This window comes from Salmo trutta, chromosome 28 (assembly GCF_901001165.1).
Source record: "Salmo trutta chromosome 28, fSalTru1.1, whole genome shotgun sequence".
In the NCBI taxonomy this organism is placed as follows: Eukaryota; Metazoa; Chordata; class Actinopteri; order Salmoniformes; family Salmonidae; genus Salmo; species Salmo trutta.
In genome coordinates this window covers 31210844-31355022 of record NC_042984.1, presented here as the reverse complement: position 1 = coordinate 31355022, position 144179 = coordinate 31210844, and the positions used below count along the sequence as shown (strand labels likewise).

Below are 144179 nucleotides of genomic sequence, written 5' to 3'. Positions count from 1 at the left end.
GCCCGTTCCCCAGACCTGAATCCAATTGAGCACATCTGGGACATCATGTCTCGCTCCATCCACCAACACCACGTTGCACCACAGACTGTCCAGGAGTCCATCCACCAACGCCACGCCACCTCATCAGGAGCATGCCCAGGCGTTGTAGGGAGGTCATACAGACACGTGGAGGCCACACACACTACTGAGCCTCATTTGGACTTGTTTTAAGGACATTACATCAAAGTTGGATCAGCCTGTAGTGTGGTTTTCCACTTTAATTTTGAGTGTGACTCCAAATCCAGACCTCCATGGGTTGATAAATTGAATTTCCATTGATTATTTTTGTGTGATTTTGTTGTCAGCACATTCAACTATGTAAAGGAAAAAGTATTTAATAAGATTATTTCATTCATTCAGATCTAGGATGTGTTATTTTAGTGTTCCCTTTATTTTTTTGAGTAGTGTATTTTGTAAGTTATGATTATGATGAGCTAAAGTATTCATACCCCTTGACTTATTCCACATGTTGTGTTACAGCCTGAATTCCACCCTGGTGGAATAAAGTGATGTTAATCTATTGTCCTGCTAAAAGGCGAATTCATCTCCCAGTGTCTGGTGGAAAGCAGACAACCAGGTTTCCCTCTAGGATTTTGCCTGTGCTTAGCTCCATTCAGTTTATTTTTTATCCTGAAACTTCCCAGTCCTTAATGATTACAAGCATACCCATAACATGATGCAGCCACTACTACGCTTGAAAATATGGAGCGTGGTTCTCAGTAATGTGTTGCAATGGATTTGCCCAAACACTTTGTATTCAGGACAGAAAGTGAATTGCTTTGCCACATTTTTTGCAGTATTACTTTAGTGCCTTGTTTCAAAAAGGATGCAGGTTTTCCTTTTTTCACTTTGTAAATTAGGTTAGTGTTGTGGAGTAACTACAATGTTGTTGATCCATCCTCAGTTTTCTGTAACTGTTTTAAAGTCACAGTTGGCCTCAGTTGCATGTATTCATGGGTGCCAAGGGAAGCCAGGCTTCCCCAAAAAATTTACAAAAAAACCCAACATACAAAACAATTGATCTTTCATCTCTCTGTGTTTCATAAATGTCCTTCAATTCACAAGAGGCTGAATGTATCTCCCTGGGGAAAGCATCACAGCGAACGAAACAGTGCCCTCAGTCTCAGTATGTGTAGCCCAGCATTCTCTTGCTGTCGGTTTTGGACCCCCTTGTGGCCCCCCTAAATGTGGAGTATGAAATAATTTTTACATAACAAATTTTTGCTATCGTTCTTTTTTTACATCCTTTATTAGACAGTGGCAACGATGATGATTATGAACATGGTCTTTTGCCTGCTAATGCCTGCAATGCAGTGAAGAAAATGATATGACAACAATAACGTCTAATGTAAATGGCCCCTCTAATAGTACAACTGACCCCAGCTTGGCCCCCCCAGTTGAAATGGTCTAGAACCGCCACTGGCAACACCACCAAGTCCGTGTCATGTATCAGTTATTCTGACAGTGATGTGATTTAGGCCTACTTATTTCAAAAATTTATGGGCTTTCAGTATAGTTGTCTAATGTTGGTGGGGCATGTTAACCTGTTTTAATGATACCCCTGAATCACTATTATCAATAAACATTTTTGTTGAGTGTACTTTTAACAGAGCTGAGATTTACTTAAGTACATTCACCTAATTGCTAACAGCCTTAACACCTATCAAGCTGTTTCAGATCTACACATGTGCAAAGGGAGGAGGGGTAGGGTTTATTCTGGATATTGGCCCAATAAGCACATGCTAGATATATCCTTTATTTGGACAGTGGTTAGGGCATTTGTCATTGGTGCTGTTGGCCTAGGTTTGCGACCCGCTAACGCAGTCACCCTTCTCTCACATTCGTAGGAAAATATGTTAATGAAATAATCTGGCACAAGTTACAACACACATCTGATCTAATTAAAATTAATTTCTCATTGAAAGATGGGATTCTGTAGGATTTCACCTTGAGCATGAATTATGATCACATTTCCACTACCTCATAAATTATCAGTATTTATTAGTTGTATATAGCTGAGCATCTCAAAGAGAATTCACGTATTTTTTTAAATCTACACCTAATATAACATTTATAACAAACGTGTCATTGACAAACTCATTTTAATTAGATCAGATAGGTGTGTTGTAACTGTTGCCAAATAATTACTTTAAAGGGATACTTTGGGATTTTGGCAATGAGGCCCTTTATCTACTTCCCCAGCATCAGATGAACTTGTGGATACCATTTGTATGTCTCTGTGTCCAGTAAAGTTAGAGGTCGTTTTGAGAGCCAATGCTAACTAGTGTTAGCACAATGACTGGAAGTCTATGGGTATCAGCTAGCATGCTAGCTTTGGGACCATTAGGCAACGTCCAGACAACTGACACACAGAAATGTTCCTGTACGTTCCCATGAAACAAATCTAGAACATTAATATCTTAGATTCTGAGAACATGGCAACCATGTTCTGTGTATGTTTGGTGGGATTTTGATGGAATATTTTCCTAACCCTCAGAAAACTGGACATGAATGTTCTTGCAACGTTCCCATGAAACGTGTCTAGAACATTTATATCTTAAATTATGAGAACATGGTATGCACGTTCTGGGTAAGATCTATTTGACATTAAGGGGATGGTCTCTTAGAAACCTTCCTTGCACATCATGGGTACATTCCTACGAGAACATTATTTGATGAATGAAACTCTTAAGAGAACTTTCTCCAAGGTTGTTGGAATATTTGTTGTTCGCTGGGAAGCAAACAACTAGGCTACACTGTATAGTCACTATAAAAGTAGTAGGAGACCACAAACCCAACATTTTATTCATCTTGTAATTAGAAGAAAGTGTCAGTGAATCATTTTCCATCTGAAGAAACCAAAGCAACACCTCCTCCTCCCATCTTCTCTTTCACATACACACACACTCCTACCAAAGTTCATACTCAAATGTATGATCCTCAATAAGAACCGCCATCTTTCTCTCCCTGAGATTGGCATGTGTTCCTCTCATCCTCCCATCTCCAGCCCCCTGCCTGTGGTTGACCCTGTGGTTGACCCTCTACCCGGCCGTCAGGCTCCGTCCGGCCCCCTGTGGGTCCCCTCCCCACCCAGGCTGGGGAGGCCCATGGCAGAGCTGCAGTTCGGGCTCATTAGCAGGGGCCATCTGGAGGCTGGCTAGGGGCCAGCAGAGGGCCCGGGCCCTTGATCTGTGGTCTATGAACAGCAGTGTGACACGCTGCCTGGCTGGGGCTGGCCGGCTGGGCTAACATTACAGCCCACCCCAACCAGGCCAGCACACAGCCTATCGAATAAAGAGCACTCTCCAGCCTTCAGCCAACTGCAGCCCAATCACTACAGCCAAAACAAGCCACCCTCCTCTGTCCCCCTCTTCTGACTCCACCCGGAGCATCCATTCACCCACTTCAAACACAAACCTTTTTGAGGAAATGCAGGACATCTTTGCATGAATTAGCTACATGTTTTTTTATTTTTTTTACTGTTGCTCTTAGTGATATCATTGTTAAAGATTTGCATGAAATGCTGGTTTAAATGGTCGGGTTTTTCATGTTTTCAAATCAATAAAAAAAAAAGTATTTGTCACATGCGTCGAATACAACATATCACTTTATCATGAAACGCTTACTTACAAGCAATTAACCAACAATGCAGTTAAGAAAATAAAAGTAAAGTAAAATAAACTAAAGTAAAAAAATATATAAATAAATAAATGTACAATAACGAGGCTATACAGTGCATTCGGAAAGTATTCAGACCCCGTGACTTTTTCCACATTTTGTTACTTTACAGCCTTATTCTAAAATGGATTAAATAATTGTTTCCCCTCATCAATCTACACACAATACCCCATAATGAGAAAGTGAAAACAGGTTTTTAGAAATGTTTGCAAATGTATTAAAAATAAAAAAGAGATACCTTATTTACATAAGTATTCAGAACCAAAATTGAAACTCAAATTTGAGCTCAGGTGCATCCTGTTTCCATTGATCATCCTTGAGATGTATCTACAACTTGATTGGAGTCCACCTGTGGAAAATTCAATTGAATGGACATTATTTGGAAAGGCACACACCAGCCTATATAAGGTCCCACAGTTGACAGTGGATGTCAGAGTAAAAATCAACCAATGAGGTCGAAGGAATTTTTTGTAGAGCTCCGATTGCGTCAAGGCACAGATCTGGGAAAGGGTACCAAAACATTTCTGCATCATTGAGGTCCCCCAAGAACACAGTGGCCTCCATCATTCTTTCAATTGAAGAAGTTTGGAACCACCAAGACTCTTCCTAGAGCTGGCCGCCTGGCCAAACTGAGCAATCAGGGGAGAAGGGCCTTGGTCAGGGATGTGACCAAGAACCCGATGGTCACTCTGACAGAGTTCCAGAGTTCCTCTGTGGAGATGGGAGAACCTTCCAGAAGGACAACCATCTCTGCAGCACTCCACCAATCAGGCCTTGATGGTAGAGTGGCCAGACAGAAGCTACTCCTTAGTAAAATGCACATGACAGTCCACTTGTAGTTTGCCAAAAGGCACCTAAAGGACTCTCAGACCATGAGAAACAAGATTCTCTGGTCTGATTAAACCAAGATTTAACTCTTTGGCCTGAATGTCAAGCGTCACGTCTGGAGGAAACCTGGCACCATCCCTACGTTGAAGCATGCTGGTGGAAATATCATGCCGTGGGGATGTTTTTCAGCGGCAGGGACTGGAAGACTAGTCAGGATTGCGGGAAAGATGAACAGAGTAAAGTACAGAGAGATCCTTGATGAAAACTTGCTCCAGAGCACTCAGGACCTCAGACGGGCAAAGGTTTACCTTCCATCAGGACAACGACCCTAAGCACACAGCCAAGACAACGCAGGAGTGACTTTGGGACAAGTCTCCGAATGTCCTTGAGTGGCCCAGTCAGAGCTGGGACTTGAACCCAATCGAACATATCTGGAGAGACCTAAAAATAGGATCTGCAGAGAAGGATGTAATCACTGCCAAAGGTGCCTTAAAAATGTACTGAGTAAAGGGTCTGAATACTTACGTAAATTCTTTGTACATACAGTACCAGTTAAAAGTTTGGAAACACCTCCTAATTCAAGGGTTTTTCAGTATTTTTACTATTTTCGACATTATAGAATAATAGTGAAGACATCAAAAAGTTGAAATAACACAAATGGAATCATGTGGTAACCAAAAAAGTGTTAATCAAATCAAAATATATTTTAGATTCTGTCACGGTAGTCGTAGGATTGAGACCAAAATGCAGCGGGTATATGTACACTCATCTTCTTTTATTTGGACAAAGAAGGGAAACCAAAAACAAACACGTATACAAAAAGACAACGACGATAGACAGTCCTGTAAGGCATAACGCTAAACACGGAAATAACCACCCACAAAGTGACAGGTGAAAACAGGCTCCCTAAGTACGACTCTCAATCAGCAACAACGATGTACAGCTGTTCCTGATTGAGAGTCATACCAGGCCAACACAGAAATACAAAACTAGAACAGCCCCTTAGAAATATAAACACAAGAACAAACCCAACACCCCAGAACACATAAATCAAATACCCCTCTACAGTACACACACACCCCGAACCACCTAAATCAACTACCCCCTCTACATCAACAGTTACACCAATAAACGCCAGAAATACTCTACACAAAATATCCCTCTATCTAAACACATACACAAAACCATGAAAACAAATACCCTCTGCCACGTCCTGACCAAACTACAATAACAAATAGACCCCTTTACTGGTCATGACGTGACAGATTCTCATTGTAGCCACCCTTTGCTTTGATGACAGCTTTGCACACTCTTGGCATTCTCTCAACCAGCTTCATGATGAATGCTTTTCCAACAGTCTTGAAGAAATTCTCACAGATGCTGGGCACTTGTTGGCTGCTTTTCCTTCACTCTGCGGTCCAACTCATCCCAAACCATCTCAATTGGGTTGAGGTCGGGTGATTGTGGAGGCCAGGTCATCTAATGCAGCACTCCATCACTCTCCGTCTTGGTCAAATAGCCCTTACACAGCTTGGAGGTGTGTTTTGGGTCATTGTCCTGTTGAAAATCAAATTATAGTCGCACTAACCACAAACCAGATGGGATGGCGTATCGCTGCAGAATGCTGTGGTAGCCATGCTGGTTAAGTGTGCCTTGAATTCTAAATAAGTCACCGTCAGTGTCACCAGCAAAGCACGCCCACACTATCACACCTCCTCCTCCATGCATCACAATGGGAACCACACATGCAGCGATCATCCATTCACCTACTCTGCGTCTCACAAAGACACGGTGGTTGGAACCAAAAATCTGGACTCATCAGACCAAAAGGACATAATGTCCATTGCTCGTGTTTCTTCGCCCAAACAAGTCTCTTCTTCTTATTGGTGTCCTTTAGTAGTGGTTTCTTTGCTGCAATTTGACCATGAAGGCCTGATTCACGCAGTCTCTTCTGAACAGTTGATGTTGAGGTGTGTCTGTTACTTGAACTCTGTGAAGCATTTATTTGGGCTGCAATCTGAGGTGCAGTTAACTCTAATGACCTTATCCTTTGCAGCAGAGGTAACTCTGGGTCTTCCTTTCCTGTGGCGATCCTCATGAGAGCCAGTTTCATCATAGCTCTTGATGGTTTTTGTGACTGTACTTGAACAAACTTTCAAAGTTCTTGAAATTTTCCGAATTGACTGACCTTCATGTCTTAAAATAATGACGGACTAAATAGGACTATCTTCTGTATACCACCCCTACCTAGTCACAACACAACTGATTGGCTCAAACGCATTAGGAATAAAATTAATTCCACAAATTAACTTTTAAAAAGGCACACCTGTTAATTGAAATGCATTCCAGGTGACTACCTCATTAAGCTGGTTGAGAGAATGCCAGGAGTTTGCAAAGCTGTCATCAAGGCAAAGGGTGGCTACTTTGAAGAATCTGAAATCTAAAATATATTTGGATATACATGTGTTATTTCATAGTTTTGATGTCTTCACTATTATTTTACAATGTAGAAAATAGTACAAATAAAGAAAAACCCTGGAATAGTAGGTGTGTCCAAACTTTGGACTGGTACATTTGCAAAAATGTCTTAATCTGTTTTTGCATTGTTATTATGGGGTGTTGTGTGTAGATTGAGAAGGGGAAAATCCATTTTAGAATAAGGCTGTAATGCAACAAATGTGTAAAAAGTCAAGGGGTCTGAAAACACTCCGAATGCATTGTACATACAGGGGGTATCGGTACTGAGTCAGGTTAGTCAAGGTAATTGAGGTAATATTTACATGTAGGTAGGGGTAAACAGCGAGTAGCAGCAGCATAAAAAAAGGTGGGAGCAATGCAAATTGTCCGGGTAGCAATTTTATTTGCTGTTCAGCAGTCTTATGGCTTGGTGGTAGAAGCTGTTGGCTCTCCGGTACCGCTTGCCGTGAGATAGCAGAGAGAACAGTCTATGACTTGGGTGGCTGGAGTCTTTGGCAATTTTCAGGGCCTTCCTCTTTACACCGCCTAGTATAGAGGTCCTGGATGGCAGGAAGCTCAGCCCCAGTGATGTACTGGACCATACGCACTACCCTCTGTAGTGCTTTGTGGTTGGATGCCGAGCATTTGCCATTCCAGGTGGTGATGCAACCAGTCAGGATGCTCTTAATGGTGCAGCTGTAGAACTTAGAGGATCTGAGGACCCATGCCAAATCTGTTCAGTCTCCTGAGGGGGAATAAGTTTTGTCGTTCCCTCTTCACGACTGTCTTGGTGTGTTTGGACCATGATAGTTTGTTGGTGATGTGGACACTAAGGAACTTGAAGCTCTCAACCTGCTCCACTACAGCCTCGTCGATGAGAATGGGGGCGTGCTCGGCCCTCCTTTTCCTGTAGTCCACAATCATCTCCTTTGTATTGATCATGTTGAGGGAAAGGTTGTTGTCCTGGCACCACATGACCAGGTCTCTGACCTTCTCCCTATAGGCTGTCTCATCGCTGTCGGTGATCAGGCCTACCACCGCTGTGTCGTCGGCAAACTTAATGATGGTGTTGGAGTCGTGCTTGGCCACGCAGTCCTGAGGATCAGCATGGCAGATGTCTTGCCTACCCTACCACCTGGGGGCTGCTTGTCAGGAAGTCCTGGATCCAGTTGTAGAGGGAGGTGTTTAGTCCCAGGGTCCTTAGCTTAGTGATGAGCTTTGAGGGAAAAGGGTGTTGAACGCTGAGTAGTAGTCAATGAACAGCATTCTCATATAGGTGTTCTTTTAGTCCAGGTGGGAAAGGGCAGTGTGGAGTAAAATAGAGATTGCATCATCTGTGGATCTTTTGGGGCGGTATGCGAATTGTAGTGGGTCTAGGGTTTCTGGGGTGAGGGTGTTGATGTGAGACATGACCAGCCTTTCAAAGCACTTCATGGCTACAGACGTGAGTGCTACGGGTCGGTGGTCATTTAGGCAGGTTACCTTGGTGTTCTTTGGCACAGGGACTATGGTGGTCTGCTTGAAAAATTTTGGTATTACAGACTCAGTCAGGGACAGGTTGAAAATGTCTGAAGACACTTGCCTGTTGGTCAGTGCATGCTCTGAGTACACATCCTGATAATGCATCTGGCCCTGCAGCCTTGTGAATCTTGACCTGTTTAAAGGTCTTACTCACATTGGCTACAGAGAGTGTGATCACACAGTCATCCAGAACAGCTGGTGCTCTCATGCATGCTTCAGTGTTACTTGCCTCGAAACACGCATAGAAGTCATTTCTCTCGTCTGGTAGGCTCGTGTCACCTGGGCTTCCCTTTGGGGTCCATAATATTTTGTAAGCCCTGCCACATCCGATGAGCGTCAGAGCCAATATGGTAGGATTCAATCTTAGTCCTTTATTGACACTTTGCCTGTTTTGGCAGCTTAGGAATGGTTATTCGGCTGTTCGGCTATACACTCTCCCTCTCCATCATTTTGACAAACATCATCCCTGTTGGTGGTTGTTTACTATACATTTTGGGTTTGCTGTGTACTAGCGGTGTTCTGACTCCCTGGGTGAATCTCATCTATCACTCATATTTAAAAAAAATAGTTTACATATGTCGGTTCTTGAAAAGAGGATAGTTCACTTTAAGCTAAACTTCCCTTTAAACCTCTGAACTGTCCCTTTAAACCTCACAGGTGCCCCCTGGCACAGTGTTTGCAACCTAATGACAGATGTGTTGAAAGTAACAGCAGGGAGAACATAATGGTTTATTCAGTTAGTTAACACAGTAGCCATGCCCCCCCCCCGGACAGCCGTTGCCCCAGGCTCAATGTCATAGCATGGCACAGCCTCAGGTGAGAGTCTCTGTGGGGCTTCACAAGACAAGACTATGTCAATACACATGCTAACAACACCCAGGGGCAGGCCAAATCTACCATAGCTGAATGGTAAATCTACAATGGCTGACTTAAGAAAACGTCAACTTTGTAAAAGAGATGGCTAACTGCAGTAGAGAGCAGGTTAACTTAATTAAATAGCACAATATTATAAAATGACACCACTGAAGATGGGCAATTCCACGTTAACGGAATTTGTTGAAAGTAGTCCTTGTGCACAGAGTTCTATGGTTAGTTAAACTCTGAAATCATTGGGTTTTTTTGTATACATTTAAAAAAGTGAAAAATATGAGTCTCAGCATAATTCTGTTAAACTCATTCCACCTGCAGCCTGCTGTTCAAAGGGTAGCCTGCTGTTCAAAGGGCTCCTGTGATCTCCCTGTGCTGCACCTCAGCAGTGCACCGCAGACGGACACCACCACCACCAGCCATGAGGCTAACCTGGCTACAGCTAACACACCGCAGGTGACCAGCTGCTTCATCAAACACCACACCTCCCCTTACATCCCCCACACTTGTGCTGAAAACGAAATAATCTCCAAAATATTATTATTTTTTAACAAAGCGATTATTATTATTATTAATTTAGAATTATATAAAAGCCCCTTGGATATTCTCACAGATATATTATATTACTATCCCTGTTAATAACCTCCACCCCGTCACACTAGGTAGCACAGAGCAACACTTTAAGGGGCATTGCACTAATAATGTCGCTGACAAGGGAAGCGTTCCCACTGTTCTTAGTGCCAGTCTGCACGTTCAAACTAAAACAATGTAACTAATAATTGCATATATATTTTCAGTTCAATTCTAACAGAAACCCAGAGTTTTTTTTCAAAAATAAAGAAATAAATAGAAACACCATAATATTAATCAAATGAATCTCAAACTCTAAAACTAATTGGAAAGGCAGATCCAAATTATTTGTGACATTGTGGTTACAGTTGAGACTGGTGTTTTGCGGGCACTATAAGGATTGGCGTTCCATCAACGGGACAGTTGTAAATCATGCAGCATGTTATGTCAAGATCGCAGATTTTAGAGAAACAACAAATGTCGGTACATAGAAGTGTCTTATATCGGCTGAAAGCTTAAAATGTTGTTAATATAACTGTACTGTCCAATTTACAGTAGCTATTACTGCGAAAAAATGCCATGCTATTGTTTGAGGAGAGCTCCTAACAACAAAACAGTTTTTTTTTCACCGCGATAGCTTTGATAAATTCACCTCTGAAGGTGAAATGTGCACTTACATTCTGAAATCTTGCTCTGATTTATCATCCAAAGGGTCCCAGAGATAACATGAAGTGTCGTTTTGTTAGATTAAATATTTTTTCATATCCTGAAAAGGTCCATATAGCATGCACAATCGATTTTGTATTTCCACTCGTTCAATTTGCAAAGAAAGGAATCTGTGAAAATCTCACCCTAAACGTTGTTTCAATGAGTCAAATCACGTTTGTATCTATCCCCAGAGATCCTAGAGGTAACAAGACTTCACTATTTCATTAGGGTTGTAGTATATCCTATAGGACACCATAATTGGTCAGAGCGCTATGCGTTTATGGCACGCAGATGACACAGGCGGCCATCACGACTGTATCTTTGTCAAATAAGCACCAATTGGGGTCAAACAAAGCTAGCTAGATAGCCAATGACCTGGGATTTATGAAAAACATGTATATGTCGGAAAATGTAGCTACTAACCTTATACGACAGTATGCCTTTTCATTTTGGACAAAAATTATAAGGATATTCAGAGTTATGAAGTTCAACATTTGTTGAACTGGTTGTTTTGCAAATGTTGATCTTATAATATGGCTACTAATACTTGGAAAGCTAAATCAAAGTCCAAGTATACAGATAGGACGATATTCTTGCAGAAAAAAATGGAATATGAATGCAAATGTCTCCTTCACTATTTGTCAAAATGTACCTTGGGACTTCACACTAAAAGTCTTGAGGTTCAGTCATACTTCAAGTTATCCATCTGAACCTTTACACATACACTGATGCCATCTTGTGGACACTATTGGAATTACAAACAGAGTGATGGCTGTGACTGTGACCTTTCTCTTGCATTTCAAAGATAGTGGTAAACAAAACACTGGTTGTTTTTTTCTTTGTTTTTTCTTCTACCAGATATATTGGGTTATATTCACCTAAATTCAATTCACATTTCCACAAACTTCAAAGTGTTTCCTTTCAAATGGTACCAATAATATGCATATCCTTGCTTCAGGGCCTGAGTTACAGGCAGTTAGATTTGGGTATGTCATTTAGGCGAAAATTGTAAAATTGCCCGTTGAGGACTTGTGAGGCGTCTGGTTCTCAAACTAGACCCTCTAATGTACCTGTCCTCTTGCTCAGTTGTGCACTCCTCTTTCTATTCTGATTAGAGCCAGTTTGTGCTGTTCCTGAAGGGAGTAGTACACAGCATTGTATGAGATCTTCAGTTTTATTGCATCTTTAATCAGGCCAACAGTTTTCAGCTGTGCTAACATAATTGCAAAAGGGTTTTCTAAAGATCAATTAGCCTTTTAAAATGATAAACTTGGATTAGCTAGCACAACGTGCCATTTGAACACAGGAGTGATGGTTGCTGATAATGGGCCTCTGTACGCCTATGCAGATATTCCATAAAAAATCTGCCGTTTCCAGCTACAATAGTCATTTACAACATTAACAATGTCGACACTGTATTTCTGATGAATTTGATGTAATTTTAATGAAATTTTTTTTGGATTTTCTTTCAAAAACAAGGACATTTCTAAGTGAGCCCAATCTTTTGAAGGTGTGAACATCCCCCTACCTGCAATTTATTCGATGCTTAAGTACTCTGAAGTGTTACATTTCTAACTCAAAACAGCAGTACAGTATATCTTATTCAACATCTTTATGCTTTCGCTAATAAAATAACTAGAAAAAAGACATTCAAAATGCAGATGGTTATTTAAACTAGATTTTAGTTGCACTTCCACCCAGCTCCACGTCCACGGGTAAAACCTTGCTGAGATTATCAATGTATTTGTTGCATTGTAGTATCATCAATTTCTCTAGCCAAAACATCTTGATGGCCTTGACCAGTTCATCTTTGCTTATAGGCTTGGCAGAGATACGGATTAATGTTTTCAGTTGATGCCAAACAAGTTCAATCGGGTTTAAACCAGGAGACCTACGTGTAGAGATTATTATTATTATTTTTAGATATATTGTAGGCCTACCGTAGGTGTTGTAGGTCTTATATTTATTTATTTTTATTCAACCTTTATTTTACTACATGAAGGTCTACTTACTCTGCTGGAGTCTTGACCCAGTTTATGCCCTCATTTGTAACGCAAACCCGGGCGGCAGTGTGTTTTGGGTCATTGTCTGCATTTGGAGAAGAAAAAAATTAATTTAGCCTAACAGCCAACATTAGGCACAATAGTAGAAATATACATGTAAATAGGCCTAAACATAACAAAATATTGCTATAATCCTACCTTGAAAGAAACGATGTGGTCCCAGAAACACCTCTCTGACATAGGGTCCAGCATATCTCTTGATGATTTCTTCCTCAAAGAAATCTCGAGCCATGAAACCTGAAAAAGGAGGCAACAGTGAATTATTGTGGAACACATAGCAGTCCATGCAGTGTAGGTTACAATATTTTATGTACCTTTTGATTTGTAAATAGCCAAACTTAACATCAAAAATCAAATATGGGCCTGGTCCCTGGCGAGAAATTGCCCCCCACACATGAAGTTTGAGAGGATGCTTGGGACTCGGCTTGCTTGACCTTCTTCCTTTTTTTCTGTAGCAATTTTGAGCAAATTGCTCAAGGGCCATGTTTGATTCATTTGTGAAGATGACCTCATTGAACGTCTCACTAGCTTTGATCCATGCCTGGGCCTGCAGGACACAAAGGTCTTTATTTGTCAGACGGATCATCGGGTCGAAACTACAGAACAGCACAAAACAAGCGAACACACATGGTTAATGTTCAGAAGAAAAAATAATAATTATAATTATAAAACGTCTTACTATGCCTTTCTATAAGTACAAGCAAGTTTCTTCAACTGTCTTCTGACTGTGAGAAGAGCGATGTTGATGTTGTGCCGTGATGCCAGCAGATTGCAGATTGCCTTTGCCGATCACTCATCATCTTCATTCATCAGTGAGTCGATGGCTTGTATAGTCTCGCTAGAAATGGAATACAATGTAAAAATGCGCAGCATACAGTTAAGACCAGCAGTCGATTTATTAGGCCTACTTAACTGTATTGTCGCCTACTGCACCTGTTCATAGGCCACTGTAATCGATGGGGGCTCAGGGCGGTACCATTCTGCTCATCTGATGAAGGTGCACATCGATCAGATTCAAACTTTGAAGACCGAGATGGAGTCATTGAAGGCAGATCAGCAGAAAGAGAAACATTATCTGAGGGCAGAGATATGGGCGACAGCTGATGCATTGGTTCAGAGCCAGGCGGCATTGGCGGAGAGTCAGGCGGAGAATGACGCATTGAACAGGGTGAGGAATGAGATTGAGTCACAATCCATGCCAGGCACACCTGTGAGCTCTGGAACTCCACCCCCGACAGGCAGAGTCAACATACCTGGCGGGTTCATCAGGTCATCGATTCACCCTGATATTTCCCTTCCTCTTCTGATAACATAACTTTGACCAACTGCTCACCAGGCAAAGCAAGGGCCATCCGGACCTTTATGCTGTTCTGCTATAGATGAATAAACAAATGCAGGTGGTCAAATTATCCAAATGTAAAGGCATATACTGTACAGTCGTGGCCAAAAGTTTTAAGAATGACACAAATATAAATTTTCAGTCTGCTGCTTCAGTTTGTATGATGGCAATTTGCATATACCCCAGAATGTTATGAAGAGTGATCAGATGAATTGCAATTAATTTGCCATGCAAATGAAGTGAATGCCCCAAAAACATTACCACTGCATTTCAGCCCTGCCACAAAAGGACCAGCTGACATCATGTCAGTGATTCTCTCGTTAACACAGGTGTGAGTGTTAACGAGAACAAGGCTTGAGATCACTCTGTCATGCTGATTGAGTTCGAATAACAGACTGGAAGCTTCAAAAGGAGGGTGGTGCTTGGAATTATTGTTCTTCCTCTGTCAACCATGGTTACCTGCAAGGAAACACGTGCCGTATCATTACTTTGCACGGAAAGGGCTTCACAGGCAAGGATATTGCTGCCAGTAAGATTACACCTAAATCAACCATTTATCGGATCATCAAGAACTTCAAGGAGAGCGGTTCAGTTATTAAGCGCCAGGACCGTCTCCTAAAGTTGATTCAGCTGCGGGATTGGGGCACCACCAGTACAGAGCTTGCTCAAGAATGGCAGCAGGCAGGTGTGAGTGCATCTACACACACAGTGAGGCGAAAACTTTTGGAGGATGGCCTGGTGTCAAGAAGGGCAGCAAAGAAGCCACTTCTCTCCAGGAAAAACATCAGGGACAGACTGATATTCTGCAAAAGGTACAGGGATTGGACTGCTGAGGACTGAGGTCAAGTCATTTTCTCTGATGAATAGTCTTTCCGATTGTTTGGGGCATCCGGAAAAAAGCTTGTCCGGAGAAGACAAGGTGAGCGCTACCATCATTCCTGTGTCATGCCAACAGTAAAGCATCCTGAGACCATTCATGTGTGGGGTTGCTTCTCAGCCGAGAGAGTGGGCTCACTCACAATTTTTCCTAAGAACACAGCCATGAATAAAGAATGGTACCAACACCTCCTCCGAGAGCAACTTCTCCCAACCATCCAGGAACAGTTTGGTGATGAACAATGCCCTTTCCAGCATGATGGAGCACCTTGCCATAAGGCAAAAGTGATAACTAAGTGGCTCGGGGAACAAAACATTGATATTCTGTGTCCATGGCCAGGAAACTCCCCAGACCTTAATCCCATTGAGGACAAAAACCCACAAATTCTGACAAACTCCAAGCATTGATTATGCAAGAATGGGCTGCCATCAGTCAGTATGTGGCCCAGAAGTTAATTGACAGCATGCCAGGGCAGATTGCAGAGGTCTTGAAAAAGAAGGGCCAACACTGCAAATATTGACTCTTTGCATCAACTCCATGTAGTTGTCAATAAAAGCCTTTGACACTTTTGAAATGCTTGTAATTATACTTCAGTATTCCATAGTAACATCTGACAAAAATATCTAAAGACACTGAAGCAGCAAACTTTGTGGAAATTAATATTTGTGTCATTCTCAAAACTTTTGGCCATGACTGTACAGTACTGTATTTGTTAATCTTTATGCTTTCGTTACTAAAATAATGATAAAAATACTCTTTCAAAATGCCAATGTTTATTTTGATTAATTAAGTATCGGTGTCACGCTAGCGGGACAACTTCCGGTGAAACTGGAGGGCGCGTAATTCAAATAAATTCAAATAAATATTATGGATTTTAAACATTTAGGTACATACAAGTGTCTTATATCGTCTGAAAGCTTAAATTCTTGTTAATCTAACTGCACTGTCCGATTTACAGTAGCTATTACAGCAAAACATGCCATGCAATTGTTTGAGGACGGCGCCCCACATCAAAATATTTTTCCACCGGCACAGGTTTCATAGATTCATATATAAAGATTAAATCTTCACTTACTTTTGAAAATCTTCCTCTGATTTGTCATCCAAAGGTCCCAGCTATAACTTCTTACATCTACACGTTCCGCTAGCGGAACGTCTGCTCCAATATCCAATGATGGGCGGGGCGCGAAATTCAAACTCCTCTAAATCCGAAAACTTACACTTTTCAAACATATGACTATGTTACAGCTATTTAAAGACAAGACTCTCCTTTATCTAACCAAACTGTCCGATTTCAAAAAGGCTTTACAGCGAAAGCAAAACATTAGATTATGTCAGCAGAGTACCCAGCCAGGAATAATCACACAGCCATTTTTCAAGCTAGCATATCATGTCACATAAACCCAAACCATATCTAAATGCAGCACTAACCTTTGATGATCTTCATCAGATGACACACCTAGGACATTGTGTTATACAATACATGCATGTCTGTTCAATCAAGTTCATATTTATATCAAAAACCAGCTTTTTACATTAGCATGTGACGTTCAGAACTAGCATTCCCACCGAACACTTCCGGTGATTTTACTAAATTACTCACGATAAACGTTCACAAAAAGCATAACAATTATTTTAAGAATTATAGATACAGAACTCCTCTATGCACTCGATATGTCCGATTTTAAAATAGCTTTTCGGATGAAGCACATTTTGCAATAATGTAAGTACATAGCCCGGCGTTACAGGGCTAGCTATTTAGACACCCACCCAGTGTAGCCTTCACCAAAATCACATTTCCTATAAGAAAAATGTTCTTACCTTGCTTGTTCTTCATCAGAATACACTGCCAGGACTTCTACTTCAATAACAAATGTAGGTTTGGTCCCAAATAATCCATCGTTATATCCAAACAGCGACGTTTTGTTCGTGCGTTCTAGACACTATCCCAACGCTAAATCTCGGCCACGAGCATGACGCAAAATATGACAAAAAATTTCGAAATATTCCATTACCGTACTTCGAAGCATGTCAACCGCTGTTTAAAACCAATATTTATGCAATTTATCTCGTAGAGAAGCGATAATATTCCGACCGGGAATCTGCCTGTCTGTAAACTGAGGAAAAAAACAAAAGCCGGGGGCGGGGCGTGTCACGCGCCTAAGGCTTAGTCCATTGACTGACCACTCAGCATTTGCTCTCGTGTGCTTCAGCCAGGGCTTTGAATGACATCATTCCTGTTTTTCCCGGGCTGTGAGACTCCATTGTTGACGTGACAAGTGTCACGTAAGAGCAGAGATCCTTTGTAAACGACAGAGATAATAAAGAAGGGCAAGAAATGTTCAGACAGGGTACTTCCTGAACAGAAGCATCTCAGGTTTTTGCCTGCCATAGGAGTTCTGTTATACTCACAGACACCATTCAAACAGTTTCAGAAACTTTGGAGTGTTTTCTCTCCAAAGCTAATAATTATATGCATATTCCAGTTTCTGGGCAGGACTAATAATCAGATTAAATCGGGTACGTTTTTTATCCAGCCGTGAAATTACTGCCCCCTAGATGTAACAGGATAACATGTAGTGTTGTTTTTTAGATATAATCTATCTTTATATCCCAAAAAGTCAGTTTAGTTGGCGCCATCGATTTGAGTAATCCACTCGTTCAACGTGCAGAGAAAGGAATCTGAAAATCTACCCCTAAACTTTGTTTCAACAAGTCAAAATATGTTTCTATTTACTCCTCAGATACCCTAAAATGTAATCAAACTATAATATTTCTTTCTGAAAGAAGAATGTTCAATAGGAAACCGATTTTAGCAGATGCGTAATTTCTTTATGGCGCGCGCAAACACGGACTTCCAAGACTGTGTCCTTCTACTAAAAGTGTTATTTCTTATTTGTTTTGGAAGTTACAAGCCTGAAACCTTTAACATAGACTGCTGACGCCCTGTCGAAGCCATAGGAATTGCATCCTGGGAGCTAGAATTCATTATGCCCTATACTTTCCATTGTAAGAGCATGGGCTCTCAAAAAAAATCAGGTTTGTTTATCTTTGGATTTTCTCCTACCATATCTTTTGTGTTATATTCTCCTACATTATTTTAACATTTCTACAAACTTCGAAGTGTTTTCTTTCCAATGGTACTAATTATATGCATATCCTGGCTTCAGGGCCTGAGCTACAGGCAGTTTACTTTGGGCACATCATTCAGGCAGAAATTGTGAAAAAAGGGGCCTAGCCCTAAGAAGATTTATGGATCCATAACAAATTACTATGGGAATAAATATCACTGAATTACAGAAATATTGTGTCATGTGTGCTCCCTCTCTGGCCTCTAGGTCACCAGGCTGCCCGTTATGGCGCACACCTGTTACCATCGTTACGCACACCTGCGTGTCATCAGACTCACCTGGACTCCATCACTTCCCTGATTACCTTCCCTATATATGTCACTCCCTTTGTTTCCTTCCCCAGGTGTCATTGTTTCTGTTTCTTGTCTGTGTGCTGTTAGTGTTTCTTGTTTTGTATTATGTTCCATTTATTTTATTAAAACACTCACTCCCTGAACTTGCTTCCCGACTCTCAGCGCACATCGTTATAGAATGATGCCTCACCTAAGGGTTAGGGTTAGGGTTAGGGGAGTGTTTTTTTGTTGTTGTTTTGTTTTGGTGGGAATGATGTCGGGTCCGAGAGTCGCTACAGGCTCTCATGTCTCAGCCAGATCGCCAGGCTCCCCTGCCTCCGCCAACTCATCAGGCTCTCATGCCTTAGCCGGATTGCCAGGCTCCCCTGCCTCAGCCGGCTCGTTGGGCTTTCATGCCTTCGTCGGATTGCCAGGCTCTCCTGCTTCCACCGGCTCATCAGGCTCTCATGCCTTACCTGGATCGCCAGGCTCCCCTGCCTCAGCCGGTCTGTCAGGTTCCCGCGCTCCAGCCGGCGACAGGTTCCTGCGCATTAGCAGGGGTGACTGGTCCACTCCTGATCCCCGGGACCGTCCCTTTGATTGGGGTCCTGCGGCTGGAGCCGAACTCGCCGGGAGGGTGTGCCGTCACGTATGCTATCTCTCCGGCGCTCTAGGTCACCATGCTCCCGCATCTCAGCCGGACTGACAGATTTCCCGCGCCTCAGCAGAGGTGACTGGTCCACTCCTCATCCTTTCAATTTAATCCACCAGAAAAGATAAAAAAATAATACAACAAAAAGTATTATTATTATGTATCACATCCGACCATGATTGGGAGTCCCATAGGGCGGAGCACAATTGGCCCAGCGTTTCTCTCCCTCTGAAAATAGAAATAAATTGTTTGGCCTTTACAAATATTATTTTGGCCTTTACTCAGATTACAATCGCTCACTTTAGGTTTTTGAAAATGAAATAATCTCCAAAATATCGTTATATATTATCAAGTTGATGGCACGGATATATAGTCCGGCACCTACATGAGTGACTCACTCATTCATGGCTTTGGATCAAAATAAACAAGTACCAATTCTTTAATAAAGAAATGTTTTGGTTATCCTGACCTGGACAGCATGTACGTATTATAATAGCCCAGTATGGGCTATTAGCAGGACAATAAACCTTTACCAACACCTCTCTGTGTTTTGTTACTTTGTGCTTCAAATCCTATTGCTTCTAACTTCAATATGCTCTTTAAATAAATAAGACCTACACCACTTTTAACAGCACATTACTCAACACTAGTGAGACTCATGTCGCCTGCGGTAGGCCTACAGTATATTGAAAAATATGATGTGACTCTCCACCATTAATTACATATAGATGATTGGAGGATTCTAAATTAAAACCAAAAGCCGCCTCATGGGTCTCCCGGTGGCAGCCGGCACGGGTATTGAACGTGCATCTGTAGCAACGCTACGTATAGAACCTACAGATGCAGGTTCAATACCCGTACCGGCCGCCACCGGGAGACCCATGAGACGGCTTTTGGTTTGCTGTTTACCCCTACATGATATGGAAACATGTAGTAACTGAAAAAGTGTTAAACAAATCAAAATACATTTTATATTTGAGAATCTTCAAAGTAGCCACTCTTTGCCTTGATGACAGCTTTGCACAATCTTGGAATTCTCTCAACCAGCTTCACCTGGACTGCTTTTCCTTTGTGGTCTGACTCATCTCAAACCATCTCAATTTGGTTGAGGTTGGGGGATTGTGGAGGCCAGGTCATCTGATGCAACACTCCATCACTCTCCTTCTTGGTAAAATAGCCCTTACTCAGCCTGGAGGTATGTTGGGTCATTGTCCGGTTGAAAAACAAATGATAGTCTCACCTAGCCCAAACCATCGCTGCAGAATGCTGTGGTAGCCATACTGGTTAATTGTGCTTTGAATTCTAAATAAATAAATCACAGACAGTGTCAACAGCAAACCACCTACACACCATAACACCTCCTCCTCCATGCTTTACGGTGGGAAATACACATGCAGCGATCATCCGTTCACCCACAACGCATCTCACAAAGACACAGCGGTTGGAACCAGAAATCTCCAAATTGGACTCAAGACCAAAGGACCAATTTCCACCAGTCTAATGGCCATTGCTCGTGTTTCTGGGCCAAGCAAGTCTCTTCTTATTATTTAATAGTGGTTTCTTTGCAGCAATTCAACCATGAAGGCCTGATTCACACAGTCTCCTCTGAACAGTTGATGTTGAGATGTGTCTGTTACTTGATCTCTGTGAAGCATTTCTTTGAGCTGCTAATTTCTGAGACTGGTAACTCTAATGAACTTATACTCTGCAGCAGGGGTAACTCTGGGTCTTCCATTCTTGTGGTGGTCCTCATGAGAGCCAGTTTCATCATAGCGATTGATGGTTTTTGCGACTGCACTCGAAGAAACTTTCAAAGTTCTTGACATTTTCCGGATTGACTGACCTTCATGTCTTAAAGTAATGATGGACTTTCTTTCTCTTTGCTTATTTGAGCTCTTCTTGCCATAAAATGTACTTGGTCTTTTACCAAATAAGGCTAACTTCTGTATACCACCCCTACCTTGTCACAACAAAACTTATTGGCTCAAACGCATTAAGATGGAAATAAATTCCACAAATAAACTTTTAAGAAGGCACACCTGTTAATTGAGATGCATTCCAGGATGACTACCTCATGAAGCTTGTTGAGAGAATGCCAAGAGTCTGCAAAGCTGTCATCAAGGGAAAGGGTGGCTATTTGAAGAATCTCAAATATAACATAAATGTTGATATGTTTAACACTTTTTGGTTATTTCATAGTTTTGATGTCTTCACTATTATTCTACAATGTAGAAAATAGTACAAATAAAAGAAAAATCCTTGAATGAGTAGGTGTGTCCAAACTTTTGACTGGTACTGTATATGTAATAATATTCGACTAGTATTGGACTTGACAGACTACAACGAGCACATTATGAAAGATAGCTTCATTTCATTTCTAGACTTTTACAAGGCTTTTGATATAGTTGAACATTATTTTATTTTTGGGACTCTTCGATTTTTTGGTTTTGATCAATATTTTCAAAGTGTAATTAAGTCACTTTACAGGAATAGTAACATCTCTGTTAAATTATCCCATGGAACTTCACAGATATTCGACACTATACGCAGAATTAAAGAATGCCCAATTTCTCATTTTTTTATTGGTCATACAAGTTATGGCACTTCATATCAATAAGGATAGTTTTAGGGATATTCAGACACAAGATAAAGGGATAAAATGTTCACAATTGGCTGACGACGCCACCATTTTTTTTAATGATCATAATGAAGTCAGGAAAGCTATTGAGTGTATTAATGCCTTCCCACATGTGTCTGGTTTATCTCTGAATATTACAAAATGTGAATTATTTCCGTTGAAAAGATGTGACTTAAACTCAATATGTAATATCCCTGTAGAAGATGTGATCACATATAATGGTATTAAAGAATAGCAAAGATCAGAAAGAAAGAGCCAACTTGAATTTCTCTCCTATTGTAGAGAAAATTGGAAAGAGATTTAACCCTTGGTTATTTAGAAATGTTTCTTTATCTGGACATGTACTTTTGTCAAAATCTGAAGGTCTGTCCAGATTAGTTTATACCTCCCTTGCCTTGGATGTTCCTCTGTCAGTAACTAAAATGGTTGATACTAAATGATTATGAAAAGTGGTAGTACTGTATGTAGCACCCAAAGTGAGGGAGGATGGAACGCTCTGGATTTTAAAACCTCTAATATAATCTTTAAGATCAAATGTATACAAAATGATTTAAGAAATAAGGATTGCATTTGGAATATAATCCCTCATTTTATATTCCAACAGATTGGTGGTCTATATATCTAATAAGGTGAAAGAAGAATCATACAAACTCATTCATTGAATCTACCCTGTAAAGAAATGTATTATACACAGATTCAAAAGAGCTATTGATAACAAATATGTATTTTGTGGTTGTGACCCAGAGACTCTTGAACATTTATTTTGGGACTGTTCTTGTGTCAGAAGATTTTGGAGTGAGTTAGAAGATTTTATTTAAAAAGAAACGACTACTAATGTTGATTTGAAAGACTCTGATATTCTATTTTATTTTGATCCAAATGATATGGACTCTGATTAAACTTTCATTGTTAATTTGTTTATTTTTCATGGCAGATTCTTTATCTATGAAATGAAGTGGGCGGAGATCAAACCCCTCTTCACATTGTTTAAGATAGTTTTGAAATATTATTTGGAAATTATAACTAAGTGTAAAAACAAGAAAGCAATACGTACCATAAAACTTTTTGGACAAATTGAAAATATATCTCGATATTTAATACCCTTGTCTGTTAGGTTTATGTACTCTTGTTTGTATGTTTCTGTTTTTGTATTTGTTTTGTTCATAAAAATATAATAATGCAAATAAAATAATTAAATCCCCCTTCTGTTTGAAAAGACCTGGATGATGATTGGGACGTCACGCTCCCTCTTTACTAGATTAAAGCTAATAATCTCTCAATAACGAGACTAAATCAGGACTGTTAAACTGCATTCTTCTCTGGTTGGCTCCACCGTGTTTTGGCATGCACATTTCCCTTTACTGCCTTATTTTATGACAGCAAGTAAGAGTTGATGTTACTCGCTTTTGTCAGCAAAAGCAAATGGGTACTTTTATGACTCACCTATACTTGTAAATCAGGCTGATAGCTAGATATAATAATATGCTCAAATTAAGGAGATTGATTCCCAGTAGATTTTCAGATTCAAATCTACAGATTTACAGTCATTGAATGATCAGGGGAATACCTCAGAGAGTCTACCAGGTATGAGTGGAGAAGATATATTTAAGAGGGGTGTTTGTCTGCAATACTCAAATGATAGTTTGTCACAATGCACTCTGGTGGACAGCACTACAGAGCACAGCAGGACCCCCAGTTCCTAGCGGCTCCACTTCTAATTAGATTCCACACCAAATGAAAGCCCTGAGAAAGCCTAAATCACAACCAGAGGGCCCTGCTCTCTGCTATTTTATCTTTCTATAGCTTACACACACATTGCGCAGGAACTCAGTGACTAGCCACAAAGCGGAAACTAACACACACAATATCTCTCCACTCATATCTCTCCGCTCATTCACTGAACATGTCCCATGTCAAAGTCCCGCCCAGCCAACTTACTTATCAACAGAAAGCAGATCGCGAGAGCAACAAAAATAAGAAAACAAATGAATTCCTATAAGTAGTGACGAAATAAGTACAGTAATCTACTGAATCCTTTTGACTATGTAGTAAAAACAAACAGCAAGAGATCTACATAAACACAGTTAGGCTTAAGTATTGAAAGAAGAAAAAATCTAATCTCTCAGCGTTTTGATTAAAACCAGGAAAAATGACACCATTGTAGATGGTTGCAACTAAGAAACTGATCATCAATTTCCTCAGATAGAGAAGTGAATAATACTAATATACTTATGTCAGAATTATTTAGCAACTCTGACTTTGTCTAGACGCAGATCCAAATGAGTTTGTTTGGGTCCTGTCCTGACCATCACTCTGGGGGGCACATCTTTGGGAGACAAAGACATTCCAACCAGGAGACAACAACAGTCTCCATACTAGGGAGAAGGACCAAAACCTCGTTCCACGGCTTGACCGTGTCTCTGCTGACCTTATGCCAGAAAGCCGACTGGAAATGCCAGGAATGCTAGACTGCAGCTCGATAGGAGACCATGTTCACCTTATTGGCTACTGGTGAGCAGAGCCTCAGAGACAATGTCCATGATGAGTTCCCACACAATAGGAACAAGACATTTATGACTCTTTGGCCATGGAAAAATGAGAAGAGGTTCACACTCGGGACACACCGGTGCTGTAACCCCGCTGACACCCCAGGAATGGGAATGCTCGGCTTGACTTCCTGACATTTTTTAGCAAAGAGATGAGTGGAGTTTACAGGGCTGGAGAAAGGGTCTCCCCACAGTGCCCAATGAGCCTGTCCCATTTGGGGTGATTTAAATGCCTGGTTATTACCTTTCCCAACCATTGTCTCTGCAAGTCTTACAGACTAATGCCTTTAACCATTAGTCTCAAAACTCATTATGTGAAGTCAGCAGAATTCCTGAATGGCATTATTCTACTGCAGCGTTTCCCAAACTCAGTCCTCGGGACCCCAAGGGGTGCACATTTAGTTTTTTGTCCTAACACTACACAGCTGACTCAAATAATGAACTAATCATCAAGCGTTTATTATTCGAATCAGCTGTGTAATACCAAGGCAAAAACCAAAATGTGCACCCCTTTGGGTCCCCAGGACTGAGTTTGGGAAACACTGTTCTACTGGCATGTGAAAATGACAAGCCAAAAACTAGGCAACCCAAATTAAATTGTTAAGCCAATCTCAATGCAAGGAATGTGGGCTTCCATTGACCATGAACACGACAATCGTTAAAATATATTGTAGGTAAGAGACAAAAATCTATATTTGAAGTGTTGCCCAAAAATTAAATTGATCATGTCGTTAAACTTTCTCACAACATGAGACTCTGTCCCCATCATTGTGGTGAGTGACATATAGACCACGTAGGCTATGTAGGCTTCATAGGCCTACACTTCAGTACAGCCTATGGATAATGCACATTGTGAGTCTCATCCAATACATTTTCTTTTGCGAGTCGACTGCGAGAGAAAAGGAAGAAATGAATATGAATGCAATGGCCTCCAGATAGATGATAACTGTGGACAAGTAGCAGGTCATTTTGTTTACTTTGTTTAGTTCTCAAAACAACATATCATGACATTCGTTTCTGGGTTGTCGCAATTGCAAAGAGTTTTTTATGCTGATGGCGTATTGATGAGAAACATTGACTGAGTAGCCTACATGCACTTACACAGGAAAGCTTTGAAAGATCATATCTAAACATTTGATACGAAGCAGCAAGGTTTGAATTACCGATTGGCGTGCTCTGGCTGCAGGATAATCCTCGGTCGGCATTACGAGTCTGAAGTTGTTTATGATTGCCACCTACCGGCGTTAAAGGGACATCCCACCTATTCAATGGAAACGGTGGAAGGACTTATTTCGTGCGCATAGGTCGTGGATCATAATTTCCTTGAAATTACATGTCTGTCAGAATGCCCTATTTTCCCCCTTTCCAAACGTCCAAAAAGATAATCAACGCAGTAAAAAAAAAAAAGAAGCATCTCTTAATAATGCAGTGGCTTAAAAAATTGGGTTACAAATAGGTGTTCATAATACTTTGTTGACAAATCAAACAATACAATCATATACAGCTAGGCCCAGGTTATTGTTCAAATAGGCTATACACCAAGAATCAAAAGCATTCAATATACAGAAAATGGTCAGTCAGTGACTGAGAGAAACTGGTGTAGCAGGCAGAAAGGGAGACTATGGTTAACCCACTGGGAATCTATGGGATCATCAGTCGTTTGGTAACAGGTTTAAAATACCTGTGGCTTAATGTATGTTTATCTTATTCTCTAAGGATGTTTATGTAAGTGATCATTTTACCTTTATTTAACTAGGCAAGTCAGTTAAGAACAAATTCTGCCTTGTTCAGGGGCAGAGCGACAGATTTTGTACCTTGTCAGCTCTGGGATTCAATCTTGCAACCTTTCGGTTGCTAGTCCAACGCTCTAACCACTAGGCTACACTGCCGCCCCATAATGAACTGTCATACTCAGTAAGTTGGAATGTCTGCAAACTGCAGCAATCATTCATGTCTCTGTGATAGGTTAGGCCTAGCCTGCTCTATACATTCATTTAAAATCGCTGACTACAAGGTGTACATTAAATGTTCATAGAGATTTTACATATTTGTAAAATTGTCTTGTATTAATTGCTAGCTAGCTAAATAACCCTAACCCTTTTCTGTCAATTCAGTATTTTCTTCATATTTAGACCTATCCCAATTAAATTGGTGTGCAGTGATGCTACCGGGAGCTTCTTTTGATACCTATCACACATAGCCCCAATTAGGACCATGCCTGAACCAACACCTTTTCATCTACTGAGTCTCCTGCTCCTCCACTGATAGCCACTGTGTGCTTCAGCTGGTCTGCTGCTATTTGAACCTCACATTTTAACCTTTTCCCAATTAGAACCATCTTCCACTTGGGGTTTACTTACTCAAAAGACAGGGAGAAAACAGACCCCCTTTTAACAAGTGTGCTCCATTCTCTAGTTTGCTGGAAGTTTACCCACATCTGCCACAGCCCCTAACCCCTGGAAGAGAATGGGTTGCTGCAAAGGTCAGGGGTCAGTACTTGTCCTATTGTGGCCTAGAGCCAACTCCAATCCAAGGCTACCGTCAGCAGGGGAGAGCGCTCAGGTAGTTTCAGGTCCACCGGGATGAAAACTGAACAGGGATTGTTGCTTTGACATGGTCTGCTGCATGGAAGAGGTTAAAAGGGACTGTTCAGATTTTCTAATTAAAATAGGGACTGAGAATTTGCAGTTGCATAGATGCGTGTGAAGCAGCTTGGTGAGAAAGTGCTCGGGGGGGGGGCTGGTGTGTGAGAACGGCTCTTGTTAGGAGCGTCACAACAGGCAGGACAAAACCAGGCAGCCAAGTCAAGCTCCACTCTGTCTGTAAGGTGACCTGGTGCTATTCTAAAGGTTTATTATAAAACAGCAGACCCCCTCTCTTTCCCTCACTGTCTTTCTCTCTCTCAATTTCTTTCTCTTATCAGCAAGACATCGTCTATAATTGACCTGATTCCCAGATTCTAGTTCCCTCTGTGACCACCCTTGCTGTAGCATAAAAATGGGCAGCGTAGGTGACAGAGACTGCCTGACCAAAAAGAAAGGAACGTACAAGAATGTATTCTTCTAATGGCATTGAAAAGAAAACAGGAAAATCAGCATAATGACCAGCTCCTCTCCTCCCACACATCCACTCACTCTCTCTCTCTCTTAGACACACACACACACATACACACACATACACACTCCTTCACCTCCCCCTCTTCTCTTCCTCATCCAAATCTTGATTAACCTCCTCTCACACACCCCCTTTCCCTCCCACACACATTCACATACACACAATGTGCCTTGGGGGCCCCCTGACAGATGGGGAGAGAGGGGTTTCTTGGGGGTTTGCTTGGGACAAATGGCAGCCTGGTTTAGTGTGTTGTTGTCAGTATTTGAATTGATCCCTTTGGACCACAGAGGCTTCTCACTGCCAGTGTGTCACAATGGCAACAAGTGTGTGGAGCTGGGAGCAAGCTTGTGGAGGCATGGGACCCTCACTCATGAATGATAGCTTAGCAAATGTCCCTCTTTTCATTGCGGGCCATCGCTCGTTTTCTTTCACACTCTCAAAACGTAGCAAAGCTTTTTATAAAAAAATTTTTTAGGGGGGGGGGTTGATTGGTTTGAGATTCTGAAGTGTAACTTTCTGTCAGATTTTTGGGGTATTTTATGTATGGTAAATGTCTATGTGTTAAGTGGGTGAGCTCAGTCTCACGGTACTGTCTGAGAGATGGTGTAAAGCTATCTGTCATCAGCTAAATGGACTGAATGTGATTGGGTTCCATCTGAAAGGGCCTTTCTGGGAGGTCTTGATGTTTTTCATCCCAGTTAGATAAACACCATGTGTGACATTCCATAAATTCAACTAGATAACTGCAATAACAGCCTCACAGAGAATAAATCACAGTTCTATTTTTGTTGATTCATTTTAATCCTTGCCATTCTGTAGAAATATCTATGGATAAGATCATGAGGGAATTTCCCAAGCACATTGTCACAGCAAACCATAAACTCCACTATCAAACGTGTTTGGTTTGATGTGGCTGCTATGTTCATGGAAAAGTATCAGACCTGGTTTCATAGCGTTTGTTTTCTTTCTAATATTTAAGCTGCACTTACCTGGCGGAATCGAACCAATGGAACAGTCCCAAACCCCACCCAGGTCTGGGCCCGTATTCATAAAGTGTTTCAGAGTAGGAGTGCTGATCTAGGATCAGGTCTTCCCTGTCCATATCATCTTATTCATTATGACTGAAAGGACAAAACTCATCCTAGATCAGCTCTCCTATACTTTGAGACACTTTGTGGATACAGGCCCTTACATGGTCCTATACATGTGAGTAATGAGATCCCCCCCCCCACCCCCAGGATTAGAGCTCAGCTGAACGCCCACTCTGACCCCCTCAATGACCCGGCAGAGGAGGAGAGGCTTGGTTAAGGACGAAAAAGAAAAGAAAATGGAAGGTGATCGATTGATTGGTAAACAAACAGGGTGGACAGTGTGGCAGAGCAGAAGGGACTGGAGGGAAGAGCTGGGGTGTCAAATCAAATCAAATCAAATTTGATTGGTCACATACACATGGTTAGCAGATGTTAATGCGAGTGTAGTGAAATGCTTATGCTTCTAGTTCCGACAATGCAGTAATATCTAACAAGTAATCTAACAAATTCACAACAACTACCTTATACACAGAAATGTAAAGGGAGGAATAAGAATATGTACATATAAATATATGGATGAGTGATGCGGCATAGGCAAGATGCAGTAGATGGTATAGAATACAGTATATACATATGAGATGAGTAATGTAGGATATGTAAACATTATTAAAGTGGTGTTATTTAAAGTGACTTGTGATACCTTTATTAAGTCCATTTATTTAAGTGGCCAGAGATTTGAGTCTGTATGTTGGCAGCAGCCTCTCTATGTTAGTGATGGCTGTTTAACAGTCTGATGGCCTTGAAGTAGAAGCTGTTTTTCAGTCTCTCGGTGCCAGCTTTGATGCACCTGTACTGACCTCGCCTTCTGGATGGTAGCAGGGTGAACAGACAGTGGCTCGGGTGGTTGTTATCCTTGATGATCTTTTTGGCCTTCCTGTGACATCGGGTACTGTAGGTGTCCTGGAGGGCAGGTAGTTTGCCCCCGGTGATGTGTTGTGCAGACCGCTCTACCCTCTGGAGAGCCTTGCGATTGAGGGCGGTGCAGTTGCCGTACCAGGCGGTGATACAGTCCGACAGGATGCTCTCGATTGTGCATCTGTAAAAGTTTGTGAGTGTTTTAGGTGACAAGCCACATTTCTTCAGCCTCCTGAGGTTGAAGAGGGTGTACTCCTGCTCTGGTGCCTGTTACACCACAATTGGTCACAGCTCATTACGCTAATCCCACAGAACAGTTAACCCTCCTTTTAATAGATCTCACTCTAGCACCATATTCAAACCACAGTATTGGTATAATGCAAATACGACCAATTATGAAGCAGTGAGCAGGTTGTAACGGCAACAGGTTACAAGTGTACTGTACTGTATTACTTTTCATTCCTTGCTGAGGATGTTTTTGTAACACCAAGTAAAGGGGTGATTGCATGCATTACAGTTTAGTGAATGGACAACATGTGGGCCAATATCTAGATTCTTATTACTCTTTGCAATAACTTCATTAGTCAATATGATTGTGAAATATGGGCCAAAATGATCTATACATACAATGATGTTCTTGAGATGTGCATCGTCTGAGGTCTACACTGGTTACGGGTCAAATAGCGAATGTACAGTACATACAATTCAAGACGTTACGTTCTCTCGCTCTCCTCATTCGGCCTGCCTAGCAATGGCAAGTACATTACCATGTGTTTGAGTTGGGTAGGTGTAGGGGTATGCACGTATTGTTCAACAGGCAAGGTCCGCATATTAAGAAAACACAGGGCAGAGAACAGCGAACTCACAAGGAGCCTGAATGAGAATCAATTAATTTTAATTTACCGCCATTTTCACTGGGCTTCAGATTAGCATCTGTGTAACTCAGGCCAAACTGGCTGAGGCCTTTTAGTGGGGAGCGAGGGAGACACATTAAGATAATGACACAGGGAGAGAGGGAGACAAAAGAGAGGGAAAGGCCGTCCTCTGCTCTCATTAGCACCATAGTGCCCTCCCTTCGCTGACTATCGTCACACAGACACCACTGGCTGATGGTTAACCACCACTACCAGTGGTGTGCCAAAATCTGAGGCAGGCCACTAATGGCTGCTAATGGGCAACAGGGTACCAATGAGCTCAGACCCAATCAGGACTGTAGAGAGCACCTTTTTCACACTACTGAGCCAAACTAAACCCAGCCGAGCTGATCTGTACTGGGCTGGAGTGGTTGTGCATTCATCATAATAACTGGAACCTTGCTGGAAAGGACAATGTGAAAAGAAATGATCTGAGCCAGCAGATTACAGTTGGGTTCAGTGAAAAGAAATGATCTGAGCCAGCAGATTACAGTTGGGTTCAGTGAAAAGAAATGATCTGAACCAGCAGATTACGGTTGGGGTTGGTGAAAAGAAATGATCTGAGTCAGCAGATTACGGTTGGGGTCGGTGAAAAGAAATGATCTGAGCCAGCAGATTACGGTTGGGATCGGCACAATAGTGTGATGAACAGACGGTCATTCATAGCACATCACCGCCATCTACAGCCAGATCATATAGTATTTATAACTTGTTCTCTTGTGGACTTTTGAGAATGGTGATCCACCTCCAACCTTTAAAAAAAATTGACAGAATGCATTGATAGTCTGTAGGACAACTTTACACCGAAATAATGCATTGTGAGAATTATATATATGAGGTTGAAGCCAGAAGTTTACATACACCTTAGCCAAATACATTTAAACTCAGTTTTTCACAATTCCTGACATTTAATCCTAGTAAAAATTCCCTGTCTTACGTCAGTTAGGATCACCACTTTATTTTTTAAATGTGAAATGTCAGAATAATAGTAGAGAGAAGGATTTATTTCAGCTTTTATTTATTTCATCACATTCCCAGTGGGTCAGAAGTTTACATACACTTAATTAGTATTTGGCTGCATTGCCTTTAAATTGTTTAACTTGGGTCAAACGTTTCGGGTAGCCATCCACAAGCTTCCCACAATAAGTTGGGTGAATTTTGGCCCATTCCTCCTGACAGAGCTGGTGTAACTGAGTCAGGTTTGCAGGCCTCCTTGCTCGCACATGCTTTTTCAGTTCTGCCCACAAATTGTCTATAGGATTGAGGTCAGGGCTTTGTGATGGCCACTCCAATACCTTGACTTTGTTGTCCTCCATTTTGCCACAACTTTGGAAGTATACTTGGCGTCATTGTCCGTTTGGAAGACCCATTTGCGACCATGTAACTAGTATGCTACTCATTGCTGTACGTTAGGTAATGATGTATCCTCAGATCCACAACGAGTTGTGAAAAGCGGAAGACTATGAAGCATACTGTATGTTAAAAAAAGATGGCAGCGTCTTCAGAACAGTGTGCGACTCAAGATTCTCTCTCTCTCATGTTAGAAGTGGCAGATTGTGGAAAAGAAGCCAAATTAAAATGGGATTAGATGTGAGAAGCTGGGAGGGTGGTCGGAGCTAGGAGCAGGATGCTGTTACTAGGGTCCACGTGTAGGGCGGGATCCAGACAGTATGAAATGGGGCGGAAGGTATGGGCGAAGAAAAGAGGATGAAAGCCCAAATGAGAGGACGGTTGCAGACAGGGTCACAGCTGTGACATTACGGAGACAATAGGGGAGACTGGGTAAAAGTGTGTAGACATCCCATCTTGGCCAAAGCTGTCTCTCAGCTGGTTTGATCACCTGTCTATTAAATGGGAACATATTTCTCGGCACACACAAAAGGAGAGACCGCTGACAAGGGAGAGGGGCCTTTAAGTGGTTGGATTATAACACTGGGGGCAGTAAATCCCATTTCCTCTCGATTTGGGTGACTGGACTGGACAAGCTTGTTAGACCCGCATATGTGGATGGATATCTACGATATTGAGTGGAGGATTTTGTTAACGGGAGGCATACAGGTCAGGTGTTACATATACAGTATGACGTCTGCACACTATATAGGACAGACAGGTTCCCTTCAAAAAGTGTTAGTAAGGGACTGGTGTTTCACCAACCCAAACACCGACTGTGTCAGGGCAGCAGGCCTCTAAGTCAACAAGTAAAATCAATCAATTCAGAGCTCCTTCCCTAAAGGTTCCTGCATGCACATTGTGCACACACATTGACATACTTACACTCACGCATACATACAAAATGTAAGCAAGTCACTAAGACAGAGGATTCCAGCCTGCCTCTTTAAGCTGACCACAAGCTGTGCACCCCATGAGCTCTGCATGATTTAAGGCCCGGTGTTGGGGGGCTTTGCATTGACACCCAGACAGATATTGGACTGACCTCAAGTCCTTTTCCACTCAAGAGACACCACCCTAAAACAAAAGCAGACACGACAGCAAAGAGGGGGAGAAAATAAGATGGCTTAATTGTTCTCTCACAATTAGCCCATCACTCAAGAGGAACATTAAGCAATCTAGCAAAAAAGTAGCAAAGGGAGGTGGCAGTAGAAGAAAGGGATGAAAGAGGAGGGGGCACTAAAACACCTACTGAGCGAGAGTGAGTGAGAGGCCCTGCTATTGAAGGCGAAAAAGACAAGGAACAGTTGACAATACTGTACAATGCTGTTCTGCACCATTAAGTGGCACGGAGGGCAGGGACAATGAGGCTTATGTCCCCAGAGAGAAGGGGACAGCAGCTCCAGAAGATTTGTCCCTTTCAGCCCATATGCTTTCCGGCCGCCTCACAGGACGCTCCTGCCGCCACGGCCGCATGCTCGGCATCTGGACACACGAGGTCCTCGGTCACCTCATGACCAGGGAGCGAGTAGGGGGAGGGAGGGAGGCAGGGGGGGTCACTTTAGGAACACTAAAGGCTAATCTAGTTTAGATTTTTTTGTAATTGTGGTTTCCCTGAAGCATGAGTAAAGTGTCTGCACAAGGTTATAATGTTGGCCCCCTTGTCAGTGTTAGAGAATATCAGTCTATTCTGTTTTGGAGACATAGTATTTCATATGCATTAAAGTCAAGTGATTATAGCATGACATGTTGCTTTCATGAAATCCTTGCAGTTTTGATCCATAACTCTGCCTAGAGTGCTGAAATAAATTCTACTTAGAACCGACCTCTAGCTTTTGTATGGAACATGCAGTACATACATACAGGCCTTTCAGAGATGCTAGTGTCTGTTTTTGTAAGATAATACATTTGAGTCTGCATGTGGGCAATATCTGTCCAGAAAGTATGTTGTTACAAACTTTCCCTTTACTTTTTGCTATATTGATATGTTTCTCCCAGAAGCTTGTTTTGTGCAGATGTGAATATCTGAATAATACTGTTCTGTGTTTGTTCCTGAGTAACACAGGGTCCTATCTTGTCCCTTCTGGACAAGTGACAAAGAACTGTCACAATGATTGACTGTGGAACTGCTGCCTGCATTTCAAACAAGAGACCTGTCCATCTTTAACACACAGACCCTCAAAAACAAAAGGAGAAGAGAGAAAAGGAGGAGTCGGGGCGCAGCCCAGAGAACAAGAATCACCTCTTAACAAGTGTTTACCCTCATTTGGTTGCAGAGCTGTGGTGCAATAACCTACCGTAACAAATGGCTGCCGCTGATCCAGAAAGAAAACTCAGAGGCTGGTGAGGTCAGGGGTCACTAACTCTGCCATTGTCCCTGACAGGGCAAGCACACTCCAGCTTTTCTCCAGCTTTCAAAGGCCTGTGCTGAGGGTGGAAAGATAGGCCTGAAAACACTGGGTTGGGACCAGGGGCTTTGTGGTAGCTGAGGAAGAAAGAATCAGTCCCAAAAGGTTAAATGAAGAGCGAAAGGGCCCTTCTGTCCAATTACTGAGGGAAAAATGCTCCTCGTGACCTGTCAGGGTCAGAGTTCAGTGCAGCCTTTGGCAGCGGCACACTCAGGCCCTTTGTGGCCCACATGAGATGAACCTCCGCAGTGTTTATCTAAGTGACTCCCCGGCCAATAGTAAGGGTATAAATAATTTTGGGGCCTGAATGCTGCCACTTAACAGAATTAATTTATAGACCTGGACCTTGGCGGGTCAAATTCTTTAACAAACCTGTTTAGCGCGTGGATGCACATGAGGACGATCCATAGAAGGGATTTCTAAAGCATTTCTCTCATGTTTTCTTGTCCAAAAGAGAAGTGAACAAAACTATCCATGGGGTTGTTCTCATCATGGTTTCTATACCAGTCCTAATCCATTACCATCACATAGGACCCACTTAGAACAGAGACACATAAATACACTAGAGACTGTCTACATCAGATTCTGTCCCCAGCAAAGCTATGGGGACCAAGTGCATTTTTTGCTTTCAACTCCAATTGAGAAATGGAAAATGCAAGTCTTGCCAAGTCTCACCTTGAGTGCGACCACCATCTCTCCCTGCCCCCTCCCCTCCATCTCTCCCTGCCCTCCTCCCTTCGCTCCCGCCTTTGAGTCCGGGGACTTTCCCAATCTTCTGCCCACCGCTGTCTCGGGCTGCACTTGTGGTGCTAATACCTGCTCACACAAAGCCCGTTGGAGTGGCATGGTGAGGCTTGGATTAGACTGCCGGAACTACTCCCCCCTGAGCCCATTGGCCACCAGGGATTAACTGACTGAATTAATCATCTAGTAGTTGTTAGGTTAACAAGCAAGGTGCAATCATATTACTGGTTCTGATCTGACTTCTCCCTCTATTTCCTACCTGTTAACGCACCACAGTCAATTTTAAAACATGATGTTGTGTGGTGTTGGCCATGGTGATTATGCCGGTGGGGTTGGGGATGGCACAGGTGGTGGTGGCTGAGCAGGCCAATGAAAAATTCAAGACTCAAAGCTATGGCCTCTAGTGAGGGACTGAAAATGACTAAAAAGTAATCTCTATTAAACCGTAAATAAAGCTTTGAAGTTTGTTTGATTCAGATTTCAGATAGGCGTTTGAACCTTCCAGTGAATCTTTGATTCCACAAGTTGACAACCCAGCTCGTTAGCCAGCATTAGCAGCCATCTTCACAAAAAGGATTTGCAGAAGCTTGTAGAGTATCCAGGTTAACAAGGTTTGCACTTGGGAGTCAAAGGTCATGGAAGTTATTGTTGGTGAGAGTTTGGAATAAAACAGCCTAGAAAAAGGTGTTGTACGGAAACGTTGACCACAATAAATGTGCAGAGGTAAACTCGTCTAAGCAGGAGTTTTTCTGCAAAGCAACATCTTCAACCATATTAAACAATTTCAAAGATTCATATAAGGATAATACATTCATTAGGCCCTAATCTATGGATTTCACATGACTGAGAATACAGATACGCATCTGTTGGGCACAGTTACCTCACAAAATGTATGGGTGTGGATCAGAAAACCAGTCAGTACCTCGTGGGACCACCATTTGCCTCATGCAATCCGGCACATCTCCTTCGCATAGAGGCTGTTGATTGTGGCCAGTGGAATGTTGTCCTACTCCTCTTAAATGGGTGTGCGAAGTTGCTGGTTATTGGCAGGAACTGGAACACGCTGTCATACACGTCGATCCAAAGCATCCCAAACATGCTCAATGGGTGACATGTCTGGTGAGTATGCAGCGGTGGGTGACATGTCTGCTTCCAGGAATTGTGTACAGATCCTTGCAACACGTGTATTATCATGCTGAAACATGAGGTGGTGGATGAATGGCACAACAATGAGCCTCAGGATCTCATCACAGTATCTCTGTGCATTGAAATTGCCATCGATAAAATGCAATTTTGTTTGTTGTCCGTATCTTATGGCTGCCCAAACCATTACCCCACCGCTACTATGGGGCACTTTGTTCACAATGTTGACATCAGCAAACCTCTTGCCCACACGAGGCCATACACGCTGTCTGCCATCTGTCTGATACAGTTGAAACCATGAATCATTTGTGAAGAGCACACTTCTCCAGCGTGCCAGTGGCCATCAAAGTTAAGCATTTGCCCACTGAAGTTGCCTATGATGCCGAACTGCAGTCAGGTAAAGACCCTGGTGAGGAAGAGGAGCACGCAGATGAGCATCCCTGAGATTGGTTCTGACAGTTTGTGCAGAAATTCTTCGGTTGTGCAAAGCCACAGTTTCATCAGCTGTCCGGTTGGCTGGTCTCAGACAATCCCGCAGGTGAAGAAGCCAGATGTGAAGGTCCTGGGCTGGAGTCGTTACACCTGGTCTGCAGTTGTGGGGCGGTTTACAATAGAGAAATTAACATTAAATTCTCTGGCAACAGCTCTGGTGGATATTCCTGCTGTCAGCATGCCAATTGCACACTCCTGCAAAGCTTGAGACATCTGTGGCATTGTGTTGTGTGACAAAACTGCACATTTGTCACGGTTGTTGTAAGAGATGGACCAAAGTGCAGCGTGTGTTGAGTTCCACATATTTATTTAAAGTGAAACTTCTTCAACAAAACAAATAACAAGCAAGAAAACGTGACTACGTGGTGCAACAAGCACAAAACCAAATAATATCCCACAAACACAGGTGGAAAAAATGGCTACCTAAATATGATCCCCAATTAGAGGCAACGATTACCAGCTGCCCCTAATTGGGAGCCATACAAAACACCAACATAGAAATATTGAGCTAGAACACCCCCTTAGTCACGCCCTGACCTACTACACCAGGGCATGACAGTAACCCCCCCCCCCCCCAAAGGTACGGACTCCGGCCGCCAACCTGAAACCAAATGGGGGGGTTGGGGGGGTGACTAGTGTCGGTGGCAGCTCCGGTGCGGGTCGTAGCCCCCCCCAGACCCCGGATGCGACCATGGCGCTGGGCTGAACACCGTGCCTGGACTGGGCACCGGTGCAGAGGAGGGCTCCGGCCCTGGAGCTGGGTTGGACGCCGTGCCTGGACTGGGCACTGGTGCAGAGGAAGGCTTCGGCCATGGCGCCGGGCTGAACGCCGTGCTTGGACTGGGCACCGGCGCAGAGGAGGGCTCCGGCCATGGAGCTGGGTTGGACGCCGTGCCTGGACTGGGCACCAGCGCAGAGGAAGGCTCCGGCCATGACGCCGGGCCGAACGCCGTGCCTGGGCTGGCATCGGCGCAGAGAATGGCTCCGGACATGGAGCTGGGCTGGCCGCCGTGCCTGGACTGGGCACCAGCGCAAAGGAAAGCTCCGGCCTTGGAGCTGGGCTGGCCGCCGTGCCTGGACTGGGCACCGGCGCAGAGGAAGGCTCCGGCGTTGGAGCGGGACTGGCCGCCGTGCCTGGACTAGGCACCGGCGCAGAGGAAGGCTCCGGCCTTGGAGCGGGACTGGACACCGTGCCTGGACTGGGCATCGGCGCAGGTTGCAACGTCTGATGACACGCTCCTCAGGTCAAGTGCGTGGAGCCGGCACAGGACGCTCCGGACTGGGGAGGCGCACTGGAGGCCTGAGGCGTGGAGTCGGCACAGGTGGCACCGGACTGGTGACACGCACTTCATGGGGAGTGCGGGGAGCTGGCACAGGACGTACCGGACTGGGGAGGCGCACTGAAGGCCTGAGGCGTGGAGCCGGCACAGGTGGCACCAGACTGGTGACACGCACCACAAGGCGAGTGCGGGGAGCTGGCACAGGACGCTCCAGACTGGGGAGGCGCACTGGAGGCCTGTTGTGTGGAGCGGGCACAGGTGGCACCGGACAAGTGACACACACTTCAGGGCGAGTGCGGGGAGCTGGCACAGGACGTACCGGACTGGGGAGGCGCACTGGAGGCCTGAGGCGTGGAGCCAGCACAGGTGGCACCGGACTGGTGACACGCACTTCAGGGCGAGTGCGGGGAGCTGGCACAGGACATACCGGACTGGGGAGGTGCACTGGAGGCCTAGTGCGTGGAGCCGGCACAGGTGGCACTGGACTGGTGACACACACTTCAGGGCGAGTGCAGGGAGCTGGCAGAGGACGTACCGGACCTGGGAGGCGCACTGGAGGCCAGATGCGTGGAGCCGGCACAGACTTCACCAGACTGCTGACAGGCTCTTCAGGTCGAATGTTGAGCAGAACACACCTGCACAACATCTCTCTCATCTCTCTCTCTCCCAACTTCTCCATCGCCTCCCTGACGGTCTCTGGCTCTTCAGGGTGAGTACGGGGAGCTGGCACAGATGGCACCGGACGGACTCTTCCACTCTCCGCTGCTCTGCCGACCACCCCTCGTGCCCCCCCCCCCAAAACAAATCTTGGGGTTTCTGTGGCCGCGGTCCCTGGCGTCATCGTTGTCCCCCTATGCTCCTTGGCGTCTCGTGTTCTCCCATTATCTCCTCCCAGGTCCAACTCACTTTGTCCTTCACCACACGTTGCTTGGTCCTTTCTTGGTGGGATATTCTGTCACGGTTGTTTTAAGAGACGGACCAAGGTGCAGCGTGTGTTGAGTTCCACATATTTATTTAATAAAGTGAAACTTCTTCAACAAAACAAATAACAAGCAACAAAACGTGACTACGTTGTGCAACAAGCATAAAACCAAACAATATCCCACAAACACAGGTGGGAAAAATGGCTACCTAAATATGATCCCCAATTAGAGGCAACGATTACCAGCTGCCTCTAATTGGGAACCATACAAAACACCAACATAGAAATATTGAGCTAGAACACCCCCCTAGTCACGCCCTGATCTACTACACCATAGAGAACCAAGGGCTCTCTATGGTCAGGGTGTGACAACATTTTAGAGTGGCCTTTTATTGTCCCAAGCACAAGGTGCACCTGTGTAATGATCATGCTGTTAAATCAGCTTCTTGATATGCCACACCTGTCAGGTGGATGAATTATCTTGGCAAATGAGAAATTCTCACTAACAGGGATGTAAACACATTTGTGCATAACATTTTAGAGAAATAAGCTTTTTGTGAGTATTGAATATTTCTGGGATCTTCAGCTCATGAAAGATGAGAACAACATGTTGCGTTTATATTTTGTTCAGTAAATTTGAAATGAAAGTCTTCAAATAAACTAGAGAACAATCCATCAAAGCCTTGCTGCTCTTAAATGAAGCGGCCTGGAACAAAGTATGTGCTATGAAAGCTTTAAGTCGCTTCCGCTGTGGAATCCATTTTGCATGCTACCAGAGTACGGTCCATGGTACTGGGACAACAGGACAATGTGTGAGGGAGAGATGGGAATGGGGGGATGGAGGTTGGAGGTTGGAGCCGTTGTTGAGGATTTTCCTCTCCCTGGGATTCCTCTCGGCAGGCCCTTTCTCCATCCCTCAAGACTTGGGCTAAGCCTGTTGGACACGCATCAGGCCTGGTGAAGGGGAGAGTCTAGGGCTCCCAGGGGCTTACAGGCCCTTAGAGGGAGCGGGGTGACCTTTAATCAAGGATCAGGAGCCAGGCCTGCAGCTGAAGGCCCCCAGGAGCCCTGATTATACCTCTGGCCTCACAGCCCACTGCCGCTACATAGCATCAGTCGGGTTGAGATGAAGCGGTCAGCACAGGCACGAGGTATATGACAACACGGCTTAATCTCAATAGGTTAGCGTTATCCTCATCCCCATACACTGGACAACTCACTCCAGAAAACCCATAAGGCAGGGGTGCATGTACAGTATATATCCTACTCTCCAGATCTTCACTGTCTGCGGGTTTGGTCTGCTGGTCACCAACTCGAAGACAAACACAAAAAATGTCATTATGCCTCCCGGACACGGTAGTTGTCCCTGACTAATAGATATCCCAAGTGAAGTTTGTGCATGGATTGAGATTCAGCTAATGTGCATGTTTCCTCTGTGTTTATCAGAGAGCCAGGCTCATCCTCCAATGGATTGGTCATGAAATACAAATAGTGTCAGAAGTGGGATCCTTAAAGCACATAGTGGTCCATAAATTGTTACCGTTTAATATACTAAGTTCAGCTGGGCGGCGTGTTGACCACTTTCCCCGTCTATCCTCAGATAAGGCAGAGTCGCAGGTCACCATATGGAGCAGCTCACATTTCTGTCTCTGGAGTTGAGATTTTGGGGGAAAAGGCAACATTAGGGTAACATTAAGGTTAACGTTCTGACCACTTAACTACTGATGTTACGGAAATAAACTATTTCCAACTTTATTATGCATCTCATTCTGCTGGGTCAGATGGTGACCTGCGACTCTGGCTTATCTGAGGATAGACGGGGAAAGTGGTCAGTACGCCGCAATTGGCGCCCAAAATAGGAGACGTACTTACTTGTTAAATCCGTCATAATTGTCTAATCCAGAAAATGAAGAAAATGACTGGTAGGCTGGGGAAATGTTCTTAGTGATGTTGATTGGCAGATTCACTCGTACCGTAGGTGCTGTACTATTTGTTTAGCAGTTTCATAACAGATAGAGGCTTAGGACAGCAGGGGTTGTGGAGTGGAGGCAATAGAACCGCTGAAAGCCTCACTGACAGGGAGGCAGCGTGACACTAGCCCTAGAATCATCACTGAACCTACCGCGCAGTTAGTCTCATGCTAGATGGCATGGATCTGCTCTTTCTTTACCCGAAGAATGAGCGGGCACTCAATTAAGGGCTGCCCATTGAGCCTGCAGAGTGAGCTTGAATGCGGGCCCCTCCAGAGGAATGAAGTCCCATGAATAGATGGCAGGCCCTCATGAAATATTAAAGAGCGGACAGATTTCCCACAATATTTGTACACCTCCCTTTGTGGGGATTTCTCCCTCCATTGAGCCCGAAACTGTTAACACATCCGCTCTGAAGCACGGCCCGCGGAACTATGCTAAAGAGTCCCGTGGTCCGGGGCATCAAACGATGGGCCCCCTCTTCCCTCCCTTTTTTTTCTCTTCAGTCGATCTCCCTCTCTCGCGTTCTCTCTCTCTATGCCCATGACCATGGCTTACAGACAGAGAGAAGTCCTGAGCTATTCATGGAAGGGATTACAGCAGTTTTAATGACCACCTGCCCTTTCTCCTGCACTGTATTGTGTAGTGTTGGGCCGAGCAGCTAGGATTTCTCTGTTTTTAAAGGGTCAGATACCAACTACTGACCCTTGTCTCCACCATCACAAACCTGACGGGCACTGCCCCCAGATAGGTGGTGTGGTCATAGTTAATGTTATTATTAACATCCATCCATTTAGCCAACATGGTCATTTCATAGGCTACAGCTTCTCTTGTGTGACAAAAATAATGTTCAAATGAAACCAACAGTTTGTCAATGTTTTAGTGTTTTAAAGTGGAGTGAGTAATACTGGGCATGACTCATATTGTCTATAAGATAATGGCTGACATTTTTAGTGCTAAAGTCTTCTGCAAAGTGCCAAAAAATGACAATAAACCTCAGCATGATTTCATTCAAAATTCTTGTTCAACAACGTGAATTATGAAGAGGCAAATGTTTATGTACTGCTCAGTGTACTGAACTCAAGTTAAATAATGATGTATTGCTCAGTGTACTGAACTCAAGTTAAATAATTGCCTACTCATGCCACATATTGTTGAAGAATGTTTCAAATTAAATCGCAATGCAAGATTATAATGAGGTTTACGGTCATTTTTGCACATTGCTTTTTCACTACCAAAATGTTGCCCAAGGTATTATGTTAATAGAAAAATATAATATATAATATAATATGGTTATGTAACAGTTAATGGAAGTTACGATGGGCCCTTACTATTCTTTTATATCCTTTATGGGCTGCTCTTATCACAAAGAGTTTTGTGCTGATGAATTTTAAGCATAGAACCTACCATGTTTCATACACGTGAACATTATACGGCTTGGCGTGTTCTGTATCTATCTATAATCAGATGACGTTTGCAGTTATTTGTGGATTTCACCTACCAAAAGACTTTCAAGTGTAGCTCAGCCATCAGAAGTAAACAAGTGATTTTTGACATTCTCTTTTTTTTCATTGCTTTTCTCCCCTCGTCCATCTTTCCTCGCCCTCTACCCATTCCTTTCACACACGCATGCACACGCACGCACGCACGCACACACAGGGATCAGGCCTGAGTGCTGCTGCATGGAGAGTTCAGGCAGCTCGGTGAAGGAGGTGTTTCAAGCTGCCATTAGCATCAGAATGGCAACATATTCCTGCCGTGAGTCAACATTAGTTCATTTCAGAATCGAGGGGCTGAAGGCAGGCCAAAAAACTATAGCTCCCTCCTCTGGATACGTGTTCTGGGTCCTAACAGTGGCTGTGCCTTGCACCGTGTTTACGTGTGTGGTCCATCCTCATTGTGGAGTGAATGAACTACACCTGTTCTGTATTTCTTTGGAATGTATGGTGGCTCACAAACAGGTCTCAAGGCCCGTCAGCGGCTTTTCCAGCAAAAGTACACAGAAAATGTCACTCTCCCCTGTGTAAGATTTGCATTGTCTTCACAAACAAATGGCTATCAAATGTTGTACTTGTGTCAATGGGGGGGGGGGGGGGTGAGTACTAGGCAATGAATAGGGTACATAACCAATGTATTTAGGTGCTTGTGCCTTTGTCCCAGCTTTATGCCGTTTACTGTAAGGACAGAATTACATCTGATGAAGACCAGTAATGATGAAGAATATTAAACAGCAGACTATAAAATGGGGAGAATTGGCAACCAAGAGTTGTATGGTGTTCTTTATACATACATGTATATTTGAATAGTATGTTATTTAATAGTTTAACATTTTATAACAGGGTCATCACATTGCCCTTTTACACCACAACTCTTGCCCATCACATTGGATCTGTGTGTGAGTGAGAGAGAGAGAGAGAGGGGTGTGTCTCTGCACTACACTGTTCAATCCACCAGACCTCCAGCTGGGTCCACAGGGGAGAGGAGTCCCATGGTCTGGCCTCCATATGCTAGTGCTCTGGACCCAGGCTGTCAGTGTTAGCCCCAGCACATGGAGGGCAGTCGGGGGTAAGCGGGGGGCCGCCTCCCTACCAGTATTGTGCGGAGGGGACGGGAGCCGAGCGGGGCCCAGCAGGAGAGGAGAGGCCTTTTCTAAAGAGTGAGCCAAATGAAGCTCTCTTTCTCACACCCTGCTTTCTCTCTCCCTCCGCTCTCTCTCTCCCTGCTTTCTCTCTCCCTGCTTTCTCTCCCTCCGCTCTCTCTCTCCCTGCTTTCTCTCCCTCCGCTCTCTCTCCCTCCGCTCTCTCTCCCTCCGCTCTCTCTCCCTCCGCTCTCTCTCCCTCCGCTCTCTCTCTCTCTTTCTTATTCACCCACACCACCTCCCCTCTTTCTTCTCTGGGCTGGCAGATTGATACACTCGCTGAAATGTGATTTTTGTTTCAGTGTTCTCTGTGAATTGACTTTTCTGAAACCGAACCGACCATTCCTCTTTCCCACTAACATATTCTCGGCTAAATTCAATCGAGCCACACTGCGCTGTTTTTCAATCATTTTGTACACATTCAAGTCGCTCGCGAGAAGATGTAAGGAAGGGACCAGACAAATCTCTTTGGTCTTTCTATGCACAATGTCTCTCATTTTGAATTCCCACATGTATTGCTGATCACCAGTCTGAATGGTCCTGATTAAGTGTTGTTTTTGTGGTCTCCACACTTGAATTCCAAAGCCCGAGGGAGACATTTTCCCTTTTGTCTTTGACATCAAAGTTATTTGGGACGGAGTGTTTCTCAGCGACTGATGAATCATGGGGTCATCAAGTCTAATGTGTGTTTACCAACCACCACCCAACCAATCTTGGACTATGAAACTATGGAATCACCATGCGGCATAACATGCATTCTTCAAGTGTTGGTGTGTTTTTGTGGTGGTACTGATTCCCATAGAGATCCTATATAATTCTATACGTAATTCAATGGTGATTCCTGAATTTGTTTCTGTCAAAAACTGAGACATTCTTCCTTTTTTGGGTTTGGTTAAAGAGGAGGCCTTTTATTTTGATGATCACTTTAATGTATTAGTCATGTCTGCTATTCAGTTCCATAAATGGTGTGGATTGGCCTGGGTTTTAAAGCTCCAATTGTCAATGGACCCAGTCCAGTACAGGACAGACTCTAAATAGGCTGTGGAGAGTCATTCCTTTAATGAAATAGTAGAGTGTACTGCTGAGTACAAACATACTGTGTGGATTAACAGAGCTATCACAGGGAGTTTGTTCTATGTGAAACTGCCCATCAACTCACATGTCTTATTTCAAGTTTGGTGTACACATGGTATACACCATCCAACAAAATGCTTACTTGCAGGTTCTTTCTCCACAATGCAACAACAATAAGAAATAATGAAAGATTACAATACAAACATAAAGTAAATGGCTCAGTAGAATATAATAAACATTTTAAGAAGAGTATTATTCAGGAAGGCACAATTTATTGTACAATATTTACACATCAGAGAAAGGGGGATTGGGAGGTGTTTAAATTGTGCAGTATAAGCAATAGTAAATAAGAATCTGGTAGCAGCAATTGTGATATGTCTCTGTCTGTCTGTCTGTCTGTCTGTCTGTCTGTCTGTCTGTCTGTCTGTCTGTCTGTCTGTCTGTCTGTCTGTCTGTCTGTCTGTCTGTCTGTCTGTCTGTCTGTCTGTCTGTCTGTCTGTCTGTCTGTCTGTCTGTCTGTCTGTCTGTGTGTGTGTGTGTGTGTGTGTGTGTGTGTGTGTGTGTGTGTGTGTGTGTGTGTGTGTGTGTTTGCGCGTGAGGGAGTGCATGTGTGCTAAGTTGCAGAGAATCAGAGCAGGTGGTCAGTCCAGTTCAAGTGTTCAGCAGTCTGATGGCTTGTAGATAGAAACTGTCTCTGAGCCTGTTGGTATCAGACCTCATGCTCCGTCTTCCCGACGGTAAGGGAGTGAACAGCTCGTGGCTGGGGTGTGTGGTCCTTGATGATGCTGCGGGACTTCCTCAGGCACTGTACATATAACAGAGTGAATAGTTGATAAAGCAAGAGAAGATTGATATATAGATCAAAAAGATGTACTACATTTACTGTATTTGTGTATTCTAATGGTAGGTAACCGAGTGTTACACATTTTTAGGTATACAATATACAATATCATATAGCATTGACTCCAGCAAGGTTATGGTGATTTTGTATATTATTATAAATTGCGTGTTAATGTTATACTATTATTTTCTATTATACTATAGATTATTAAACTGCTAAAAAAGTTTGACTATAAAAGTTGTGAGTATTATACAACGAGGTGTAGCTGTGCTGTACCTAAACTGTAGCTGCTAATATCATCATCATAATGTAAATACAGTTTTAACAATAACTTACACTACCGTTCAAAAGTTTGGGGTCACTTAGAAATGTCCTTGTTTTAGAAAGGGACATTTTTTTGTCCATTAAAATAACATCAAATTGATCAGAAATACATTGTAGACATTGTTAATTTTGTAAATTACTATTGTAGCTGGAAACTCGTACAACGCTGTGTACTACTCCCTTCACAGAACAGCGCAAACTGGCTCTAACCAGAATAGAAAAGGGAGTGGGAGGCCCCGGTGCACAACTGAGCAAGAGGACAAGTACATTAGATTGTCTAGTTTGAGAAACAGACGTCTCACAAGTCTTCAACTGGCAGCTTCATTAAAAAGTACCCGCAAAACACCAGTCTCAACGTCAACAGTGAAGAGGCGACTCCGGGATGCAGGCCTTCTAGGCAGAGTTCCTCGGTCCAGTGTCTGTGTTCTTTTGCCCATCTTAATCTTTTCTTTTCATTGGCCAGTCTGAGATATGGATTTTTCTTTGTAACTCTGCCTAGAAGGCCAGCATCCTGGAGTCGCCTCTTCACTGTTGACGTTGAGACTGGTGTTTTGCTCCAGATACTCAACTAGATTGACCTCAAACCTCATTGTTTGTAGACATGTTATTATTAATTGTGTGAGCCAAACTTGCACATTATGGAAATTAAACGTAGATCAAACTGTGTAAAATGACTGAATGGCCAGGGGTGGAATTGGTGATATAAAAAGTGCTGATTTAGTAGCTGACTTCCTGGTGATTTTGCTGAATTCCTGGTGATTTTACTGAATTCGAATTCCTGGTGATTTTACTGAATTGCTGGTTATTTTCCAGACTGATGTTTTTCTAACTATATTGAGGACACGTTGGCTGAAATAACAACACTATAAAATAGACATTTGTATCCGTAATTTATATTTGACTATGACAGTGATGGTATGGTACATTGGAATTATTGGCACAATTTGAAACAATAATTTACTGTTTTCATAAACCCAGCTGTTGAATGGCGAGTTATTATCTCAGAGGTTTTATTGATTTTCAAGTCTGCTCTGACCATGTTCCTCTGCTGCCCTCTACTGTTGCTGTTCTGAACTCCAAGTAGAGTGACACAGATCAAGGGATTTATCTCAATTCATTGATACCTTGCACCCTATCTCCTCTCGCCTCTTTCTCAACTGTATTGTAGGAGAGTCAAGACTACTTACTTACACAACACATAGCATTTACAGACTTTTTTTTGCACCATATCTTTGGTTTTATCCACTAGGTGGCGGAGGAGGGTCATGCATTTGTACATTTGTACCAGGGCATTCTTCTTTTATGTCACGGCCGTTTAGAAGTATTACATCCAGTGCTGGCTGGTGGGCGGAGATCTCGGCGGGAATGGGCTTACTGTAATGACTGGAATAGAATAAATCAAACGGTGATGTGTTTCAATTACAAATCAGCCCGCCTACGATATCTCCCCCCACAAGAGTCCTCTGATTGCGTCGTCATGTGTGCTGGGACTGGACGCCAAACCATCACTTTTTTCATTATTTCAGTCCAAATACTGCTAAATAACTCATATATAGCATGGTTTATCCAGGAGAGTATCATCCCAGTATCATACCCAAAACATTATTGCTTTCCTTTGTAAGAGCTGATAAATTACAATCTACACAATGTGCCAACGTACAATCACAGGATTACGCTGTACAGAACAGAATCAGTATAACTTCATTATTAATCACCCATGAATAAATACTACATAATGTCATCTGACATAGGTACAAGAGATACCAAACACAGAAAAGTTCAGATCTTTAGCCAGCTGGTGTCAGCGTTATAACTGCTATATGAGGAGAATGAATTAATTAATTAATTAATAATTATTATTGTTCTTCATAATAATAAAATGTATTGTTCTTCATCAAAAATGATTTTTTTCCCCACAGCTCACCAGTGCATTTGAAAAGTAGTTATAACATTGTATTTTTTGTGTTTAATTAAATTATAATTTAATTTGAAACTAATTTGAGACATGCCCAAATGATGTACATTGAAGTTGCAGTCTGTGATTGGTACATCCATTTTTTTATTTTAAAATTAATGATATATAGTAGTTGATTATTGAAGAATATAACTAAATGCCTCATGAGCTTAGTTCAACTGTTGTACCTCATCAGAACCCCCAAATCCTGTTTAACTCCATTGGTTGTAAACAATGTAATTGTAATTTAATACTGTAGGGCCATACTTGCGAACATTAGAAAAAGTTTCAATTTAACCTAGACCTCCAGGTCAAAATGCGCATCAGCCAATTAAAATCGTTGAGGTACTTGCACATGATAGAACGCTACACTGTATGTGGTCTCATCAGATAACCTGGCACACGTTAGCCCTATGGCCCCATCAGATAACCTGGCACACGTTAGCCCTATGGTCCCATCAGATAACCTGGCACACGTTAGCCCTATGGTCCCATCAGATAACCTGGCACACGTTAGCCCTATGGTCCCATCAGATAACCTGGCACACGTTAGTCACCCTTTTTGCTAAATTCACCAGCTGACAGTGACTATTTCCTGTACCAAATTCTGCATCATCTTATTAACAAAGATCTTATACTTTGTAGCCACCAACCAATGGTATTTCTTAAAATAGGTCGACTTGGCCACCAGAAGGATATTTTAAACCTCCAAATTCAAGGTTTACTTTTGTTCCACTAGATCTGTAAAGTGTAGTGTCCCACTCAATATTGCATGATGCATCCTTGACAAGGCAGGCTACTAGCTACACATGACAAAATCCCATGTTTTTGCCTATCACACACATTCATGTGTTTTCACAGCAATAAAGATGTAGGAGGATTATATAACATGTAAATGTATTGTAAAAAAAAGTCGCTAACGCTGGTACTTACGTCAAATAGCTGTAATCTACACCTCCCTTACCGCTATCACTAATTGGTGGTATGCTCCACAAAGAAGTTAAGTCCAGAGAAAGCAAAATACGATGGATGGGAGTTCAAATCCCCCTTGGGGCAAGGTTTTTGTTTTAGGAAAAAACAATCCACTGTTTGTCCTCGAGTCAAATAACGCATATGTGACGAAGTAGATGATAATAAAAATGCATATAAAACTCTGTAGGCTTACATTTATGTGTAAATGTCCATGGAATATAGACTATGCAATATGACTATTAGGCCATAGCAGTGTTTGCCTTTAAGAGGACCTTCCCCAAACTGTTGCCACAAAGTTGGAAGCACAGAATTGTCTAGAATGTCATTGTATGATGTAGCATTAAGATTTCCCTTCACTGGAACTAAGGGGCCTAGCCCGAACCATGAAAACAGTCCCAGACCATTATTCCTCCTTCACCAAACTTTATATTTGGCACTATGCATTGGGGTAGGAAGCGTTCTCCTGGCATTCGCGTGATTCATCACTCCAGAGAATGCATTTCCACTGCTCCAGAGTCCAATGGCAGCAAGCTTTACACCACTCCAGCCGACGCTTGGCATTGCGCATGGTAATCTTAGGCTTGTGTGCGGCTGCTTGGCCATGGAAAACCATGGCAGTAAGACGGCACTCAACGAGCTGTATACTCCACACACAGAGACACGTACAATGATCTCCCTCACCCTCCATTTGGCAAATCTGACCAGAACTCTATCCTCCTGATACCTGCTTACAAGCAAATCTAAAGCAGGAAGCACCAGTGACTGGCTCAATAGCTACAGGACTGTTTTACTAGTACAGACTGGAATATGTTCCGGGATTCTTCCGATGGCATTGAGGAGTACACCACATCAGTCACGGGCTTCATCAATAAGTACATCGATGGCGTCGTCCCCACAGTGACCATACGTACATACCCCAACCAGAAGCCATGGATTACAGGCAACATCTGCACTGAGCTAAAGGGCAGAGCTGCCACTTCAAGACATCTTTCTATGCCCTCCGACAAACAATCAAACAGGCAAAGCGTCAATACAGGACTAATATTGAATCGTACTACACCGGCTCCGATGCTCGTCGGATGTGGCAGGGCTTGCAAACTACTACAGACTACAAAGGGAAGCACAGCCGCGAGCTGCCCAGTGACACGAGCCTACCAGATGAGCTAAATAACTTCTATGCTCACTTCGAGGCAAGCAACACAGAAGCACGCATGAGAGCATCAACTGTTCTGGACAACTGTGTGATCACTCCCTCCTTAGCCAATGTGAGTAAGGCCTTCAAACAGGTCAACATTCACAAGGCTGCAGGGCCAGATGGATTACCAGGACGTGTACTCCGAGCATGTGCTGACCAACTGGCAAGTGTCTTCACTGACATTTTCAAGCTGTCCCTGACCGAGTCTGTAATCCCAACATGTTTCAAGCAGACCACCATAGTTCCTGTGCCCAAGAACACCAAGGTAACCTACTTAAATGACTACCAACCCGTAGCACTCACGTCTGTAGTCATGAAGTGCTTTGAAAGGCTGGTTATGGCTCACATCAACACCATTATCACAGAAACCTTAGACCCACCCTAATTTGCATACTGCCATAACAGATCCACAGATGATGCAATCTTTATTGCACTCCACACTGCTCTTTCCCTACTGGACAAAAGAAACACCTACATGAGAATGCTATTCATTGACTACAGCTCAGCGTTCAACACCATCATGCCCTCAAAGCTCATCACTAAGCTAAGGACCCTGGGACTAAACACCTCCTTCTGCAACTGGATCCAGGACTTCCTGACAGGCCGCTCCCAGGTGGTAAGGGTAGGTAACAATACATCTGCCACTATGATCCTCAAGGGTGCATGCTCAGTCTCCTCCTGTACTCCATGTTCATTGTTTGCTATCATAGTAAAGTGCCCTAGTAGTTCTATCATGTGATTCCAAATCCTGAATCCATCCATACTATTTGACCACAGATAGTGCTATCCAGAATCCTTGGCATGTCCCTACCCTAAACCTAGCCTTAACTCTTACACTAACCATAAACCTTACCTAACCCTTACCTTAACCATTTTAAATGGGATGTCTCAAGGATCCCGGATAGCATGGGCCATTTGACTACAGGCAGTAACCTTCGCTGTTGGTTAAACAGGCAAGACTGCTAAGCAGTGCATGTAGCCCTGCCCCACGTAGAGTTGGTAGCTAAATTGAATATCCAAGTGTTCATTGGCTGAGCTGGCAAATACGTTTTCTTTTACTGGTATATTCCCAAACCACTGTTTCCACTCAGGCCAAGCTGGCTTTGACAATTTTAAATGTGACAGAATTTTTTTTTGCAAACAGTGCTGAGATCTGCAATTTACAGTTGCTAAGTACGCACTTGTTATTCTTGAACATTTTAGCACAGAAGTGATCCAGACATTTTGTCTACACTCAATGGCAATGATCAGCTACTGATTAATGATGAACATGACAGGGATTGCAGTAACTAATAAAAATGTATTAATTGATGCTATCTTTTTCACTGAGACAGTACACAGTTATCAACATGTCAGTTTACACATCAATATACATTTGCCGGAGTAAGCTATGAAGCTAATTTCCATCCTTAACACCCGGGCATGCTACACAACCCACAACGTACTGAGATGCATTTTCAGATATGGTTAGATTTGTTTGCAAGCGTACTCCATTAGGATGTGAATCTACTTTATCTGTTAATATTTCATTTAAAAAAACAATGTGTGTCTAAGTGTTGGAAAAATGAATATTTTGTCACACAGTAGCCTAATAGTACACCCACAATTCAAAAATATAATGGTAGGCTTGTCTTGGGAGTGGATCAGCTGGTTGCTGTAGAGTGAGTTGCATCGCTGTGGGCTGCAGGCCAGACTGGCAGAAAAAAGGCCCAAGTGCTGTCATGTAGAACCTGCCCAGTGGTGCATTATGGGAAAAGGCACGGGTCACTGGCTTGGTGAACTGAACAGGGAACTCTTGTCTCTCATCACTTGAGAGAAGCAGGGCCACACCTAGCACAGGAATTTAGCCAAGGCAAACTGACTTGAAGAAAAACCATTAGGTCTTCTATTGAAACAAATTATCTAATCTATCATCTCTGTTTTTGGTTTTATGCTGCTTCATTATTGTATGTATGACCTAACCTAGAGAAGTCATCACAGCACGACTGATGACATTTTCTATCCCACAATCCTTTCCATTCTTTAGAGTTTCACATTTCCCTGCTATGAGTAAAACAAGAAGAGGTGGCAGACCAGCATTCGGCACAATCTCAGTCTCAATGATTACCTCTTCAAAGTGCCCAGGGAAGGTGGATGTGACAGGAAAGGGAATTTCTGGACATTGGATCCTGCATTTGAGGACTTATTTGAGAAAGGCAACTTCAAACGCCAGAGAAGGGTGAGGAGACACTGCCTGTCTATGTACCGGCACCTTTTGTCAGTAACCCTTGGACCCTCTCCCAGCCAAACTCACCTCAGGCCACCTCAAACAGCTATCCACAGTCGCAACCTGTCAACAGACATGCATTCCAAATGGATACGTCAGCTCCCCTGTGACCTACTGCCATCAGCTCCAAACCACCTACAGTGCTTACCACTGAAAGGTGTCCGTTCTGGTGCCATATAACGGATGCCCCTACGGTGGTATGACCCAGCCTTTGAGCCCCAGTGGTGGCTAGACTTTCTCAGCTAGCTACCCCCATTTCTCCTATGTCAGACAACCAGAAATGTCACTTATGCACTCATTTGAATAGATGTTGGAATCAGGTTTGCGAACATTGAACGCATGTTTTCTCCAGATTTCAGCTAATTTATCAAATTAAATATTTGTGCAAATACAGACAGATTGTTGTTTTGATATCTGATAGGATTTTAATAGCTAATTTACAAACCCAGTATTTCTCCAGCTAATCACATTTGGACCAGGTTGGACGGCAATCCGATGAGTTATTTTATTTTGAAATGGGCTATCATGCTTCTTTATTACAGGCAGGCTATTAGGCTGTTCGTTGTTAATGTTATTTATTTTCCATTTTTTATTGAATTAAATATTTAAGGCTGGGGTCGGCCTATTGCATTTTTCTTCGGGATTTTCCACTTTAGGCATTTTGGTATTGTAGGCAGTGGTGGAAAAAGTACTCAATAGTCATACTTGAGTAAAAGTGAAGATAACTTAATAGAAAATGACTCAAGTAAAAGTGAAAGTCACCCAGTAAAATACTACTTGAGTAAAATTATACAAGTATTTGGTTTTAAATATACTTAAGTATCAAAAGTAAAAGTATAAACCATTTCAAATTCCTTTATATTATGCAAACCAGATGGCACAATTTTCTCATTTTTTTATTGATGGATAGCCAGGGGCGCACTCCAACACTCAGACATATTTACAAATGAAGCATTTGTGTTTAGTGAGTCCGTCAGATCAGAGGCAGTAGGGATGACCAGGGATGTTCTCTTGATAAGTGTGTGAATTGGACCATCTTCCTGTCAAAATGTAACGAGTACTTTTGTGTGTCAGGGGAAATGTATGGAGTAAAAAGTACATGAATTTCTTTAGGAATGTAGTGTTGGAAAAGTTGGAAAAAATATAAATACTAAAGTAAAGTACAGGCACCCCAAAAACTGCTTAAATAGTACTTTAAATATTTTTACTTAAGTACTTTACACCACTGATTGTAGGTATTGGTATTTTATTTAGATCCCCATTAGCTGTTGTGAAAGCAGCAGCTACAGTGAGGGAAAAAAGTATTTGATCCCCTGCTGATTTTGTATGTTTGCCCACTGACAAAGAAATGATCAGTCTATAATTTTAATGGTAGGTTTATTTGAACAGTGAGAGACAGAATAACAACAAAAAAATCCAGAAAAACGCATGTCAAAAATGTAATAAATTGATTTGCATTTTAATGAGGGAAATAAGTATTTGACCCCTCTGCAAAACATGACTTAGTACTTGGTGGCAAAACCCTTGTTGGCAATCACAGAGGTCAGACGTTTCTTGTAGTTGGCCACCAGGTTTGCACACATCTCAGGAGGGATTTTGTCCCACTCCTCTTTGCAGATCTTCTCCAAGTCATTAAGGTTTCGAGGCTGACTAAAATCGGTTTCCTATTGAACATACTTCTTTCCATATGAAATATTATAGTTTGATTACATTTTAGGGTATCTGAGGAGTAAATAGGAATGTATTTTGACATGTTGAAACAAGGTTTAGGGGTAGATTTTCGGATTCCTATCTCTGCATGTTGAACGAGTGGATTACTCAAATCGATGGTGCCAACTAAACAGACTTTTTGGGATATAACAAAACGACACTACATGTTATAGCTGGGACCCTTTGGATGACAAATCAGAGGAAGATTTTCAAAAAATAAGTGAATATTTAATCGCTATTTGTGAATTTATGAAACCTGTGCAGGTGAAAGAATATTTTGATCCACAGAAGGTGGCGCCTCTCCCCGGTCGGGCGGTGCTCGGTGGTGGTCGTCGCCGGTCTACTAGCTGCCACCGATCCATGTTTCAGTGTCTGTTGGTTATGTCTGTTTTAGTCTGCACCTGTTCCTTGTTTGTCATTAGTGGGGGGTATTTAGTTTGTCTGTTTCGTTTGGGATTGGTGCGGGATTGTTGCTTCTTACGTTTATTGTAGTGGGCAGGTTTACTGTCTGTATTGAACTGCGCAACGTATTTTTGTTAGGCATTGGGGTTGCCGGGCTGCGCCCCATCTATTTTGGATTTTGGAGCTGTTCTCCTTCCTTTTGTGGATTGTGCACCCTGCCTTGCTGCTGTGTTTGCTCTTGGCTGTATTAAACGTCTGTTCAACGGACCTCAGTCTCCTGCGCCTGACTTACCCCTTTCCTGCTATCTTGGATAACGTGACAGATGTGGGGCACCGTCCTCAAACAATCGCATGGCATGCTTTTGCTGTAGTGGCTACTGTAAATCGGACAATGTAGTTAGATTAACAAGAATTTAAGCTTTCAACCGATATAAGACACTTGTATGTACCTAAATGTTTAATATCCATAATTCTTATGATTGTTTATTTGAATTGCACGCCCTCCAGTTTCACTGGAAGTTGTCCTCCTAGCAGGACTCCTAGCCTCTAGCTAATGTTGCCCATGAAAGGAAGTTAGGCTAGCGAGCAAGCATTTTATCCAGGTAGCCTAGAACAAAAAATAAAAGTGTGTACTGAGTCATAGACCGTTTCGTCAACATGAAAGAGAGGAGGATGGCATTTGCATTTCTCCACATTTAGGGTGAGTCAACATGTTTTTCTACTTGCAGGAAAGCACACACACACCCACACACACACACAGAGAAATAAGAACCATGGACAGCCATACCATATTTAACTTACTTTTATTGGACTAAATAGTTTTTGGTATCTTTTAGTTGTCACTGTAATAGACTAAGCATAGGTCATTTGATAATGTTGATGTGCTGGAATAGTGGAAGCAGCTCCTGTTTTTTTAGTGACTTGCGGTAACTCCCTGTGGTTCTAAATCAATAGTTATTTAGTGGTTCGAAAATGTCGGAAACATTAACTTGCTGTATGTCATGTAACTGTTACATGCAATTTGCTTTGTGGACTTCACCGGACAGAGGTTGCCACAACACAGGTTGTAACATTGCTTTTTTTCTGGTTTATCTATTATGCCTAACTTTCTATTACAATGTATTGAAGTTCGATCATTTCTTTAGGGATATGAATACAGAGTATGTCCACCTCACCGTCAGACCATTTTATTGGTAAACTACACAGTAATGTAAAAGTTATATTTTTTTACAACACAATATGTAATATGGTGCATTTATCATAATTTGGTTGTAATTCAGAGAGGTTAGAAGAGTTATCTAGATCCTCTATGAGGCTGTGCAGAGATCCAAATAGCGGATTTATAAGAAAACATGAATCGTCAGCTTTCAATGACACATTTGTTTTTAAGCCCTGGATATTGAGACATTTGACATTATTGTTGGATCTGATTTTAAGAGCCATAACCACTCATGCAGAGATCCTCCATTCACCTACTCTGTGTCTCACAAATACAGTGGCTTGCGAAAGTATTTACCCCCGTTGGCATTTTTCCTATTTTCTTGCCTTACAACCTGTAATTAAAATGGATTTTGGGGGGGTTTGTATCATTTGATTTACACAACATGCCTTACCACTTTGAAGAAGCAAAATATGTTTTATTGTGAAACAAACAATAAATAAAGACAAAAAAACAGAAAACTTAAGCGTGAATAACTATTCACCCACCCCAAAGTCAATACTGTGTAGAGCCACCTTTTGCAGCAATTACAGCTGCAAGTCTCTTGGGGTATGTCTCTATAAGCTTGGCACATCTAGCCCCTGGGATTTTTGCCCAATCTTCCATGCAAAACTGCTCCAGCTCCTTCAAGTTGGATGGGTTCCGCTGCTGTACAGCAATCTTTAAATCATACCACAGATTCTCAATTGGATTGAGGTCTGGGCTTTGACTAGGCCATTCCAAGAAATGTTTGCCCTTAAACCCCTCGAGTGGTGCTTTAGCAGTATGCTGAGGGTCATTGTCCTGCTGGAAGGTGAATATCCCAGTCTCAAATCTCTGGAAGACTGAAACAGGTTTCCCTCAAGAATTTCCCTGTATTTAGTGCCATCCATCATTCCTTCAATTCTGACCAGTTTCCCAGTCCCTGCCGATGAAACACATCCCCACAGCATGATGCTGCCACCACCATGCTTCACTGTAGGGATGGTGTTCTCGGGGTGATGAGAGGTGTTGGGTTTGCGCCAGACATAGCGTTTTCCGATGGCCAAAAAGCTCAATTTGCGTCTCATCTGACCGGAGTACCTCCTTCCATATGTTTGGGGAGTATCCCACATGCCTTTTGGCGAACAACAAACATGTTTGCTTATTTTTTTCCGGCCACTCTTCTGTAAAGCCCAGCTCTGTGGAGTGTATGGCTTAAAGTGGTCCTATGGACAGATACTCCAATCTCCGCTGTGGAGCTTTGCAGCTCCTTCAGGGTTATCTTTGGTCTCTTTGTTGCCTCTCTGATTAATGCCCTCCTGGTCTGTGAGTTTTGGTGGGTGGCCCTTTCTTGTCAGGTTTGTTGTGGTGACATATTCTTTCCATTTTTTATAATGGATTTAATGGTGCTCCGTGGGATGTTCAAAGTTTCTGATATTTTTTTATAACCCAACCCTGATCTGTACCTCCCTACAACTTTGTCCCTGACCTGTTTGGAGAGCTCCTTGGTCTTCATAGTGCCGCTTGCTTGCTTGGTGGTGCCCCTTGCTTAGTGGTGTTGCAGACTCTGGGGCCTTTCAGAACAGGTATATATATACTGAGATCATGTGACAGATCATGTGTCACTTAGATTGCACACAGGTGGACTTAGTTTTACTAATTATGTGACTAGGTAATTGGTTGCACCAGATCTTATTTAGGGGCTTCATAGCAAAAGTATTTTTTTTCCATTTCACTTCACCAATTTGGACTATTTTGTGTATGTCCATTACATGAAATCCAAATAAAAATCTATTTAAATTACGGGTTGTAGTGCAGCAAAATAGGAAAAACGCCAAGGGGGTGGAATACTTTAAGGCAATGTACACAGCGGTTGGAACTAAAAATCTAAAATTTGGACTCATCAGACCAAAGGACAGATTTCTACTGGTCTAATGTCCATTGCTCGTGGTTCTTGGCCGAAGTAAGTCTCTTCTTATTATTGGTGTCCTTTAGTAGTGGTTTCTTTGCAGCAATTAGACCATGAAGGCCTGATTCACGCAGTCTCCTCTGAACAGTTGATGTTGAGATGTGTCTGTTACTTTTATTTGGGTGGCAATCTGAGGTGCAGTCAATTGCCGATGTTTGAGGCTGGTAACTGGTTAACTCTAATGAACTTATCCTCTGCAGCAGAGGTAAATCTGGGTCTTCCTTTCCTGTGGCGGTCTTCATGAGAGCCAGTTTCATTATAGCTCTTGATGGTTTTTGCTACTGCACTTGAAGAAACTTTCAAAGTTCTTGAAATTTTCCGGATTGCCTGACCTTGATGTCTTAAAGTAATGTGGGACTGTCATTTCTCTTTGCTTATTTGAGCTGTTCTTGCCATAATATGGACTTGGTCATTTACCAAATAGGGCTACAACACAACTGATTGGTTCAAATGCACTTAGAAGGAAAGAAATTCCACAAATGACCTTTTAAGAAGGCACACCTGTTAATTGAAATGCATTCCAGGTGACTACCTTATGAAGCTGGTTGAGAGAATGCCAAGAGTGTGCAAAGCTGTCATCAAGGCAAACGGTGGCTACTTTGAAGAATCTCACATTTAAAATACATTTTGATTTGTTTAACACTATTTTGGTTACTACATGATTCCATTTGTGTTATTTCATAGTTTTGATGTCTTAACTATTATTCTACAATGTAGAAAATAGTAAAAAATTAAGAAAAACTTAAATGTGTAGGTGTTCTAAAACTTTTGGCGAGTAGTGTATATGTTATTTCTTATACTTCAAGGCGTCTTAAAATTCTAAATAAAATAGATAAATGATTCTTGGTAATACTTTCTTAAAACAATAGCATAACATATAGTTTGTAGAACCCCACCCCCCTCCCCCATCTTAGACTATTACGGATTAACACGCTCTCACAGGATTGGACCTCTAAGTAGTGGACATGTTTTAAGCAAACTATTATATTAATATATTAAGTATTCACAATAATCAGTATTATGTGCATGTAAATGTATCCATTATCCTGCCCTTTAAAGTAATTGACAGGTGACACCATTGTTTTATGGCATCAATCTGTCTTAAACTATATATTATTTTTGAAATATCTTTCAAATAATTAGCATTCAGGGAGAGATCAGGTAATCTGGTCAATGTGGACACAGTAAACGGATAAGAGACACATTTTAATACCATGTGTAGATGCAACAAACCATGTTAATGCAAGGTGTAAACTATGCTTAAATGGTTACCTGGGCTGCGTTTAGAAAGGCAGCCAAATCAGATCTTTTTTAAATGTGTATTTTATGTAGTCCTGAAAAAGATCTGATGTGAAAAGTTATGTGTAAACGCAGCCCTGGTGAGTCAAATTGTGATTAAAAAAAAGTATAAGAAGAAGGCCAGCATCCCGGAGTCGCCTCTTCGCTGTTGACGTTGAGACTGGTGTTTTGCGGGCACTATTTAATGAAGCTGCCAGTTGAGGACTTGTGAGGTGTCTGTTTCTCAAACTAGACACTCTAATGTACTTGTCCTCTTGCTCAGTTGTGCACCGGGGCCTCCCACTCATCTTTCTATTCTGGTTAGAGCCAGTTTGCTCAGTTCAGTGAAGGGAGTAGTACACAGCGTTGTACGAGATCTTCAGTTTCTTGGCAATTTCTCGCATGGAACAGCCTTCATTTCTAAGAACAAAAATAGACTGCCGAGTTTCAGAAGAAAGTACTTTGTTTCTAGCCATTTTGAGCATGTAATTGAACCCACAAATGCTGATGCTCCAGATACTCAACTTGTCTAAAGAAGGCTAGTTTTATTGCTTTTTTAACCAGAACAACAGTTTTCAGCCATGCTAACATAATTGCAAAATGGTTTTCTAAGGATCAATTAGCCTTTAAAAATTATAAACTTGGATTAGCTAACACAACGTGTCATTGGAACACAGGAGTGATGGTTGCTGATAATGGGCCTCTGTACGCCTATGTAAATATTCCATTAAAAATCTATCTGCCGTTTCCAGCTACAATAGTCATTTACAATGTTAACAATGTCTTGTATTTCTGATCAATTTGATGTTATTTTAATGGACAAAAAACTTTGAACGGTAGTGTGTGTGTGTGTGTGTGTGTGTGTGTGTGTGTGTGGTGTGTGTGTGTGTGTGTGTGTGTGTGTGTGTGTGTGTGTGTGTGTGTATATATGTAGCTCTTTTTGGAAGCCAGACAGATCACAATATGTAATGTGGTGAGACACCATAAGATGGTGACAGAGGCTTCTGCAGGAATGTAGAACACCTTGACTTCATATTGCACTTGACCATGCAGTTTGATCACACTGGTCTGGCAACCAAGATTATCATTTTTATCCTTGTCCTATACCTGTATGTGCTTTAGTAAACTCTTGTGATTATTCCTCCCATACATACAGTCAGAGGGGTTTGCTAATGTACATACAGATCTGGGATCAGGCTAAGTAAATGTATAGCATCTGTAGAATAATTGTACATGACTCCCCTCTGCTATCCCTGGCTCTATATAGGGCAGATGCAGCCTAAGGGAATTTGCTCTTAGACTGCATGGGATGATGAATATGAGCTTGAAACGCAGTGGAATTGCTCTTTAAATGCGGTCTAAAGCTTTACTTCTGGTTTGAGTTATATTTTGCAGCACGCATACTACAATCCCAAAATGTCTTTATTGAAAACCGCAGCACTTTTCCCTCCATTTCGCTGAGGAGCTGTAACTTACTTCATAGAGTATAAAACATGTAGAATAAGGCATGTGGACTAAAGCCTATTGACCTGTGTGCATGGCTGTGCACCTCATCAATACTGGGTGCAAACTTTCTAAATACTGTAGAACATTTAATTCAGATCAACATTATCCTGAATTGATTCTTATCATTAAATCAACTGTGTCATAGGAGTCTGTATAGTGCAACGGTGGCAGCAAAGAGAACAAATGGATCATGTGTGTGTAAACTATTGTTTTTGGAGAAGCCAATAAGCAGGACTACAACTTCAATGATATTACTCCAAAGTACAACAAATTCTATGAACGAAAAGCAAATCTCCTCAATGTGAAAACCTCCTTCCAATGAGGTACTACCATATCGTGAGAGTATAAGTACAACATGATTGTATTGTAGACGTGAACACATTTACATACATGCAATGTACAGACAAATACACACAACAGTTAAGCATGGTACATGATTTTCAACAACTGAACTGCATTTTACAGTAAATAATGCCACAAACCTCTGCATAACTTTGTCCTTTTTGGAATTTGACCCAGAAATGTCCTCTTATACAGGGCAAACTAGAAAATGTGTACCAGTGTCTGGTAACTCTTGAGTACCTTTGAGAGTCAACCCCATAACAAAAAGTATAGAAGAGTCAACTTCACGTAAAGTGTAGCAGCGTCAACCACGTAGCGTGAAGTGTAGCAGAGTTAACCCTGTAACGTGAAGAGTAGGATAGTCAACCTCGTAACAAAAAGTATAGAAGAGTCAACCCCATCAAGCAAAGTGTAGCAGAGTTTACCCCGTAGCGTGAAGTGTAGCAGAATCAACCCTATGACGTCAAGTGTAGTGTGTCGTGAACTCCATTGTCTCATCAATGTCTGCGATTAGATAACTCTCCATAAATGGCATATACCAGTTCATAGGTCCCGGCGCTGACACCAATAGAAGGTCTCAGTACAATTTCTGACACCTACTGGTATTTAGTTCATCAAGTCCATGCCATTGCACTCCCATCTCTGTATAAACAGTCTATTGTTTTGAGTGTGTCAGTTCGGTTTTGAGCTCTGTGACCTCTAGAGGTGACCAGTAAGCCCCAGCTGAGGGTCAGTCAGTAGGGGGTGCTATGAGTGTGCGTGTGTGTGTGAGTGCTTATTTTCTTGGTTTCTGTTGGGACTGCTGTGGAGACGTGAGGACCCTCCTGCAGACGAGAAGATAGAGAGAGAAGAAAGAGCGTTCTTTTCTTTAGACTGAATTCTTATAAAACAGCTTTCACTATCATTTTAGAAATGTCATCTTTTATGTTCTTTTATTCATATACAGTAGTGGAAAAAGCACCCAATTGTCATACTTGAGTAAAAGTGAAGATACCTAAGGATCATTCCCTTTTTTTTAATTTTCGCCTAAAATGACATACCCAAATCTAACTTCCTGTAGCTCAGGACCTGAAGCAAGGATGTGCATATTCTTGATACCATTTGAAAGAAACACTTTGAGGTTTGTGGAAATGTGAAATTAATGCAGGAGAATATAACATATTAGATCTGGTAAAAGATAATACAATCAAATAAACATGCTTTTTTTTCATCATCGTTGATATGCAAGAGAAAAGCCATAATGTATTATTGCAGTTTAGGTGCAATTTAGATTTTGGCCAATAGATGGCAGCAGTGGGTGTGCAAAGTTTCAGATTGATCCAGTGAAGCATGGCAATACTGGACAATATTTTGTATCAAGTCTGTCCAACTGTGCCGAATTGGTCAATTGATACATTTTCAAGTACATAACTATAGAGAACATACAAAAATGATATACAATACAAAATGTAAGTTTACACACTCCCAGGAATGTCATACAAATCAAATGTTATTGGTCACATACAGATGTTATTGCGAGTGTAGCGAAATGCTTGTGCTTCTAGATCTGACAGCGCAGCAAAATCTAACAAGAAATAATACATAAAAAAACTAAATACTGCATAGTTTCCTAAGGACTAGAAGTGAGGCGACCCTCTCTGTTGGCGCCATCTTGCTTAGACTCCATGATGGATCATTAGCTTATACACTAACGTTCACACAGGCCATCTTCAAATAATATTTTTGCAGGAATCTCCTTGCGAATGATTTTGCCGTTGATTGTATCTCTGCCAGCCTACATTTGAATATAAAAATGTATTTTATCAATCAAAGCTATGCTACATTTTATCTCTGGGACCCTCAGGATGACAAATCAGAGCAAGATTACTGAATGTAAGTACATTATTTACCTTCATAGGTGAATGTATCAAACCAGTTGCCATGATAAATGTGTTTTGTTGTTGTGCACTCTCCTCAAACAATAGCATGATATTTTTTCACAGTAATAGCTACTGTAAATTGGACAGTGCAGTTAGATTAACAAGAATTTAAGCTTTCTGCCCATATAAGACATGTCTATGTCCTGGAAAGTTTGCTGTTTCTTAAAACTGTCATGGTAATCACATTAGCGCACGTTAGCTTAACCGTCCCGGTATAGGGACACCTATCCTGTCGATGTTATCTACTTAAAGTACTTTACACCACTTTTCATATATTGTATTGCCATCTGCTTGCTTTTATGTCCTTTATTTGTATTGTTTTATTGTAAAGTGTGTCCCGAGTTGATTTTATCTTAAATGTCTCTGTACATGTGTGTTTTTGTATAGCGCCTTAATCAGTGGGATATTTATCCTAGTCATGCAGTTCTTAGTGTAGCATGTACTACACTACCCATAATGCTCTGCCACATCCATGCCTGCTCTGTCCCGTCACCTTATTAATACACGTACCTTCCTGACAGGTAGGTCCTATCCAGCCCTGTAGACAGGTGCAGTGGCCATTCCGTGGATCACACCATGCCCCGTTCCTACACTCACATCTCTCAGAACAGTCCGGGCCGTAGTGGTTCGCTGGACAATCTGGACACAACCCAGACAGGGAAACAAGAAGTGCGACAACACTTTTAGATTGTAGTGTTGTTTGGCATGGTTGAATCCTTACATTGACTTTAAGTCTAACTGCATTGATGTTAATGGGAGACTAAGTGAACATTTGACTTAAGTGGAAGTTAGGAGTCACCCCATAGTCGTTTGAAAAATGTTGATAAATCACACTACTTCAATATTAGATATAACGAAACAAACAACTACTTGTGTCACAGCGCGTTCCCATCTTCCCTGTGGGGCACAGACAGTGGCCGGTCATGGGGTCACATGGGGTGTCCCCCTCGCAGTCACATGACTGGTTGCAGCCCACCCCGAAACGATGCTGCTCACACTCTGTGACAGGGAATGAGAGGGAGGGGGAGCATTCAGCGCACACATGGATATGATAATGAAAAGTAGTCCCCATCCTTCAGCATTGTAGGTAAAAGACTATGACTGGGGCATGTAACAGTCCCACTTTATCAGCAATTGTATCTACTAAATCTCAGCCTAATCCTTATTTCTGACTGTTAAACTGCTTTTCACCTTTCTCACAGTGGTATCCATGGTAACCAGTAGGGCAGAGACAGTGCCCTGTGCTTGGGTCACAGGGGGCGAGGCCTCGGCACTTACACTGGCGTTGACAGCGGTGGCCATGGAAACCAGCAGGGCAGGCTAGACAGAACATTAGAACATCAGACAGAATATTAGAACTTTAGAAAATCAAACAGAACATAGGAACAACAGAACATTAGACAGACTGAACAGCCCTGCCTCACCATGTTCACACAGGTGACCATAGTATCCCGGGTCACACTGGCACTCTCCCGTCACTCTGTCACAGGTCCCGTTGTTGTGACAATCACACCACAGTTTGCAGTTGGCTCCGTAACTCCCTGATGGGCACTCTGAGTGACCAAGCAACAGAAAACACATACAACACCTTGTCATGGGTAAGCAATGGAATGGTGTCACGGGATCATGATATCAGGGGCACTCAAATGGAGTCTCCACATAAATTCACAAAACAACACAATGAGGAAAATGTGAAATGTGAGCTGTTGACATGATTGTCACGATATGAGTTTAAATACTATTTTAAATAAATTAAATACTGTGTATGTGCTTGATTGATCTTGTCTGATGCAATTGACCCAATATAAATGTCACCTACCTGGCACTCCAGACTCGATAAAGCAAATAAGCAAAGACATTGAAAGATTTAAAATAGAATGTATAGTCAGGTCACCTGTATCACAGCTGGGTCCGGTCCAGCCTAGTCCGCAGGTACAGCCTCCAGAGACCAGTTCACACACACCACCGTTACTGCAGTTACAGTGCTGGCCACAGTCTTCCCCATACCAGCCCTGGGCACAACCTGACACACACACACACACACACACACACACACACACACTATAGAATGTCAAATAAAACTTGATGGGGTGGATTATTACATTGATTACACTCATTGTGGAGCTAGAATAAACAGAAATATGTGTGCGTGTTACCCTGTCTGCAGTCTTCTCCCCGCTGGCCCGCCTTGCACACACACCTGCCCGTCTCTGGGTCACTTCGTGCCCCCTCGCCACACAGGGCCACCCTGGCACAGTCCTGCCCATAGCGCCCTGATGGGCATGCTGGTAGAACCATAGGAAAAGATAGGGGAAAAAGAGGAGACCATACCAAATGTTATATGGTACTGCTTGTTATAGGATCAAAAATACATGCAATTACCATTTTATGCTATTACCATTTTACTTTCTAATGTTGAACTAAATACTATGTAAATATCAATGTATTATATGTAAATCTCCACTCCCCTCCTCCTTCTGTCAATAGCCTATGGATATGCCCATTCCCCTGGCACACGTTGGCACTCACTGGTGTTGCAGTCTGCTCCGATGTACCCCGATGGGCACTGACAGGTGCCCGTGGTGGTCTGGCACACACCGGCATTCAGACACTGGCACGGGCGTTCACAGTTTGGGCCATACCGTCCCATGTCACACTCTGTCAAGGCAAACACACACAGGACCTAGTTGTGGTAGTAATTATGATTAGAACATTTCCTACTGGTAAGAGCAACGTTTTCTTCTGATCAGCTGATGTCATAACTAGGGCCAAGAGTTTTTCCTGATCAGGTCACATTGTGGAAAAACTCCTGAACCTATGACTATTGTAAGCTGACAAACTTTCAACAGTGGAATTCCTTCGTGACATTGGTTAAGGAAGTGTGTGTCTGTCTGTGTATGTGTGTGGGGTGGTTGCCTTGATCACAGTTGTTGCCATGGTAACCCGGGGCGCAGAAGCAGAGGCCGGTGACAGGGTGGCACAGCTGGTTGGTGCCAGAGCACTGGCACACCTGCTTACAGTTCAGCCCATACGTGCCAGGTTGGCATACTGGCAGAGAAACACACAACACACACATCAACTCCCATACAACAAAGGTACAGTGCATTCTGAAGTATTCAGAACCCTTGACTTTTTCCACATTTTGTTACGTTACAGCCTTATTCTAAAATGGATTCAATTGTTTTTTTTTCTTCTCATCAATCTATCCCATAATGACAATACAAAAACACGTTTTTAGAAATTTTAGTAAATGTATTAAAAATGAAGCACCTTTGGTAGTGATTATAGCCTCAAGTCTTATTGTGTATGACGCTACTGTCACGCCCTGACCTGAGAGAGACGGTTTATTTCTCTACTTTGTTAGGGTCAGGGTATGGGGTGGGCATTCTATGTTTTGTATTTCTTTGTGTTGGGCCGAGTATGGTTCCTTATCAGAGGCAGCTGTCTATCGTTGTCTCTGATTAGGAATCATACTTAGGCAGCCTTTTCCCACCTGTTTTTTGTGGGTAGTTGTTTTCTGTTTTGTGTTTTACCTGACAGAACTGTGCGCTTTCGTTTCCATTGTTTATTATTTTGTTTTAAGTGTTCTGAGTCAAAATAAATATCAAGATGAACACTTACCACGCTGCACCTTGGTCTACTCCTTTGGACAACCGTAACAGAACTACCCACCACCAAAGGACCAAGCAGTGTGGTCAGGAGGACTGGACCTGGGAGGAAATCCTGGATGGGGCAGGACTCTGGACATGGCCTGGGGAGTATCGTCGTACGCAAGAGGAGATAGAGGCAGCGAAAGCAGAACGGCGATACTGGGAGGAACAAGCATGGCAACAACGGAAGCCCGAGAGCCAGCGGCAAAAAAAAGGGTTTGAGACCTGAGCCAACTCCATGTGCTTACCGTGGGGAGCGAGTGACCGAGCAAGCACCGTGTTATGCGGTGATGCGCACTGTGTCGCCAGTGCGCACTCACAGCCCGGTGCGCTCGGTGCAAGCTCCTCACAGTTGCCGTGCTAGAGTTGGCCGTCAGCCAGGAAGAAGTGTGCCGGCTCAGCGTTCCTGGTCTCCAGTGCGTCTCTTCGGCCCAGGTTATCCTGCGCCAGCTCTATGCACGGTACCCCCCGTTCACCAGCACAGCCCAGTTCGTCCTGTGCTCTACCCTTGCCGGGCTAAATTAAACAACCAGCCAGGACGGGGTGTGCCAGCCCTAAGCTCCAGACCTCCAGTTCGCCTCCACGGCCCAGTATACCCTTGCCTGCTCTGCGCACCCAGTCTCCTGTGCGTCTCCCCAGTCCGGTGAGACCGGTTCCAGCTCCACGTAAGAAGCCTCCAGTGATGATCCATGGTCCGAAGCCTCCAGTGATGATCCATGGCCCGAAGCCTGTAAGGATGATCCATGGCCTGGAGCCTGTAGGGATGATCCATGGCCTGGAGCCTGTAGGGATGATCCATGGCACGAAGCCTCCAGTGATAATCCATGGCAAGAAGCCTGTAGGGATAATCCATGGCCCAGAGCCTCCGGTGATAATCCATGGCCCGGAGCCTCCGGTGATGATCCATGGCCCGGAGCCTCCGGTGATGATCCATGGCCCGGAGCCTCCGGTGATGATCCATGGCCCGGAGCCTCCGGTGATGATCCATGGCCCGGAGCCTCCGGTGATGATCCATGGCGCGGAGCCTGCGGCGACGATCCCCGGCACGGAGCCTGCGGGGACGATCCCTGGCACGGAGCCTGCGGGGACGATCCCTGGCACGGAGCCTGCGGGGACGCTCCCCAGTCCGGAGCCTCCGGCGGCGGCCTGCAGCCCGGAGCCTCCGGCGGCGGCCTGCAGCACCGGAGTCTTCGGCGGCGGTCGGCAGTTCAGAGCCTCTGGCGATGATCCACGGTCTGGTTCCTCTGGCGACACAGAAGCGGGGGGATCAGCGGGCAGTGTGGGGGGTACGCCCCGAACCAGAGCCGCCGCCAAGTATAGATGCCCACCCGGATCCTCCCCTATAGGTTCAGGTTTGCGGCCGGAAAGTCCGTACCTTTGGGGGGGTACTGTCACACCCTGACCTGAGAGAGACGGTTTATTTCTCTACTTTGTTAGGTCAGGGTGTGGGGTGGGCATTCTATGTTTTGTATTTCTTTGTGTTGGGCTGAGTATGGTTCCTAATCAGAGGCAGCTGTCTATCGTTGTCTCTGATTAGGAATCATACTTAGGCAGCCTTTTCCCACCTGTGTTTTGTGGGTAGTTGTTTTCTGTTTTGTGTTTTACCTGACAGAACTGTGCGCTTTCGTTTCCATTGTTTATTATTTTGTTTTAAGTGTTCTGAGTAAATATCAAGATGAACACTTACCACGCTGCACCTTGGTCCCTTCATTGCGACGGTCGTAACAGCTACAAGCTTGGCACACCTGTATTTGGGGAGTTTCTCCCATTCTTCTCTGCAGATCCTCTCATGCTCTGTCAGGTTGGATGGGGAGCATCGTTGCACAGCTATTTTCAGGTCTCTCCAGAGATGTTCGATAGGGTTCAAGTCCAGGCTCCGGCTGGGCCACTCAACGACATTCCAAGACTTGTCCCGAAGCCACTCCTGCGTTGTCTTGGCTGTGTGCTTAGGGTCGTTGTCCTGTTGGAAGGTGAACCTTCACCCTAGTCTGCGGTTTTTAGCACTCTGGAGCAGGTTTTCATCAAGGATCTCTCTGTACTTTGCTCCATTCATCTTTGCCTCGATCCTGACTAGTCTCCCAGTCCCTGCCGCTGAAAAACATCCCCACAGCATGATGCTGCCAACACCGTGCTTCTCCGTAGGGATGGTGCCATGTTTCCTCCAGATGTGACTCTTGGCATTCAGGCCAGAGTTCAATCTTGGTTTCATTACACCAGAGAATCTTGTTTCTCATGGTCTGAGAGTACTTTAGGTGCCTTTTGGCAAATTCCAAGCGTGCTGTCATGTGCCTTTTACTGAGGAGTGGCTTCCGTCTGGACAGTCTACCATAAAGGCCTGATTGTTGGAGTACTGCAGAGATGGTTGTCCTTCTGGAAGGTTCTCCCATCTCCACAGAGGGACCCTGGAGCTCTGTCAGAGTGACCATCGGGTTCTTGGTCACCTCTCTGACCAAAGCCCTCTCCCTCGATTGCTCAGTTTGTCCGGGCGGCTAGTACTAGGAAGAGTCTTCATGGTTCCAAACTTCTTCCATTTAAGAATGATGGAGGCCACTGTGTTCTTGGGGACCTTCAATGCTTCAGAAATGTATTACCCTTCCCCAGATCTGTGCCTCGACACAATCCTGTCTCGGATCTCTACAGACAAGTCCTTCGACCTCATGGCTTGGTTTTTGCTCTCACGTGAACTGTCAACTGTGGGACCTTATATATACAGGTGTGTGCCTTTCCAAATCATGTCAAATCAATTGAATTTACCACAGGTGGACTCCATTCAAGTTGTAGAAACATCTCAAGGATGATCCATAGAAACAGGATGCACCTGAGGTCAATTTCACAGCAAAGGGTCTGAATAATTATGTAAATAGCGTATTTCTGTTTTTTATTTTTAATAAATGTGCAAACACTTCTAAAAACCTGTTTTCGCTTTGTCATTTTGGGGTATTGTGTGTAGACTGATGAGGAAAAAAATCTATTTAGTCCATTTTAGAATAAGGCTGTAATGTATCAAAATGTGGAAAAGGTCAAGGGATCTGAGTACTTTCCAAATGTTCTGTATGCCTACTGTAGCTGGTAATAAGAAAACATGTATACTTACTGTCATTTCATGCAGCACCACCATTACATACAATACATATCTACCTCATGGCCCTGTTCGAATACCTCAGAAATGCATCCTTCCTTCCTAATTTCCTTGAGGTTATCATAGATCTGCAATGGTCGGATTGTTGATGGTGAAAGCATACTAGATCTGTGCTTACCTCAAGGAACTAAGGATACTTTTCTGAACTATTCAAACATGGCCATAGCATTCAGTTCTCCATTACTCTATTCTCCTATCCCTCTGGCTCTAGCTTCTAGGCTAGACCAGAGCTCCATCTACAGGCACTTAATACACTATGACACACCACAATCTATCACCAAACTAATGCTAACTTGTTAGGTTGCTAAACAGCCGATTTTTAATCATTGCATGTGTCATTGCAGAGTCTGTTATTTTGTTCAATGCAACACAAAACAAGAAAAACAGTACAATACACAACACATCTTCACTATCCTTCAGCTTCCCCAAGTCACTCACTTTGCTCACAGCCATTGCCAGTGAATCCAGGGGGACAGCCACATTTGCCAGAGACATGGTTACAGGAAGTGCCGTGGGGACAGTTACAATAGCTCAGACAGTCATTCCCATAGGAGCCAGGTAAACAGGCTGTGGTGAACGGGGAAATTACATATGTTCAATGAAGTCAATGCATACAGTCTGTTGTGATTTACAGTATATACAGGTCCTTGTAATAAATAGTTACTTTACATTCATATTTTACTATATATCACGACCTGTATTCATAAAGCGCCTCTGAGTAGGTTTGCTGATGTATGATCAGGTATCCCCTGTCCATGTAATCTTATTCATTATGATCTAAAAGGCAAAACTCATCCTAGATCAGCACTCTGGCCTTACCTCTGTCACACTTGGGTCCCCTCCAGCCAGGAGGACACAAACACACACCGCTGACTTGGTCACACACATCCCCATGGTTACATCGACACCGCTCCTCACACCTTGGGCCAAACAGGCCAGCCTCACACGCTGTTTAGGACACAAGCGCACAAAAAACAAAAACATGTTGAACTGCTGTCAAAGTGCTTATGCTCCTCTGCACTGCTGCTTCTCATATTGAACCGCAAGACGTGGCTCTTACCCTTGGCTTGGAGACAAAAGCTTTCTATAGGCAACTACCACCATCACCATTATCAAAGACGATCTACTACGCTGTTGTTGCTGTTGGGATTAAGCATACATAAACACATTCACTGTTTAAAAATGTGAACGTTATTGATTTAAAAAAGCACCAGCAAGCAATGTACAGATAGCACACATCGATCTGAACAACATAGGAACAATGTATACAGGATACTTCGGGAAGATGCTGTTTAGGCATAGTTTGCTTATTGTCAAGACTATTCTGTCTATTCTGATGTCTCGGTGACGTCTTCTCAATGTGCAAACGCTCTCTGAACTACATATTAACTAAAGATTTTGATACGTCGGCCAAAGGTGTGCATGTTTACTGGGGTGATATAAAGACATTAGCATTGCAACAAAAAGTACCTGTACTTAGGCATTAGTATAGGCTAACACTTCAAAATAATAATAGTAATAGAAAATAGAAAATATATTTTTTTAGAACAGAGCAAGAGAGTGCAAATAAATATATCCCTAAACCTTTAAAAAAAATTGAATATTTTTTTTCTACTTTGTTCTTATAAACAAATTGTTGACTGAAAAAAGCAAAAAGAGGGCTATGGTAGGCTACTGCACTCAAAGTTTAAGCTATAAAAAAGGCAATAGGGCCTATTATCTCTCATAAACAAATTGTAAAAAGAAAATGTGCCATGCACTCACAAAGCTATTGTCTATTGTTAGGCTACAGTCAGTTGTAGAAGGCCTATGGCACACACTAAAGTTAAGCTAGGAGCTTTTAAGTCTTCTTCCTCTTTGAGATTCCGAGCAAGAAACTCCAGCATGTTTACTTTATCGGGGTTCAGTGAAGACTGGACAGAGATGATCCCTGCTGTGCTGAACACTTTCTCTGGCGCGGTGCTATTTTTTAAATACATTTTTTATTTAACCTTTATTTAACTAGGCAAGTCAGTTAAGAACAAATTCTTATTTACAATGACGGCCTACCCTGGCCAAACCCGGACGGCGCTGGGCCAAATGTGCGCCACCCTATGGGACTCCCAATCACGTCCGGATTTGGTTGCGCAAATGCACATGGACTTCTTGGCAAGTTGAGCCAAGAAAGGAAAGCTATAATGGTTATCCCGCCACCATGACAGAGGGTCATCGGATTCGTCCAGTACCTCCTCTTTCAAATAGTGCATCATCTCGGTGTCACAGCGCACTATCAAGGGTGGCGGAGTTAAGTTAAGAGGGCCCATTTCCTTCTTAAGAAGATCCCCTAGATTCCTCTTTTTAGCTGGGGGAGGTGCACAGCCATCCCCATCCGTAGTGGCAGCGGCACCACTAGCACCGACTGTGAGTGCTGCCCCCAGTTCCAAGTAGGCCTAGGGTTTCTTTCATGTCCCCCAAGCAATCTCTCCTGCAGCTTTTGTACCGGGGATTGAGAAGGGAGGCCTTTGACAAAGGTCCATGTAGTTCCAGTGCTCTGTACTTGCCCTGCAATACACTGCCCATCTTCATTTTTATATTTCTTGTGAGCTTGGAGTCGTGGGGGTTTGGAGAGAGAATTTTTCCCATTAAAAGTTGTAGAATGGGCTTAACTGACGATGCTGTCACATAAGTCTTCCCAGGGGGACTTGAGAGACCGATCACTGGAGATGTAGTGAGCAGTCGGGCTCATGTACGGGGTCGTGGTTGCACTAGACCACATATCTGTTGTGAGAGAGAAATTGGGTATGTCCTTGAGTTCTTGGAGAATTTCTTCCATCACTTTCTCATACAAATTGGGAACAGCTGTTTGTGAAAAGTATCTTCTTGACGGTAACTGTTTGTCAAGTTCCTGCAGCATTTCTTTAAATGCCGGCTTTTCAACTGTACCAAAAAGCACCATCTCCATGACCAGTGTCAATTTTAGCATGTCAATCTTTGTGGAGCAAACTCAACATTATTTGTGGTGATGCATGCCAGCAAAGGCACTAGACAACATAACTCATTTACTGCCTTTTTAAAAAACATGACTGATATGGCTGACTTGCTTAAACAAATGTGGTTTCTACTGACAATTGAGACGTACAAACTATGGCATAAGGGAACGATGAGTGGATAAGAGGCAATCCGTAATTTTGATAAAGACATTAATGAGCGAGCTAAGATGGACGTAGTCAATGTAACTATTTGCTCGTCACTTTTTAAATGTACTACGACAGAATTCAGAACGTGGGCCATTCTTACAGTATTTTCCCTGTTCACCAACTCAGAACCGTAGGATAAATAAAGGGGGCATATAAGCAGACAATGAAAGCTCTTACAATATTAAATGATGACATTTCTCTAAAACAGGCTATAGGCTACATGAGCACCACAAGTCAGAACAGAAGGCTAAGTTCTGAGAGGGAATGAGAACAAATTATTAGGGTGTAACGGCTGTCTTTGGAAGAAGAGGACCAAGGTGCAGCGTGGAATTTGTTCATCTTTTATTTTGGATGAAAAAGGCACTTCACAAAGAAAAAACAAACGACAGCCCAACAGTCCTGTCAGGTATCCTAACACACTAAACAGAAATTAACTGCCCACAAACCCCAAAGGAAAACAGGCTGCCTAAGTATGACTCCCAATCAGTGACAATGATGTACAGCTGTCCCTGATTGAGAGCCATACCAGGCCAAAACAAAGAAATACAAAGCATAGAAAGAAGGACATAGAATGCCCACCCAAATCACACCCTGACCAACCTAAATAGAGACATAAAAAAGGCTCTCTCAGGTCAGGGCGTGACATAGGGTGAGGCACATGGGCTACTAACATCTTACTACACAACATACACTTAGTATTACTTTCTTAGCTACAGTATACGTATCCCCCTGGCATCTTGCATCACTTATGCAGCAGCATACAAGACATTTTTGGACTCACAGTTGTGGCGCGGCGGTCCTTCATGTGGGCAAGTTTTGTCATCTTTGTCATCAAAGTCTTTCATTCTTTGGATTGATGGTGCTTTCAAGACAACTGGGAACTCAGAGAAAAACAAGATTGAATTATGACGTCAGTGATCTTCAGGTTGGAGCTCTAGAAAGAGGCCAGAGTTCCCAACATGGAATTCCGAGTTGGAAGACCGTTCAAAACGTATTTTCCCTGCTTGTTTTTTTCCGAGTTCCCTGTTGTTTTGAACTCACTGAAGTCTGAGATTTCCCAGTTCCGATTTTTCAGTTGTTTTGAACGTGTCAGAAGTCATTCTGGCTTGACAGCATGGTCAATGTATTCAACCTTGTCTGACCCATGGTGTTGCATGTGAATGTTTATATTTTTAAGCTTGGAAAAGATACCATTAAACCCAGACTTGGACCACACACACTCTTCACCAAATAGCAAGCCAAATAGGGTTTGCTTTGCAACGCTTGCAGTTAGCCACTGATTCCTGACAAACCACTCATTGTTGAATTTGCAATTTCAAACTTGTTGTGTAATGTTTATGTCCAATGGCCGATGAGCACCGATACGTTTCATCTATAATTTCTCTTCATATGACAAGGATTAGATTGTCAACTTGATTTATGATGACTGTCTGTCTAGCTTGCTAACTAAGATTTTGAAAGTATGATGCTGACATGTCCAATCAAAGCTATGATATAACTTAGATATAACATGATTTGATGTCAGTTTATGTGTGCCCAATTACCTTGAGCCTTCATTGGATGGGCACATCTAAAGTAAATATATGGCAGCACCCAAGGGGGCTTGAACTGTCACGTCCTGACCAGCAGAGGAAGTAGTTGTGTAGTATTCTGGTCAGGACGTGGCAGAAGAAGTCTGTGTATGTGTGTTCTGGGATGTCTGTTTCTATGTTGGTCTGTGTGGCTCCCGATCAGGGACAGCTGCTTATCGTTGTTCCTGATTGGGAGTCATATATTAGGAGTGTTTTTCACCTGGGGTTTGTGGGTTGTTGATTTTGCAATGCTAGTATTTGTTATAGCCTGCAAAACTGTTCCTGTCGGTTGTTGTTTCTTGTTTTTTCTTGGTGTTCACATTTAATAAATATAATGATGAGCACGCAACCCGCTGCGTATTGGTTCACTTTTTCCGACAGCGATTTCTCTCCATCTTCAGACGAAGAGGAGCGTTACGTGAACGTTCAATCAATCAATAACATTTAGTTATAAAGCCCTTTTTACTTCAGCCGATGTCACAAAGTGCTATACAGAAACCCAGCCTAAAACCCCAAACAGCAAGCAATGCAGATGTAGAAGCACGGTGGCTAGGAAAAACTGCCTAGAAAGGCAGGAACCCAAGGAAGAAACCTAGAGAGGAACCAGGCTCTGAGGGGTGGCCAATCCTCTTCTGGCTGTGTCGGGTGGAGATTATAACAGTACATGGCCAAGATGTTCAAACGTTCATAGATGACCAGCAGGGTCAAGCTCTCCCTGTAGATTTTGCGGTGACGTAGTGTCCCCATGAGTGACAGAACACTGAGCCAATCACAGGGCAACTAGAGAAGATTGCCAACCCCTACGCTCTGTATTTTCCGCTGGCTGCCCCTCCACCAAAGAAAGCACTGAGCTAGGCTGAAACACCTGCATTTTGGAGCTGCCTTACTCAAGAAAGCAGAAAGCAAAAAAAGAGACCATGTTTGTTTGCTGCTTTATTAACAATACGTATTTTTTCACATTGTTTGCAAACTGATATGTGACACGTATTAATTCTAAAAAAAACATGCAAAACAGACAACCATTTTTTTACCCCCTTTTTCTCCCAAATTTTGTGATTCCGTCTCATCGCTGCAACTCCCCAAAGGGCTCGGGAGAGGCGAAGGTCAGTTCATGCCTCCTCCGAAACATAACCCACCTGAACAAAAATATAAACGCAACATGTAAAGAACAGTGCAAACTGGCTCTAACCAGAGGCGACTCCGGGATGCTGGCCTTCTAGGCAGAGCTGCAAAGTTCTAGGCAGAGTTGCAAAGAAAAAGCCATATCTCACACTGGCCAATAAAAATAAAAAATTAAGATGGGGAAAAGAACACAGACACTGAACAGAGGAACTCTGCCTAGAAGGCCAGCATCCCGGAGTCACCTCTTCACTGTTGACATTGAGACCGGTGTTTTGCGGGTACTATTTAATGAAACTACCAGTTGAGGACTTGTGAGTCCTCTGTTTCTCAAACTAGACACTCTAACGTACTTGTCCTCTTGCTCAGTTGTGCACCAGGGCATCCCACTCTTTCTATTCTGGTTAGCGCCAGTTTGCGCTGGTCTGTGAAGGGAGTAGTACACAGCGCTGTACGAGATCTTCAGTTTCTTGGCAATTTCTCGCATGGAACAGCCTTCATCTCTCTGAACAAGAATAGACTGATGAGTTTCAAAAGAAAGTACTTTGTTTCTGGCCATTTTGAGCCTGTAATCGAACCCACAAATGCTGATGCTCCAGATACTCAAATATTTAATCAGAACAACAGTTTTCAGCTGTGCTAACATAATTGCAAAAGGGGTTTTAATGCTCAATTAGCCTTTTAAAATGCTAAACTTGGATTAGCCAACACAACATGCCATTGGAACACAGGAGTGATGGTTGCTGATAATGGGCCTCTGTATGCCTATGTAGATATTCCATAAAAAAATCTGCCGTTTCCAGCTACAATAGTCATTTACAACATTAACAATGTCCACACTGTATCTCTGATCAATTTGATGTTATTTTAATGGACAAAAAAAACAGATTTTCTTTCAAAACAAGGACATTTCTAAGTGACCCCAAACTTTTGAATGGTAGTGTTTATAAAATAAATAAATATATATATAAAATAAGCATCAGCTTGCTCCAACGGGCATCTGTAGTGCCGCCAGTTGGGAGAAGTGTGACGAGGCAGTGTGAGGCTCACCCGCTGGAAGAGTGTGGCTGCTCGCTGACTAAAAGCGACCTGTAGTGGGCACCCCGCCTGTCTAGTCGATAGGCAGCTCTGCTGTCATACCACAGCACCAGATTTTGGAGGAGTACTCATTGCTAACTGGAAATATCACATAGGCTAATTCATTTGGGGCTAATTTGCCACGTGAGAAAGTGGTTAGCTGGGTGATAACTAAATAATATTGCTGTTAGCAAGCCGTGTAATTTATGTCTACAGTACCAATTCAAAGTTTGGACACACCTACCCATTCCAGGAGTTTTCTTTATTTTTACTATTTTCTATAGTGAAGACATCAAAACTATGAAATGACACATATGGAATCATGTAGTAACCAAAAAAAGTGATAAACAAATCAAAATATATGTTCTATTTTCAGGTTCTTCAAAGTAGCCACCTTTGCCTTCAAGTGCAGGTTCCGCTTTTTTTGGGGGGTTGGGGGGGTTGAGGTGAGGAGCAGGATTATTTAACCTCTCTGGGCCAGTGGGACGTTTGTGTCCCACCTAGTCAACAGCCAGTGGAATCGTGTCACGCGAAATACAAATACCTCATAAATGCTATAACTTACATTTCTCAAACATATGACTATTTTACACCATTTTATAGATACACCTCTCCTGAATCGAACCACGTTGTCCGATTTCAAAAAGGCTTTACAGCAAAAGCAAAACATTAGATTGTTAGGAGAGTACCCAGCCCAAAATAATCACACTGCCATTTTCAAAGCAACTAGCATGCATCACAAATACCCAAAACACAGCTAAATGCAGCACTAACCTTTGACAATCTTCATCAGATGACACTCCTAGGACATCATGTTACACAATAGATGCATTTTTGGTTCGATAAAGTTCATATTTATATATAAAAACAGCATTTTACATCGGCGCGTGACGTTCAGAAAATATTTTCCCTCAAATGCTTCCGGTGAATCAGCGCTACAATTTACTAAATTACTATTCGAAAACATTGGTAAATTATAATATTGTCATTCAAAGAATTATAGATTAACATCTCGTGAATGCAACCGCATTGCCAGATTTAAAAAGAACTTTACTGGGAAATCACACTTTGCAATAAACGAGGTCCTATGCTCAGAAAAATAGGCTAGGCGATACAGGTTAGCGCCATCTTGGAACCATCTAAAATCAAATATACTATTGTAAAGATTCCCTTACCTTTGATTATCTTCATCAGAAGGCACTTCCAAGAATCCCAGGTCCACAACAAATGTAGTTTTGTTCGAAAAAGTTAATTAATTTATGTCCCAATAGCTCCTTCTTGTTAGCGCGTTACGAAGGCTACTCATAATGTACGAGGCGCGCGGGACATGTCGTCACGAATGTGCAAAAAATATATATTTACGTTCGTTTAACCTGTTGGGGCTAGGGGGCAGAATTGAGAATTTTTGAAAAAATATGTGCCCATTTTTAACTGCCTCCTACACCAACTCAGAAGCTAGAATATGCATATTATTGTTCAGGTTTGGATAGAAAACACCCAAAAGTTTCTAAAACTGTTTGAATGGTGTCTGTGAGTATAACAGAACTCCTATGGCAGGCAAAAACCTGACAAGGTTTCATGCAGGAAGTGGCCTGTCTGACAAGGAGTCGTGCGTCTTGCATCTGTTTATTGAAGAGTAAGGATCTTAGCTGTAACGTGACAATTCCTAGGGCTCCAATAGGCTCTCAGAACCCGGGAAAAACCTGAACGATGACGAGGCGGCCTCTGGCTGAAACAGATTATCGCCTTTGCCAAGTGGCCGATCAGAGGGTCATTGAATGAGGCGCGTGCACAATTCGCCCCCGTGGAGAAATTTCATTCGGCTGTTTAGGCTCATTGCAGATTCCCGGTCGGAATATTATCGCTTTCTACGAGATAAATGGCATAAAAATTGGTTTTAAACAGCGGTTGACATGCTTCGAAGTACGGTAATGGAATATTTAGAAATTATTTGTCACGTAATGCGCCATGCTCGTGGCCGTGATTTGCCTTTGGGATAGTGTCTAGAACGCAAGAACAAAACGTCGCTGATGGAACATAACGATGGATTATTTGGGACCAAACCTACATTTGTTATTGAAGTAGAAGTCCTGGGAGTGCATTCTGACGAAGAACAAGAAAGGTAATAACATTTTTCTTATAGGAAATGTGATTTTGGTGAAGGCTAATCTTGCCAGGTGTCTAAATAGCTAGCCCGTGATGGCTGGGCTATGTACTTAGAATATTGCAAAATGTGCTTCATCCGAAAAGCTATTTTAAAATCGGACATATCGAGTGCATAGAGGAGTAATGTATCTATAATTCTTAAAATAATTGTTATGCTTTTTGTGAACGTTTATCGTGAGTAATTTAGCAAACTGTTAGTAAATTCCCCGGAAGTTTGCGGGGGGTATGCTTTTTCTGAACGTCAAATGCTAATGTAAAAAGCTGTTTTTTGATATAAATATGAACTTGATTGAACAGACATGCATGTATTGTATAACATAATGTCCTAGGTGTGTCATCTGATGAAGATCATAAAAGGTTAGTGCTGCATTTAGCTGTGGTTTAGGTTTTTGTGACATTCTATGCTAGCTTGAAAAATGGGTGTCTGATTATTTCTGGCTGGGCACTCTCCTGACATAATCTAATGTTTTGCTTTCGTTGTAAAGCCTTTTTGAAATCGGACAGTGTGGTTAGATTAAGGAGAGTCTTGTCTTTAAATAGCTGTAAAATAGTCATATGTTAAGTAATAGTATTTCAAACGATTCAAAAATCGCGCCACTGAATTCAGGTGGCTGTTACGTAGGTGGGACGAATTCGTCCCACCTGCGCCAGAGAGGTTAAACATGTCAAACGTTGTATAACATAAATCTTTAGGGCCTTTTTCAATCAGAGCTTCAATAATATTCAAGGCGGACGATTGCATTGTCTTACTAAACGTTTCGGAATGAGAGGGTACCCATGGGCGCTCGCGTCATAGTAGTAATGGCCCTCCCTCTATGACCAACTTTCCAGGCCTCTCGTTCGGTCAGTTTCTACCGGAGAAGATTCAAACCACTTTGTAAAGACTGTTGACATCTAGTGGAAGCCTTAGGAAGTGCTAAACGAATCCTAACTCACGGTGTGTTTCATAGGCAAAGTGTTGAAGGTGATTCCACAAATCAGATTTCCACTTCCTGCATGGAATCTTCTCAGGTTTTGGCCTGCCATATGAGTTCTGTTATACTCACAGACACCATTCCAACAGTTTTAGAAACTTGAGAGTGTTTTCTATCCAAATCTACTAATTATATACATATTCTAGGTAATGGGCAGGAGTAGTAACCAGATTAAATCGGGTATGTTTTTTATCCGGCCGTGCAAATACTGCCCCCTAGCCCCAATTAAGATACTTTCTGAAGAGGTAGGGTTTCAGAGGTGTTCGGGAAGATGGGCAGGGAGGGACTCTGCTGTCTTAGCTTCAGGGGAAAGCTGGTTCCACCATTGTGGTGCCAGGACAGAGAAGAGCTTGGACTGGGCTGAGAAGGATCTACACTCCCATAGGGGTGGGAGAGTCAAGAGACCTGAGATGGTAGAACGGAGTGCTCGGATTGGGGTGAAGGGCTTGGCATAGCCTGAAGGTAGGTGCAGTTCTTCTTGCTGTTCTGTAGGTAAGCACCATGGTCAAAACATGATTGCATTTTGAAATTTTGTGTATATCAGGTAAGAGAAGTACAGTTCTTTTCACCTTTATTTAACCAGTTAGGCCAGTTGAGAACAAGTTCTCATTTACAACTGGGACCTGGCCAAGATAAAGCAAAGTAGTGCGACAAAAACAACAACACAGAGGTACATATGGGATAAACAAATGTACAGTCAATAACACAATAGAAAATCTGTATACAGTGTGCGCAAATGAAGTAAGGAGATAAGGCAATAAATAGGCCATAGTGGCAAAGTAATTACAATTTAGCAATTAACACTGGAGTGATTAGATGTTCAGATGAGGATGTGCAAGTAGAAATACTGGTGTGCAAAAGAGCAGAAAAAAACAAAAAAACAAATATGGGGATGAGGTAGTTGGTTGGATGGGCCATTTACAGATGGGCTGTGTACAGCTGCAGCGATTGGTAAGCTGCTCTGACAGCCGATGCTTGAAGTTAGTGAGGGAGATATACTGTAAGTCTCCAACTTCAGTGACCCAACACACCTCCAGGCTGTGTAAGGGCTATTTGACTAAGAAGGAATGATGGAGTCCTGCATCAGATGACCTGGCCTCCACAATCACCCGACCTCAACCCAGTTGAGATGGTTTGGGATGAGTTGGACTGCAGAGTGAAGGAAAAGCACCCAACAAGTGCTCAGCATATGTTGGAACTCCTTCAAGACTGTTGGAAAAGCATTCCTCATGAAGCTGATTGAGAGAATGTCAAGAGTGTGCAAAGCTGTAATCAAGGCAAAGGGTGGCTCCTTTGAAGAATGTAAAATATAAAATATATTTTGATTTGGTAAACACTTTTTGGTTACTACATGATTCCATAAGTCTCCAACTTCAGTGATTTTTGCAATTCGTTCCAGTCATTGGCAGCAGAGAACTGGATGGAAAGGCGACCAGTGAAATATACCTGCTGGAGCGTGTGCTACGGGTGGGTGTTGCTATATTGACCAGTGAGCTGAGATAAGGCGGAGCTTTACCTTGCAAAGACTTATAGATGACCTGGAGCCAGTGGGTTTGGCGATGAATATGTAGCGAGGACCAGCCAACGAGAGCATACAGGTCGCAATGGAGGGTAGTATATGGGGCTTTGGTGACAAAACAGATGGCACTGTGATAGACTGCATCCAATTTGCTGAGTAGAGTGTTGGAGGCTACTTTGTAAATGACATCTCCAAAGTCAAGGATCGGCAGGATAGTCAGTTTTACAAGGGTATGTTTGGCAGCATGAGTGAAGGAGGCTTTGTTGTGAAATAGGAAGCCGATTCTAGATTTAATTTTGGATTGGAGATGCTTAATATGAGTCTGGAAGGAGAGTTTAAAGTCTAGCCAGACACCTAGGTATTTATAGTTGTCCACATATTCTAAGTCAGAACCGTCCAGAGTAGTGATGCTAGGCGGGAGGGCGGGTGCGGGCAGCGATCGGTTGAAGAGCATGCATTTAGTTTTTAAGATCAGTTGGAGGCCACGGAAGGAGTGTTGTATGGCATTGAAGCTCGTCTGGAGGTTTGTTAACACAGTCCAAAGAAGGGCCAGATGTATACAGAATGGTGTCGTCTGCGTAGAGGTGGATCAAAGAATCACCCGCAGCAATAGCGACATCATTGATATATACTTAGAAAAGAGTCGGCCCGAGAACTGAACCCTGTGGCACCCCAATAGAGACTGCCAGAGGTCCGGACAACAGGCCCTCCGATTTGACACACTGAACTCTATCTGAGAAGTAATTAGTGAACCAATCGAGGCAGTCATTAGAGAAACCAAGGCTGTTGAGTCTGCTGATAAGAATACGGTGATTAACAGAATCGAAAGCCTTGGCCAGGTCGATGAATGCGGCTGCACAGTACTGTTTTTTATCGATGGTGGTTATGATGTCATTTAGGACCTTGAGCGTGGCTGAGGTGCACCGTGACCAGCCCAGAAACCGGATTGCATAGTGGAGAAGGTACGGTGGGATTCGAGATGGTCGGTGATCTGTTTGTTCACTTGGCTTTCGAAGACTTTAGAAAGGTAGGGCAGGATGGATATAGGGCTGTAACAGTTTAGGTCTAGAGTGTCTCCCCCTTTGAAGAGGGGGAAAGACCGCGGCCGCTTTTCAATCTTTAGGAATCTCAGACAATATGAAAGAGAGGTTGAACAGAAAGGTAATAGGGGTTGCGACAATGGCAGCGGATAATTTTAGGAAGAGAGGGTCCAGGTTGTCTAGACCAGCTGATTTGTAGGGATCCAGATTCTGCAGCTCTTTCAGGACATCAGCAGTCTGGATTTGGGTGAAGGAGGGGGGGGGGGGGCTTGGGGCAGTTGCTACGAGGGGTGCAGAGCTGTTGGATGGTGTTGGGGTATCCAGGTGGAAAACGTGGCCAGCCGTAGAGAAATGCTTATTGAAATTCTCGATTATCGTGGATTTATCGGTGGCGACAGTGTTTCCTAGCCTCAGTGCAGTGGGCAGCTGAGAGGAGGTGCTATTATTCTCCATGAACTTGACAGTGTCCCAAAACTTTTTGGAATTAGTGCTTCAGGATGCAAATTTCTGTTTCAAAAAGTTAGCCTTTGCTTTCCTAACTGACTGTGTATATTGGTTCTTGACTTCCCTGAAAAGTTGCATATCACAGGGACTATTCGAAGCTAGTGCGCCACAGGATGTTTTTGTGCTGGTCAAGAGCAGTCAAGTCTGGAGTTAACCAAGGGCTATATCTGTTCTTACTTTTTGAAAGGGGCACATTTAAGATGGTGAAAGGGGCGTATTTAAGATGGTGAGGAAGGCACTTTTGAAGAACAACCGGGCATCCTCTACTGACGGGATGAGGTCAATATCCTTCCAGGATACCCGGGCCAGGTCGTTTAGAAAGGCCTGCTCGCAGAAGTGTTTTAGGGAACGTTTGACAGTGATGAGGGGTGGTCGTTTGACCGCGGACCCATAACGGATGCAGGCAATGATGCAGTGGTCGCTGAGATCCTGGTTGAAAACAGCAGAGGTGTATTTAGATGGCAAGTTGGTCAGGAGGATATCTATGAGGGTGCCCATGTTTACGGATTTGGGGTTGTACCTGGTAGATTCCTTGATCATTTGTGTGAGTTTGAGGGCATCTAGCTTAGATTGTAGGACGGCCGGGGTGTTAAGCATATCCCAGTTTAGGTCACCTAACAGTACACCTCTGACGATAGATGGGGGGCAATCAATTCACATATGGTGTTCAGGGCACAGCTGGGAGCTGAGGGGGGTCTGTAACAAGCGGCAACAGTGAGTGACTAATTTCTGGAGAGATGGATTTTTAAAAGTAGTAGCTCAAACTATTTGGGCATAGACCTGGATAGTATGACAGAACTCTGCAGGTTATCTCTAAAGTAGATTGCAACTCCGCCCCCTTTAGCAGTTCTATCTTGACAGAAAATTTTGTAATTGGGGATGGAAATGTCAGAATTTATGGTGGCCTTCCTAAGCCAGGATTTTGATACGGCTAGGACATCAGGGTTGATGGAGTGTGCTAAAGCAGTGAATAAAGCAAACTTAGGGAGGAGACTTCTGATATTAACATGCATGAACCCAAGGCTTTTCCGGTTACAGAAGTCAACAAAAGAGAGCGCCTGGGGACACACAGGGCCTGGGTTAACCTCTACATCACCAGAGGAACAGAGGAGGAGTATGGTAAGGGTACGGCTAAAGGCTATAAGAACTGGTCGTCTGGTACGTTCGGAACAGAGAGTAAAAGGAGCAGATTTCTGGGCGTAGTAGGATAAATTCAGGGCATAATGCACAGACAAGGGCATGGTAGGATGCGAGTACAGTGGAGGTAAACCTAGGCATTGAGTGACGATGACAGAGGCTGCATCTCTGGAGGCATCAGTTAAGCTAGGTGCGGTCTCTGCATGTGTGGGGGGTGGGGCAAGGGAGCTAACCAAGGCATGTAGAGCGGGACTAGGGGCTCCGCAGTAAAACAAAACAATGAGAGCTACCCTAAACAACAGTATACAAGGAATATTGACATTAGAGGGAGGCATAAAGCAATTACAGGTGTTCATTGGGAGGGCTAAGACAACAACAACGGGTAAATAGTGATGAATGGGCAGAGAGGGTCAGTTAGCTACACACAGGGCCTGAGTTCGAGGCTGGGGCCGACAGATAAACAAAATGAAGTACCGTGTTAATGAACAGTCCAGTAGGCATCAACTGTGTCGCCGAGTGATCATAGGGTCCAATAAGCAGCAATGGACAAAACAGGGACCCGCTCGGCAATCGTCACTACGCTAGGCGAGCGGGAGACACGACGCTCAGAGAGTTAGCGGGCCAGGGCTAGTAGCTGGGTCCTCACCAACATCAACGACGCAGAGGCCGATTGAGAGCACATCAGCTGAAATACGTCAGCAGACCAGTTGTGATGGATCGGCGGGGCTCCGTGTCGACAAAGGGTCCAGGCCAATTGGCAAGAGAGGTATTGTAGTTGGTATACTTCGTTTGCTAGCCGGGGGAATGGGCCTAGCTCCAGGCTAACTGGTGTTTGCTTCTGGACAAGGGTGTTAGCCACAATAGCCACTCGGTAGCAGCTAGCTAGCTGCGATGATCTGGTGTAATGGTCCAGAGCTTGCGGCAGGAATCCGGTGATGTAGTGGGGGGAAAAAAGCAGTCCGATATGCTCAGGGCAGATATTATCCAGGCTATCCGGGCTAAAGCAGCTGGTGTCTGTGCTAAAGGTAAAGACTGCTAGCAGTGGCTAACAATGACTAAATAGCTAATAGCTAATTAGCTAGCTAGCTTCTGAAGGCTAGCTTCTGATGGAAGATCTAGTTATAAGGTCTAAAAGAAAAAGCAGATCCGTACCACGTTGGTTGAGGCGGGTTGCAGGAAGGTATATTTAATTTGAAAATGGAAAAAGAGATTGAAATGTATACAGAAAAATGACAAAAAAATCTAAAATAAAGCTGAATATTTACACGGGACAAAACCAAACACATCTTGCTGCTTCGCCATCTTGGAGAATGCCATTTTACGGTAACATGGTTAGGATTCTTATTCCTTACCTGTCTGACAGTGCTGTCCTACCCAGCCTGGGCCACAGCTGCACTCTCCAATGTGACGGTCACACACACCACCATTCAAACACTCACAGGGCTGAGCACAGTCCTCCCCAAACCAGCCATGGGCACACTCTGGGGACAGAGAGAGAGACAGGAAGAATTCATGAGAATGTTAACTTAGTTACCATGGAAACTTATTGTGACACTGAAGCACATGGCTGCAGGAGACAGTTGTTCCAGAAGTGAAGTCCAGAAGTTGAAGAAAAATCTAGGTAAATATTACTTGTGTAGAGAATATTTTATTGTCAGTCATTTCCAAACAGGCTATAAATTTCTTTAATTTGTGGTAGAATTTTGATTTTTTAAATATATTTTATGTAAACTATATGCTAGCTGTAATACTAGCCAAAGCATGCTAAGCAGTCTGTAATTTTTCTCCAAAAACAGTAGAAGCATCATTTCCATCACAGTCATTTTCATCACAAACTTAACTGTGGCGGAAACTACAGAACGTGGTGGAAATGACAAAAATCCATTATGTTATTACTTTTTACTTTTTTTAACTTTAGGCTCATGTTTTAAATTCCTTTAATCTAGAAAATGCTCCAAGGTGTGCACAATTGGAAAACTTAAGTTGTATTTTTCTTTGTTTTTAGAAGATTCCACATAAAACAGCACAGAGGTCACAGACATAGAAACAAACTAAAAAACGATCCTTTAAGAACATCTGCAAAAAGACAGGGAGAGATACTGGAAGAAAAAACAAAGGGAGAAGTGAAATCTATCTCTGAGCTTACAAAGCGAGGACAAAGAAGCAAGAGATGGAAATGCAACCAACGGAATAGAAGACAGACTTTAAAGAGAACAGTTGCAATTGCGACCTACCTATCAGGTAGCACAACACCTTATTCACCAGATGACTTGCAGCCAGAACATGAGGCCATCATACCTGCCCCTAACTTACCTGCCCCTGATGCACACCCTGATACCCCTTCCTCATCATCTGCAACAGGAATGAGAAGTTGAATACTTGATAGAAGGAATAAGTTTGGAAGAGGTTGCTCAAAAACAGAGATCTTTGCATGACAAATGTCAAACTTGATAAAGCATAACGGAAAACTGAGAAATACCAAAACAGGTATGATCAACTGATGAAGAAAATGGAGAGACAATATTCCCCAAAGACAAAACAGAAAATGAAGGGAACTCCGAAGAACTTGAAAAGGATTTTATTGTTTCAAAATGCCATCATTGCAGAGTTAAAGCAAAAGTATCAAAAAAGGTGCTGTGCTAAGGACAAACAAGTGGCAAGTGGCTTCAAAAATGCTCAGAGGCAACATCCTGAGAAAGTATGGCCTGGTCAAAGACACAAACAGAGAATTTGGATTTTCAGCAAAAGAAATGAGGGCAAATGGAAACAGGCCAACAAGTCTTCAATACTATAGGATTCTATGAATTCCGCAAAATACGTCCTTTTTGGGTTGTCAAGCCAACAGTCCAGGATAGGGACACATGCCTCTGCAAAACCCACGCCAACCTCTAGTTCATGGCGGACAAACTACAGATCAGCTGAAGCAACAATGAGAACCTAATTGAGACTTTGTGCTGTGAGAACGTGAAGAAAGAGTGCATGTACACAGAGTGCTCCCTTTGCCAAGCAAAAGAGCTTAAAACATCTGACTTTGATGCTGGTGAGCAGACATGGTGGTTTGAGTGGAAAAACAAACCTGAAGAGAGAGAAAAGGAAAAACAAAGAGGGAAACATGGAGAAGTTCACTGTACATTTGACAGTAAAAGAAAAGGTCTGTGGCACACTGCAGATTCTACTGTAGGACTTCTCCAAAGGATTGAAAGAGAAGTTGGGGAAACACGTGTACAACATTCAACACCAACACTCCAAACTGAGAGAATTAAAAGAGAATCTGCGGAAAGAGATCAACGTGCATATTGACTTTGCAGAGAACTCAGGGGCGCAACTTTCACTGGGGACGGGGGGACGGACGGGGGGGGACGGGGGACATGCACCCCACATTCTGAAATTGCATTTTTGTCCCCCCCAGTTTTATCATTGGAATGTGATACACAATGAGGCAACGGTGTTGTAGCAATATTGATTTTACACAGGAAACGGAAACCAATTGTTACTTACTTTATTCGTGTACTGGATGTGCTGGTTGACAACATGCCTAGTAAAGTTTGCTTAACTATATATCTTTGTTTGTTGTGACTAAGCAAAGCATACTGAAACATGGTGGCAGCGGTACTCAAAGATTCTGGATCTCATTGATGTAAATGAAGAGTACACCCCAGGCGGCAGTTTGGAAAAGTGCCTCATTTACAAGCAAGTCATCGTGCCCGAACGTCAACGCTAGCTGGCTATCGTGAGTGACTCGATGCTAAAAGCTAGCTGGCTATTGGATACAAGCAGATTTGTGAGTAGCTAACATTTCATTCTACAAACAAATAGCCATGGAAAATGCACTGAAACCTCTGGGAAAAATAGACTTTGATGATTGTAATTTAGCACTTACCTGGAAAAGATGGAAAGAGGAATTACATTTGTACATGGCTCTTACAATGGGAGATAAACCTGATGACTACTGTACAGCTACTGTATTATCTCATTGGGGAAAAAGGCATAGAGATTTGTGAGAGCCACTGTGTGGGCAGTACAAAAGACAATATCTTTGTTGAGGAAGTAATTGCAGCACTGGATGCATTTTGTGATCCCAAGAAAAATGAAACAATTGAGATATATCATATATTCATGCGAAGTCAGGGCCAATATGAGAGTTTAGACAAATATCTCACTGAATTGAGGACTCTAGTGGCCACCTGCAACTTTGGAGTAATCACAGACTCTCTTATCAGAGACAGGATTGTGTGTGGCACGTGTGACCCACACTTAACAAAGCGCTTACTCAGAGAGACTGATCTCAGTTTAGAGAAATGCATACAGATTGGAAGAGCTACAGAACTGTCCAGACAGAGAGCTAAAGTCATAAAAGTGCAGGGCATGTAGCAGTGCATGCATTAACACAGGAAGAGAGCGAGAGGGAGAGGAGACCCTACAGAGAGACAGAGAGGGAGAGGAGACCCTACAGAGGGACAGAGAGGGAGAGGAGACCCTACAGAGGGACAGCGAGGGAGAGGAGACCCTACAGAGGGACAGAGAGGGAGAGGAGACCCTACAGAGGGAGAGGAGACCCTGCAAAGGGACAGAGAGGGAGAGGAGACCCTACAGAGGGACAGGAGACCTTACAGAGGGACGAGGGAGAGGAGACCCTACAGAGGACCAGAGAGGGAGAACAGACCCTATAGAGGGACAGAGAGGGAGAGGAGACCCTACAGAGGGACAGAGAGGGAGAGGAGACCCTACAGAGGGACAGAGAGGGAGAGCAGACCCTACAGAGGGACAGAGAGGGAGAGGAGACCCTACAGAGGGACAGAGAGGGAGAGGAGACCCTACAAAGGGACAGAGAGGGAGAGGAGACCCTACAGAGGGACAGGAGACCCTACAGAGGGACAGAGGGAGAGGAGACCTTACAGAGGGACAGAGAGGGAGAGGAGACCCTACAGAGGACCAGAGAGGGAGAACAGACCCTATAGAGGGACAGAGAGGGAGAGGAGACCCTACAGAGGGACAGAGAGGGAGAGCAGACCCTACAGAGGGACAAAGAGGGAGAGGAAACCCTACAGAGGGACAGAGAGGGAGAGGAGACCCTACAGAGGGACAGAGAGGGAGAGGAGACCCTACAGAGGGACAGAGAGGGAGAGGAGACCCTACAGAGGGACAGAGAGGGAGAGGAGACCCTACAGAGGGGCAGAGAGGGAGAGGAGACCCTACAGAGGGACAGAGAGGGAGAGGAGACCCTACAGAGGGACAGAGAGGGAGAGGAGACCCTACAGAGAGACAGAGAGGGAGAGGAGACCCTACAGAGGGACAGAGAGGGAGAAGAGACCCTACAGAGGGACAGAGAGGGAGAGGAGACCCTACAGAGGGACAGAGAGGGAGAGGAGACCCCACAGAGGGACAGAGAGGGAGAAGAGACCCTACAGAGGGACAGAGAGGGAGAGGATACCCTACAGAGGGACAGAGAGGGAGAGGAGACCCTACAGAGGGACAGAGAGGTAGAAGAGACCCTACAGAGGGACAGAGAGGGAGAGGATACCCTACAGAGTGACAGAGAGGGAGAGGAGACCCTACAGAGAGACAGAGAAGACCCTACAGAGTGACAGAGGGAGAGGAGACCCTTACTGAGGGACAGAGCATTATACAATGCAGATACTGTGGATGGACACATGAGAGAAAAAAGGAAAAATGCCCTGCACATGGAAAAAAATGTCAATCCTGTGGAAAAAACAATCACTTCTCAACAGTTTGCAAAAGTGCAGAGATCAGCAAGAGAAACAGTCCTGGCAATGGAAAATGCATCAGCTGACTCAGAGAGCGGTGAAGATGTTCTCTGCATCACACTAGGGCCAAAGTCATAGAGCATCAACGTGGTACAGAACAAAACCACAGACCCCAATGCAGCTCTCTTTGCAACCATGCTGGTCAACAAAAAGTCAGTCAGATTTCAGCTAGATTGTGGTGCTAGTTGTAATGTTATCCCTGCAAACCTCACAAAAGCCAGTCACCTAGAGCCCTGCAGTCAGGTATCGGTGCTGTTTAACAAGAGTACTCTGATGCCACTGGGGAAGTCTACACTTAAAGTGATCAATCCACACAATAAGAAAACCTACCGAGTTGAGTTCATTGTCATCAACAAGAACGTGCACAGGCCCATTCTAGGCAGTAAGGCTATCCAGGCAATGGAGTTGATTACTGTGCAGCATCACAACATCCTGGCCATCGAGAAAACAACAGGATCCTGGACTAAAGAGCAAATTAAACAGGAGTACTCTGATGTATTCCAGGGAGATGGATGCTTACCCGGCAAACTGAAGCTGGAAGTGGGTGAGCGAGTGGAGCCCGTCCAGCTGCCAAAGAGAAGAGTGCCAATAGCACTATATAAACCACAAAGAGGAGCTCAGTGGTCTAGAGAAAAGAAGGATGATAAAAGCAGCCTGATCGTAGTGAAGAAACTGTCTGGAAATCTAAGAGTGTGTATTGATCCAAAACCTCTCAACAAGGTGCTCAAGAGGAGCCATTACCCACTTCTCACTATTGAAGAAGTGCTGCCAGATCTGAACAGAGCACACGTGTTCTCTGTTTGTGATGTAAAAATGGATTTTGGCATGTGGAACTGGAGGAGGAATCACCACGTTCTCTACTCCCATGGGACGCTATAGGTGGCTGCGCATGCCAATGGGAATCAGTCCAGCCCCAGAGATCTTTCAGAGGAAGTTGAACCAGGCAATGGAAGTTCTTCCAGGAGTCAAAATCATTGCAGGCGACATCCTGATTGTGGGAGAAGGAGACAACGATGAAGCGACGACTCTGGACCATGACAAAAACCTGAGAATGCTCCTGGACAGATGCAGGAAGCTCAATATCAAGCTGAATCCGGAGAAGCTGCAGCTCAGGCTGAAGGAAGTGCCTTACATTGGCCACCTGCTAACATCAGAGGGGTTGAAAGTGGACCCAGGAAAAGTGACAGCCATCAGACAGACGCCTAGGCCTACAGATGTGCATGGGGTGCAGTGCTTCCTGGGCATGGTAAACTACCTAGCCAAGTTCTGCAGCCACGCCACGGAGCTCTGCGAGCCACTGTGACAGCTAACACACAAGGACTCACTGTGGGAGTGGTCAGAGAGACATGAACAGGCTTTCAATTAAATCAGGGATACCAGTGCACAGACCCCTGTGCTGAAACACTACAACCCAACAGAGCAGTTTGTACTACAATGTAATGCTTCAGAGAGTGGGTTAGGAGCAGCCTTGATGCAGGGAGTACAACCAATAGCACACGCCAGCAGAGCCCTGACAGAGACTGAAAAAGGGTATGCACAGATAGAGAAGGAGCTGCTTGCAGTGGTGTTTGGCATGGAGAGGTTCCACCAATTCACATATGGACGAACTGTGGAAGTGCAGTCAGATCACAAGCCTCTAGAGAGCATCATGACAAAGCCTCTCCTCAGCACACCAAAAAGGCTACAACGCATGCTCATGAGATTCCAAAACTACAAGGTCAGTCTCCGATACGTTCCGGGTAAACATGTGGTGCTGGCCAACTCCCTGAGCAGGGCGTACCTCACAGAACAAGACAACAGAGGCCATGTGGAGGTCGATGTGGAATCAATCAATATGATACACTACCTCCCTGTGTCAAGCGAGAGACTAAAGACCATCCAGAGAGCCACTGAGCTGGACCGGGAGCTCCAGACACTGAAAAATGTGATCCTGCAGGGGTGGCCTGAAGTGAAAGAACATGTACCCTTGGAAGTAGCCATGTATTTTCCCAACAGAGATGAGCTGAGTGTGCAAAATGGAGTTATCTTCAGAGGTGAGCGAGTCGCTGTGCCTAGTGCCCTCAGGTCAGACATAATGCAGACAATCCATTTCTCACACATAGGAATCGAGGGATGTCTGAGAAGAGCTCGCGAGTGTGACTACTGGCCAGGCATGAATGCACAGCTGAGAAGATATATGGCACAATGTAGCACCTGCACTGCATGGGGTGTGAAGCAGCAGAAAGAGACGCTGAGGCCACACGAAGCACCAAAGCGTCCCTGGGAAAAAATAGGGACTGACCTGTTCCAGTTCAATGACAGAGACTACATGGTCACAGTTGATTATCTCTCCAACTTCTGGGAAGTAGACCATTTGGAGAACACACAGTCGAAAACGGTCATTCGAAAACTGAAGACACGCTCTGCACACTATGGGATACCTGACATCCTTTACTCAGACAATGGTCCCCAGTACTCTTCAGACGAGTTCTGAAGTTTCAGCAAGGCTTGGGACTTTACACACAAAACATTGTCTCCAGGGTACCCACAAAGTAATAGGAAAGTGGAATCAGCAGTGAAAATAGCCAAAAGACTGATGGCAAAAGCAAAGAGAGCAGGTGCTGACCCATACCTGGCCATGCTGGATCACAGAAATACCCTGTCACAAGGAACAGACAGCAGCCTTGCAATGGCACTCATGGGAAGACGTAAAAAGACACTACTTATAATGAGTGAAAACCTTCTGGGACCGGTGATGGCAAACTGTCAACTGGAGAAGTTCAAAGAAAGACAGCAGAAACAGGCAAAGTACTACGACACCTCTGATAAGGATCTCACAGAGCTGCAACGAGATGACAGGGTGAGAGTTCAGCCACTCACAGGACAGAAACAGTGGTGGCAGAGGGCCACAGTAGTCAGACCTGTTGAGCAAAGGTCCTACGAGGTGAAGACAGAACAGGGACAAGTCTTCAGGAGGAACAGGAAACACCTGAGGAAGAGCAGAGAAATAGAGGAGGATTTCCCCACTGTTGAGGAGCCTGGCACAGAGCCAGTAAACAGAGCACTAGCTGACGCCCAACGCAACCTAGAGGTGAACGCTGCACCTCAACAAGAAGATCCAAACATCTCAGGTCAAGCACCTCCTGACGTAATCAACACTCCCCACACAAGGCTTGGTAGGGCCGTCCGAAGACCTATACACCTGAAAGACTTTGTGTGAAGGTAAAAATAATAATAATGTAATGGACAGTCAGAGACATTAAACAAACATTCAGTTCACATTCCAGTTTATTGCAGACATGGACTACAAGCCAAAGTTAGGTGGAGTCTGCCTTTGTTGTTAAAAAAAAAGAGAACATGTAGCAATATTGATGTTACTCATATTGATGTTACACAGGAAATGGAAACCAATTGTTACTTAACTTATTCGTGTACTGGATGTGCTGGTTGACAACATGCCTAGTAAAGTTTGCTTAACTATATATCTTTGTTTGTCGTGACTACAACACAAAGCATATTGAAACAGGTGTGCTTTAGGACCATGCAGACGCCTCCGAGCAGTCAGGTAGGCTGTTTGGAGTGTTTATCCGACTGGATAAAACAAATTATAATAATTATTTCCCCCCCACTTCTAAAACCAAAGTTTTAGAGAGAACTACCTGTGTAAATACACCAGTGAAATTCAGGCAGTTCACGTTGGTGATTCTCACAAGCAGGTGACCCTCCACACCTGTGTTGGGTATAGCACAAATGATACAGTTTCACTTTGCTCCTTGAGCTCTTCTATGCGGATGACCCCTCTACAATCTGGGCTCATGAAGAAGTGAACAAGTCCCCATGTAACAAAAGAACTCCAGGAGGACAATTCAGCTGCCTTGCGGAGGAAGATGTTCGATGTATTAGATTTTTTATTTTGTACTACATAATCTGATTTTTGTGACAAGTTTAGCCATAATGTAGCTTCTCTCTCGAAAACATTGAGTTTTGAAAGAAGACGTCACACACAAGAGGCAATGATGAGAGAGCTGTACTGGTACACATCCGAGCAATAGACTGAAAGCAACTGCTATGGTCAAACACTGGGGTTGAATGCCAACATTAAAGATGAAGGGGAGAATGAGAAGATTAGATCCTGGTAAGAGCATGTTTTATCTGGAGCAGTTTGCTCCTCTCAAGTTGTCACCCTTCAGTGTGTGAGGTGTTAGACTATTTCATGTCACAGACCTGCATTGTTTGGCATCAACATTCTCAATTCCGATACTTGTTTTATTCTGTTTAAAACAGTCTGTAATTTACATTTTTCCCACAGCCCGTTGGTAAGAAATGACACAACAAATGATATGGTTTCTCTCTTTTGCTTCCTCCATAACCCACTTCCCTTGTTATGTAAAGCCTACTTACAGTAAATGTATTTGTTTATCACACCAACTGACTTGCTATTCGGATGCCATTCAAAACATAATAAAAAAGGTTGACATGCTGAATGCACCGAGGTGTCTGTTTTAAACTACTAGCACACAGCTCGGACACCTATGCATACCATTTTTCAAATGTATTAAAAATGTAAAAAAGGAAATATCACGTAACAAATTGTGGAAAAAGGGAAGGAGTCTGAATACTCTCCGAATGCACTGTAAATGCTCAGGTAAGAACTGTGAATTAACCTTTGATGGCTCACATCTACACTACCACAAGCTTTTGTGATTAGAAGAACCACTTTATTGCAGCCATTGTTCGAAAATGTGCTGAGACACAGGGACAATGGGAGGGGGAGTGGCACATACGGGAGGTTGAACTCAGACTTCTATTAAGGACTTATTATATGGTGTCTGCATGGTACGCATAGTTGTAACTAGGTCTAGCCAGCACATATAGTGGACAGATCAGCGAATCACCCTTAAACTACATTTTATACATCTTAAAGACAGGGATTTTGGAATATCACATGATCCGTTTGAAGTGAATTATTCATCCAAAAAGTTGTTACTCACCTAATAATGTAATTAACCACAGGATAACACACTAACTTATTACAGTGGGAAAAAATACCACATTATCTGTTCGACATGTTTATTAGCCTACATTATCTGACAACTTATTACATTACCCTGTTAAAAAGTTATTGCATTATGACAAGTTATAACGTTATCTGCTATTGCGTTATAGGGATACTGCGAGATTCTGGCATTTACCGTCCCTGTAGACTTTCAGTAATTGCGCAAACGCAAACCGCTAACTTCCTTCATACAGAACGCAGAGACATACTAATTTGTATCCACGAGTTCATCGGACTTTCGGTGAGTAGAACAAAGGACTTAAATGCCAGAATCTCGCAGTATCCCTTTAACCGTTGTAGAGGGCCTAAGTGCATTGGAAATCTCCCAACCCCCCTTCTTCCCTATTTGGTCCTGGAAGTTGATCCACCACTTACCCAGTTCGCAGGCTGCCCCAGTCCACCCATTGGAGCACGAGCAGCGCCCAGAGAACTGATCACACACCCCTCCGTTCTGACACAGGCAGTGATGCTGGCAGTCTTGTCCATAAAAGCCTTCTACACATTCTGAAAGTAAGATACACATCGCTGTAAACACAAGCTAGATTCCACCATATTTCAAACGTACATAAGTCCATTCCATTTTGATCCATGAAGTGGAGTGAAAAAGTTGAGTGCACACTTCAGGGGAAAGGGAAGATAGTCAAATCGCAGCCACTGTATTGTATGTATAGATTGTTCTGTATAGTATTGTATGTATAGTCTGTGCTATTTCAATCCTTTATGGGGAGTGAATGACTGCACACATTAGGGTGAAGGGTGGAGAATCAGGGTGCAGCCACTGTCCTGTATGAATAGTCTTTGGAACGGGAGGGAATGCTACCATTACTTAGCATCAAGGACGCTCATTATTTCTTCAATGAAATGTACAGATGTGGAGGACTGAATAGCAGCTAAATAAAGCCTGCTTTTCAAATGTACTTTCCAATTTTGTAGGCAAAATAATACATTCTCTGTTACGCAGGCACACATGCATTGATATTTTAAGTCGAAATTGTCCACCAAAATGGAATTTTAAAAGCCTGTTATATTAAATGAGGTGCATTTTTAGCAAACACCACATGGAAAATTCAAAATATCAGATTTTGAATATGAATCAAGACTTGCTAAAGTGCCAAAATTCTGCATTTTCACAACTTCTAGGAAGACTAACTCACTTAACCCCAAACGTTTGCCAAGTTTTCCCCATCATTGTAAAGCTGTAGTTATTTTTGTTGCTTTGAAAAAGTCATTTCTGAAGAATATCATTTATTTTCATGTGATAAGTGATTCATTTCCATCTCATTTTAAGACCAACCCTGTTATAAAAACTGAACTCTCATTTTAATATGGTGAAACTATTCCTATTTTTATTTATTTTTATTCAAAAGAAACATTGAAAACATAACAGTAAAATCATAGTGTAAAAGCAGGTGAGCTAGTTCAGCTTTTTTGGCAATTTTCTGAGGTTTTATGGTGGAAAACAGAGCATCAAGCATAACACATCAACCCTGTTACCCATAGATAGACAGGATCGAATATAAAAATTAATAAAAATGTTAAGCTTGCATGTCCCTTCCTGATGCACACAACACGCTTACATCCCCCCTGTTACAAGGGGATTTATGGCTGATTTAAGATGCAATGTCAATCCTGTTATGGTCAACTCTGTTACTTGAATTGGGACTTAACTGGCAGTTAATATTATTTAATTTTTATACCATATATATATATATATATATATATATATATATATATACACACACACACACACACACACTTTTAAACACTACAATACACAAACAATACAAATTTTCATTGGCAATTCCTATAGCCTGTTTTTTACCACTTGAGATGGGAAAACATGTTTTTTAATTAAGTGAAACGTGCTCTTTATGACAGAATGTTAAGATAAGGTTAAATAAATAGTTTTTGTTTTGACCAAAGTACAGTACCGCTCTTGGGGGAATGACCTACGAACCCCCACATGTACACACACACACACACACTGACAGTACCTTTCTCACAGCTGGGGCCGATCCACCCTGGCGTACACTGGCACTGCCCACTCACAGGGTCACAGGTGGCATTATTACGGCATTCACAGGTGTGTTCACACCCATGGCCAAACCACCCTGCCTGGCATGCTACCACAGGAACAGGGCACAGAAAGTCAGGGGGAACAAAAACAGCCATAACATACTGTAACTATATACAGATACAATAGGGTGTTGTGACAGTTGTGTGCCATGCTCGGCTCTCCACACAAACACAGGCACACACAGGCACATACATAGGCGCACACACACAAACAGGCAGGCACACACACAGGCACACACACACGCACATTCTTTGTGGGCCCTCCTCAGACTTACCATTAGACAACCAAATCTTACTAAGGGCCCCCAAAAGGCTAGAGGCGGCTCTAGGCAGGGGCCTCAGACTGGCCTCTACCTGGGGCCTCCAATTCACTAAGTATGGCCCTCCTGGCACCCCATTACCAGTCAAAGCTGAAAAATGACTATAGTGATCCAGGGGATTATTCAATGCCACATTTATTTATTTTTATTAAACCAATTGTGCGCTGCCCTATGGGACTCCCGATCACAGCCGGTTGTGATACAGCCCGGAATCAAACCAGGGTCTGTAGTGTCACCTCTAACACTGAGATGCAGTGCAGAGCAATGACATTGAACATATCTGCACATATGTGACGTAGTAATACATTTTTGGGGACCACTTTTGTCTCGTGAGCATTACTTTCAGAACGACTGGCTAAAAAGTATACAAAAGTACCAGAGAATCTCTTATAAAGGGGTGTTCCATAACATTTTCTCACACAAACAACTCTTAATGTGATGTTAGTGGAACATTTAATTATTGGAGAAATTAAAACAATCTGATTACGGTGCGGAGTTGAACTATTGAAAGTATCTTAAATAAACTTTAATGCAATAGAACAGATCTCATATGGTTACTAACATAATTCATTTGTGTGCTTAGCAGAAGCTCTTCTCCACAGCAACTTACAGGAGCAATTCGGGTTAAGTGCCTTGCTCAAGGGCACCTAGTCGGCTCAGGGATTCAAACCAGTGACTTTTTGGTTACAGGCCCAACGCTCTTAACTGCTAGGCTACCTGCCATGTGTTCTGTATGTGTATGCATACATGGGTGGGTGGATGGATGTGTGCATGGGTGGGCAGGATGGAATTTGCATAGAGGACCTAAGCCAATGGAACTCACTGATGTTGCATTGTGGTCCGACCCAGCCGTCTGGACAGTGGCAGGCACCCGTCAGGTGGTCACATCGGCCCCCGTTAGAACACTGACACTGCTGCTGACACTCCAGCCCATGGAAGCCGTCAGGACATGCTTCACACACACACACACACACACACACACACACACACACACACACACACACACACACACACACACACACACACACACACACACTTTTTTATGTCACCTTTATTTACACAGGTAAGTCAATTATTACGACCTTACACATCTCCAAGCATATCATGTGGGCATGCTCAGATAATCAAATTAGTTATCCAACACACGCAAGCACACACTTACATTTTTCACAGTATGTGCCAGTCCAACCAGTGAGGCAGGTGCAGGCTCCACTAACATGCTCACAGGCCGCCTCATTGGCACATTGGCACCTGTGTCTGCAGCCTACGCCAAAGGAGCCTTCTGGGCACTCTGTGGCAGTGCCAGGGCAGAGAGAGAGAGAGCTCAGAGAGAAACTAAAACACTTTTTCCTGCTAGGCATTGTCCCCAACCCAGCTAGTGTATGTACAGTTACACACAAATCGACACACACACATGAACGTGCACAAGCATACACACACAAGGATATATACTGTAAGTGTTTACTCTGTTGGCAGCGGGGTCCCGTGTAGCCCGCCTCACAGCGACATTGCCCCGTGATGAGGTCACAGCTGCCATCGCTGCCCGGGCACTCACACATGTTAGCACAGTCCGCCCCCCAGTGCCGGGCATCACATGCTGCCATGGAGACAGAGTTCAGAGATCAACACAAGGTCATGACCCCCATAAGTCATATCTCATATTTTTGCCACACCTTTTCACTAAAACATGATCAAAGAAGGAACCAACTAATGAACTACAATGTTATTATAACTATTATTACAAGCTGTGGTGGCAGCAGACCTGGGTTCAACTACTTTAGCCTGCCTGGAGCGCAAGATGGGCGAGGTTTTGCAATTTTCTGACTCTTCTATTGGTTCCGTTGAGCCAGGGAATTAAGCCAAGATTTCAAACAGAATTGCATTTGAACCCAGATCTACGTGGTAGGGCGGACCATAAAGTACTCCAGTGAGGATTGCGGGTCACACAATCAATCATCCTTACTTACCTCTGCTGCAGCTAGGTCCAGTCCATCCTACAGGACAGGCACAGTTGCCTGTCACCGGGTGGCAGCGCCCACCGTTATCACACAGACAACGTAGCTGACAACCCAGGCCAAATCTACCCACCGGGCAGGCTACGAAAGAGAGATAGTATGGTCAATTATACTTAGTCTGAGGAGTGGTGACTAGTGTGTGTGTGTGTGTGTGTGTGTGTGTGTGTGTGTGTGTGTGTGTGTGTGTGTGTGTGTGTGTGTGTGTGTGTGTGTGCGTGCGGGTGTCTCTCTCACCGCTCTGACACAGGGTGCCCATGTATCCAGGTTGACAGCAGCACACTCCATTGTGTTTGTCACACACTCCCCTGTTCTGACAGTGGGGACAGGAGCCTGAGCAGCCCACACCCCAACGATCCTCCTCACACTCTAACAGACATGAGAGGAGAGAGAGGGACAGAGACCAAGAAAGTTAGAGAAAAAAAGACTCCAAAGATGTCCTTGTGAATGAAATGTTCTACTCTTCATATGGGGCATTATTATTCTAACCAGTGTTCCATGACCAAAGAATGAACAGAGTACTGATTCTCATATGGCTTCTTTGAAAATCTAATTTCATAAAGTGCTGTGTCCCAAATAGGAAAAAGCAATTTTTCAATCAAGAATTTTGCTAGGACTGTCTAGGAGTGGTTTGAGTGGGGAGAGAAAAACAGAAAATTTGCTGTAATTGGCAGAGAGGTTTGGAACTCTTTCTTATTGGCCTATCAACAAATGTACCGCAGGGTGATGTCACCATGGAAGGCCAAAACTCCCTCCCACCAAAACGGGCTGAAATTGAAGGCAGTCTTTTCAAACAGCTCTTACACTAAAAGGGTATTATCATTTTCAAAATGTCACAGTATTGTTACAACTTCATAGCGCGGAAATATATATAAAACACAGGGAAACTACGTTTTTGACTGCACTGGGACTTTAAGTACTCTCTCTTCTCTAAAACTGCCAGGCTCAATTCCATCACCTCTTCCAAGGAGCTCGTATTCCCAACAATGTCCAGGAGAATTTCAAACGGACCAGAATGGAAACACATTAAAGATGCAATCACAACATGTTTTCTGGTTTGTTTTACTATGGTTAGCAGTTGGAGAGAGATGTGTGCCATCACATTGTTGAATATAACACACGTACTGCTCTGGCCAGCCCAGCCCATGTTGAATTGAAGAGAGCTTTTAAAGAGGACAGACCGTGGCCGATACTGCGGCACAGGGATTTTCCCATGCCAGTATGCCAGGAGGATATTCCTATGGGATTTGTCATTATGCCCGGCCAGCCAGAAGAGGATGGGCTCCGGTTCTAGGAGGACTGGTTCCTCTACCTACAGTTTTCCTTCTTTTTCAAACGTCTTGGGAGGTTGAGTTTTTTTTATTCAGTGACAGCTTTATTTTTTGTATAGTTAATATTCTACCTACCTAGTGCCAGACAAATGTCTTTGGATATTTTCCTAGCGTCTGTTGAAGGCCATGGCATTGACGGCCTAAACGTCATGATTTGAATTTGAAGTAGATAATACAATCTCATGTTTTTATGATAGAGAGTCCCGCCTTTTCCTTCCTGATGTTTGTGCAGTACACGTAAAGAAAAAAGAAAAAATATTTGTAATTTATTGATTGGAACCCCTTGCACCCTCCACCCGAGTTCCTCTTCCCCATGGCCCTATACGACAAACCCTAATAGCATGTTGGCCCCCATCCTTACCAGTTTCACAGTGCTGTCCCTTCATCCCCGCAAGACAGTGACACTGTCCTGTCATGTTGTCACATGGGGAGCCAGAGCAGTGGCACGATTGGTTACATCCAGCCCCGTAGTGACCCTCTGGACAGTCTGTGAAAGAGGACACACACATTTATGATTTATTGACAGATAGTATGATGATATACAGACGAAAAACACACTATACTATTTTATGTTTACACAACTGTTTGGCTACCCTCAATTGAACTGAATTTGGATTCATATGTTTGATTAGATTAATATGTAGGAAATATCTATGGATGGGTGTTGGATAGCATATGCTTTTCCTGTGTCAAGTTTGTCTGATATCCCCCGTGGCATGTGAATGGTGGAACTAGAGTGGCTTGCGAAATAAATCTCCCCACTTGGCATTTTTCCTATTTTGTTGCCTTACAACCTGGAATTAAAATAGGTTTTTGGGGGTATGTATCATTTGATTTACACAACATGCCTATCACTTTGAAGATGCAAAATATTTTTTATTGTGAAACAAACAAGAAATATGACAAAAAACAGAAAACTTCTCCGTGCATAACTATTCACCCCCCCAAAGTCAATACTTTGTAGAGCCACCTTTTGCAGCAATTACAGCTGCAAGTCTCTTGGGGTATGTCTCTATAAACTTGGCACATCTAACCACTGGGATTTTTGCCCATTCTTCAAGGCAAAACTGCTTCAGCTCCTTCAAGTTGGATGGGTTCCACTGGTGTACAGCAATCTTTAAATCATACCACAGATTCTCAATTGGATTGAGGTCTGGGCTATGACTAGGCCATTCCAAGACATTTAAAAGTTTCCCCTTAAACCCCTCGAGTGGTGCTTTAGCAGTATGCTGAGGGTCATTGTCCTGCTGGAAGGTGAATCTCCGTCCCAGTCTCAAATCTCTGGAAGACTGAAACAGGTTTCCCTTATGAATTTCCCTGTATTTAGCGCCATCCATCATTCCTTCAATTCTGACCAGTTTCCCAGTCCCTGCCAATAAAAAACATCCCCACAGCATGATGCTGCCACCACCATGCTTCACTGTGGGGATGGTGTTCTCGGGTGATGAGAGGTGTCGCGTTTGCACCAGACATAGCGTTTTCCTTGATGGCCAAAAAGCTCAATTTGCGTCTCATCTGACCAGAGTACCTTCTTCCATATGTTTGGGGAGTATCCCACATGCCTTTTGGCGAACACCAAACATGTTTGCTTATTTCCTTCTGGCCACTCTTCCGTAAAGCCCAGCTCTGTGGAGTGTACGGCTTAAAATGGTCTTCTGGAAAGATACTCCAATCTCCGCTGTGGAGCTTTGCAGCTCCTTCAGGGTTATCTTTGGTCTCTTTGTTGCCTCTCTGATTAATGCCCTCCTTGCCTGGTCTGTGAGTGTTGGTGGGTGGCCCTCTCCTGGCAGGTTTGTTGTGGTGCCATATTCTTTCCATTTTTATATAATGGATTTAATGGTGCTCTGTGGGATGTTCAAAGTTTCGGATATTTTTTTATAACCCAACCCTGATCTGTACTTCTCCACAACTTTGTCCCTGACCTGTTTGGAGAGCTCCTTGGTCTTCATAGTGCCGCTTGCTTGGTGGTGCCCCTTGCTTAGTGGTGTTGCAGACTCTGGGGCCTTTCAGAACAGGTGTGTATATATACTGAGATCATGTGACAGATCATATGACACTTAGATTGCACACAGGTGGACTTTATTTAACTAATTATGTGACTTCTGAAGGTAATTGGTTGCACCAGATCTTATTTAGGGGCTTCATAGCAAAGGGGGTGAATACATATGCATGCACCACTTTCCATTTGTTATTCTTTTGAAACAAGTTATTTTTTAAATTTCACTTCACCAATTTGGACAATTTCGTGTATGTCCATTACATGAAATTAAATTACAGGTTGTAATGCAACAAAATAGGAAAAACGCCAAGGGGGTTGAATACTTTTGCAAGGCACTGTATCTAGCACAGAATGTCCAGCATTTCCCCATCTGCTAATGTTGATTTACATGGGAAACCAGGGATGTGCACGCTCCAGTAAAATGTATTGAATCAATAAATGCCAGGGAGAGGGAGGGATAGAGAGTGATGGGGGTGTACAGAGAGAGAGTGAGAGAAAGAAAGAGAGAAAGGGATGGAGATATACAGTACCAGTCAAAAATTTTGACACACCTACTCATTCAAGGGTTTTTCTTTATTTGTACTATTTCAACACTATGAAAAAACACATATGGAAGTAGTAATCTGGTATGTATGTAGTAACCAAAAAAGTGTTAGTGACAGCTTTACACACTCTTGGCATTCTCTCAACTAGCATCATCTGGAATGCTTTTCCAACAGTCTTGAAGGAGTTCCCACATATGCTGAGCACTTGTTGGCTTCTTTTCCTTTACTCTGTGGTCCAACTCATCTCAAACCATCTCAATTGGGTTGAGGTGGGTGATTGTGGAGGCCAGGTCATCTGATGCAGGACTCCATCACTCTCCTTCTTGGTCAAATAGCCATGACACAGCCTGGCGTCTTTTGCTCGTGTGTTTTGGCCTAAGCAAGTCTCTTCTTATTATTGGTGTCCTTTAGAAGTGGTTTCTTTGCAGCAATTCAACCATGGCCTGATTCACGCAGTCTCCTCTGAACAGTTGATGTTGAGATGTGTCTGTTACTTGAACTCTGTAAAAAAGGTCAGAATAGCACAATTGGTTACGAGCCCGTAAAACAGTAGCCATCCCCTACGGCGACTTTCTCTGAGACCCTGTACTCATTTACAGATTGAGGGTATCCTTCCCCTCCAGAGTGCCCAGAGTATTCAAATTAAAATGGAGGGGAAAGGTTGAAAAACATACCATTAAGAGAGATGCAGATAAACAGAGGAGGGAAATTAGAGGAGGTAGGCCAGGACAATTCCCCTCGCTCCCCGATATTTCTAATTGATTGGAGATGCAAGGCCCTGATCGCTTAATGGCTTCCAGATGACAAGAAACTCATCGCCAGCTTGGTGTTTCAATTAAACTATTCTGGTTGTTTCTGTCTGTTATTGACCGACACACATAAACGGACACATATAGACATATACTCATGCATAGCTACATACACACGCAGACACAAAACAACAATATAGGAACTCACTTATGCAGTAAGTGCATCTCCACAAACACACACACTTTAATGTGCCCTTCGCTAAGAAGCTCACAACAAGGTACTTAATTGTTACCCAAAAATGATTTGATATGGAGATAAAAACGGCTGCATTGGAGCTTTAAACCACATCAAGAGACCACTTTTGAGGTCTTAGAAAAATAGAAGAAATGCAAGTGCGCACCAGCAAGATACCTTTGTTTGGTTAGTAATGTCTCTGTAGTGCTCATGTGATTGCAGAGTTTGCAAAACAAATGGCCACTGGAATGATGCAAATAATTATGATATACCAGGTAGGCATAGGTTACTTTGTAGTTAACATTTAACGGAGAAGGTTTTTGGGAGAGCCTTTCCATCTCTACCAGAAGAAGGTTATCATTAGCATCATCGCTAACGGCTACACATATGCGCACCACACACGTGCCGTTTCAGAAAGTTGCAGGAAAATACAAATCTCTGATGCATTTTGATCTTTTCTTAATAATAACTTGGGCAAATTCATGCATTTTCTAATAAGTTCAATACATTTAGTTGATTTTCTACTTGTTGATTTGAATACATTTTTGAATATTGTTGAATTTAATTTTATTGTCTGGATTCTGTGATTCTGTACGGAACACAGATTTTATAGGGCCCTAGGTGAAGCAGGTCTGTTGGAATTGGGTTAGAACCTAACCCTGCACACCCAGGCCAGTAGCTCTCCAGGACCAGAGTTGGAGACACCCCATCCGTCTCTTGTTGATTATTGTGTAACTGCTCAGCACAAACCGCAAGAGAGGGGAAAACAGACGACCAGTGTTGAGTACCACATCTAAAAGAAGACAAACTCATAAACAGCTGCAACTACTGTGTGTATGAAAGACTGAGTCCATGAGAAACACCATGAGAAAACTATCAAAAACAAACATGAAACCAGTCGCTTTGGAATCTAGCCATGACAGAGAATGAGTGTAATAGACTTAGATGCCATACTGTGCATGTGTGAGTGAGTGTGTGTGTGTGTGTGTGTGTGTGTGTGTCTGTGTGCATGTCTGCGAGTTAGAAACAAGAAATACACATTTCTGTTCCCAATACATGGACAACAAAGTACTATTCTGCATTGGTCTGGGTTGGCATGCCATGCACTGTACCCACCTAGGTCACAGTTGTCCCCATGGAAGCCAGGTGGGCACTGGCTCAGACACTCCCCTGTCACATGATCACAGGGTACCCCAGATGGACACTGACATGTCCTCTTGCAGGCCAGGCCATAGTATCCTCTATTACACTCTAAAGGAGAGGAGCAAAAGCCGGTTAAAGGTACTGGTTACACATTTAGGGCCGTTTCCTGGACCGAGATCAAGCCAGATAGAACCTTTCCTTGACGTATGCGTGTTTTGTTTGCTTGTGTGTCTGTGCGTGCATGTACATAGGTATATGTATATGTGAATGCGTGTGTGTGTTTATGTGTGCGCGTGCACATACGTGTATGTGTGCATGTGCATGCGTGTGTATGCTTGTGTCTGGGTACGCTCGTGTGTGTGTGCAGAACATCTTCTGGACCACTGACCCTCCTGGCAGTTCTTGCCCTGGTAGCCTGGTTTGCAGACACAGGAGCCATGGTTGCGGTGGCATTCTAGGGTGTTCTGTTGGACACACTGGCACTCCTCCGAGCAGCCAGGGCCGTACGCCCACTTAGGACACGCTGGGGAGAGACGGCACACCAAGCGTTAAACAGGACTGCAGGCCTGATAGGGTACACACTGCCCAACTGTTTACATTGTCAGAGTCAATCACCACCTTCTGGAGACACCTGAAACCCCACCTCTTTAAGGAATACCTGGGATAGGATAAAGTAATCCATCTAACCCTCCCCCCTACCCTCCCCCCCCAAAAAAGATATAGATGTACTATTGTAAAGTGGTTGTTCCACTGGATATCATAAGGTGAATGCACCAATTTGTAAGTCGCGCTGGATAAGAGTGTCTGCTAAATGAGGTAAATGTAAATGTAATTGTAGTGCAGGGGAAGAGAGGTCTGAGGCCCTTATTAATAAATATGGGTTTTATCTTATCTTGATTATTGTCCAGCCATATGGACAATATGAGCACGTCTTGCTCTTCATTGTAATCAGAAGGCTAATATTAATACTAGGCATGCCAGTCTCTCTTGGCTAAGAGTTGAGGAAAGACTGAATCACTACTTGTTTTCATAAGAAACATTAATGTTTGTCCAAATTGTTTGCATAGTCAACTTACACACAGCATTAACACACACACTTACCCCACCAGACATGCCACCAGTGGTCTTTTCACCGTCCCCAGGTCCAGAACAAATTCAAGGAAACTAACAGTATTATACAGGTCCATGAGTGCATGGAACTCCATTTCATATAGCGCAAGTGAACAGCAAACCTGGTTTAAAAAAAACAAATAAAGCAACACCTCATGACACAACGCCTCTCCCCCATTTCACCTACTTGTTGTGTGTATTTACTGACATGTATGTGTAACTGATAGATGCGTACACACACACACACACACACACACACACACACACACACACACACACACACACACACACACACACACACACACACACACACACACGTTAATGTTTTTAAATGTATGTAAATTGTAATGTCTTTTGTCTGTAATGTATTTTCCGTTATGTGTTGGACTCCAGTAAGACTAGCTCTCACCATTGACGTCAGATAATGGGGATCCTAATAAATCAAATAAAGCATCTTAGAGTTGGTGTTCTGATTTAGGATCAGTTTTGCCTTTTAGATCATATTGATCACAACAGAGGGGACCTGATCCTAGATCAGCAATCCTACTGGCCGAACAGCCCCAGTTCACAGTAAGATCCAGATGTACCAGGAATGAGTCCTTCCTTGAGGTAATCACTGGTCCTGGCAGTCAGAGAAATGGCTACAGGGAGTGAAAGAATGACATAAAGCAGTGGTTCCCAAACTGTGGGGCACGCTGGGTTTTTAAGGAACTCAGTCCGACTTTCAACTTACTCTTGAAAGTTGTAATAGTAGAATGCACAAGGTGACATTTCTAAATTGGGTAGCGCATCATCAGTTGTCCTTTTGTCATGTCAGTCATTGCATTCCTTAGAGAGCTATTTATAACTTGTCAGAAATGTCCAGATCAACTAGCCAAGGTCAGATAACGTTTTTTAGCTAGGTGTTTTTGCCCATTGGTTTTGACATTCAGGGAGAAAATGTTCTAATGTTTGAGCCACTCAGATACAGTGTCACATGAACACATACAAGACATGGCAAAATGTATAGAATTGCAGGAAATTAGCTTTAAAACCACAAAATGTTCTCTCCACCCCATATCAAAATGCATATAATTGCAGGAAATTTTCTTTAAAATGGCAACAACAAAAAAATATCCACACCATGGAAAAACATATATAGAATTGCAGGAAATAAGATATAAACCTGTAAAATGTTCTCTCCTCCAACAAAAGGGGTGAGAACAGTCAAGGACAGTGCTTGTGCCCATAGAAATTGCGTGAGATGTTCCCCTATGACAGAAGGGGGTGAAAAGTGTTTGGGAACCACTGACATAAAGGAAATAGAGCGAAAGAAACTACAGGTAGAGAGGAAACGAGACATCATGCCACTCACTTAGATGACAGAAGCGCCCGTAGAGCCCGGGATCACACAGGCAGGCTCCATAGGTACGATGGCAGCGCCCGTTATTGGCACAGTTACACTTCTTATTGCAAAGTTTCCCATACAGGCCCTTAGGACAGCCTACAGAGCACAGAGACAGAGGCAAGAGTAGAAAGTACAACATATTATAATGTGCACCAATATTAAAATGTGCACTTTTAGGACAATTCCAGTGGTTCATTTGTAAGCTAAATAAATTGTACATTTTTGAGAGAAAGCAATGCCATTTTGATCCAGTGCTGCATGATAACATGAATCTGTCCAACTCACCATCCTGGCACATGTCCCCGCTGATGCCAGGCGGGCAGCGGCAGTGCCCGTTCACAGGGTCACAGGTGGCACCATTCTTACACTTACAGCTGAAGGAGCAGTTCTTGCCAAAGCTGCCCTCTGGACAAGCTGGGCAAAGGGAAGGAGAGAGAGGGTGAGAGAGGGTGAGAGAAGCAGAGACAGAGGTAGGGTGTTATTTCGCTCAACAAAGCTATATACAGTAGATACATCATCAAAATAAGGAATTTTCTGTAGGATGATTATGTCTGACAGAATGTGAAATTGCATTTAAACATAAGGTAGGCCACTTTTATAGCTTCACCCAGCAATAGATAGAGAAACATTTGGTTAGAACTTAGATGACTTTTAACACAACAGGGGTGTATTCATGAGTGTACTCCATTGCAAACTGTAGCAAAATGTTTTGCAAAGGAAATATTTTGCAGTCCCCTCCATGTTTACATTGGTTTGCTTTCGTTTAGTTTCTAGTAAATACATTCTCAGGTAATCAGCATCACCTGTGACTTTGAGGGTTTAAACCCTGTTGATGTTTTGATTTCTCTGCATGGCTTCACTCACTCTGGTTGCAGACAACACCTGTCCACCCATCAGGACAGTCACAGTGGCCCTCCTCCATGTCACACACGCCACCGTTGGAACAGTCGTCACACGTCAGGCTGCAGTCGTAACCAAACGTGTTGTTTAGACACACTGGGGAGGTGGAAGAAGAGGAGAAGAAGAAGAAGTAAAAAATATATACAGTAGCAGTAGCAGATTCCGTAGTGAAGACATCAAAACTATGAAATAACACACATGGAATCAAGTAGTAACCAAAAAAGTGTAAAACAGATCAAAATATATTTTATATTTGAGATTCTTCAAAGTAGCCACCCTTTGCCTTGATGACAGCTTTGCACACTCTTGGCATTCTCTCAATCAACTTCATGAGGTAGTCACCTAGAATGCATTTCAATTAACAGGTGTGCCTTGTTATAAGTGAATTTGTGGAATGTCTTTCCTTCTTAATGTGTTTGAGCCAATCAGTTGTGTTGTGACAAGGTAGGGGTGGTATACAGAAGATAGCTCTATTTGGTAAAAGACCAAGTCCATATTATGGCAAGAACAGCTGAAATAAGCAAAGAGAAATGACAGTCCATCATTACTTGAAGACATGAAGGTCAGTCAATTCAGGAAAATATCAAGAACTGTTAATGTGGCCCCCTTTTTTTCAATTTTTGCCTAAATGACATACCCAAATCTAACTGCCTGTAGCTCAGTCCCTGAAGCAAGGATAAGCATATTCTTGGTACCATTTGAAAGGAAACACTTTGAAGTTTGTGGAAATGTAAATGTAGGAGAATATAACACAATAGATCTGGTAGAAGAAAATACAAAGAAAAAACCAACAGTTTTATTTTTTCTCTAACACCATCTTTGAAATGCAACAGAAAGGTCCCAAATCTAGCCATCACTCTGGTGTCCACAAGAGGGCAGCAGTGTATGTGCAACGTTTCAGACTGATAACTTGAAGAATGAGCAAGCTACATGACATTTAAGTCCCCCAGGTACATTTGGGCAAATCGTGAAGGACGCATTTACATTGACATTACATTTTTCTGCAAGAATATCGTCAAATCTGTATACTTGGACTTTGATTTAGCTTATCCGGTATTAGTAGCCATATTGTAAGTTCAACATTTGCAAAACATCCAGATTTCATATCTTCATAACTCTCCATATTCTTGCCATTTATGTCCAAAAGGAAAAGGCTTGCTGTTGCACAAGGTTAGCAGCAAAATTGTGTGACAGATACGGGATTTCCTCCCGTAAAGCCCAGCTCATTGGCTATCTAGCTAGCTTTGTGGACGGGACACCTCTCCCTTTAAAATTCCTTCAAGTGCAGTTGCAAAAAACATCACACGCTATGATGAAATTGTCGATCATTAGGACCGCCACAGGAAAGGAAGAGGATAAGTTCATTAGAGTTACCAGCCTCAATAATTGCAGCCAAAATAAATGCTTCACAGAGTTCAAGTAACAGACACATCTCAACATCAACTGTTCAGAGGAGACTGTGTGAATAATTTCTTTGTGGTCGAATTGCTGCAAAGAAACCACTACTAAAGGACATCAATAATAAGAAGAGACTTGCTTGGGCCAAGAAACATGAGCAATGGACATTAGACCAGTGGAAACCTGTCCTTTGGTCTGATGAGTCCAAATTTGAGATTTTTGGTTCCAACTGCCATGTCTTTGTGAGACGCAGAGTAGGTGAACGGACAATCTCCGCAATGTGTGGTTCCCACCGTGAAGCATGAAGGAGGTGTGATGGTGTGGGGATCCTTTGCTGGTGACACTGTCTGTGATTTAGTTACAATTCAAGGCACACTTTACCAGCATGGATACCACAGCATTCTGCAGCTATATGCCATCCCATCTGATTAGTTGGAGTATCATTTGTTTTTCAACAGGACAATGACCCAAAACACACTTCCAGGCTGTTTGACCAAGAAGGAGAGTGATGGAGTGCTGCATCAGATGACCTGGCCTCCACAATCACCCGACCTCAACCCAATTGAGATGGTTTTGGATGAGTTGGACCGCAGAGTGAAGGAAAAGCAGCCAACAAGTGCTCAGCATATGTGGGAACTCATTCAAGACTGTTGGAAAAGCATTCCTCATGAAGCTGGTTGAGAGAATGCCAAGAGTGTGCAAATCTGTCAAAGGCAAAGCATGGCTACTTTGAAAAACCTAAAATCTAAAATACATTTTGATTTGTTTGACACTTTTTTGGTTACTACATGATTCCATATGTGCCATTTCATAGTTTTGATGTCTTCACTATTATTCTACAATGTAGAAAATAGTAAAAATAAAGAAAAACCCTTGAATGAGTAGGTGTGTCCAAACTTTTGACTGGTACTGTAAACGTAGACAAATATTGAGAAAAGGACTTGGAGTAATCTTAAAAATTAACCAAATTCTACATAGGTGCAAACAAGCTGTTTAGGAACTGCTTACAAGTTGCTTGTATAGGTGTTACGACAGCCTTATGTAGATGTTACTACAGGTGTATGTATACCAAAGGTCTGGGTGAGGGTGCTCTGGGCCCGCAGCTCTCCCAGGCTGTCCTCCTCGTAGTCGTCATAACGCTCCAGCGGCTGGTAGTCCCTCAGCAGGGTTATCTGGGGCAGAGGGCGCTCCACTGCGATGCGACTGCTCCACTCCAACGCCTCTACTGCCCCCTCCAGGGCTGGAGGGAGAGAGTACAACAGTCATTGTCATTCTCCTTGCACACTTTCTCGACAAACTAATATCCAGTTTAGCATGCCACTTATTAACATAAAGCAATTTGTTGCTTGTAAACTCTGGGCCCTATCTATAGCCTTTAACTTGTACTGCCAGTTATAGCCTACCACTAAGGCCCAGAGTTCTTCCGAGTCAGGTTACAATCAGGTCAGGAAAATTCCTGGCCCAATGTATTATTTCTACCTGACTACCACCAAGACAGGATTCATATCTGATCCACTTACGAATACAAGAGACACGGTCCTCATCTAGCCGGTGTCCTAGGTGACAGTAGCACTGAAAGGAGCCGGCTGTGTTCTGGCAGGTATGGTCACAGCCTCCGTTGTCTACCAGACACTCATCCACATCTGCAACATCAACAACCAGAAAATGCAGATTTCCTGAAGAAAATGTATGTGCTTGCTTCAGCAGTCTACAATATATTTCATGGTAGTGTCAGAGGTTTAAATTGTTAGAGGCAAATGTACAGATTAAGTTGAAGCAAGCACCCTTATTAAAACAGCAAAGAAAATGGCATTAAAGAGCACCATACGTTCAGCATCATCATGACATGACATCATCGTACACGACATCATCGTACACAGCGGGGTGTCTTCCTGCTTAGAAACATCAACAACGGAACTAAAATCTGCCAAGACAGCGATTATTGGCTACATCCAATTTGCCCCCTTGTGGTATACATACAGTGTACAGTATATTGGGAAGAGCCAACTATTACAATCTTGACAGACTTAGATTCTGTTGATGTCTTTAAGTAAGCAGTAAGTCATAACACTGTGTAGATAGATAAAAAAAAACATATTTTATCCCATTTTGTTCAAGGAAGTTATGTTGCTTAATAGAACGTACCATCACAGCCACACCCATCCGAATTGAGACGGTAGCCAGCCCCGCAGTAGCATTCGTAGCCCCCGGGATAGTTGGTACAGTCCTGCTCGCAGCACGAGCTTCCCACCTCACACTCGTCCAAGTCTGAAACATACACAGTCGTTGTTGACAAGTCTGTCTATGGAGAGATTTTAGTGGCAATTTTTTTATTGGATTCAATAACTTTGAATTCATGTAAAATTCTAAATTATTTGCAGATAAAAATCACTCCATATCGATCAAACTGCTCTTTGCTCACCCACACATGTCCTGAGGTCGTCATCCAGGTGGTAACCGTGGTGACAGCTGCAGACAGGTCCGAGGGTGGAGTGTTGGCACTTTTGGGAACAGCCTCCGTTGGCAGTCTCACAACCATTCACGATCTCCATCTCGATTCCTTAAGAGAAAGAAATATGGCCACATTCCCAGAATATAGGATTATCGTTGCATTGTGAAGTTCTGCTGATCTGCGCAGACATTCAAACTAGCATTAGAGTTGACTGAGAAAGATTGGGAGTTGACTGAGAGTGAATGGGAGTTGACAGAGGGAATGGGAGCTGACTGAGGGTGAATAGGAGTTGACTAAGAGAATGGAAGTTGACTGAGAGTGAATAAGAGTTGACATAGTCAATGTTAGTTGACTGAGAGAGAATGGGAGTTGACTGAGTGAATGAGAGTTGACAAAATGAATGTGAGTTGACTGAAAGAGAATGGGAGTTGACTGATAGTGAATAACAGTTGAATGAGAGTGAATGTGAGTTGACTGAGAAAGAATGTGAGTTGACTGAGGGTGAATGGGAGTTGACTGAGTGAAAATGATAGTCGACAGAGTGAATGGGAGTTGACTTACGATAGCATTTCCTGCCATCGGCACCCAGCTCGTATGCTGGGTTGCAGACACAGGTGAAGGAGCCTTGGGTGTTATGGCAACCGTGGGCACAAGCAGCTTGGTCGGTCTCACACTCATCAATGTCTGGGACACACACACACACAACTTTAAACTACTTGCGTTTTAGCATTATCATCATAATCCTCATCACCACCATAACCAATAAAATCATCACCAGACTCATTTAGCAAATGATGGATATTTACCTTCACAGTTCTTGCCATCCTGTGCCAGTGTGTAACCAGGAAGACAGTTGCACTGAGCTCTCCCTCCGTCATTCTTACAGGTGTGCATACAGCCCCCATTTCTGTCTGCACAGGGGTTTCTTACTGAAATACAGTTACATGGGATGAGTACACACACACGAACATTGAAAGAAACTTTCACGCACACGCTAAAACACACATGCACACCCACACACATTTTATAATATGCACTTGTCAGCCCTTCTCTCTCTTTGACTAATAGAGACATATGCATAACACACATAAGCAACATACACACACACACATTGTGATGGCCCTGAACGTCTCAGTGCTTCTCCTTCCAATAGGGCGCTTCCCTTTTAATTCCCAATTAAATAGCCAGCATCAGCTGCTCAAAGTGGGGTGGTGATGGAGACGCGAATGAGAATGTGTTCAACCCTCAGTTCCGAAGCTTCTTTACTCTGTTTGTTTTGTTCTATTTAAAAGTGTGCTTTTTAGCCTAGTCGCAAGTTTAACCAGGATCGGATCCACTCATTGCTTCCTTTGGACAACACATCTGTTGTTTGTCTGACTGACCGATTGACTAGAACTATTTTGCATATGGTATTTCATTTGTTTTAGAGTGATGTATACCGTTATGATTTAAGACTTCTTGAGATGTGATATTCTTCATGGTTGTGTGGTAAAATAGTTAATATTTTGATTGTATGATTGAGACTGGGTTTACGCTACACTTTATGAACGGACAAACATTGCGTGACTAAGGTCACTTGAGTTCACTGAACTCATTTACCGGGCTGGACTTTTTTAGGCCCGAAGTATGTGTCACGCCCTGACCATAGAGAGCCTTTTTTTTCTCTATTTTGGTTAGGTCGGGGTGTGACTAGGGTGGGTGATCTAGTATGTTTATGTCTATGTTGGCCTGGTATGGTTCTCAATCAGAGGCAGCTGTTTATCGTTGTCTCTGATTGGGGATCATATTTAGGCAGCCATTTCCCTACTGTGTTTTGTGGGATCTTGTTTTGAGTTAGTGCATGTAGCACCTCTGAAGTCACGGTCCGTTGTGTCTTTATTTGTTTTGTTCAAAGTTTCACTTAATAAAATATGTGGAACTCAGAGCACGCTGCGCCTTGGTCCGTCTCTCCACATGAACGTCATTATTTGTTATATTATTATGCGTGTGATCATTTATGTTGGTAATACAACCCACGCAAAAGAATAGTTATTTTGAAGTTATTTCCAATGTTTTAAGGGTTTATGAAAAGTGTATGTCCATCCTGACTTTTACACGAGTCCTTTGTATTGGTGTAGACTTGACGGACCAGACGGGACTCATTCCCTCCCAAACCAAAAGGAAAAATCTATATTTTCTCTGGTAGGCACAACCTACCTGGCATCCCTACAAACAATAACTTCAAGTCAAAACCGTTACAACATACACAGGCTGACAAAAAAACAGACACACACTTCATTTCTCTTTCTAGCCCTTCTCCCCTGTGGATTTAAGGGAGTAAGTGGGTAATGGGGCTAAATGGGGGTATGGTAACTTTCTCTGTGCAGAACATGCCATAATTACTTTCATGTCTGCACCCCAAGAAGTGAATTTCCAAGGAGCTCCACTTACTAGAAATTATGCACTTTTTAAAACTTTAGATTTTTTTTCTTGGTAGTTAGATGTTGATGTATGGAAGACGATGTTAGACAGTGCACATCTAGCCAAGCAAGAAATGGAGAAGGTTTTATACACTGCTCAGATCTGAATGAATGAAATAATCTTATTAAATACTTTTTTCTTTACATAGTTGAATGTGCTGACAACAAAATCACACAAAAATAATCAATGGAAATCCAATTTATCAACCCATGGAGGTCTGGACTTGGAGTCACACTCAAAATTAAAGTGGAAAACTACACTACAGGCTGATCCAACTTTGATGTAATGTCCTTAAAACAAGTCAAAATGAGGCTCAGTAGTGTGTGTGGCCTCCACGTGCCTGTATGACCTCCCTACAACGCCTGGGCATGCTCCTGATGAGGTGGCGGATGATCTCCTGAGGGATCTCCTCCCAGACCTGGACTAAAGCATCCGCCAACTCCTGGACAGTCTGTGGTGCAACGTGGCATTGGTGGATGGAGCGAAACATGATGTCCCAGATGTGCTCAATTGGATTCAGGTCTGGGGAACAGGCGGGCCAGTCCATAGCATCAATGCCTTCCTCTTGCAGGAACTGCTGACACACTCCAGCCACATGAGGTCTAGCATTGTCTTGCATTAGGAGGAACCCAGGGCCAACCGCACCGGCAAATGGTCTCACAAGGGGTCTGAGGATCTCATCTCGGTACCTAATGGCAGTCAGGCTACCTCTGGCGAGCACATGGAGGGCTGTGCGGCCCCACAAAGAAATGCCACCCCACACCATGACTGACCCACCGCCAAACCGGTCATGCTGGAGGATGTTGCAGGCAGCAGAACGTTCTCCACAGCGTCTCCAGACTCTGTCACGTCTGTCACATGTGCTCAGTGTGAACCTGCTTTCCTCTGTGAAGAGCACAGGGCGCCAGTGGCGAATTTGCCAATCTTGGTGTTCTCTGGCAAATGCCAAACGTCCTGCACGGTGTTGGGCTGTAAGCACAACCCCCTCCTGTGGACGTCGGGCCCTCATACCACCCTCATGGTGTCTGTTTCTGACCATTTGAGCAGACACATGCACATTTGTGGCCTGCTGGCGGTCATTTTGCAGGGCTCTGACAGTGCTCCTCCTGCTCCTCCTTGCACAAAGGCGGAGGTAGAGGTCCTGCTGCTGGGTTGTTGCCCTCCTACAGCCTCCTCCACGTCTCCTGATGTACTGGCCTGTCTCCTGGTAGCGCCTCCATGCTCTGGACACTACGCTGACAGACACAGCAAACCTTCTTGCCACAGCTCGCATTGATGTGCCATCCTGGATGAGCTGCACTACCTGAGCCACTTGTGTGGGTTGTAGACTCCGTCTCATGCTACCACTAGAGTGAAAGCACCGCCAGCATTCAAAAGTGACCAAAACATCAGCCAGGAAGCATAGGAACTGAGAAGTGGTCTGTGGTCACCACCTGCAGAACCACTCCTTTATTGGGGGTGTCTTGCTAATTGCCTATAATTTCCACCTGTTGTCTATTCCATTTGCACAACAGCATGTGAAATTTATTGTCAATCAGTGTTGCTTCCTAAGTGGACAGTTTGATTTCACAGAAGTGTGATTGACTTGGAGTTACATTGTGTTCTTTAAGTGTTCCCTTTATTTTTTTGAGCAGTATATATTGTAAAGGGACAGGAAATCAGAAAAGGTAGGAGATGTCCACATCTGCCCAAAGATAGAATGGATACAGCAGTAACAAAGTTACTTTTTCACAATGCAGGTTTGTTTGAAATCCACCCTAGGTGGATAACTATTTAATGCGTTCCTATATGTCGCTTTTGGATCGGGGTTCGGTAACCATAGCAACGGTGGACCTCTGGTAAGCCTCCTGATGATTGCATTTACCAGTTATTCTGCTGGCAAGACAGACCATTGGTCAGAGGTCGCCAAGGCGATGTCGGACTGGTCTCTCTCTCAGACCTTGGAGTCTGATACAAGACAGGAGGAATTTCAAAGCCTGCCAAAGTGCACAGTAATTTAACTTATAGAGTTATTACAGTGTTCACTCCCAAATAGCTGCATTCTCTATATTACATCTTAATACATTTATATAATTGTATTCCCCCCCTTTAGTGCTAAAATTGGTCTAATGCATGTCTGGTATCAAAACCATTTAAATATAACTTCATCCTATTGGATCTAAAATAGCATTGGCATCTCTCAAAGTGCTTTTTTCTTTTGATGTGAAAATGTGAAATTCCAAGAATATTAAATACGTCCATATGTCTTGATATATAAAATACGACATGATATATCTGAGATCTACTTGTCGACCACAATAAGAACCGTCTGAAGTCAAAGGATCTGAGCTGTCAATGGGCTTTGGGTAAGAACTGAGAACTGCCAGGCACAATATCTGAAGCCAACCACTCCAGCACAGCTGTATCCTCTATCTACTGTATCTTTAGCAGGATGAAATCTGGGTGCTATAGTTTGGCCTAGTAGTCATTAACACAAGCTAGTAAGTACAGTATCGATGAATATAATCGATGCCATCTCCAGCCTTTAAGTACGTTTCAAATTCATTACGAGCCATGGCTGTCAAACGCCTTTATGCGGTCACACCAAATGGGCATAGGAAACAACAATGGCCACATGTGCATTTGAGTTTGTTTAAAGTGCTACTTTTATGAGGATGCAGTGTTTGTCCACGGTTTTCATGAGCCTTGTTTGAGAAAGTAATGTGGAGTTGGTAAGGAAAACACCAGGCTGGAGTTAAAGTCATGGAATTGGATCAGGTTTATTCGGCCTCAGGACCAGACCAGACCAGACCAGACCAGACCAGACAAGACAGACAGCCAGACAGCCAGACAGCCAGACAGCCAGACAGCCAGACAGACAGCCAGGAAGTGAGCTGTCGAAGCACAGACCACAAAGCCAACACAGTCAACACAGTCCGCACAGTCCGCACAGCCAACAAAGTCAACACAGCTAGCATAGCCAGCACAGTCAGCATTTTGTTATTTCACCTCATCCCCAACATGGCAAACAAAGACAAAAAAGTTTGTGCTGCATGGAGATTCAAGGCCAAGATGGACTGAGAAATTGCTTGCACACCCACATCCACTATAATGTTTAGGCACAACAGTGCAGTAACATTGATTACATTGTTTTTGACAAAACTAGTGTAATGCGACACCTCATGGTGGATCACTGCTGTCAGTCAACCACAGAACACATATGTGTGAGCCATGCAACGCTTCTAGATAAACGACCAACTTGATCTGTGTCTGGACATGACTTTATTATTCATATTGAACATATGGAATATTACACGGACAGACATTTTTTTTATGGCAGTCTAGCGGCACTTACATATGCAGTGTTTGCCGTCCTCTGCGAGCTGATAGTTGGGTCTGCAGCGACACTGGTAGTGAGCCGGAGACAGCTGCACACAGCTCTGCTCACAGCTTCCATTGCTGACGGCACAGGATCGGACGGCTGGAGACAAACACACAGAGAGCGACAACAGATCAACAATTAAAGGTGATGTATAGTAAACAAATAAAGTTGATTTATTATCATATGAAGAAAAAATACCTGTTTAGATGCTCTCAAAGTCTAACGCAGACAGACACAATTTGACCACTATTGTTTTTGTTCCGATTATCTACATTGACACAGGCCCAGAGTTTTTCATGAGAACAGGATAAACTCCTGGCCCTAACAATGACTAGTAATTGTTATGAACATTACATGTACAGTAGGTCTGCTTTCTCTGACAGCAGGAGCAAGTGTTCGCCTGTATGCTTTCTCACAAAGAGCGAGACACCACGAGGTCGTTTCAAACACTTGATTTATCATAACCCAAGGTGAACTGTATCTCTACATGAGAAGTAGCTCCTCCATTTTCATTTGGATGAACTCAGAAAAGGGAGTCCCAGTTTCAAAACCAAAACAAACATGTACCCCAGCTCCACTTCACCCTTGGAATGTGATGATCACAGACCCTGTCCCCTCTGCTCCAATCTGTTTTCCCTTCGATTGCTATCTCGGAAGAAAAGCCCAATAATAACATGGAGAGAAATGCCGGAGATAATTATTTTTTTGCTGCTCCATTAGCGAGCCATCGTATCAGGCCAATAAGCGTACGGACAGCAGGGGGTACTTACGTGGCTCATTGCAGTGCACCTTGTACAGAAACAACCCCTGCCTCTTACCTCTAGGCCATTGAAACCTTATGTACATTACATCTGACAGGAATGGATAGATATAAGCAATATGGTAGTGGCTTAACCTTGAAATATTGCTTACACCTAGTCCTGTCAGATCTACTAAAGTACCTAGAGGGGTATAGAGGCAATGGGTTGCTTCTGGACAGGGCCTATGTTTATGGAGGAAAGACATGAGATTGTCAGTGGAAAGTATCAGGTCTTCCCCCTGACTGGCAACGTGCCCCCGGGAAGCCAACATGAGTCAGCGGACCGTGTTGCTTGGGAAGATAGATTGCCCATTTGCTCTCCATTGTTTGTAAATCAATCAACACTCCACATAGCCAATATGTGAGCCAGGTAGGCATATAGTTTCACTGGTCCAAGTTTCACTGATTCTCAAAGAACAATGATCATTTTCCTAATGATGGATGAGTTGGCTCTTTTGACTGTGCTAAGATCAAATGAGACTGACTGTCTGCAGTTAGCTTCTATAGTACTTGCTCCTGGTTTCAGGAGGAATCACAGGAACAGAGCTCTTAGTGGAGGGAGGCTTCAGAGCACTCTAGTGTGAAGGAGGAGAGAGACATGCTTTTCTGGCTGGTTTGGTTCATCTGGGAATGATAGGGGACAGTTGAGACTACTTAGGGCTCATAATCTAGAAGGCCAGACATACATGGGTTGACACTTTTTTCAGGGAAAGGAAGGACTTTATTGAAAGGAAATGAAGCATTATCAAGAGTGAGTCTTTCACTTAAACTCTTGTGAAGTAGGATCACAATACTCATATTTTTTTTCAGTAAGCCATATCACACACAGTTTATGTCTTATGTTTTTGTACTGTTTGGAGCATCCTTGAGTTCATCAGCTGCCTTTCATTTAAAGGAGGAAAACGAGGCCTGGTGAAAAACAGCGTGAGAAAGATGAGGTGGTTTGTTTGACAAATCATGCCATCAGAGGTTTCTGTGCCTTCAAAGCAGCCTGATTAAAATCGAATAAATAACTCTATTGATTCTGCGCTTCTGGACTGCACACAGTTGATGTGCATAAGACTACAGGGAATCTAAAATTAGCACGTGTGTCGAAGCACATGGTCTGCCTCTTCAATGGTGAAAAGGAAAAGCAATGTGATTGAAAGTCTGTCGTTGAGCTGAGATGACAGCATTTGGGGTGGCCAACCCTGGAGAGCATTAAGGGGTGCACATTTTGTTCCAGCTCAGCTTTAACAGTAACACACCTGTTTCTACTAAATAGCTGTAAGACCTTGATTAGCTGAACCAGGTATGTTAGTGCCAGGCTGGAGCAAAAGCCTGCACACCCAGTAGCTCTCCAAGAAAAGGGGTTGGCCACCTGCACTCTAAATCATCACTCTGCAGAAATCTATTCACAAACTGAGGTAGTGTAATTTGGAGCCCATTTGGAGTATCTCTGTGGTAATTACTCATTGAAAAATAACAGACACACTAACATTTCATCCAGACCAGCTCTGGTCAAAGCCATAAAAGTAGCACTTTAAACAAACTCAACAGGCCTCGGGGCTTCCCACCCACTGGGCACACACTGGTTGAATCAACGTTGTTTCCACATCATTTCAATGAAATTACGTTGAACCAATGTGGAATAGACGTTGAATTGACGTCTGTGCCCGCTGTGCGGTAATGCTCCCTAATCAATCAGAGAGAGAGTTATCCTGACACGCTGTTGTTGTGTGGCATAGCTGTGAATTAAAATAAGCTTTCTGATGCAGCACTGGAACTCGCAGAGGAAAACAGATGAGATCTAAGCGAGAGAGTGTGTGTGAGCATGCACACGTATGTGAGAGAGAGAGAGAAAGAAGAGGAGGAGACACTGCACTACTATATACGCCCAGACACAAACCTGCTCTGACAGGGCTGCTGGGGAACAGTGGGAAAGCTTGTCTTCTGCCAGCACAACAGACTCTTTGATTCCCCCTTTTGACACAAGCAGAAGGTGGAGACCCCTCTTTCACTGCTTTGATGTGAGTCTCAGCTTCTCCTGTAGCCTACAACAGAATACATCTAGTACGTTGGACTAGATCCATCTGTTTCATCCCAAACCTCCCTCACCACCGACCCCTTCACCCATTTGACCTCAGGTGACCCCTCCACACCCTCCCCTGGATCTTACCGATGCAAGTCCGGCCATCTGTGTGCAGACGGGTGCCCGGGCTGCACTCGCAGTAGTACGAGCCCCTGGTGTTGACACATCGGTGCTGGCAGCCCCCATTATAGACCTGACACTCATCAATATCTGTGGGAGAGAAATGACAAATCAGTGTAATCACTCTTTAATAGTAAAGAACAGTAAATTGTGGTGGAACAGCTCTGCCTAAGCCCAGGGCCGGCATTATGAGCAGGGCTTAGGGGGCTTGGCCTGCCCTATCGTACCTTGTAATATTGACAATTTACTTGACCGAGATGCGCACCGACAGAAAGACCTTTCAATCTCAGATGAATCATCCAAGCGAGCAAAACACCGCCCCTCTGTCTCAGTATGTGTAGCCCATGTACTATATCTGATGCTGCCTGGACAAAATGAGTATGGCATTAGCTTGAAGGGGGGTCCCTTGATGCCCAGCAGTTCTAGTTGAAAAATAATGTGTGCAGCACTTGCAGACATTGGAGGTCCGAAGAAAAAAAAAGCGGCCCCTATTTAAATCAAATAACCTTCCAACTGATTCGTTCAGGCACCAGTCCTGCCTAAGCACCAGAAGCCCTGCAGGCCACTTATAGAGAAGCCATTAGACACACACAGAGCAATCAGCAAGAAAAACGGGCGCATGCCAATATCACAGGGCCAGGAGGTAACTGGAGACAGATGGACGAAGGCCAGGACGGTTAGCGAAGCAAGCACTGGTAAATACACACACACACACACACACACACACACACACACACACACACACACACACACACACACACACACACACACACACACACACACACACACACACACACACACACACACACACACACAGCCCTCTAACCACAGAAGTCCTACGGCATCTTGACAACCAACCACTACAACGGCATTGTCTTCCGAAGCAACGCTTGTACTTCAAGCGACCTGTCTTGTAGGACGTAGAACTCATATTCAAATTGTAATATTCCCAGAGCATCAGCCATTTAGCCTGTTGGGGCTAGGGGGCAGTATTTGCACGGCCGAATAAAAAATGTACCCGATTTAAACTGGTTACTACTCTTGCCCAGAAACGAGAATATGCATATAATTAGTAGATTTGGATAGAAAACACTCTAAAGTTTCTAAAACTGTTTGAATGGTGTCTGTGAGTATAACAGAACTCATATGGCAGGCCAAAACCTGAGAAGATTCCATACAGGAAGTGCCCTGTCTGACAATTTGTTATCCTTCTGTTGCATCTCTATCGAAAATACAGCATCTCTGCGGTAACGTGACATTTTCTAAGGCTTCCATTGGCTCTCAGAAGGCGCCAGAAAGTGGAATGAGACGTCTGCATTCTCTGGGCGAAGTATAGCTGCTCTGTTTGTGTAACGGTTGTCGTCAGGAATGGCGGACCAAAACGCAGCAGGAATGTGGATGCTCATCTTGATATTTATTTTAAACCAAGCGAATACCAAAACAACAAAACGAAACACACGAACAACAAAACAGTCTCATCAGGCTCACACTCAGCAAAACAAGAAACAATCTCCCACAAACACTAAACCAAACACATACCCATATATAGGACTCTCAATCAGAGGCAATGAGAAAGCACCTGCCTCCAATTGAGAGTCCAACCCCCCATTGACCTAAACATAGAAATGCAACTAACTAGACTAAACATAGAAATACATTAACATAGAACAATGCCCAAAAACCCCGGAATACATAAATCAAATACCCTTCTACAAAAACACCACCCCGAACCACATAAAACAAATACCCTCTGCCACGTCCTGACCAAACTACAAAAACAAATAACCCTTATACTGGTCAGGACGTGACAGTTTGTTACTGGTCAGGCTGGGGACAGTGACACAGGAGATGCGCGTTCATGAGAATTCTCAAATTTTTTCTTTCAGCCTTTGAATGAATACAATGTCGCCCGGTTGGAATATTATCGCATGAAAATTGATTTTAAACAGCGTCTGACATGCTTCGAAGTACGGTAATGGAATATTTTGAATTTTTTGGTCACGAAATGCGCTCGTGCGTCACCCTTCGGATAGTTACCTGAACGCATGAACAAAACGACGGTATTTGGATATAACTATGGATTATTTGGAACCAAAACAACATTTGTTGTTGAAGTAGAAGCCCTGGGAGTGCATTCTGACGAAGAACAGCAAACGTAATCCAATTTTTCTTATAGTAAATCTGAGTTTGGTGAGGGCCAAACTTGGTGGCTGTCAAATTAGCTAGCCGTGATGGCCGGGCTATGTACTCAGAATATTGCAAAATGTGCTTTCGCCGAAAAGCTATTTTAAAATCTGACACCGCGATTGCATAAAGGAGTTCTGTATCTATAATTCTTAAAATAATTGTTATGTATTTTGTGAACGTTAATCGTGAGTAATTTAGTAAATTCACCGGAAGTTTGCGGTGGGTATGCTAGTTCTGAACATCACATGCTAATGTAAAAAGCTGTTTTTTGATATAAATATGAACTTGATTGAACAAAACATGCATGTATTGTATAACATAATGTCCTAGGAGTGTCATCTGATGAAGATCATCAAAGGTTAGTGCTGCATTTAGCTGTGGTTTTGGTTTTTGTGACATATATGCTTGCTTTGAAAATGGCTGTGTGATTATTTTTGGCAGGGTACTCTCCTGACATAATCTAATGTTTTGCTTTCGCTGTAAAGCCTTTTTGAAATCGGACAATGTGGTTAGATTAACGAGAGTCTTGTCTTTAAAATGGTGTAAAATAGTAACATGTTTGAGAAATTGAAGTTATAGCATTTATGAGGTATTTGTATTTCGCGCCACGCGATTCCACTGGCTGTTGACTAGGTGGGACGCAAGCGTCCCACCTTGCCCAGGGAGGTTAACAATGAAAACATACTTCCTATTATTTTATATGACTCTCCATGAAATAGGCAGAATAATTACATAGCTACACTGAACAAAAATATAAACGAAACATGTAAAGTGTTGGTACCATGTTTCATGAGCTGAAATAACAGATCACAGAAATGTTCCATACGCAAAAAAAGCGTATTTCTCTCAAATGTTGTGCACAAATTTGTTAACATCCCTGTTAGTGAGGATTTCTCCTTTGCCAAGATAATGCATCCACCTGACAGGTGTGGCATATCAAGAAGCTGATTAAACAGCATGATCATTACACAGGTGCACCTTGTGCTGAGGACAATAAAAGGCCACTTTAAAATGTGCAGTTTTGTCACACGACACAATGCCACAGATGTCTCAAGTTTTGAGGGAGCAATTGACATTCTGACTGCAGGAATTCTCACCAGCAGTTGTTGCCAGAGAATGTGATGTTAATTTCTCTACCATAAGCTGCCTCCAACATCAATTTAAAGAATTTTGTAGTATGTCCAACCGGCCTCAGAACCGTAGACCACGTGTATGGCGTCATGTGGGCGAGCGGTATGCTGATGTCAACGTTGTGAACAGAGTGCCCCATGGTGGGATTATGGTATGGGCAGGCATAAGCTACAGACAACAAACACAATTGCATTTTATCAATGGCAATTTGAATGCACAGAGATACCATGACGAGATCCTGAGGCCCATTGTCATGCCATTCATACACACCGCCATCACCTCATGTTTCCGCATGATAATACACGGCCCCATGTCGCAAGGATCTGTACACAATTCCTGGAAGCTGAAAATATCCCAGTTCTTCCATGGCCTGCATACTCACCAGACAGGTCACCCATTGAGCATGTTTGAGATGCTCTGGCTCAGTGTGTAAAACAGCTTGTTCCCGCCAATATCAAGCAACTTCACACAGCCATTGAAGAGGAGTGGGACAACATTCCACAGGCCACAATCAACAGCCTAATCAACTCTATGTAAAGAAGATGTGTCGCGCTGCATGAGGGAAATTGGTGGTCACGCCCCTACCTTTTTTTAAAGGTATCTGTGACCAACAGATGCATAACTGTATCCCCAGTCATGTGAAATCCATAGATTAGGGCCTAATGAACTTATTTCAATTGGCTGATTTCCTTATATGACCTGTAACTCAGTAAAATCTTTGAAATTGTTGCATGTTACGTTTATACTAAATGATTAAAGACGTTGTGACAGTGATTTAACAGTTTGCAAATTTGAGAAAAAAATTATCAAAGTGGTGGCTATCTCCTGCACAAATTCTGTGCAAGGAAGTCGGTCTCCAGTGCTGTGACTTGATCAGCTGCTTAGCTAACTTTTTAGCTAGCTTTCTGACATAGCTAGTTAGCTTTCTAGCTCTATCTTTATTGACATAAAAAACTTGCTTAAATTACACTGAAGTTGTCGACATACAGTCCCAAAATTAGGAGGGACTGTTATCAGAAATCAGTCCGTAAGTCAGCATGATTGATGCTAGCTTTCGTGCCCATTGTCAAACTTCAGAAATACATCTCCTTGATTAATTCAGACAGCTTTGAGGCAGAAATGGGGTTCAGCAGACAATGTCACCTAGGTATCCCATTAGTCTTTGCGAGATATGAGACATATCAGTGCAAGCAATGCTAAAATGGAGTATATCTACCCCATTTATAACAACAAAAATGTACCTTACACCTGGATTAGGAATGGCACTAGAAAATTAACATATGGCCCCATACAAGCCTCCTCAAAGGCAGTAAACGTCATCCAGTTCCTCTCCATAACAACCAGTTTTATCTGTCCTTCACAGGCCAGAGGTCAATGATTCCCTTATAAAAAAATATTGCGGTTTTGAAACTGCAGTAAAAGTGCAGTAACGATTGTGGTATTTTGGACACAGTAATTGCAGAATATCTGCAGTGTATTGCAGTTGAACTGCAGTTATACTGCACTCTAACTACAGTTACACTGCAAAATTACTGCAGTAAGAAAATTGTTATTTTGGATGCAGTATTTGTAGCATACTGCAGTTATAATTCAGTCTAACTGCAGTTGTACTCCAGTGTACTGCAGTTATACTGCACTCTGACTGCAATCTTTTTTCATAAGGGTTCTCTGTGCCTCTATTAAAACTTTATCCAGAGGCTCCTATGACATTAAGTGTCCTTCAGGGGCCCGTTTGAAGACATTCTCTTCTGGATATCACCGCTTCAAAGAGCACTACCATGGGGAAAATACATCGTCAGCACAAACCTGCAGCTATCAAAAACGTAATAGTTTCCTGCACAGTAGATTTAGCTCTATAAGCTACACATTTGTTCTTCTAAGGAGCCACATCCATACAATGCACAAGATACATATTGCAGAAAAAAGAAGTCATAACAAGTACAGTATGTCACTATGAAGAGAGTTGCTGACTTCATCAAATCAGTGAAGTGACATTTTCTTAATAAGACGAGAGTTTATTCTCCATTCAAGATTTATGGAGAACAAACATGGTTTCCTTAGTTTCTTTGATATACAGCCATCGTTCCACAATGTCAAGTACAGTAGCATTCCACGACACGCTTTACTGTTATCATTTCAAGGCACTGTGGTCACACGGCTCGCCTTTCAAGCCTATGAGAAACCATCTGTGACGCAGACATCCCCTACTTCCAACTTCAACAAAACCAGAGACCACCAAAACAAGACGAATGGCAGAATGAGAGATAGGCTATGAGGAGGTATTTGGCTTTTGAAACAAAGACCGTTGGATGTCCTCTGATGTCCTCTGTCTTCTGGTCTGGAGCTATATTAGGGTCCACTTGGGGGCAAGGCCTGAAAGAGCCTTCAGAGGAAGTTACTAAAGCCGGAAGGAAAGGTCTGGCTTCGGCCTCAAGAGGCCCAGGAGTGGAGACACACTGCCCAGTTGCCATTAAAACTGGGCAGTGTGATAAGCAGTAAATGCCTGAAGTGATCAGCCAAATTATGTTTACTGGATTTATCTTGGTACCATAAGGGATTTGGAGAGTTACAGACAGTCTGGCACACTTTCTGAGGCAGCCCATGATGATAAAAGGGCTCATCAGAAGCCTTAGTTGCATTCAGGACTATTGTGATGATGATTAAAGTCCTGCCTATTCTACTCCAGGAGGTAAATAACTGTGTCTGACCCCTGAGGTCCACCGTACTTAGATGGCCAGCAGCCTTTGTGTTGATGGGTTGTCTGAGCTGATATACAGTAGGCACTGCTAATTTATCTCTCACTGCGCTGGCAACCCCATTTACATTCTGCCGGCAAGATATCTGGGTTGTCAATCATTGTCTTAAGGAGGTAGGCACTTTGACATGCTATATGTTTTTTTCCCCCCAATCGACAAAGGCATGAGTTCCAATTTTACCAAACAAAAGAATTGAGAAAGACGACAAAATAGGGGAGGGGAAGGCAACAACATTAACTTTTCTTCACATTACAACTGAACTAAATCTGGTCTAAGCGTCAGTTCCATAACCTTATATCCTCTAGATAATTACAGGGTGAAACATGAAGATGAATCTCACAAGAAACGTTGGCAGACAAAATGGCTGTTCACGGGTCGTGAATGTTAAGACTCCACAACAAAGTGGTCAGTACACATTTCAATTTGAGAGATGATAGCTGTTTCCACATGTCGTCAATCATATGGCTTAGAGTAGTTTTATTAAGCTGCTAGCATATGCAAGACGTGACAGGTTTTCATAAGACGCAGCCAACAGGCAGATGAAATCCAAAGCCACATCAACACTGATGGAAAATGGGGATTCATGAAACATGCCACGCAGACTTTACACACTGGCGTGCGCACACATACGCGCTCACACAGGTTCGCTCGCAGGCACACACGCTCAGACATCACAATTGATAATAAAACAGGAAAACAAGGAACAGCCAACAGGCCATTTCCATAAATTCTGTTTATCTGTGCCTGTGCAGAACATACACTGAGTGCATAAAACATTAGGAACACCTGCTCTTTCCACGACAAACACTGATGAGATGAATCCAGGTGAAAGCTGTGATCCCTTATTGATGTCATCTGTTAAATCCACTTCAGTCAGTTTAGATGAAGGTGAGGAGACAGGTCAAAGAAGGATTTTTAAGCCTTGAGACACTTGAGACATGCATTGTGTATGTGTGCCATTCAGAGTTTTGAGTGTGTCAAGAACTGCAACGCTGCTGGGTTTTTCAGGCTCAACAGTTTCTCGTGTGTATCAAGAATGGTACACCACCCAAAGGACATCCAGCCAACTTGACACAACTGTGGGAAGCATTCGACACCTTGTAGAGTCCATGCCCCGACGAATTGAGGCTGTTCTGAGGGCAAAAGGGGGTGCGACTCAATATTAGGAAGATATTCTTGAAGTTTTCTACATTCAGTGTATACTAGCCTCCGATTTCAGTGAATTAAAGGACATACTACACTGTATACAGTACAAACTGTGCATTCGGAAAGTATTCAGACCCCTTGACTTTTTCCACATTTTGTTACATTACAGCCTTATTTAAAAGTGGATTACATTGTTTTTTCCCCTTATCAATCTACACACAATACCCCATATTGACAGAGAAAAAGAAGCCACTCCTGCATTGTCTTGGCTGTGTGCTTAGGGTTGTTGTCCTGTTGGAAGGTGAACCTTCGCCCATGTCTGAGGTCCTGAGCGCTCTGGAGCAAGTTTTCATCAAGGATCTCTCTGTACATTGCTCTGTGTATCTTTCCCTCAGTCCTGACTAGTCTCCCAGTCCCTGCCGCTGAAAAACATCCCCACAGCATGATGCTGCCACCACCATGCTTCACTGTAGGGATGGTGCCAGGTTTCCTCCAGATGTGACGCTTGGCATTCAGGCCAAAGAGTTCAATCTTGGTTTCATCATCATGGTCTGAGAGTCTTTATTTGTCTTTTGGCAAACTCCAAGGGTACTGTCATGTGCTTTTTACTGAGGAGTGTCTTCCATCTGGCCACTGTAACATAAAGGTCAGATTGGTGTAGTGCTGCAGAGATGGTTGTCCTTCTGGAAGGTTCTCCCATCTCCACAGAGGTACTCTGGAGCTCTGTCAGAGTGACTATCGGGTTCTTGGTCACCTCCCCGATCGCTCAGTTTGGCCGGGCGGCCAGCTCTAGGAAGCGTCTTGGTGGTTCCAAACTTCTTCCATTTAAGAATGATGGAGGCCACTGTGTTCTTGGGGACCTTCAATGCTGCATAAATGTTTGGGTACCCTTCCCCAGATCTGTGCCTCGACACAATCCTGTATCTGAGCTCTACGGACAATTCCTTCGACCTCATGGCTTTGTTTTTGCTCTGACATGCACTGTCAACTGTGGGACCTTACATAGACAGGTGTGTGCCTTTCCAAATAATGTCCAATCAATTGAATTTACCACAGGTGGACTCTATTCAATTTGTAAAAACATCTCAAGGATGATCAATGGAAACAGGATGCACCTTGAGCTCAATTTCGAGTCTCATGGCAAAGGGTCTGAATACTTATGTAAATAAGTTATTTCTGTTTTTTATTTTTAATACATTTGTAAACATTTTTAAAACCTGTTTTTGCTTTGTCATTATGGGGTATTGTGTGTTTTTTTTAATACATTTTAGAAGAAGGCTGTAAAAATATGGAAAAAGTCAAGGGGTCTGAATACTTTCCAAATGCACTGTAGTCTAGGGGAGACTGGTGTTGGTTGTCACAGCGGTAATTACTCCCAATCTAAATCGTGTAACATTTTTAAGGTTCAAATGTTTGAATTGTTTGAAAGAACATCCACCTGGTCAATTTGTGTTAACATGACTAAACACTGAGGTGAGTGGAATTTATGTGTTTTTCATAGTTGAAAGAAAATAAATGCATTATTGGTATTTTCTTTGTAAATGTTTGAATTATGGGAGTATCTATGAACAATTATGTTTCTTGAAAAGAGGGAATAAAGAGCTACACTTCCGGTCAAACGTTTAGAATGTAGAAAATAGTAAAAATAAAGAAAAACCCTTGAATGAGTAGGGGTTCTAAAACTTTTGACCGGTAGTGTATATTTTTTGTGTGTGCTATAAAGAGCCCCCTTAATTTCAGTCACACACACCCACACGTGTGCAAACACACGTATACACCCTACAAATTTACTCAAAATGTGATATGTTATTCTCACAGCATAAAATTCAGAATTTTGTTAGGAATATCAACAGATCAAAGAAAGGAGTGGCTATTTCTAAGACTTTGTATGCTATAAGCTACTAGCAAACATTGTGACAGCCAACCCCATACTGTGTGACAACCAACCACGTGAGGGCGCTGGTTGTCACAAGTGGACAGAGTGTATTTGATGGCTTATAACTCCACGTTGGAATAAGATATGAGGATAAAAATCGTCCCCATTTCAACCCAAGACCTTCTTCTTTATCCTATATTGAAAAGTCAGATAGACTGGTGCTGTGAAATACACACAAGAGCAAAAAGTGTGACAACCAACCTCCGTCTCCCCTACATATTTACAGTGTATACAAAAGTGTGCCTCCCAAACAGTGTACCAATCGAGCACATGCAAACTCTACAGGCTAACGAGGACCACCTCCCCGAGAGATCGGCAAAGAATTTTAATAGCTGTGGCCCGGAGTGCTGACGGGAGGCTAAATTAATGCACCGTGTGTGTGTGTGTGTGTGTGTGTGTGTGTGTGTGTGTGTGTGTGTGTGTGTGTGTGTGTGTGTGTGTGTGTGTGTGTGTGCGTGCGTGCGTGCGTGTGTGCGTGCGTGCATTTGTGTCACTCACACACACGGTCAGCGAGGACATAAACAGCAGCACTGTTTCACACAGAATCATTAGAGCATGATTACACCACTGTGAGTAAAAGTGGGACATGATCTGGTATGACAATACAGTACATTCCCAATCAGCAACCAATTGTTATTGGTAAAGCCAAATGTATGCAAAAGCTTAGCATGGAGTAGTGGTTAAAGCTTAGGCATTTGCTCTGGTGCTACAGCATTTTGGATATAGCCGAGCTAGGAAATGTATCTGGTGCACATACCTGGGGGTCAGTTGTGCATAGAGAGGTATAGAGAGAGGTATAGAGAGAGGTATAGAGAGAGGTAGGTAGAGAGAGGTAGAGGTAGAGAGAGAGGTAGAGGGAGAGGGAGAGGGAGAGGGAGAGGGAGAGAGGCCACGATACCAGGACTTTGATACCGATACCAGGTTTAGTATCACAATACTCGATACCATCACGATACTTGATACCAAAATGATACCACGGCAACAAAAGAAGACGTTTTAGCCAAAGTAACAGAATGGCACTTGATCCAGACAGATCCGTTGAGTTCAATAATATTATATTGGACATTTTTGATTGTATGCATTACAATCTTTGTTTTTATACAAGATAACTGCATAATGGTTATCATTAATTTAAATGGTAAATCTCTATTGACAAACTGGGTAAATCAAGGTGTAGCTTAGGCCTATTCACAATACAGGTGAATGCATATTCAGTAAGAGCGTGTGCATGCGTTATTGAGCTTGTTTTGGCTGATTTCATGTGGCCACAGATGAAAAACAATCAGTTAACCTTCCATTTGGGACTTATCAACATTTGCATAGAAGAAGCAATCTCTTATTTAATAAAAGTGTGCGCTGTCTCTTTAAGACCCATGAGGTCATTCACACACAAAGCTAATTCAAGGCCCCAGCAAAGATGATCTCGACTGGGAGAGATTAATAATGTTTTTTGCTGACAAATCAGCATATTTAGCATTATGGTTTACATATTATCACAAACATAGTACTGGGGTAGTGAATTGATGTTGGCTTCAGCTGTAAGCTAGCAAGGAAAGTTAGCTTACAAAGATGGAAGCTACCGGTATCTTCTTGCATTGTAGTGTTCTAGCCTGTACTGGACATTGTTTTGAGAAAAGTAATTAACAGTTTCAACATTTCTACATACCGTGTTGCATTATTCAAGTGTGTTAACTTCTGTGCAGCATAAGTGGTGATACAGCCCAGACTCCCAATGAGTGCAGTGGTTCCTCATGTCAGGCTAGAACTAGCAATGAATAAGTGGGGCAGTCAGACAAGAGGCATGAACAGTTCGCTCATGCTACAGGGGGCATCGACTGCACTGATAGACTTGATCCTCTCTCAATCAGTAGATGACGTGAGGCACATTTGACAGAAGGAAAGACAGAGAGAAAGAGCAACTGCAGCAAGAGAATCAAATCACCCACTTGTGCTAGCCTAGCTGTTTACCATACAACGATCTCTGAATGTTGTTCTCGACATGAGAGGATTATTGATATGGATTGGAGCCACTGGCCTCTGCTGCTGTGGTAAACATCCCTCCCTGACCTCACAGTCATTCAGTGTTTATCTGGCCTCAAGTCACTGACCTCTCACCAACAGCCATGAAATTCACACTACTAGCACAACACAACTCAGTTGTAATGTCCTAAACAGCTGCCCTGGGGTCTCTCCCACACTCACAGCCAGCATCAACACGTTTGGAACTGGAACCATGACCAGAGATCGAACACACATGGCTCAGATCAAGTACGCAGTTTGGCAACCTGTGGGGGTTACAAGACTGTGGTCCGCTGCGGTCCGATATCACAACATTTTTCAGGATTAGAGGTATGGAGTGCAGCAGAACCTTGGTTTTGGGAAGTAGCATTGGCGTGTGCGTGATTGCGTGCGTGTGTGTGCACACATGAATGTGTGTGCATGTGTGAGTGAGTTCTTGTGTGTGTCTATGCATGGGTGTGTGTGGTGCCAGGATCTCCCTGTGCTTGCCATACTCTTACTGGACAATGATAAGACGCATTCAAAAAGCAACTGAACTCCAACTGTCATAAATCAGGAGGATCACAGGAATTCACCAAGTCAAAGGAACAACAAAGAAACTGCTGCATCTGCAGATTGAATATGCCAGGTAGTCTATAACTCTAGTATCTAGTCTAAGGGTGTTTTCACACTTAGTCCCTTTCAGCCAATTTTTGTGGTTTGCTTAATTTTGGGGGGAGTGTGAACACTCCAAAGGAACTCAGACCCCTCAAAGAGCCCTCAAAGAGAAGCAAACTGAACTGAGATCATCTCGAGAGGTGGTCAAGTTCCCTTTTTTGGGGCAATGTGAAAACAAAGCTCCCCAGGTTCGCTTGTCATTATTCCTACACCACACACCTGACTACTGCAACACCAGTTCCCCTGCCATAAACCCTCACATTGGTGCCACAAAAGAGAGAAGATGATGATGATGTGCATCAAGGATGCACAATTTTTTAGTTCAAGATAACTTGTTTGCAATAATGTGATCTATAGGCTAAGAGAGCTTCATAAACTGTTTATTTAATTGTGGGGTTTGAATAGTGTGAGAAGACAACATATTTGATGAGGACATATGGTACAAAATCAATTCTAGCTCTCAAAGTGCCTGTAGCCTACATTGGTATACAATTTTCAATTACAGCATTATTTAATCTTCAGTAATTCTTCTGCTATTTATTCTGTTAACAATTATATTTACATGTTAATATCATCTTCAAATTACAATTATTATGTCTCATGAAGAAGGTGGAAAGTTTTAAGTTCCTCGGCATACACATCATGGACAAACTGAAATGGTCCACCCACACAGACAGCGTGGTGAAGAAGGCGCAACAGGCTGAAGAGGCTGAAGAAATTCGGCTTGTCACCAAAAACCCTCACAAACCTTTACAGATGCACAATCGAGAGCATCCTGTTGGGCTGTAACACCGCCTGGTACGGCAACTGCTCCGCCCACAAACGTAAGGCTCTCCAGAGGGTAGTGAGGTCTGCACAACGCATCACCGGGGGAAAACTACCTGCTATCCAGGACACCTACACCACCCGATGTCACAGGAAGGCCAAAAAGATCATCAAGGACAACAACCACCTGAGCCACTGCCTGTTCACACCGCTATCATCCAGAAGGCGAGGTCAGTACAGGTGCATCAAAGCTGGGACCAAGAGACTGAAAAACATCTTCTATCTCAAGGCCATCAGACTGTTAAACAGCCATCACTAACATTGAGTAGCTGCTACCAACATACTGACTCAATCTCTAGCCACTTTAATAATTAAAAATTGGATGTAATAAATGTATCACTAGTCACTTTAACTTTAAACTATGCCACTTTATATAATGTTTACATACCCTACACTACTCATCTCATATGTATATACTGTACTCTATACCATCTACTGCATCTTGCCTATGCCGTTCGTCCATCGCTCATCCATATATATTTTTATGTACATATTCTTATTCATTCCTTTACACTAGTGTGTATAAGGTAGTTGTTGTGAAATTGTTAGATTACTTGTTAGATATTACTGCATGGTCGGAACTACAAGCACAAGCATTTCGCTACACTCACATTAACATCTGCTAACCATGTGTATGTGACAAATAAAATTAGATTTGATTTGAATATGTTATTTTTTTAAGCCATTTTGTCACAACTTTGGAAATATGCTTGGGGTCAATGTCCATTTGGAAGACCCATTTGCTTTAACTTCCTGACTGATGCCTAGAGATGTTGCCTCAATATATCCACATAATTTTCCTTCCTCGTGATGCCATCTATTTTGTGATGTGCACAAGTCCCTCCTGCAGCAAAGCACCCCACAACATGATGCTGCCACCCCCGTGCTTCACGGTTGGGATGGTGTTCTTCGGCTTGCAAGCCTCCCCCTTTTTCCTCCGAACATAACGATGGTCATTATGGCCAAACAGTTCTATATTTGTTTCATCAGTCCAGAGAACATTTCTCCAAAAAGTACTATCTTTTTCTCCATGTGCAGTTGCAAACCGTAGTCTGGCTTTTTTATGGCGGTTTTGGAGCAGTGGCTTCTTTCTTGCTGAGCGGCCTTTCAGGTTATGTTGATATAGGACTCGTTTTACTGTGGATATAGATACTTTTGTACCCGTTTCCTCCAGCATCTTCACAAGGTCCTTTGTTGTTGTTCTGGGATTGATTTGCACTTTTCGCACCAAAGTACGTTCATCTCAAGTAGACAGAACGCATCTCCTTCCTGAGCGGTATGACGGCTGCGTGGTCCCATGGTGTTTATACTTGTGTACTATTGTTTGTACAGATGAACGTGGCACCTTCAGGCGTTTGGAAATTGCTCCCAAGGATGAACCAGACTTGTGGAGGTCTACAATTTTTTTCTGAGGTCTTGGCTGATTTCTTTTGATTTTCCCATGATGTCAAGCAAAGAGGCACTGAGTTTGAAGGTAGGCCTTGAAATACATCCACAGGTACACCTCCAATTGACTCAAATTGTGTCAATTAGCCAATCAGAAGCTCTAAAGCCATGACTGTAACGGGCGTCGTAAGGATTAGACCAAGGTGCAGCGGGAACGTGTATACTCATCTTCTTTATTAAATCAAAAGAAGGAAAAAGAAAATAAACACGTATACAAAACAACAAACGACACTAAACAGTCCTGTCAGGTGCACAGACACAAAACAGGAGACAACTACCCACAAACCCCCATAGCACAAACACCCCTATACATAGGACCTTCAATCAGAGGCAACGAGGAACAGCTGCCTCCAATTGAAGGTCAATCCAATGAACTAAACATAGAAATAGATAGACTAGACTGAACATAGAAATACACTAACATAGAACATAGACCAAAAAACCCCGGAACACATAAAACAAACACCACTCTTACATAAGTACTTAGCCCAACAAACCCCGAACCACATAAAACAAACACCCCCTGCCACGTCCTGACCAAACTACAATATTAACAAATAAATCCTTTACTGGTCAGGACGTGACAATGACATAATTTTCTGGAATTTTGAAGCTGATTAAAGGCACAGTCAACTTTGTGTATGTAAACTTCTAACCCACTGGAATTGTGATACAGTGAGTTATAAGTGAAATAATTTGTCTGTAAACAATTGCTGGAAAAATTACTTGTGTCATACACAAAGTAGATGTCCTAACTGACTTGCCAAAACTATAGTTTGTTAAAAATAATTTTTTGGTGTGTTTGAAAAATGAGTTTTAATGACTCCAACCTAAACTTCTGACTTCAACTGTATCTAGCTGTCCGATAACACCTTCTGATGGAATGGCTTGTCCTGCACTTTGTTAAAACCCAGTATGCATTGAGTGAATGTTGAAAAAGATATTGGTTTCTTTAAAAACATAGCAATGTGAATACGAAGAGGACTCAGACCACAAAATAGCTGAAGTGAACTGGCAAAATAGTTCAAATGCAAATGCAAGGGCTGAGTGAATACAAAGATTACTGAGTTCGTTTGCCTTTATAATCCCAGAGTTCACTTTAAAGAGGACTGAAATGGGTTCTTCTAAAGAGGTATAAGTGAAAGATATACAGAGTGTACAAAACATTGCACCCCGTTTTGCCCTTAGAACAGCCTGCATTCGTCGGGGCATGGACTACAAGGTGTCAAAAGCGTTCCACAGGGATGCTGGCCCATGTTGACTCCAATGCTTCCCACAGTTGTGTCAAGTTGGCTGGATGTAATTTGGGTGGTGGACCATTCTTGATACACACGGAAAACTGTTGAGCGTGAAAACCCCAGCAGCGTTGCAGTTCTTGACACACTCAAACCGGTGTGCCTGCTACCATAACCCGTTCAAAGGCACTTCCATCCATGTCTCAAGGCTTAAAAATCCTTCTAGGCAGTATTTTCACGGCCGGATGAAAAACGTACCCAATTTTAACCGGTTACTACTTTGGGCCAGAAACTAGAATATGCATATTATTCGTAGATTTGAATAGAAAACACTCTGAAGTTTCTAAAACTGTTTGAATGGTGTCTGTGAGTATAACAGAACTCAAATGGCAGGCAAAAACCTGAGAAAAATACAACCAGGAAATGAAAAATCTGGTGCCTGTAGGTTTTTCAAGTCATTGCCAATCGAACACACAGTGACTAAGGATTCATTTTGCACTTCCTAAGGCTTCCACTAGATGTCAACAGTCTTTAGAAAGTCGTTTGAGGCGTCTATGATGAACAGAGACCGATTGAGAAGGCTGGGAAGTTGGTGACCCAGGGAAGGATGTCAGTTCATTGGCACGCATTCACGCGAGAGGTAGGTCTGTTCCAAAACGTTTTTCAAGACACTGGAATGGTCCGGTTGGAATATTACTAAATCTTCACGTTATAAAGGCCCTAAAGATTGATGCTATACAACGTTTGACATGTTTGAACGAACGTAAATAGATTTTTTTTTAACTTTTCGTCGTGACATTTTCCTACATTTTGAGTAGCTTACTGAACGCGCACACAACATGGAGTTGTTTGGACATAAGTTATGAACTTTATCGAACAAAACAACATTTGTTGTGGACCTGGGATTCATGGAAGTGCCTTCTGATGAAGATTATTAAAGGTAAGTGAATATTTCTAATGCTATTTATGCATTTAGATGACTCCAAAATGGCGGCTATCTGTATTGCGTAGTGTATTTTTCTTGGGGGAAATACATTTTCTGGACGTCATGCGCCAATGTAAAATGCTGTTTTTGAATATAAATATGAACTTGATAGAACAAAAAATGCATATATTGTCTAAAATAACCTCTCTAGGGTAGGTGGGACGAAATCGTCCCAACTACGTAACAGCCAGTGGAATCCTGTGGCGCGTTATTCAAATACCTTAAAAATGCTATTACAATTTCTCAAACATATGACTATTTTACACCATTTTAAAGACAAGACTCTCGTTAATCTAACCACACTGTCCGAAAGCAAAACATTAGATTATGTCAGCAGAGTACCCAGCCAGAAATAATCAGACACCCATTTTTCAAGGTAGCATATAATGGTAGCATATAATGTCACATAAATCTTTATATCAAAAACCAGCATATCAGCATATCAAAAACCAGCTTTTTACATTAGCATGTGACGTTCAGAACTAGCATACCCCCCGCAAACTTCCGGTGAATTTACTAAATTACTCACGATAAACGTTCACAAAAAACATAACAATTATTTTAAGAATTATAGATACAGAACTCCTCTATGCACTCGCCATGTCCGATTTTAAAATAGCTTTTCGGTGAAAGCACATTTTGCAATATTCTAAGTAGATAGCCCGGCATCACAGGGCTAGCTATTTAGACACCCAGCAAGTTTAGCCTTCACCAAAGTCAGATTTACTATAAGAAAAATGTTATTACCTTTGCTGTTCTTCGTCAGAATGCACTCCCAGGACTTCTACTTCAATAACAAATGTTGGTTTGGTCCCAAATAATCTATAGTTATGTTCAAATATCCTCTGTTTTGTTCGTGCATTCAAGACACTATCCGAAGTGTAAAGAAGGGTGATGCGCACGACGCATTTCGTGACAAAACAATTCTAAATATTCCATTACCGTACTTCGAAGCATGTCAACCGCTGTTTAAAATCAATTTTTATGCCATTTTTCTCGTAAAAAAGCGATAATATTCCGACCGGGAAAGCGTGTTTACGTTCAAAGAGAGAGAAAGTAAAAGCATGGGATCCCCTCGTGCACGAGCCTCAGTCTGATGGCTCTCTGATCAACCACCATCCAAACGCGCTAAAGTTTTTCAGCCAGCGGCTGGAATTACATCATTCAGCTTTTTCCCGGGTTCTGAGAGCCTATGGGAGCCGTAGGAAGGGTCACGTTACAGCAAAGATCCTAAATGTTCAATAAACAGAGCCAAGAAGCCCAAGGAATGGTCAGAGAGGGTACTTCCTGTTTGGAATCTTCTCAGGTTTTTGCCTGCCATATGAGTTCTGTTATACTCACAGACACCATTCAAACAGTTTTAGAAACTTTAGGGTGTTTTCTATCCAAAGCTAATAATTATATGCATATTCTAGTTTCTGGGAAGGAGAAGTAACCAGATTAAATCGGGTACGTTTTTTATCCAGCCGTGCAAATACTGCCCCCTATCCCCAACAGGATAATGTCCTAGGAGTGTCATCTGATGAAGATTGCCAAAGGTTAGTGCATAATTTTAGCTGGTTTTCTGCTTTTGGTGACGCCTGTCCTTGCATTGAAAATGGCTGTGTGTAATTTTTTGTCTATGTACTGTCCTAACATAATCTAACTTCATGCTTTCGCCGTAAAGCCTCTTGAAATCGGACAATGTGGTTGGATTAAGGAGATGTTTATCTTTCAAATGGTGTAAAATAGTTGATTGTTTGAGAAATGGAAATTATTCGATTTTTGCTGTTTTGAATCTTGTCAAGCAATCCCATTACCGGGATGAGAATGGGAAGGGGTCCCATAGAGGTTAACCTGTCTCCTCCCCTTCATCTAAACTGATTGAAGTGGATTTAACAAATTACATCAATAAGGGATCATAGCTTCCACCTGGATTCCCTTGGTCAGTCTACGTCATTGAAAGAGCAGGTGTTCCTAATGTTGTAACGGCTGTCGTCGGGAATAGAGGACCAAAACGCAGCAGGAATGTGGATGCTCATCTTGTTATTTATTTTAAATAAAGAGAACACCAAAATAACAAAACAAAGAACGCACGAACAACAAAACAGTCTTGTCACGCTCACACAGGCAAAACAAGAAACAATCTCCCACAACACCAAACCAAACAATTACCCATATATAGGACTCTCAATCAGAGGCAACGAGAAACCACCTGCCTCCAATTGAGAGTCCAACCCCCCATCAACCTAAACATAGAAATACAACAAACCAGAAAGAACATAGAAATACAAAACATAGAACATATACCAAAACCCGGAAATAATAAATCAAACACCCTACTACATACACCACCATCCCGAAACACATAAACAAAATACCCTCTGCCACGTCCTGACCAAACTACAATAGCAAATACTTCCTAATCTGGTCAGGACGTGACAAATGTTTTGTATACTCAGTGTACATCTCACCCTCTCACCGTCCCCTGATGCTGACACAGGATACACCATCTACAGTTGGGTTAGGGCACCGACACACTGGAATTTGGAAAATGTTTGTTAAAAAAAACGAAATTAAAAAAAGACTAAAATCACCAGGAATTCACCAAAACATGAATTTAATTTAGGAAATCTGTTCACCAACTATTCCCCCAAAATAAAAAAAAGAGACATACGTGATCGTGTCTCAATGTTATCAAGGTATGAAACTATTGTTATTTTCATATACAATCTCTTTTTTGGGCTCATTTATGGTCAATTTGCAGTGTACAAATGATTATAACTACTGTATGTTCCGGCTCCCCGACCATCCACTCTGACAAAAATCACCTACCGCTGTCATATGATTTAAGTTATTAATCAATCTCTATCTCTCTCTCTCTAGGGTCGGACTACCACATTTAGGGCCCCGGGCACCTAGCTCCAGGGGGAACCCCAACCCCCCCCCCCCAAAAAGGGAAGCAGATTATTTTAGTAAAACAACTAACTTCCTGCATTTTAACACATTTTGCCATGGGGCAGAGATATTTGTTTCCTTCAGTTGTATGATGTTATTCTACTCATTTTGTTTTGAGGCTGTGAGAATTTAGCAGTTTTAAAGCTAATTTCCTGCAATTGTGCACATTTTGCCATGGGGCAGAGAGAAACATGCTGTTTTATTGTTAATCTCATGCTATTCTTCACATTTTGTGATAAGGCTGAGAGAAGAATTTAGCTAACTTCCTGCATTTTAACACATTTTGCTATGGGAAGAGAGACTTTTTTTGCAGTTTTATGATGCTATTTTACACATTTTGTTATGAGGCTGAGAGAATTCTGCAATTTTAAAGCTTAATTCCTGCTCTTTTACACTTTTTGCCATGTGGCTGAGAAAAAAAACGTGATGTTTTAAAGCCAATTTCCTGCAATTCTACACATTTTGCCATTGCTTATGACGTGTTCATATGCATTCTCTCTCCACATAGATATCCTCCCTGTATCTCTGAGAAGTGAGAGGGTATTAAACCTCTTCCAGGGTATACCCCTTAACTGCAGGAGCCGCATTGTCTCCTGATCCCTACCTGCTTTCAATGAATTTTACACAAGTCCCATTAGTTCACTCACACCATTACAATTTTACCATTAAAGGTAATGTAGGTTAAGCAACTAATGTAGGTTCATAGCCTCAGGTGGGACAATACAGTTGCATTGTATTTCTAACTCTCACATAGACAAGTGTAACCGATGTGAAATGGCTAGCTAGTTAGCGGGGTGCGCGCTAACAGTGTTTCAATCGGTGACGTCACTCGCTCTGAGACCTTGAAGTAGTTGTTCCCCTTGCTCTGCAAGGGCCGCGGCTTTTGTGGAGCGATGGGTAACGATGCTTCGAGGGTGTCTGTTGTCGATGTGTGCAGAGGGTCCCTGGTTCGAGCCCAGGTAGGGGCGAGGAGAGGGACGGAAGCTAAAGCCCACACTGATAATTTAGTGACATGTCAAATGTCAACACACACAGACGCCATGATTCAGAATTATAATCTCTCAGACTAGAGGTTCTCTTGCATTCCAGAAGATGCAAGTGACATTGTCTATCATCATACAGTACAGCCAGGACTGATATACTATCTCAGGGATGGGCAACTTTGTAGGCTTAAGCCACAATTATTATATATATTTTTTCCAGTCTTACGGTTGAGAGTTCAAATAGCAGTTTTTTCCCCTCCCCATGGCAAAATGAGTAGAATTGCATGAATACAAAATACCCAAGAAAATGTATTCGCTTAGGGTTCCCAAACGGCTAGGGCCGGCTCTGACTGCCTCTGTGGGTATGTATGTGGGTACGCAGACCCTCAAGCCCTCATGATGACTTCACATTTTTTATGGCCCCCACCCCTATCAAAGTCACTACTATGGTAGAGCACTGTGAAATCAGCACATACTTCTCACTCACCTGTACCATGCATGTGTCCCGTGTTGTAGCCACTGTATCCATAAAAACAGGTGAAGCAGTTCCTGCGCTGGTAGCGGTATCTGCCAAGCCTGTTATTAGCTCCCCAACTAGGGCTTAACTGACTCCAAAAGCCCACTAGAACCACCATAAACCAACCTATGGAAGCCATGGTCTAAACAGCACTGAAAGTAAGAGATAAGTATCTACAAAGAACTAAGATAACTACGATGTGTAGATAGATAGAGCTTGTACCATGCTGTCAATAGCATCTTTTCCAAAGGAGGTATGATCACCGCACCAGTTGAGTCATTTTCTTTGGTATTTCAGGCAGCATTCCCCCCTTTTTCTCTTTCTCTCTCCCTCTAACTCTCTCTCTCAGCTTTGACAAACATGTTTTATGTGATTCTCTTTTGCTTGGGGGCTCCTCCCTCTCTCCCTCTCTCCCTCTCTCCCTCTCTCCGAAGACAGGTCCACTCTCCTGCTCCTTTGTTCCTCCCTCCTTCTTCCCTCCTCCCTGCCCTCTCAGGTACAGTGACAGAGACACAGTTGTACAGAGGAACTCTAACAACTGGACCGCACAGCAACATTCACTGAGATGACATCACACCAGAAAAGCCAAGCACTGTCACACCTTTCCCTCTTTCCTGTAACTCCTAATGCCATAGAGAAACGTATTGTAAATCCCACTGATTTCATGGCAACAAAAATTGGAGAGCTTGAGTAGGCCTGCGGCTACTCTACATGTAACTGGGATTTCGACAGCTAGCTGGCTCGTCATGAAAATGCAATAAAAGATGGAGGAAAATATGGAAATATTACAGCAGAGGTCAACATATTATCTTCACCAAAAGGGATCACCATGGAGACATTAACCTGCCAATAAAGGATAGAGGGAGGGGGGTGGGGGGGGAGTAGGAGGGAGATAGAAAGAAACTGCTATTTTGGTTTTACAGCTTGTCCAGCAAGCAGAATTGAGGACATGTGAATGGAAGTGATTACTGAAGAGAGAGCAGAAAGGAAGTCAACAGTAACAGCATGCCCACCTCATCTCACATCCCATTGGGGATAAGACAGAAAACCATTATCACACGGTTACTTTTAAATTCTCAAACATTGGGCCTGGGGCTTTGTTTATCCCCGTTCACAACTCTCCCCACACAAATAACAAAATAAGGTAATAATATTTCCAGAGTGATGAACGACACAGTCCAAAAGAGTTCCCAAGATGTTGAATTAAACCACAATAAAAGTCTCTCTCCCTATCCTTGGCCACCTGCTGCCTTATATATCACAACTTTATCCAAAGTATTACACAGAGCTCACCAGACAGAGTTCAACCCCCCTAGAGTGAATTGAAGTGACATAACAAAAGAATCCCCATAAAAATCCTCAGTTTAAGCTAGAGATATCAGGTTATGCATTGGATGTGTCTCAATTCACCGCATCTGCCAGTGTTATGGAAAGGGGAGACTCTCATGAACACCATGGTGTTCTCTGTTTTGCTCTACGACCATCTGAAGTCGGTACCGTCGACGTGCCAACTTTTGTCTGTAGCGTCTGAACCGTTTGGGCTAAAGCTAATGTGACCCCACTGTGGAAAGGGGAGATTCAATCAAACTGGGAACTGGACAAAACCTCCAGGCAACCATTTCGTGACGTCCCAGGATGTCCTAACGACTCGTTATTGTTTGCAGGTAACTATTGCAGATTATATGTTTAAAACTAGGGCCTACAGATTAATTCAGGTCTTTTTTTTATCTGTGTGTGTGTGTGTGTGTGTGTGTGTGTGTGTGTGTGTGTGTGTGTGTGTGTGTGTGTGTGTGTTTGTGTGTGTTTGTGCGTGCGTGCGTGTGTGTGTGTGCATGACTGTGCATGTGGTCATTTCAATGTGTGCTTGTGAGTGTCTCTATGTATGAGTATTCCTGTATGATGTGCATGAGTTCGTTTGTGTCATAATTGGCAGTGAGTGGTGGTATGTGCATCAAATTGAGGGAAGTAGTACATAAAAACATTGATTATTACACTTACAGTTCAACATTTACTGGCAAGTTATTACATTTACCATGTTTATTACATAAAAAAATTGAAAAGTTTTTACAAATAGAAAAAGTATTACATTTTCCGGTGTTATTACATGTACCATTGTTGCAGGCCTTTAAAGGAGAACGAGAGAAAGAGAGCAGAACAGAGGGAGGATTTGGGGGGAGTAATATGCGAAGAGACAGAGCTAAGGGAATCAACGCCTCGCTTCTGTCACCAGGACTGTCAGGAATACAAGGAGAGAAAAGTGACCTGTTGGATATAGTCTAGCGTCCATCCATGCTACTAGCATACTGATGGACTGCGCATCAATGGTACTGATACAAGGGCTCCAGGCTAGAAAAGGCATGATTACTTACTGCTAATGGACCTGTAATGCCTTCCCAGTGTATTAAAGTCTTCAGAGTAACCCTTACATTGCACTCTGTGAGAGAGCACCGACTCGGTTCATTAATGGGCCATCTGAAGAGCCCATATTGCGACTGTTGGTTGCTTAGTTTCAGTCTCCCATGTAGTAAAAGTAGCAACAGGGGAAACCAAGAGCCACAGAAGGGAGCTATCCAAGAGACACAGAAGGGAGCTTCCAAAGCACTAACCACTGGAACATTCTCATAAGAACACACACAAAGAACACATCTATTACAAGACACTCATCTGACCAAAAAACTATAGTAGCTACCCCTGAAGGACATTACGTTTGTCAAGGACAAGACACTACACTACCTACACTACACTAACTCAACACGGACACTTCCTGACATAAATCAAGACGTCAATGCCATTTTGGACATGAAAGGAATTGTGGGAATTGCGAGGGCTGTTTTTTGATGTAATCAATCATCGACTGCTGTGCTTGGATGGGAGCAGCGAGAGAATGGCCAACTTCAGCTGAGTGAGGGAAATTATAGGTAATAGCGTGCTCAAGTGATGTGCCAGGCAAGCCATATGTGAGCTCATCTATAGAATAACAAATCCCAAAGTACACGGCTGC

At 43.1% G+C, this 144179-nt stretch overlaps 1 protein-coding gene and 1 pseudogene across 1 annotated transcript; one reads left to right on the top strand and one right to left on the bottom strand.

The window, feature by feature from the left end:
• Positions 1–32978: 32978 nt before the first annotated feature.
• LOC115166371 (forkhead box protein D5-A-like) lies at positions 32979–52004 on the top strand (annotated as a pseudogene).
• Positions 52005–59715: 7711 nt separating this feature from the next.
• Positions 59716–141499, bottom strand: LOC115166011 (multiple epidermal growth factor-like domains protein 6). The gene is made up of 35 exons (XM_029719611.1): positions 141401–141499; positions 141149–141320; positions 120386–120508; positions 117402–117527; positions 112414–112536; positions 112169–112291; positions 111578–111715; positions 111301–111423; positions 110676–110798; positions 110225–110395; positions 107722–107853; positions 107143–107271; positions 106825–106953; positions 104749–104883; positions 104334–104468; positions 100051–100176; positions 98596–98727; positions 98314–98442; positions 97812–97943; positions 97509–97637; positions 97170–97298; positions 95945–96073; positions 94326–94454; positions 84503–84631; positions 69687–69815; positions 69306–69434; positions 64995–65126; positions 64608–64736; positions 64235–64363; positions 63973–64101; positions 63503–63631; positions 63270–63398; positions 62949–63077; positions 62589–62717; positions 59716–60983 (listed from the first exon to the last, which is right to left on the bottom strand). Exons 1-35 carry the CDS (start codon positions 141401–141403, stop codon positions 60907–60909), a joined length of 4419 nt encoding a protein of 1472 aa, XP_029575471.1. The 5' UTR covers positions 141404–141499; the 3' UTR covers positions 59716–60906.
• Between the last annotated feature and the right edge of the window lie 2680 nt (positions 141500–144179).

What these genes read in the sequence shown, in the direction of transcription:
- LOC115166011 (XM_029719611.1), bottom strand. An exon ending in CGGGCGCTTCTGTCATCTAA is followed by an intron (nt 104,884 to 106,824) that starts GTGAGTGGCATG and finishes GTCTCTCCCCAG; the next exon opens with CGTGTCCTAAGTGGGCGTAC. An exon ending in CGGACCACAATGCAACATCA is followed by an intron (nt 96,074 to 97,169) that starts GTGAGTTCCATT and finishes TTCCTGTGGTAG; the next exon opens with CATGCCAGGCAGGGTGGTTT.